This window comes from Juglans microcarpa x Juglans regia, chromosome 8S (genome assembly GCF_004785595.1).
Source record: "Juglans microcarpa x Juglans regia isolate MS1-56 chromosome 8S, Jm3101_v1.0, whole genome shotgun sequence".
Lineage (NCBI taxonomy): Eukaryota > Viridiplantae > Streptophyta > Magnoliopsida > Fagales > Juglandaceae > Juglans > Juglans microcarpa x Juglans regia.
Window position 1 is genome coordinate 4,769,187 of NC_054609.1, and position 144,179 is coordinate 4,913,365.

The window sequence follows — 144,179 nt, forward strand, 5'->3', positions numbered from 1 at the left end:
GGTTACTCGGGAGCGGAATATACTGAGTAACGTCCCTGGATTGTCGCCGGGCGACAATGGGTTCGGACGAGATGGTCTCGTGCCGACTCCGTGGTCCTTCTGCTGGCGGGGACTAGAGGATGTCTGGCCACGTACGCGCTGGGCGCGGAACTGGACATCGCTCGTTGCGTAGTGTGGGTGCTTGGCCATGTACGCGCTGGGCGCGGAACTGAGCACCGCTGCGAAGCCAGGACGTGCGGATGGTCCATAGGGGAGACCATAGTGCATATGGAAATAATGCATGGTGCATTTGGTATTAATGCACTATTTTCTGGGAAAATAGTGCGAGTTGATTTTTGGGTAAATCATTTTCTGGGAAAATGTTTTACAGATAATTCGGACCAAAATGAGATTTTGGTGTGTGTTGAAAATTTATCATTTTCGGGGAAAATGATGTTTTGTGAAAAAATGCATGTTTTCATGTGCATGCATGTTAGTTGCATTTAATGCATTTTGTATTACGTTGTTGTTTGGGTTATACTTACCTGCGAGACCATTTTGTGGTGTCGCAGATTTTGATGCTGATGAGGAGGAGGAGGGCGAGCCTGAGGAGACGGCTCCGCCTGAGGAGTGATCTGGGATCACTTGTTTGTAGCTTTTAAACTATTGTAAATTATTTTATGGATGACTGTATAACTGCTATTTAAATCTTTACTGATGTTTGATTGCAATTAAATTCTGGTACTTAGTTGACTATCTGCTGCGTTATTTTATTTGAACACTGTTGCATGTACACACACTGGCACTTCGTTGGGATGCGTGACCGTGTTGTCACCATCCTGGCGTCTCGATCCCTGTGTATTTTTATAAGGGGGATTGGGGGCGCCACACTTGAGTTTGGCTAAAAACTTGAGACATATTTTTCCGATTACTTACAATTCCCAATTGAGTCAAATGTTGACCAAAGCAAAGATCCAATATTTCCGAATGATTTTAATGCATGGTGATTGCTAAACCCAACTGTTTCGATCGCACCAACCTTATGACAATATAATTGAGTGAACAATAAGATTAATGCTAAACAATGAGCAGCTAGATGCATATATATCTAAGATGTTTGTTTAAATTTTAAGATTTAGAATTTCACATTATATATCTATCTTACTTTCATCACCATATATTCTAAAATTTAATAAAAAGTCCTATACGATCTTGAACACTCGAATGACTAGAGAGAGGAAATGTTCTTTTTTTTTTTTAAGGGTATTGGAGATGGGATAAGGCCTCTAGCTGAAAAAATGAATGTATGTGATTATGAACTATGGTGACAGGGTTTGAACTTTCAGAGCCTATTTGGATTGAAAGATAAGATGAGATGAGATAGTTTTAGATGAGTTGAATAAAATATTGTTAGAATATTATTTTTTAATATTATTATTATTTTATAATTTAAAAGAATTGAATTATTTATTATATTTTATGTGAAAATTTGAAAAAATTGTAATAATGAGATGAGTTGAGATCACTTTTCAATCCAAATGGAACCTGAATCCCTACTCGCCCACAACTGCCACTCGGCCCAATAATTTGCTTATCCACTACAAAATGATAGAATCCATTTCATCTTTCTAGAAATGCTTATTTGAAATACAAAATAATAAAAAAGTAAACTTTATTATATATTTTATTGAGAGAGTTGCTAGATCCATAAAAAATATCATAAAAATAAATTCATAAACTAATGTAGTCTTATTTGATATGTCATAAATTAACTGAGTACTCATTGTATAGTAATATAATTTTATCACATGATGTCATATCATTAAGGGCTCGTTTGGACACTTAGAATATCTCAGGATTCTATAAATAATAGTAAAATAGTTTATAAATAGTAATAAAATAGTTTGACTTGAGATGTTATATTATGTTTCGAGAAACGAGAGAGAATAAGTTGAATAAAAATATTACAAAGTTAAAAATTGTTTAATGAAATTATAAGAAGTTTTGAGAATATTCAAGTGTCCAAACAAGTCCTAAATCTCTTATATAATCATCAGTTATAAATGATATGGTATTTTGTGATCAATGAGATTATGTATTCGTACTTTAAAACAATATGCATGATTGCATTATATTGAATTTAAACCCATGAGAGCCTATTAACTTGGGCCTTTAGTTAGTAAAGTCCAAATCTGGAAACATCTATTGTCTTACCAAGTTAATACCAACGGTCCATATAAAACCTTTTCATGTTGTATGGGCCACACTTAAAAGCCCAAGTAAGTTAAAACATTGAAAACCCAACTTCACTGTTTCACATTTGGTAGCCTGCAATAGTGCAATTTAGAAATGTGATACAACACACTAAGGTAAAATACTAAAATGTCTCGAAAAGAAAATGCTCATGATCTGGTCACCATTGACCAAACTAGACACATATATGTGACAACATGCGAATAAAGTCAACCCAAAACCCAAAAACCAAAAATAAATAAAAAATTACAAACCGAAATAATACATGGAACCAAATATATATATATATATATATATATATATTAAGGGAAACTGTCATCACAAGTGCATATACAAAAATATGTACAACTCAAAAAAAAAAACAAAACTATAGACTAATAATTTAATAGTAATGCTATATATAGTTATAAGATTTTCAAACTTCGCGCACTTCTTTTGAAAAAATAGATATCCACCATTACAAAAATAATCTTAAATTTCTTTATTTTTTCAAAATGAATACGCGAAACTTAGATACCATAAAAATGTAAATATCATACGTGATCACTTAGTCTAATACAACATGCAAAACACAACCCCAAAAACCAAACTGCCAAAAGAAGGAAAATTAAAAAAACAAATAAATCAGCAAATAAAAAGGGTCAATAGTCTACGGATGGAACTCATGAAATTAATTAATTTTGGTAATTGCATCATTCTCTATGTTATACATTCACGTTTTGTGTATTGTCTACAGCTGGAATTTCTTTACTTCTTATTAGTTATTTCCACGTCCTTTGAATTAGCTTCTTGGTTACCACTTTGGCAATACTTTTTTTTGAAAAGAGATGGAATGAAAAGTAGATAATTTTTAGTTATTTATTTATTTATTATTTATTTTTTTGGTTTTGTTTAATTCATGTAGACCTATTTTTGATGACTTTTCTTTCTTTCTTGCCACTAAGAAACTTTTGAAAGCTTAATTTTGGTATGGCCTTAGATTTCTCCATTTTTTTAAAAAAAATAAAAATAAACATACTCATTTCATTATATTTAAATCAAGAAATACAAGCCATATCATGAGTTACAAGACTTTGAATCTCAACAGGTCCATCTTCAATCTAGCATTTCTCCCCTATCTTGTTGTAGAGCCAGTTTTGCTAAACAATAAGCCACTTTATTGCTTGTCCTGTAGACAAATTGATTGCTCCAATCTGGCATTTTGGGGAAAACTACCTTCATATGATATTACAACTCACAGAATTTTCTTTCATCTGTTATTGAGTAATAAAAAACACCAAACACAATATAATAAATAATCAAACACTAATATAATCTGGATTATTCTAACGATTAACACTCAACATAATGAACTCAACAAACAGCATATATATTGTTTTTCATTCAATATATATCAAACTCAGGAGAGAAGTTATGGGTGATACTTTTGGCCGGTTTGATTTCTCCAACTTCTTTTAACAGAAAGAACTTTCATTTCATGTCCTGTCTGATCTCTAACTATATAGAATACGGATGCATAGTGTCATTGTCCACAGAAATGCTCAAATTAAAGTAAGTGAAAAATAACAAGAATCTTCCTCTTTTGAAAACTTTTAAATTTCTGTAATGATATCAGTGTGAAGTTTAAAATAAGAAAAAAAAAAATTATGCTTCGTTTGCGTTTTTAGCATGTGTGGTCCATAGACAGGTCCAATATATCAATTGCATTTTAGCCAACTTAAAGCACACTAGAAGGGTGTGAAAATAAACAAATAAATAAATTTTGGTTGAAAAAATTATTTTGTAAACCTTAGGTTTTGGAGATTCTGCAAATTCACCTCTTTGGCAAATTACACAATCATATTATTCGGAGGAGATGATGTGATTTCACATGGATTAACAAATCCATATTGGACCACTGGTTTTGATGTTTATAATCAAATGAAATAAAGCAGTTCAATAAGACCCAACACCTAGAGCACCCAATACCTAGTTCTGATGGTTCACCATTTGCTTTGTGATCTGTTTAGTGCACCCCTGCATTATGGCTTTAATCAGTAGCATCTCTCATTTTCAACTGTCATAATCCGACATTCGCTCTTGCATGAACATCAATGCACCCATGGTCACCCTAGGAAGATGACCCCATAGAGAGAGAGAGAGATGCCAATAAAGGGAAATTCAGGAGGAGATTTCTATGAACAACGACTGAGACTTATGTATTATGTGCCTTGGCAAACAGGGAACTTCCTCTTTTATGCATATCTCTATATATTATGTGCTCTCCAGTTCACTTTCTGAACTCAAGTTAAAAGGAACTCCTTAACTTCTCTCTTCTCACCATTCGTCATCCTCACTGCCACTGCCATCACCACAAAAACGTTGCAATACCAAAGTTTTTAGCCTTGCCTTGCTGCCTAAACTATCCACTACTCCAAATTTCCTGTAGTCTATACTATCCACTATTACTCATGTATTTCGAACCAATAAAATCAGAAAACATATTTTTTTGAATCCAATAACATCAGACTTCATATTCCAGTTTTTATTTATTTTTAATCGAAATTGATGAATATTGACAGTAACAAATGTAATGTACATATCTGTCAATCTCTAAAAGTGGAAAAAAAAAAATCAATCACCTACACAATCAACACCCAAACCCACCCAAACCCAAATCAGACTCACGGAGAAAGCCAGAAATCCAATGGGGAGAGAGAGAGGGAGAGAGAGAGAGAGAGAGCAGACTCACGGGTCACGATGGAGGCAGGGACTTAGGGAAAGGCCGATAGCGACGGAGATGCGGCGACGGAGATGCGGCGGCGACAATGGGGTCGCAGCGACGAAGAGGCATGGACTTAAAGTTTCTTGCAAGCGTACGAGAGAGAGAGTGAGAGAGACGGATTCGGGGGGGGTTCCCTTAGGAGGCGGAAAGACCCGGGTACCGGGTTTAAAACTCGATACCCGGGTTCGTAACCCGTATCCGGGTCGGAAAGGTCCGGATTTTTCAACCCAAATCTGGGCCAGAACCCGAAACCGGATCCCGATTTTTCGGGTTCCGGACCGGGCCGAGAAAAAACCCGGCCCAGTTGAACAGTCTTATGAATCATATCTTCAATAATCTGCCCTATCCATAATCTGCTTGCTTCTCTTGTCCCTAAAACCTTAATCAATGCTTGGGAATCACTTTCATATATGGCGTTCCTGAAACATGGTTCCTGACTCAGTTGAAGTCCCCTCCATAGTGCCATACTTTCAGCTAATAATGATTGTCTTACATAGCTCCTAGATGTACAGAGTGACATAAGAACTTCTCCTATGTGATCTGTAACAATAATATCAATTCCCAACTTCTGTCTTTCTGAATCAATAGCTGCATCAAAGTTCACCTTTATCTTTCCCTCATCTGGAGGCCTCCATATCTCATTGCTTCTATACATAACTTCCCTTACCTGTTCACCTCCTTTTGACTTTATAGCCTCATGAAATTCCTCTAGGTTTGTCACTCCCGCATGAAACACCCTCCTTGGACTATCAAACTTACCTTAAAAAATAAACTTGTTCCTTCTCATCCATATTCTTCTTAATATTACTGCAGATACTTCCAAGTTTTCAGTTTGTAAATATTGAGATAAATTCTCCCACAGCTGTACAAAATCAATACCATTATTGCTCCATCTTTGTATTGGACTTGTTTTCTCGGCCCACACATCCTTAGCCGCTGGACAGGACCACAATGCATGAAGAATGAATTCATCTTCTTTTTTACAGATGGGACATAGTGAAGAGTCTACAATCTTTCTAACTTTTAGATTTTCTTTGGTGGGAAGAAAACCATTCAATGCTTTCCATATAAACTGTTTAACTACTCTCGAGACATTCAACTTCCAAATTTTGCGCCATTTTTCATTTTGTGTATTTGCATTTGATGGTTCCCCTTGACTAGATCTTTTTCTCATAGTGGCTGCATGATAGCACTTCTGACAGAGAATTTCTAATCCTTCGTATAACCCCATATGATTTTATCCTCAAAACCGATTCTGCTCAAAGGGATACTACACATCTGTATAGCTTCTTTCTTTTTCTTTTTTTTTTTTTGTTTTTTCAAAAATAGAGTGTATCAATTCTTCATTCTGGCACTTTAGCTCCTTAATGACAAGCTCACTGACTTTTGACTCTATACTCAGAGTTTTAGAAGAAGATTGTACTTTGAAGGTTGTTTGCTGTGGCAGCCTTTTATGCTCCCATATTTTGATATTTTTCCCATCACCCACTTTCCATATCAACCATTCTTTCATCACCTTCATTGCTGACCATACACTTCTCCATATATAAGAAGGTGAATGCCTAAACTTTGCCTCCAAAATCTGCTTGTTTCTGTAATACTTTTCTTTGTAAATCCTTGCCACCATTGAGTTTGGTTCTTGCATTAGTCTCGAGTTTTGTTTTGCTAACAGTGCCAAATTAGAATTTTCTATATCTAATAATCCCTTGCCTCCCTTGTGCTTTGCATCACCCATTCTGTCCCATCTCTTCCAATTTACTAATTTCCCATCTTGGTTAGTGCAACACTAGAATTTTGATAGCATAGCTTCAATATCATTACAAAGTTTCCTTGATAATCTAAATACATTCATGGTAAAGGTTGGTATTGACTGCAATACAGCCTTAGTAAGTATTTCATTTCCTGTAGTTGAAAGAAAATTATTTTTTCAACTCCTTGTCTTGTGCCAAGTCCTCTCCTTAATACTCCTAAGGGTATTATATTTAGACCTCCCTACCATTGTTGGAAGTTCTAAATATTTCTCATAATCTCCACAAATAATAGCCCCAACTTCATCCATTTTCTCCCTTCTTTTGTGTCCAGTTGTATTTGAGCTAAATAAGATGAAAGTTTTATGTTGGTTAATAACTTGTCCTGATGCATGGTTGTATTGTTTTAGAATAGCTTGTATTTTTAGCCACTCATTTTGCTTGCTCTACAGAAAATCACATTATCATCAGCGAATAATAGGAAGTTTATTCTTGTTCCCCATCTTGTCACTGGCACTCCTCTTGTTTCTCCTCTATTTCTACTTGGTTAAGTAGGGAACTCAAAACTTTCGCACACAATATGAAGAGATAAGGTGATAGAGGATCTCCTTGTCTTAGTTCTCTTGATGGTATTATACATTCTCCCTCATTACCATTCACCAAAACAACATAGAAAACAGATTTTACACAGCACATAATCAGATTAATCCACCAATCCTTGAATCCCAACTTCCTCGTAATAGCTTCCAAATAATTCCATTCTATTATATGATACGCTTTTGACATGTCAAGTTTTAAAATCATACTACCATTTTTGCATTGTTGTCTTGTCTTCAATGTGTGTAATACCTCATACACCACCATAACATTATCAGCGTCCCAAAATAAATGCACTTTGACAGCTATATATAATACTATGCAATACTTTTTCAACCTATTTTCCAGTACCTTTGCAATTAACTTATATAATACATTACATAAGGAAATAGGCCTATATTCATTAACTGAAGTGTGGTTGTTGGCCTTTGGTATACGTGCTAAATATGTGTGATTTAATGAAGAAGTCATACTCCCACCATTTAGAAAGTGAAGGATAGCATAATAGAATATGTGTGGTTTTATTACTCTATTTTTGGTGTGGGAAACAGGGCCTCTTGGACGTGCGATGGTAGCTTGGGTGGCGGTGTAGGGCGAAGCTAGGGCAACACGTGGATGGTTCCTGGTTGCTGGCCGAAGTTCTCACTCCCTGTGAGTCTGGTGGCTTCTGTCTTGCGAGGGATATGGAGGCTGGGTGGTTTCTGTTTGTGGCTGTTTCGATGGTGAAAAGGAGGACTACGATGGTTGGCAGCTCTTAATGTGATAGGGATGGTGGTATGGTTGCAGCAGTGTGGAAGGGTGGCTCGTTGGCTTCACTGGTGCTGGGTCGCTGCAAGGTTGTGGCGACGAGAAAGGCTGGGCGGCTTGGGAGGAACAACCGTGCATGGTGAGGTCCCTTGGAGGGCTTGCTATCCGGCATCGTATGTTGTTGATGGCAATGCATGAGGGTGGTGGACGATCATGCGAGGGTTGGCGGCTTGGTGAACGGTGGTTTGTGGATGGAAGGAGCTGGCTTTTGGATTCCGTGGTTGGTGCACGGAAGTTTCGGAAACATGAATGCGGCATATATGTTTGTATGTGGACATGTTTGTACATGGGAGAGATATAGGGAATGAAACGGGAGAAATTTAGAATGTGCAACAACCCTAGTTGAGGGAGACTTCTATGTGCATGTGAGGTTATACCTATATAAATATAGTTGATTGGAAAACCCTCGAGAAGAAAAGGGAACGGAGAAACGTGCACTTCATGGTCTGGAAACGTGCCTGTATTCTGGACCATGGGCTTGGGTTTTGAGTCACTTTTGAAATATTTGGGCTCATGTTTTGGGTGGTGTAAAGACTAAAAAAAAAGGGGGTTGGGCATGTTAGCGTAATCCAAAATAATCTCTTTAGGTTAATCGTATTTTCATGAGTTGAGTATTTAACCAAACCTAATGGGCCTTGACTCAATTCTAAAATAATCCACTTGTCCTATAAATTTTTCAGGTCAATTCCCACTTGGCCTCTTAGAATATTTTAACTTAATTATCAAACTCGATAAAATTCATACTCTGTCAAAATAAATTTGGGTCCGTAACCTATTCCAAAATTATTCGTTAAAACTCAAATGGGTTTTTCATGCATATTAACCTAAAAGAAAAATTTATAGTACTCGTGCTTGGCTTAGGCTTGGTGCTAGGCCTATGTGTTATACCTTGCCTATTATTTATGTATTCATCACTCTTAAGTCTTTTATTACCCTTCCATTCGCCTTCAACATATCATCATTCCCCTTAATAGTTAGCCCATATGAGCCCAAGCCCATTGCATCCACCACTCCGATATTATAGGCTTGGGCTATTTTAGAATTAATGGACCTGTCCCTCTTTTGGCCCTCCCACTTCCCTGAATGATCTCCTCCTATTTCCACTCCATCAACCATCATATTACTATTATTTAACTGATCTTGTTTTTGAACTGTCCCAGTATATTGTTTGCTTATATGTTCCATAACATCCGCCACCATATCAGTTAGTTCTTCATTCCTATAGTTGTCCATGTTTCTTGGCATTTTTAAGATTTTTTCATTTACCAATTACCAAATAGCCATCGCCTATCCCTATCGAATCAGAGCTTTCTCTCAATCGGCTACCCTCATCTTGTTCTGCTTCCACCATATGCTTATCACTGCTTCCTTCCTTCTTTTTCTCTTGGCTTCCAGTTCGGATATGATTCCTTCGATGGAAGATTGGACTAGCACGTAACCAAGAGCCAAATTATTGATTCTTCTCAGTCATAAGAGTCTCTAGTTTATTCCTGTCATGGTAGATTCCTTCTTCATGTATAACACATTCACATTCAAAACACATTCTCAAGAGTTTGTCATACTTAATTGGAATCCAAATTTTCTTCCCATTAACATTAATTGTTCAACCCCTTGCTAGTGACTTTGACAACTGTATCTCAACTACACGAAGAAATTTACCCCAACCAATTCCATTGTCAGGGACATCCACATCAATTATATTGCCCAGTGACCTTCCAATCTGCTCTCCACTCTCACGATTCATGTAAGCCAAAGGTAAGTTATGTAGTTGGACCCCGAACATCTCACGATCAAAAGAGATCTTATTTGGTTGGGTAAAACCATCAAATATTTTCAAAACAAACAATCTATTGTCAAACAACAATGGCCTACAATCCATCACTTTTGTTTGTCAGTGTGGGTAGCAAAAATTACTATAAACATATTAGGTCCTACATCTTGGAATACAGCCAGCTTACTCACCTTCCAACTTTTTGACATTGTTGATGCAATTACCACTTTGCCTATAGGCTTATCCATAGAAATTTTAACAATCAAGCTTCTTTCCCCCTCCTTACGTGATTCTTCCATACCTTCTCCACTTAATTCAATTGTAAAAAACAAATTACTCCATAACTCCTCCAAATCCTCCTTCCCTTTATCACTATATTCCATCCTTGTAAGTTTGTAGTAATATCTCCACCCACAAGGAGAGAATACAATAAAAACTTTGAAACTCCACTGCTCTCTAGAGAGAAAGCCGAGAGGAGATTAGATATGATATCAAAAATCAAGATAAGAACGTGTACGTACAATGATTGCTCCATTCTTATTTCTATATAATAATATGATATATACCATCAACTACTAAAATATATTATATTAACAAGTATGATTGAAGTTGACAAATTTTAAAATAAAAATATATTAATTTTAGTCAAATATAAAAGCTTTTCTTAAAAAAAACTCGTAATATGGGTGAACTTGAAAGAACTTTTAAAGAATAAAGTCTTGTTTAGATTTAAAAAGTATCTCAACTCATTTCATAACATCTGATCTAATCATTATAATTTTTTTAAATTTCTAAATAAAATACAATAAAGAATTCAACTTTTTTAAATTTTAAAATAAAAATAATATTAAAAAATAATATTTTAATAATATTTTATTCAACTTTCATTTTATCTCAACTCACTATCTAAAGCTCTACCGAGTCATTCTCAATTACATGACTTCTAAAATAAACTATTTAAAATATGTCACGTCAATAAATATGATTAATATTGACAAACCTCAATGACAAAGAATAGATTACTTTTTGGAACATATAGAAGGTTTTTTTTTTTTTTTTTTAAATATTACTCTATTTTAAATTTTATTATTCATAATTATATGGATAATGCTAGGGTGACTATCAAATGTGCTTACCAAATATGCATACTAATACAATTGAGTTTTTATTTTTTATTTTTTTAAAGTATTTTTTAAACATCCTTAACTATTAAGAAATTTTTTTTTTATTAATAATCACTTCCTTAACTATTAAGAAAAAAAAAAAAAAGAGTAAACACGTTTAGTGGACGTATTTAATAGTCATACTATCATTTTTTTAATTATATATGTTAATGTGATATATTTAAAGGAATTTTATATATTTTTACTTAAATACATAATCCTTTAAAAGCGTGTTATATCAAATATCACCACCGTTTAAAATAATGAAAAATAAGATTAAAAAAATTATTTCTCAAAACAAAATTAATAAAATTGAAAAAAGAAATTTCTTTTTTTTTTTTTCTTCTCTGGAAGAATCTTCTTAGTGCTGTAACAGTAACATATATCTTGCTCTTTAGAAAAGCAAAAGGGAATAAAGAAAAAGTAAAAAATTAAATGTATTTAAAAAAAATTTTTATATTTAAAAAATTTTTTTACAAACTTTATTATAAAAAACTTAATTATTTACATATCAAATCTTAATAAATTAAAAATTTTAAATTTTAAATTTTTTAAAAAATTAATAGAATGAATCTTATAAATAAATAAATAATTTTACATACAATCGTAAAATAGATAAATACCGTGTAATCGTTTTGAAAAAAAATATATTTTATTATTAAAAAATTAATTTTTTTTATATTAATCTCATATTTTATTTATTTTTTTAAAATAATTATGTAATGATTGTATAATTTAAAATTATAAATATATATTTTTTAAATAAAAATATAAATAAAAGTCTAAGTATATATAGCATTAAAAAAACACAAACATGTGCCAAAACGTCACGTATATACTACTGCTCACTGCTCACGCGCATCTCCTCGTCATCTGACCATTTTGGCTTTTCGGCTTTCAATGTACATCCCACGGTCCAGATTCCATCTCCCTCCTCAAACTAGGGTTTCCCAGACCCACCCACCGACCTCGTATATATAATGTAACACGGTTTTCTCCGAACACGTGCGGTGCAGTGCAGTGCGGTTCGTTCTGCCCTCCCCCACACTCCCACCAAAAAAAAAAAAAATTAAAAAAAATTACCCAATTCTCTCTCTCCGTCGGCTTCCGGCGAGTCTCCGGATTGTATATCCGGTCGATTTATCCCCAACTCTCCTCCCCTATCCTCTATCGAAAAACCCCAAAATAAAAAAAAAAATCCCCCAAATTTTACTTTCAAATCTCCTTCCTGGGTCCTTAGGTTTCTTGAAATTTCGGTCTAGAATCTGAGTTCTGACTGCCTGCTTTTCTATCTCTATAGGGCTAATCTTGATTAAGCAGAGGAGAGGGAAAGAAAAATTCGAAAAAAAGGAGGATCTACAAAGAGTTCGTGTTTACTTTTCTTTTGTCGGTGAAAAATGGCGCAGATTCAGGTTCAGCATCAGACTCCCATGTCAGGTCCGAACGGTGTCGTTCCTGGCGCCGGTGGGAACCAGTTCGTGCCGACGTCGCTGTACGTTGGTGATCTTGACTTTAACGTCACGGACTCGCAGCTCTACGATCTGTTCAACCAGGTCGGCCAGGTCGTGTCGGTGAGGGTCTGCAGGGACATGAGCACCCGGAGATCTCTCGGTTACGGTTACGTCAACTATAGCAACTCTCAGGATGGTCAGTCTCTGCATCTTGCTCATTGTGTATTTATATATATTTTTTGTCTTTGGCGTATTTATTGATTTTTTTTTTTTGTTGCATCCTGGTTGATTGTTGTGCTATGATTTTCTGAACTGGATAACTTGTTAGAACATGGCTTTCCCAAATGATTGCAAATGGCTGCGTACTATTCAAGGATTTGCATTTTTCGCCGAGGTTTTAATGTGAACAAATTTTTTTCCTGTACATATCTTTTCCTTGCAGAGTCTATCGGTCGGATTTGGTAGGGGGCTATGTGATTTTGATATTCTATCAAATTGGGCATTTTTATATCAGGCCCACAAAAGATTTAAATGATTTTTCTTGATTTCTTGATTTATTTTTTGTTGGAATAACATCGTATAAAGAATAGTGCATACTTCAACTTTTGTCATAAGGATGTAATTACTTGTAGCTGTACAAGTTGCAATCAATCATAATAATTACATATGTTTTGTTTTCAGTGTTCGAGTGTTTGTGTATATCATGTTTCATGTGATACTTTTTTCTAGCAATGTGTAGAAAGGATTACTTCATGGTTATATTGAATATTTTCTAGCAGTAATTCTTTAGTTATTTTGGTGTGAAATTAACATGTAACGGCTTTATCTGGTACACCAACATTCGACTGGATTTTCATTAGTTGCTTCTTACCTGTAGCGGCAAGGGCATTGAATGTACTGAACTTCACTCCAGTGAACAACAAACCCATCAGAGTCATGTATTCTCAACGGGACCCTAGCATTCGCAAGAGTGGAACTGCAAATATATTCATTAAGGTATTCATATTTGGGTGACCCATTTGTGCCCTCCCCTCAACCATGTTTCTCCTTCTGTTTCTGTTACTCTATGAGTACTGTATGCATACTTTGTAGAATGTATTGGTGGTGGTTTGGCTGGTTGGGATATTTTTTTGGTACAAAGTTGGATATCTTGTGTGCATTCTGGAAAATAGTATTTAGGTTGGGCCAGGTTTTAGGTGACCTGCACTTCAATTGGGTTGGCATATTTCTTCTTTTCTGGTTTGGTAGTTGTAGCTTCCCCCACCCCCCACCCGGGGGGGTTTCTCTCCCCATCAGACACATAGTGTAGGCAAAGGGATTGATCATTACGTACGTATTTGTTCTATCCTTTGTGTCTTACTCTAGGAGTTGAGGGATGTATTCTAGTAATATTCATGAACTAAACATCCACCTGTATAAAATTTTATATCAAATTTTCTTGGGTGCAAACAATTCTTAGGAGCCATTGGCTTGAGGGACTTTTCCCTTGAAATTCTTGAGGTGCACTTGCGAGAAACTCCTTGCTGAGGCTTGTGCACCCTCGGGATTAGTCAAGACGCTGTTCTCGGACACCCAATGCCAATAAAAAAAATTATAGCGTGGGCTGATTTTTCCATTTTGTGATTTGTTATGTTGTTTTGGTAATAATGCTTTGATTGAATTATTGGCTTCTGTTTTTATTTTTATTTTTTTCATGTTATATGGTGCGTGCAGAATCTGGACAAGGCAATTGACCCCAAAGCATTAAAGGATACATTTTCTTCTTTTGGAAATATTCTCTCATGCAAGATAGCTACCGATGCCATTGGCCAGTCCAAAGGCTATGGTTTTGTTCAATTTGACAACGAAGAGTCTGCACAGAAAGCAATAGACAAGTTAAATGGAATGCTGCTCAATGACAAACAAGTGTTTGTGGGACACTTTCTTCATAGGCAGGAAAGAGAAAGTTCTTTAAATAAAACAAAATTTAATAATGTTTATGTGAAAAATCTATCGGAAGCCACAACAGATGAAGACTTGAAGAAAAGTTTTGGTGAATATGGACCAATTACTAGTGCTGTAGTGATGAGGGATGCAGATGGAAAATCAAAGTCTTTTGGTTTTGTCAACTATGAAAATGCAGATGATGCTGCTAAAGCTGTTGAGGCACTAAATGGGAAGGTGGTTGATGACAAGGAGTGGTATGTTGGGAAAGCCCAGAAAAAATCTGAAAGAGAGCTTGAACTGAGAGGAAGGTTTGAGCAGAGTATGAAGGAAGCAGTTGACAAGTATCAAGGAATGAATTTGTATATTAAGAATTTAGATGATAGTATTAATGATGAAAAGCTGAAGGAAATGTTCTCGGAGTTTGGTACAATCACTTCGTGCAAGGTTCGTAAGTAGGTTATTTGTATGCTGTCAACCTGAAATCCTAATTCTCTGTCTCCTATTATCTTGGCAGTAAGTTTTTGCCTTCACTTTGCAGGTCATGCGCGATCCCAGTGGAATCAGTAGAGGCTCTGGATTTGTTGCTTTCTCAACTTCTGAAGAAGCTTCTCGTGCTGTAAGTCTAGACTTCATGGTGTTGTTGTAAATAAAATCTGAAACTGATATGTTATTGCCTATTTACAGCTTGATGCAATGAATGGTAAAATGGTTGTCAGCAAACCTCTCTATGTTGCACTTGCACAGCGGAAAGAAGACAGGAGGGCAAGGTTACAGGTATGATTAACAAGGAGCATATTTAAATGTAACTTGGATAGACCATCTTGCTGCTGCATCTTCTTTTTTTTTTTTTTTTTTTTTTTTTTTTTTTAATGTAAGTATCAAATTCCTCAATGAACTAAAGTTTCAGGATTATGAATTTCTCCAATCATTACAATTGAAGTGTTGTTTCTGTTGTAGTGTTTTAGAAGTCCCATCATAATTTACTGATAAAACAAGTCCCATAATAATAAGGGCTTGTAGAATTTATTTTTAGATTGAAAGTTTTGGACTATTTTGGTCTCATATATATATTTATAAGTAGGTTTCATCAGTGTGAATTGAAAGGTGATCTGTTCAGTTTTTCATTTAATATCAAATGATCTATACCTGATGTGTTGCTAATTGTGTGTGGTGGTCGGTGTGGAGTAATTATTAGATAGTTCAGAAGTACGGACACATAGTACTCCCATCCTATCACAGTATTCAATTTCATTAAAAATTAGTGTTTACATAAGCAATTTTGAGAGTTAATTTCAAAATCAGTACATGAGTTTTCACATTTTTGCAATTCGATGCCTTAGTTTTCAATTTTTGCAAAACTGATTGCTAAAATTCAAGAAAGGTACCTCTGCTAGAAAATTCAGTTTTCAGTTTTCACGTTTTTGCAATTCGATGCCCCAGTTTTCATAACCCCAAGGGGTTGGCCCAAGTGGCGAAGGCCTTGGCCTTGGGGTATCATTCCCTTCAAGGTCCAAAGTTCAACACCTCATGGGTGCAAACAATTTTTTGGGGCCATACCCCTTGGAGAAAAGCCAGCGATTTAACCAATTCAGTGTAGGAAAACTTCCGAGAGTGCGGTGCACGGGACCGGGGTTTATTCTGCAGGGGTGGGTCCGAAAGGCCCTACCTTGGAGAGGTTCCCAAACATAAAAAAAAAAAGGTACCTCTGTTAGAAAATTGACAGAAGGCCACGTGTCCGTCTCTAATTGGCTGACATGTGGCATCAATATCCACATTAGTTAATCAGCGAATTACACATGGCGTATGGGTGCCATGCCATTAATTTTCTAATAGTAAAATTAACGGAGGCACTGAATTGCAAGTTTCTTGAAGTTTAGGTATTAATTTTGTAAAAGTTGAAAACTGAGACGTTGAATTGCAAAAACTAGGAAACCTAGGTACTAACTTTTTATTAATTTTGATTTTAATGGCATGACATATTGGGATAGGAAAAGACTACCACATCATTCATACTCTAGGAGTATCTAATAATTTTCTGTTGGTAAGATTGTTCTTATACTAAAATGAAGTAGTATGAAAAAACTCCTGATTAACTCTTGATTTTGTAAGGTTTATTTTGTGCACAAGCAATTTATTGTGAATATGAGATGTATTAATTTTGTACTTGGTATTCTTCTTCAGATCTTGCTTATGATGAATATTCTCTCTTTTATTTAGTTTTTTTGTGTCCGACACAATCTGATGTCTCATATTCTTTACTGGTCTACAAAGGTGTTGATGAAATTTGGTTTTGTAGTTCCCTTTTCGAGACATTGAGAAGTAGTCTAACAGATGTAATTAAAACAATGGTTTAAGTGGTAAAGGCCTTGGGCTTGAGAGTATGTTTTTCCTAGGTCTAAGGTTCAAATTTCTTTGAGTGCAAACAATCTCTAGGGGTTACTGGATTTGGAGATTTTTCCCTTGAATTACTCGAGGTGCACTTATGAGAAATTTCTTGTTGCATGCCTGTGCACTCCCAGGATTAGTTGGGACACTATTCTCGGACACCTGGTGCCAATTCAAAAAAAAAAAAAAAAAAACAATGGTTCAAAGTTGTGCACGTGCATATTTAAAGCTTTTTAATTGTTTATCCCATACTGGTTAGTAGCCACTTATCGACTAATAATGTCTATACTCTCTTCTTTGAGGCCTTTAAGTTGTAGGTTAGCTATGATATCCCATATGATAAGTGAGGGTAGGTGGTGTATGAGATTTCATATTGCTTGGGAATGAGAAGTTTTTGCTCTTTATAATGTTCCAATGGGGTTCCAATTGTATCATTGACTAGTCCTTTTGAAGTATAGGTCATTTGGTTTGGGCCTTCTATTTGAGTGTTACAAATGGTATTAGAGCATATCCTAACGAGAAATGTGAAACTTAAGCCATGCCACCTACGATGGATTGGCCCGACAAGGAAATCGAGAATTTAAGGAAGGTAGATTGTGATATCTCATATGATAATGATAATGGTAGGTGGTGTATGAGATTCCACATTGTTTTGGAAGGAGAAATTCTTACTCTTTATAGGCTCTAATGGGGCTCCAATTTTATCAACTTAGTTTTTTTAGAGTATAGGCCATGTGGTTTGGGCCTTCCATTAGGGCGTTACAAATAGTATCAGAGCCTACTCCAATTAGAATGTAGGACTTTAGCCGTGCCACCTACGATGGACGGGCTCGATGAGGATGTCGGGAATTTAAGGGGTGATACCCCATATGATAAGTGAGGGTAGGTGGTGTATGTGATTCCACATTGCTTGGGAAGGATAAATTATTGCTCTTTATAAGGTTTCAATGGGGATCCAATTGTATTATTGACTAGTCTTTTTAGAGTATAGGCCATGTGGCTTTGGCCTTCTATTACGTTATGTTAGCCAATTTGGTTTCACTCAATTCTGTGTTCTATAGTTGAGAGAAATAATATAAAACTTTTATATTGAGGAAGAAGCTAATTTTTGTTCATAACCTTTTTCTTAATTTATTGGTGAATAGCAAGATAAAGAAGTAAAAATGTTTTCTTTAGAGTATTATCTCTCTCATATAGAGAGAGAGAGAGAGAGAGAGAGAGAGAGAGAGAGAGAATATCTTCAAACCAGACTGGGTGTTCTTGTGCGTTTTACATCTTCCAGTATATATATATATATATATATAGAGAGAGAGAGAGAGAGAGAGAGAGAGTATCTTCAAACTAGACTGGGTGTTCTTGTGCGTTTTACACCTTCCAATGGGAGGGTGACATGTCATTAATCTATTATTCTTACCGTAGATCTACCTACAAATTACAAAATCTCTTTTTCTTTGTGAGTCCATTTCTCTCTCTTCCCTTTCTCTCAAGCCCTCACCTGTGAGTCCGTTTCTCTCACCAAGTCGATCTCAGTCTATATAATTGAAAACAATTAAACATAACATCACAATTCTTCCCATTCCAATGAAAGGAAAATTTTCACAAAACTAAGGCCCCTGTTTGGATACAGAAACGGTCTCGTCTCGTCTCGTCTCATCTTATCATTACAACTTTTTCAATTTTTCATATAAAATATAATAAAGCACTACTCACTGCAATTGAGGCGAGCCGCACGCTTGAAATCAAATCTAAGTTTAAGAAAAGCAGGGAGTTAAAGAATTTTTCTTGGGCAATCAACTACGATACTAAGGGAGCTAGCTCAAAGTCGAGGGAAGGCTAAAGGGAGGGCTTTGTGAAGACGTTCCCGTTGTGGGATGTAGGGGATGGGATCGAGGAGGTGTATCGATAGTTTTCCAATTCAGGTTTGGTGTATTTTGGGTAGGTTTTCATGGGCTTTTGGGTCATTAGGGGCTTTCTTTTATGGGCTAGGTGTTTTTCTTGTATACGTCTAGTGTACTTGGTTAATTTTATTGATATATATATAATATTTTTACTTATAAAAAAAATAATTAAACTTTTTCAAATTTCAAAATAATAATAATGTTACAAAATAATATTCTAAAATATTTTATTCAACTTTCATCTAAAACCATCTCATCTCATTTCACTATTCAAATAGGGCCTAAAAGATTAATCATCTACCTTCCAGATGTTAAAATCATTGCAAGAACTAAGAAATTAGTTTTTTTTTTTTTTTTTTTTTTTTTTCTGTACTGTTTCTATTATTTTCTCGTTCATCGAGCAGAACTAAAAGAAGAAGTTTCCGACTAAGAATCAATCAGGGCTTTTACAAGCACATATCAGCAAGAAAATCCCGGCTTTCTCTTGTTCCTTCTGTTCCCAATTCTTTTCCTCCAACCACAGCCTGCTGTCCAACCCACTCCTTATCAATGTTTTGAATACCGTACCGGATGCCGTACCGGTCAAGGTACTGGAACAAAATATTTCGGTACCGGTACCGTTTCGGGATAACGTTTCGGAATAGTCGATCTATAAATAAATTATATATAAAAATATATATAAAAATTATATTTCAAAATAATAGTCTATATATAAATAAATTATATACAAATACATATATATATAAATTATAAATAGTCTAGTCTGAATTGGGAGTTAAAAAATAAGCTTGTAGTTTGAAAAAATGAAAAAAAAAAAAAAAAACACAGGCCAAAATATAGGCCGGTACAGGCCGAAATTGAGGCCGGTACGGAATAGGTATAGTACTTGTACCGGCCGGATGGCCGAAACGAAAAATTTCGGCCGTACCGGCCGATACGGTACGAAATTTAAAACACTGCTCTTTATCCTAAACATGAAAACAGCGCACCCAGATGTTGGATTCAAGAACTAGTCATGAACATCCCACATCATCTACTAGCAATCCATCTACAAAGATTGCTGGGTTCCCCCTAAAATTCCACCTGAAAATCCAAAAAATATTGAAATGTTTTTCCGCATCTCAGATCTGTCGACGGGCTTGAGGGAGAATTATCTCAGCGGCTTGAGGGGAGAGAGAGAGGGTGTGTATGCTATGCTATGCTGTATATGTGTTACCCTCCCATTGGGGGGTGTAAATCCTATTTTTGCACCACATTCGGTCCGGAGGGCCTCTTTTATATATATATATATATATATATATATATATATATGTTAAAACTTATTTCCCAACAAAGAAAGAAAAGGCACGGAAGGCTAGAGCCTTGGTGCACAGGGAGCATAAAAAGACCATCGATGTAGAAAAACAGAGTCAATTGCCTGAAATTTGTAACATTATCAAAACACCAGAAGATAAAATTCGAGTGAACAGAGGGTGAAGAGATGAAATCTAGGGAAAAACTGCCAAAACTTGAAGATTGGAATTGTAACATTCCCAAAAGCTCTGATGTCATGCTGATTTAGACCCCCCACATATTGCATACTGGTACTGTGGGCAAGGCCACACCTGTTGTACTCTTCCTATGATTCTTCTCTAATTGCCAAATTGCTGAAGCAGTATTTTGATTTATCCCTGATATGCCTTACAGAAGAAAGGCCATAGACCATAATACTGATAAGTATTTCCTATAATACCTACCTTCTGACAAATGGACGGCAATAATAAATTTGGTTGTGGTTCACAATGTACTTCTATGCTCCTCTCTCTCTCTCTCTCTCATCTTTTTGAGTAATTGAATGTTTTATTTCATATATGCAGGCACAGTTTTCACAGATGAGGCCAGTTGCTATGGCACCTTCTGTTGCTCCACGTATGCCGATTTACCCTCCTGGTGCACCGGGTCTTGGTCAACAATTTTTATATGGGCAAGCACCTTCGGCTATGATTCCTCCACAGGTAATTGCACTTGATAATATGTTACATAAATAGTAGTTCATCTAGATTTTATACTTGTCTTTGACCATCTACATCCTTTTATAATTGTTAGATTATTGTCATATGATAGAACAATTTGGTTAATATAACGGATTTAGGGTTTACTTTTGTTTGATATCACACCCCCTTCAAAATTTAAGGAATCTTAGATTCTAAAATGGTGCATTTCAAGACTTCTGAAATCATGTCAACTTGTGGGCCTCTTTATTTAAGACAATTTTAATTTTTCATGATAAGCTTGAAGCATCTGTCTAGTATTTTTAATTTTGTGGTAGTTGGGATCAATGTTTTTATCAGCTGCCTATAAAAAGAGGTTTTATCAACTTACCTATCTTTTTATTGCTTTTTTCCAATTTTTTATTGTTGATAAATTTGGTTAGTTTGAGACTAGGAGTATTATGTGATGTGGTATATGAATGCTCGGAGATTAGATTTTGTTTCATATAATCTTTTTTATATTCGTTGCCCTATTCTTTTCTATCTTTTGGAAAATTACATTTTGTACTGCTGAAATACCACTATTTTATTTTCCCAGTTTTTATCCTAAACTATTAAAGCAGGCAACTTGCACCCTAAGCTATCAAATTTTTGCAATTCGTACTAGGTTAAGATCTGACCATCAAAGTCATAAAAGGACATTAAGCACAATCTCAAATGTCAGAGGGTGCAAATTGCCAAAATTTGGTAGTTTAGAGTGTATATTTCCATATTTGGTAATTTAGGGTGCAAAAGATGATGGTAGTTGTGAAAGTATAACTTTTTTTTGGAACTGATTATGGTGCTTTGTTTTGAACGCATCTAGGGACACCTTAATAGGTAAATTTTAACTATCTAGACTGTTTTTACTTTCTTAAAAAATATATATATATTTTTTTTATAAGTTTCTTAAAAAATATTCTCAATGCCTAGTTATTTGTTGGAGATTTACGTAAGCAGAACTTGCTTTTATGAGTTTTGTAGAAGAGTTATCTGGAAATTTACAGGCGGCCAAGGGTAGTAACTCATTGTCAGTTGACACCTGTTTGAGATTGTTAGCAAAATCTCAGTTTTGAACCGATTAATATTCTTCAAAGCATGTTGTCACATTGTCTGACAGGGTTGTTAGTGTCATAAGTTTTAATCTTAATTTGTACCCTTGTCGATTTTATTTGGCTCACTTGGTGTATAATGAATCAAGCTCAGTTTAATTTTGATCTCTTTAATTCTAAAATTTTCAAAAGCATGCCTTGACATTGTGTGATTGTGGTCAAAGTGAAATTAATCCCATTTTGATTTTGATCTTGATCTCTTTGTATTGTCAAACTTATTTAATTTAATATCAAGTAGCATAATATTTGATTGGACTCTGCTGGGCTTGTTTCCAAAGTGACCTGCATGTAGCTGTAATTGCACTTCACTCACAAGTGATTGCAGTTAGAAGTGGCCAGATTCTTGAAATGCCTTTGGAGTAAAATGTGATTTGTATATAATTGAGCATGATGCCCAAGAAAAGGAATAAAAAAGGATCTTTGTTTAGGAGTGCGTATTTTGAAGACTAAAGTGGTTAGAAATCTTGTGTATTGGGGTTTGTCGTAAATGTGCTTCATTTGACCTTTAGATCAGGAGCATTATTTTTTGCCCCAAAAATCTTACCTATTTTTTGAATGGTTCTATCCATTGCAGTACCTATAGAAAAAAAAAGCTTCTATCGGTTTTAATAATTTCCATTTTGGTATAACCGATAAAAAAAATGATTTCCATATTGGTATTCCATCTATTGATTGTCTTGCATCAGCTATTCTGAGTTGTGGTAATGATTCTCTTGGCAAAAATATTTTGTAGGCTGGGTTCGGTTACCAGCAGCAACTAGTTCCTGGAATTAGGCCTGGAGGAACTCCAATGCCAAATTTTTATGTTCCACTGGTCCAACAGGGTCAGCAAGGCCAGCGCCCAGGAGGCCGGCGTGGAGCTGGTCCTGTGCAGCAAACACAACAACCTGTACCAATGATGCAGCAGCAGGTCAATTGAAAATTTTATTTTGCATTTCATTTTTGTTTTAAGTTGCTGATTGTGCCTTGCTGAATAATTCTGTTTCATTGCCTAGATGCTTCCTCGGGGACGTTTCTATCGTTATCCACCTGGTCGCAACATGCCAGATGCTCCAATGCCAGGTATGGCTGGAGGCATGCTGTCAGTTCCTTATGACATTGGTGGTGGGCCAATGAGGGATGCTGTGCTGGGACAACCTATGCCCATTCAGGCTCTGGCTACTGCTCTTGCAAATGCTACCCCTGAGCAACAGAGGACGGTGGGTCCAGCCCTTATTTCTTTTTGGTTGTAGTTTTATGTTTATCTGCTGGCATAGATATTATTCTTTATACTGAACTTCTAGGATCCGAATATTAATTCCTCTCTCTCTCATTCTCATGGGTGGTCAGATGTTGGGTGAAGCCTTATACCCTCTAGTGGATCAGCTGGAGCACGAGTCAGCAGCCAAGGTTACTGGTATGCTTCTGGAAATGGACCAGACTGAGGTTCTGCATCTGCTCGAGTCGCCAGATGCTTTGAAGGCAAAAGTTGGAGAGGCCATGGAGGTCCTGAGGAATGTTGCACAGCAGCAGGCTAACAGCTCTGCTGATCAGTTAGCTGGATTGTCTCTGAATGACAATCTTGTCAATTGAGCGGGATCGATCGAAAGGGGTGCATTTGATGTTGTGGTTTGAACCATTTGAATTGAATTTGTGTTTTTGTTCCCTGGCTTTGTTGATGATGACGAGGTTTAAAGTTGGATTTTAGCTATGCTTTTTTATTTCTCTATTGTGTAGGATTCGTAGTCTTGCTACACCAGCTGTGTTTTGGTGAACTAAAACTGGAAAGGATCTCGACTTTTGGTTATTGTTATTTTCTTATAACTCCTTCATTTCCTGTCTCCTTGAACCCTGTTTTTAGCTACGTTTTATTGTCTTCAATGATGTGGTAATTAAGGGAAAAAATCACAAACTTATCGTCTATGTAATCTTATTTTCCTCTTCAAGGCTACCTGACTTGGGAACGTCTTCTATTGCATGCACCTTTTTGAACTTGTCCCCATGGACTTCTCAACAACCGGCGAAATTTCCTAGCACACAAAAGGACAAAAGGAAGAAAATTTGCCTGCGTTGTCCTCATCACCAATCATTACCATGCATGTCGTTTGGCACAAAATGCATGCTTTTTTCGATTTTGAAAATTTATGATGACACTCATTTATTTTTATTTTTTAAAATCGAGATTCAATTTTCAAATTCAGAATCATTATTCTTTGAGTATTTGTAACACTCAACTAAGAAATTAAGGAAGAAAATGGAATGGACTCACTTAGAGGGTGAGAAGCCTCCAGAACAATGGAGAGGAAAAGAAAGAAAATTGATAAAAACTGTATTTAATAACTAAATAATATTCTTCAATGATTGTTCCGTCGTTCCCACAAGCCTTATACTAACAGATTCCCACTAACAGCTAGCAGTGCATCCTCCAATCACATGGCAGGATTCATAATAAACTAAAGGTAAAATAAACATAAAAAATTACAGTGAATTAAAATATTAAATGAGCCGTATAAGGCTTAAAGTGTCAAAGCAATAAACTAGGCCCAACCCATAGTTGCATATCAGTTTGTTGAGCCCAATCCAAGTCTTCCGTGTCCCTGGCCCACGTCCAGCCCAGATCCTTTCTTAGCCCCAGCATGCGCTTGTGACAAATATCCCTCCTCTTCAGAAAACCTTGCCCACAAAGTGTGGGTAGGTTTCTCTCAAATCTGAATATGGCTCCCATGTCACATCTTCTCTACGCTGCCCTTGCCAACAAACTAGGAGCTCCACAAGGGCTTGATTCTTGCATTTCCTCATCCTACGGGCCACACAATCTTCTCGGGTTCGGGTTTAATCACCCCTTTGGTGTTGACTGGAGACAGAGTTGGAAGTGTTGAAGTCCCGTGCCCTAGCTTCCTTTTCAGCTGCGATACGTGAAATACCTAGTGGATGGACATCGTATGTGGCAGTTCAAGCCGATAAGCCACATTCCCGATCCGTTGCGTCACCTGAAAAGGCCCGTAATAACAGGGTGAAAGTTTCAAGCTTTGTCTTCGAGCCACTGTCATCTGCCTATATGGCTGTAACTTGAGGTAAACCCACTCTCTAACTTCAAAAGTTTCATGCTTTCTCTTCAAATCTGCATATCTCTTCATGCGTTGTTGGGCATTGTGTAGATTCTGTTTCAACAATTGCATTATGTGGTCTCTGGTTTTGAGGTTCTCTTCCACAGCTTCGACTTTAGTGGTCCCTGGAACATAGGGTAGTAACTTTGGAGGCCCGTATCCGTATAGAGCCTCAAATGGGATGGTTCGGGTCAATGAGTGGTAGTTAGTATTGTACCACCACTCGGCTAGGGAAACCTAGTGAGCCCAGGACTTAGGCTGATCGCCCACGAAGCATCGTAGATAGTTCTCCAAGCATTTGCTCACTGCCTCTGTTTGACCGTCGGTTTGGGGATGACAAGAGGTGCTAAAAAATAAATGTATCCCTTGGATTTTAAAGAGTTCTTGCCAAAATAAGCTGGTGAAGACACTACCCGTATCTAACACTATTGACTGCAGCATCCCATGCAGTTTGAGTACGTGCTTAACAAAAAGCAAAGTCACTGTTTTGGCAGAGAAAGGGTGGGATAAGGGAACAAAGTGTGCATACTTAGTTAGTCTGTCCACTACAACCCACACACTGTTAAACCCCTGAGAATTAGGCAGGCTTTCCACGAAATCCATAGTTATGCACAACCACGGTTGGGAGGGAATGGGCAAGGGTTGGAGGAGCCCTCCAGGCTTAGACTGGTCAGATTTCACCTCCTGACACACTTCACATTCTCTTATAAATTTCTTTAAATCTGGCCTCATGCCAGGCCAATGAAATTCTCTCTTCACACGATGTAAGCTCTTGTCATATCTTGAGTGGCCCCCTAAAGGCCCATTATGGAGGGTCTGTAACACTTTTGAGTCTAGAATCACCATGATTGGGCACGCATAGCCTTTGCTTGTAGTAAATCAGCCCATCTCTCACTGTGAGTTTTTGAGGAAGCTGGTCTTGGGGTACCCCCCCCCCCTTCCTTTTAATTCTTCCCACCAATTAGTGGTAGGTGATGACAAAGTAGAAATGCTTACTTCCACCTCCTCCTTCCCACCTTCATCTGCTCTAGAAAGGGCATCAGCCACTTTATTCTCAGTACCCTTCTTATACTCAACCCTCAAGTCATATCCCAATAGTTTAGACACCGATTTTTGTTGCATGGAAGTGCCAACCTTCTGTTCCAATAGGAATTTAAGGCTTTGATGGTCTGTTCTTACTGTAAAAATCTGCCCAATCAAGTAAGGTCTCATTTTTTTATGGCAGCCACTAAAGCGAACAATTACTTCTCATAAGTAGACTAGGCTAGCACCCTTCCCTTCAAGGCCTAGCTAAAATAGGCAATGGGCCTATTTTTCTGTATTAGTACAGCCCCAATGGCTTTCCCTGAGGCATCACGCTCTATGATGAAAGGGAGTGTGAAGTCTGGTAAGGCTAGGACAGGGGGATTAGTGACTGCTTCCTTAAGTTTGATAAAAGCCTCTCTAGTCTCAAGGGTCCAATTGAACTGGTTCTTCTTTAACAGGCTGGTTAAAGGCCCTGCAATGCCCCCATAACCCCTTATAAACCTTCTGTAATATCCCGTGAGACCCAAGAAGCCCTTAAGAGCCTTTAGTATGGTTGGGAAAGGCCATTCCTCCATGGCTTTAATTTTTTCTGAATCTACTCTCACCCCACCAGCAGATATTAAATGCCCCAAATAAGACACCTCAGCACAAGCAAATCTGCATTTTGAGTGCTTAGCTAGTAAGCTATGTGCCCTTAGAGTCTCCAAAGTTAGCTTTAAATGCTGCCCATGATCCTCCAAATTTTTGCTGTAGACTAGGATGTCGTCAAAGAAAACCAGAATAAATCTTCTTAAGTATGGCTTAAATATTTCATTCATTAAGTTTTGGAAGGTTGAGGGGCGTTAGTTAGCCTAAAAGGTATAACTAGGAACTCGTAGTGGCCCTCATGTGTTCTAAAGGCCGTCTTAGAGATATCTTCCTCCCTTACCCTTATTTGGTGATAACCCGAACGTAAGTCTAGCTTTGAAAACACTTCAACCCCACTGAGTTCATCAAGCAGCTCCTCCACTACTGGTATGGGGTATTTGTCTTTGATAGTGGCCTTATTAAGGGCCCTATCCTATAGTCCACACACATCCTGCAAGACCCGTCCGCCTTTCTTACCAATAGCACGGGTGAGGAAAATGGACTCTGACTGGGCAAAATTACCCCAGTTGACAGCAATTCTTTGATATTTTTTCAATCTAATCCTTCTGGAAGTAAGGGTACCTGTAGGGTCTCACAAACACAGGCAGTGTGTTTGGTTCTAAGTTGATGGAGTGGCCATGTGCCCTATTAGGTGGCAGCCCTTGAGGTTTCCCAAAAACATCAGCAAACTGATCTAATAGGTGCTTTACGTGCACAGGCACCTGTTCAAGCTCAGAAACTGTATCAGCCTCCATTAAATGCAGCAATAAACCCATCTTTCCAGTTTATGGTTTTTATTGAGTCCCCCGCTTAAACCCTTCAACTTAATGGAACTTCCACCCTGCTAGAACTCCATGGTCAGATCTAAAAAATTCCAGAGTATTGGCCCCAATTCCCTCAGCCATTTTACCCCTAACACCATGTCACAATTGGCTAAAACCAACACATGAACTTCTGTAGAAAATTTATTTCCTTGCACTCTAAACTTTAATTCAGGAAAACTTCCTTCACTAGTGAGTTGCTCACCATTAGCCACCTTCACATTCACCTTGCCCTCTCCCTTCACTTCCAGATTTCCCCTTCTTACCACTAAAGGATCTAAGAAATTATGGGTACTTCCGGAGTCAACTAATATGACCACCTCCCGGTCCCCCACTCTACCCCTCAATCTCATAGTCTTGGGATTTTGGGAGCCTAACAAGGCATGTAGGGAGATTCCTGGTTGGGTGTTGAGTGTTGGGCTTTCTAAGGTTTCTTCTTCTCCACTTTCCTCGCCCAAGTCCTCCTCTACCTCCTCAATAAGAAATAATTTTGGGTTGGAACATTTGTGGTTTGGGTTCCATTTTGAATCGCAATAATAACATAATCCTTTATCCCTGCGATCTTTCATTTGGGCTTGATTTATTTTTTGGATAGGAACTAGGGCTTTGGGAGGTCCTTTAGGTGCTGTGGTTGGGTTGTAATAAAGTTTTCTAGTGTTTGTGGTTTCAGGTATGGGCAATATTCCATTAGAACTTCTCCTTATTGCTCCTAATAATTCCTCTTGTATCCTTGTTAGGCTGTAGGCAGTAAGTAGTTTTTTTGGTTTGAACATTTTCACAGATAACCTTATATCATCCCTTAGACCACTCAAAAAACAACTGAGTTTGTAAGACTCAGATAAGCCTCCCAGCTTATTCGACAAGGCCTCAAAACTAGATTTATAATCCTCCACAGTCCCTACTTGCTTCAAATGGATTAACAACTCCATGGGGTCATCATATGAGTTGGGTCCAAACCTACTTCCCCATGGTCCACGCCACCAGTTTCTTCTAAGTCTTGGAATCAAATGAGGGCTTGACCCTCCATATGAAAAGATGTCAACCTCAATTTGTTTTGTGTAAGTGTATTGTAAAAATTAAAGAAATGGTTGGCCTTATAAAGCCATCTCGTGGGGTCTTCCCCTTTAAAACTTGGAAAATCTATGCGTACTGACCTTGGTATCATTTCTCCTCCAGATTCATGGTGCTCCTTGCAACGGTGGTGGTGGTTGGATGACTCCGAGTGACCAGAGTTGTGGGATAGCTTTTGCAGCTCAGTATTCATGGTTGTCAGCTGCTGCATGATAGCATCATATTGGTGCTTTAATGCTAACATTTTAGTTTCCACTGTTTTAAATTGAGACTCTGTAGATTTGTTCAGATTCATCAATCCCTCTTGTAATTGACTCATTCTTGTACCATCTGTCATTGCAAGCACAATGAGATCGAAATATCTGATACCAAATTGTAACACTCAGCCAAGAAATTAGGGAAGAAAATGGAATTGACTCACTTAAAGGGTGAGAAGCCTCCAGAACAATGAAGAAGAAAAGAAAGGGAATTGATAGAAACTATATTCAATAACCAAATAATATTCTTCGATGATTATTTCGTCGTTCCCTAAGGCCTTATACCAATAGATTCCCACTAACGACTAGTAGTGCATCCTCCAATCACATGGCATGATTCATAACAAACTAAAGATAAAATAAGCATAAAGAAATACAATGAATTAAAATAGTAAATGAGTCGTATAACGCTTAAAGTATCAAAGCAATAAACTGGGCCCAGCCCATAGTCGCATATCAGTCTATTGAGCCCAATCCAAGTCTTCCGTGTCCCTGGCCCACGTCCAGCCCAGATCCTTTCTTAGCCCCAGCATGCACGTGTGACAGATATCCCTCCTCTTTAGAAAACCTTGCCCACAAGGTGTGGGTAGGTTTCTCTCAAATCCGAATATAGCTCCCATGTCGCATCTTCCCTACACTGCCATTGCCAATGAACTAGGAGCTCCACAAGGGCTTGATGCTTGCATTTCCTCATCCTACGGGCCATAATCTCCTCTGGTTCGGGTTTAATCACCCCTTCGGTGTTGACTGGAGGTAGAGTTGGAAGTGTTGAAGGCCCGTGCCCTAGCTTTCTCTTCAGTTGCGATACGTGAAATACCGGGTGGATGGATGTCGTAGGTGGCAGTTCAAGCCGATAAGCCACCTTTCCAATCCGTTGTGTCACCTGGAAAGGCCTATAATAACAGGGTGAAAGTTTCAAGTTTTGTCTTTGAGCCATTATCATCTGCCTATATGGCTGTAACTTGAGGTAAACCCACTCTCTAACTTCAAAAGTTTCATCATTTCTCTTCAAATTTGCATATCTCTTCATGCATTGTTGGGCTTTGTGTAGATTCTGTTTCAACAATTACATTATGTGGTCTCTGGTTTTGAGGTTCTCTTCCACAACTTCGACTTTAGTAGTCTCTGGAACACAGGGTAGTAACTTTGAAGGCCCATATCCGTATAGGGCCTCAAATGGGATGGTTCGGGTCGATGAGTGGTAGTTAGTATTGTACCACCACTCGGTTAGGGAAATCCAGTGAGCCCAGGACTTAGGCTTATCACCCACGAAGCACCGTAGGTAGCTCTCCAAGCATTTATTCATAACCTAATAATTTTGTATTTGTATTAATTTGCTAAATAATATATTTATTAGCCATCTACTTAATCCATTTCTATATTTATTATTTATAAATAATATATTTGTCCCTTTCAAAATCTTTGTTTACAAAGTGACAAAAAAAATTGCGAACACAAGAAAAAGCAAAACAAAAAAAGGCAAAAGATACCTTCGAGGAAGCAGAGTCAGGCCATGACCGAATTACTTTATATATATATATGCAGATTGAGATCAGGTACACAAACAAAGACTGGGTATGTAATAAATAAAGGAGTGGAAAAATAAAAATTTCCGAGATCGTGTTTCAAACAAGAGTCGCTCAGATGAGTCCGCTCATTTTATCAATAGTATTTTTTTTTATTTTTTATTTTTTTAATATATTTAAATATTTTTAAAAAATAAAAAAATATATCTATATACTTAAAATTATTTTCTTAATTACTAAATAAAAATAAAGTCAACCAAAAACTTTAAACGGTCAAAGTAAAAGGCAAATAGAGTTTTTCTTCCAACAAAATACAAAGTAATATTGGAAGTTGGAACAAGTCAAGTCAATCTTCCACCTCAAATTTGCCTACTACAAAGTACAAAGTTGTCTCTATCTTGTGGGGTTTACGAAATGAATAATTGACATCGCTCTCACCGTTCGCTTTTTATTTTTTTATTTTGTATTTAAAAAATATTTTTTAATAATATTATAAATTAAAAAAATTATATTTAAAAATATTAAAAAAATACATACAACAAAATAATTGGCGATAGTTTCCAGGAAGTTATCGGTGGTGGCTGACAGCTGTAATGCCTTATTTTTCTATAATCTTCTAGAATAAATAATATTCTCACCATTAATTTTTATAGTTAAGGGTTAATGTTAAAATTTTTTATTTTATTTTTTTAATTTTTGTTTGTATTAAGAAAATATTTTTTAATAATATTATAATTTTTTTATTTTTTAAAAATTATTTAAAAGTATTAAAAAATACATATAAAAAAATAAAATAAAAATGATAAATTATGGCTAACGGTTCTGCGAGGATGCCCTCACGACGGTAAACAAGTGGTAAGACTGCATTTTCCATTTCGAATAGTCACTCCTTCAAACCAATCAAATTCGAACCCCCACATGTTTGACAAATTGTCCCTTACGAGCACGTCAGGGTAGGGTGCTGTGATAATTTCTTGCACCAGTGGGCACCTTCGCTTTATTGTGGAGTATGTAAATGATGGGTGCTCTGAAGAATATGGAACAGCTGCAGTCAACACGTTTTACTTTATCTTTAGCTATATAAAGCCAGGCCAGAGAAGGGTATTCAACCAAAAGGTACTTGGGGAGGTTGAAGACTCTCACTTTCCTACAAAAACCGGCATCTTCCCCTTACAATTCTCATGTCGAATCCTCCCAGAGTTCGACACATCTCAGAATGCTTTATCAAACCAGAATATGCATCGGAAGAGTCGAAGCAACCCTTATACCTAACGCCATGGGATCTTCTCATGCTCTCTGCGAACTACATCCAAAAGGGCCTTTTTTACAACAAGCCTCCCGCATCAGATGACCAAGATCAAGCCTTCGTCAAGACTCTCTTGGACCGGTTGAAGAGCTCCCTCGCCCTCGCCCTTGTCCATTTCTATCCACTATCCGGCCGCCTTGTGACACAAAAGAATGAAAACCCACCTTCCTGCTTGGTTTTCGTTGACTGCAATAACAGTCCTGGAGCTAAATTTATCCACGCAGCGCTAGACATGGAAATAGCAGACATCCTTTCCCCGATTGATGTCCCATCTGTTGTTCAATCGTTTTTTGATCATGACAGAGCGATCAATCATGATGGGCATACAATGGCTCTGCTTTCCATTCAAATGACAGAGCTCAAAGATGGCATTTTTATAGGCTGTTCCATCAACCATTCAATTGCAGATGGAACATCTTATTGGCATTTCTTTAACTCCTGGTCTGAGATCTTTCAGGCAGATGGAAATAATGTTTCCCTTTCGCGTCCACCTATCCATAAACGATGGTTTCCTGATGGATATGGTCCAATCATCAACCTCCCTTTCACACACCCAGATGAGTTCACAAGCAGGTATGAAGCACCCGAACTGAGAGAGAGAATGTTCCATTTCTCATCAGAATCCATAGCCAAACTCAAAGCCAAGGCCAATGCAGAGAACAACACAAACAGAATCTCATCCTTCCAATCCTTGTCGGCACTTGTCTGGAGGTGCATAACTCGTGCACGCCGTCTTCCACACGACCAGACAACCCATTGCAGGTTGGCGACCAATAACAGAACAAGAATCGATCCACCCTTTTCTCCTGACTACTTTGGGAACTTGATTCAGGTGGTGGCAGGAGTAGCCACAGCCGGGGAATTGCTTGAGCAGAATCTTGGGTGGGCGGCATGGCAGTTGAACCAGGCCGTGGTTAACCACTCTGACAAGATTGTGCGTGGATTGCTCGACGCCTGGCTGCAGTCTCCGACTGTTTATCAAATTAATCGGGTATTTGACCGTTACAGCGTGATGATGGGGAGTTCACCCAGATTCAACATGTACGGGAATGAATTTGGAATGGGGAAAGCAGTGGCACTTCGCAGTGGATATGCAAACAAGTTTGATGGGAAAGTTTCAGCATACCCGGGATATGAGGGAGGAGGAAGCGTAGATTTGGAGTTTTGCCTTCCACCAGATTCAATGAGAGCTCTGGAATCTGATGAGGAATTCATGGATGCTGTCACTCTTTCCAATCGGCTGCACTAATATTTTGCAAAGCTTTTCCCTGGCATCTGACCTTTCCAGATGTATGGACTGCAAGAAAAGCAAGCAATAGCATGTTTGTAGGGTGCCAAAACAGTGCCATGGTTCTTAGGAATTCAACAGTTATGTTTGTTGCACGATTGGTAATATTCACAGTGACATGATGTTAGAGTAATGTTAGTCCTAATATGCATCAATATTTGAAAATTTTTATTTAATTTTTCAATTATTCATTTATCATTTGAAGTCGCGTCAAGTGGAACTGATGAAAGAAAGATGTTTAAAAGGATAATATATAATAATTTCATGTGTTTTAAGTGAACAGTATACAGCACGTACGATCTATCATAGTAAAGATTAATGCAGAAATGAAATATTTTCTTGATAGTTAAATAAAATATTGTTAGAATATAATTTTTATTTTAAAATATGAAAAGGTTGAATTATTTATTATATTTTGTGTAAAAATTTAAAAAAATTATAATGATGAGATGAGATAAAATAAGATAATTTTATATACCTAAATTAGGCCTAATGATCTTCTAGGGCACTTACATCTCTCCCTCTATCTCTCTCTCGTTTGTTTGCGGCAACGAAGAATCACAAAGCTTGGGAGGCCTCTGCATTTGAAATCGTGTAATTTGATTGAGGTATTTTTTTTCTGCTCTTTTATTTTCTCTAAATTTTTGTTGGATTGAATTCGTTTGAGTTCTTACACAACAATAAAATTGTTCAAGAAATATTTTGTTTTATAATAAAGGAATATAACCGTTGAAAAAATAGAGTAATTAAAAAAATTATTTGTTGAAAAAATATGACCGTTAGAATATATACCCGTTAGAAAAATTAATATGTACTTTTTAATAATGAATAAATATTTAAATTACCATTAGAATTAAAATAAATGAAAAGTTCAAAATCAATATTTTAAGAGTAATTCTACATACAACCCTGAATTGCGTAAGCGGCGCGTAATCTTTTTGAAAAAGAGTAAAGTCTACTATTAAAAAATTAATTTTTTTATGTAGGTCTCATGCTTTATTTATTTTTTGAAAAACGATTATACGGCGGTTACACAATTCACAGTTGTAAATATATTTTCTCATATTTTAATAGAATAACGATATATTTAAAGAATTTATTATTTAGTGTTATTGAAAAGTAATTAACTAAATTAAAAAAAAATGATTTTTCTAATTAAATTTTGATTAAAGAATAGTTAGACCACCACTACTACTCTAATATGATGTAAGATTTATATCCAAAAGATGTTACTAAAGGGTGTAGCAAAGATGTGTACAGATAGAAGTTCTAGAGTATTAGTATTGGTCTATGCATATATATATATGTAAAGTTATATTTGCATAATATGATCTTAAAATCCTCCACATTGACTTATACATATTCAAATATTTAGCTACCTATGAACAGTGCTTATCCAAATTTGGATAACCACTATTCACCTTACAAATTATATTTTAATCATTATTTCTCTCTCCTCTCACTCTCTCTCTCACAATCTTTTCATTTTCTCTCTCATTCAACAACATAACAAATCTTCACTTGCACATTCATTTTATTATTATAATATATTATATATATTTTTTTTCATTTTATTATATTTTTAATATATTATATAAAAAAATTATATTTTTTATTATTGCATTTTTATTATTAATGTCAAATGTATATAGTGGATTCTAATTGTAAAATATATATATAAAAAATTGATTTTAGGAAAAAATTAATAATAATAAAATAATAATATTTTATTATTATTTTATCTCAAATATATATAAGTCAATGTGAAAATTTTGTTTAAATGACAAAATAAATATATAAAAAAGATAATTTTATATATTCATATGTATAGACCAATACTAATCCTATGAGAAGGTCAAAGAAGGAATGCTAACTTTAAAGAAAGACGGGTGTCCATCACTGAGATGGACATAATGAGAACATGCATTTTGTACGGTCGCCTTGCTACTGTACACAACCTTTGTCCTGGCCATTCTAGAACTTGTGTCGCCAACGGTACTTCTAAAATTATTTGTATCTATAATTTTACATGTTTTGATAACTAAATTCCTCTCAATTTATTATAATAATTTTTTTAAATCTTAACATAAAATATAATAAATAATTTAAAATTTTTAAATATTAAAATAATAATAATATTAAAAATAATATTCTAATAATATTTTATCATCTCAACTAAACTCAGTTTAACATCTAAACACAACATAAGTCTCATTTTATTAGATGTTTTTAAATTTCAGATTTTATAATTTTCAAAATATCAATAATTAACACGTGCGTAAATAAATTTTTTTATAAGTTTTTCTTAAATACCGTTAACATTTTTCATTCTTTAAATGTGTTTTATTCATTTGACTATTTGATAAAATATCCCACGATTTATCTAGTTTCATTTTTCTCATGGTAATTGATGGAAAATCATTAGATATTCTTTAAGTATGTATTTTTTAATACTTTCATTTTATTTAAAATGTCATGTCACTAAAAGTGCTTATGTAAGTATTAATTTTATTTGCATGATATATTGTATCTGAACCAGAGTATTCGAGACTTTATTTATATATGCTCTACCAAAGACTTTAGAGCTAAAAACAATCTTGATTTTCGCTCAACTTATTTAGCTCAATATAGTGATAATTTTCAATTATTTTCTCAATTTATTTTATTTTAATATTAAATAATTTTATTTTAATAACCCTAATATAGACAAGAAGTGAGAACTTTTTTCCGGGCCTAACGTTAGTGAGTTTCTGGCCCACTTACCATTTCTCAAGTAAAGAAAGAAGTTCATTGATCCATTATTGGACTATCCATTAACATCTATTAAGCCCATTTGAGCATAGCTTTATAATAAATTATGAAGCTCCCCCCATTTTAGAGTGTAATGGGCGATCCACCTCTTTCTTCTAAAGAAAGATGTTAACTGTATTTAAATTTAAAAGAAAATTATAAAAAAAAATCTTACTTCACCACGTGTCAGCTATTAATATGCTGAAAATTATGAATTTTAAAACTTAAAATTTAAATTTTAAAAGAAAACTGACTAAATGAATCTTGTACGTAAAATTGTAAGTATATGTAATACTATTTTTCTTCTAAATCTAGGTTTTAATCATTAGCAATAAAACATTCAAATTAAGTTAAAAATAAATATAAAAATTAATAATTTTCTCAATTTGATTTAACATTGATGGTTGACGATTAATGATGATAGTAGTTAAATTTCTTAGAAGTAGTAGGCTAAGAACCCTATGACAAAAGAAGTGATAATTTTAAATTCGTTTTCACTAAATTATTTAATGATACATTTATTAGGTTTTACAATATGATAACTATTCCATACTGAAAATATATATATTTTTAAATCAGAACTTTGCTTATAGCTTTATTCAACTGATTCATTAATGTAATGTTTCATTACAATGTTTCTCTTTCATCACCAAGCTTAGGATTTATCTAGGAAAATCCTCAATCCAAACTCTTTCTTCCAACATATTTATAGCTAATTTAGCCAGATTATGAGCTATGGGCAAGGCTACTCAGCCGCCCACCGTTGTGTGTGTCGCCCAGGCTTTTTATTTTTATTTTTTTTCATATTTTTTTAATATATTTAAATATATTTAAAAAATAAAAAAAATATACCAATATACTTAAAATCACTTCCTTAATTATTAAGAAAAAAAATGACCAGCGATCAACTAGAACGGTCAATATAGATAGACAAAGAAGTTTTTCCCTATGAGCTATAGAATTTCTCTCTCTATATGGGAATTGGAGTTTCCAGCTTTGTCTTTCACTGAGCATCCTTCTCGTATCTTCAATCAATACATAATAATCCGTACAGCTTTCCTCATAACTGGTTGTAGCTTTAATAATCATCTAGGCATCTCCTTCCAGATCACATGTGACAGCCCCACCTCAATGCATATACCATTTTTCTTGTGGTAGTTTTTGCGGGAACAATGAAAGGCCGCAAAAACTTAAAATTTGTCCGCAATAAAAATATATGCTATTGAGATTGCTGTATGGCACCATTTGCGATGAAATTTAGCGCCGAGTTTAATTTAGCCACAAATGATATTTTTAAACGTCAATTTGAGCATCAACAGAAAGATTTTGGACGCAAAAGGCTGTTTCTGTTGAGGTGTTAGCAAGATTAATATGAACTATAAAATTTATCTCTCTATATGTGAATTGGAGTTTCCAGCTTTGTCTTTCACCCAACATCCTTCTCATATCTTCAATCAATACACCATAGTCGGTACAGATTTCATCATAACTGGTTGTAGCTTTAATAATCATCTAGGCATCTCCTTCCAGGATCACATGTACGTGACAGCCCCACCTCAATGCATAATATCATCGTTCTTCTCGAAGCCAAGGCTTCTGCAGTAGCTACGTACCCTCATGCAGTAGTTTATAGGTGAACATAAAGATACCAAAATATCTCCACTGCATCTATGATGATAATCCCAATTCCCACCTTTTTTTCCTTACTGACAACCGCAGCATCAAAGTTAGCTTTTGCATATATGCCTCTTGGATTCAACCATCTAACCTATTATCTCACTATAGCCTTTTGTTGATGATCATCTTGCACTGACACTCAGCTGATTGGTAGTCTAGTAAGCTTTGTTTTGCAGATCTATACAGCTGTCTAGGATTCTCAAATTTTATTCTCATAAATTAGAGATTTCTTCTTAGCCATAACCTCTTCATGATACAGGCCACCAGTTCAAGATCTTCAGGTTTTAGCTTTCAGTGAACTTTTTCCACAGATCCATAAAGTCTATCTCAACACTTGATAATTTTCGAACTTGTTTATATAAACAAGTTTAGAAATTTGCGACGATTTTTGCCTATAGCAGGTTAACTCAAAAGTGAAGAAATAATTTCATAAAAAATGCAACCAACTAAAAATCACCGAAAATGTATAAATGTTTTGATTATATGGAGTTTTTGCGACGATTTTTATTGTTGAAAAAACTCTGATTTCTTGTAGTGTATCTGCTTCAATCCAAACATTTATTGCAGCAGGACAACTCCAAATGCATGGACTATGGTCCTTTCTTCTCTTTTATAGATGGGGCATATATAAGCTTGTGTCTATAATTCTCTCTTAAATAAATTACTTCTAGATGGGAGAATGTTATAAAATGTTGACAGATCCAAGAACCCTTAGATTTCATATGACCTGCCAATCTGACTGTGATTCATAGTAATCTGAAGATTCTCCTTTCATCCTTCTCACTCTACTTATACGCAAACTATATGAGACTCTTCTTCCTTACTATTAGAGGTAAGACCAGATGTAAACTCCACCATCTTCTTCCTTACTAATTATTGATTAGAATGTCAAAATCTTTTCTACCCCACGTGTCGCGAATTGAGAGGTGAGAAAAGATATTAAAATGAAAAGGTTAAAAACTATTTCAATCCCACTTTGCTCTTTAAATAGAATAAACTTTAATTTTTAACTTTATTGTTACCAAACTTTTAACTTTGCTTAAATTAATCCCTTTATTAACAAATCATTACAAATCCGTGAAAATGTCATTATAAAAGTTATTATAAAAATATTGAGCTAGGCATTTTATATATAAATTATATTATAATTTGAATAATACTATAAATAAATTTGAAGTGTATAAGTCTTTTTATCGTCTTTTATAAAAAAAGAAAATCATTAAAACATTATATATCTTTTATAATATAATCTAATTAAACAAATATTTGAGCAAAGTCTTGTTTAATTTAAAATATATATTTTTATTTCTGTTAAAAAATAAGTACTGCAGTTATAAAAAAACTTCATAAAAATAAATTTATAAATCAACATTATTTTATATAATATATTTAATTTAATTATAATAAAAATAATTTAATAAATTAATAAATTATGTATCAATTTATAAATTTACTGTACATTTATGGTTTACAAATCATTAACGGTCAACGTCCAAGTGTTCAGGTAAAAACGTTGAAGGGCTTTAAAAGATAAAACTCTCTTGGGACATCATTCTTGGCCAAACATCCTCCCCGTTCCAAAGCATCTGACGCCGTCACTCACTTCCTGTCACCTGCCAATAAAAACATGACATCTTCCCTGCGCTGTCCCTCCGACATTTTACCACGTGTCATACCGTTGTGTTAAGGGGAACGCATACACTCGGGGTAGCTTCAAATGCACGCTTCCTTGCATTACAAAACCACTCCCCCCACCCCCATTGTAACTCTGCTCTGGTTTGAGACCCTTGTATCCAATGGTAGATCCTCATGACGACTCCGGAACGAAGTCGTTTCCGACCCCCCCGAGTTGCGGTTTCCACCCTTCCCAGCAACAGCTCCTATTATACTACTTGACTAAGAAGAACAACGTCGACGGTGAGGGTTCCGATAGTTGCGATTTGATTGGAAAGTTGGACCTCTACCACTATGACCCCTTCGAGTTACCGGACGGGGTGTGCTTTTCGTACGGTTACGGTGCCAAAAAGAGGCATTGGTATTGTTACGCGGCTCGAAATGCAAAGGAGAGCGAGGCGGGAAGGAGGAGGACGAAGACTGGGTACTGGAGGAGGAAGAGGGGAAAGGTGAGGGACGTTATGGACCCTAGAGGAGGAGGGAAGGTGTTGTTGGGGACAAGGTCAAGCTTCGTGTTTTATCATTAAAAATTAGTGTTTACATAAGCAATTTTAAGAGTTAATTGCAAAATCAATATATGAGTTTTCACGTTTTTGCAATTCGATGCCTTAGTTTTCAATTTTTGCAAAATTGATATCTAAAATTCAAGAAACTATTAAATAGGTACCTCTGCTAGAAAATTCAGTTTTCACGTTTTTGCAATTCGATGCCTCAGTTTTCGTAATCCCAAGGGGTTGGCGCAAGTGGTGAAGGCCTTGGTCTTGGGGTATCATTCCTTTCAAGGTTCAAGGTTCAACACCTCATGGGTGTAAACAATCACTTGGGGCTACACCCTTTGGTGAAAAGTCAGCAATTTAACCAATTTCGTATAGGTAAACTTTAGAGGGTGCGGTGCACGGAACCAGAGTTTACTATGCAGGGGTGGGTCAGAAAGGCCTTACCTTGGAGAGGTTTCCCGACATAATAATAAAAAAAGTACCTCTATTAGAAAACTGACAGAAGGCCACGTGTCCGTCTCTAATTGGCTGACATGTGACATCAACATCCACATTAGTTATTCAGCAACTTACACATGGCGTATGGGTGCCACGTCGTTAATTTTCTAACAGTAAAATTAACGGAGTAAAATTAATGGAGGCACTGAATTGCGAGTTTCTTGAAGTTTAGGTATCAATTTTGTAAAAGTTGAAAACTAAGACCTTGAATTGCAAAAACTTGGAAACCAAGGTACTAACTTTTTATTATTTTCAATTTTAATGGCATGACATATTAGAATAGGAAAGGACTACCACATCATTCATACTCCAGAAGTATCTAATAATTTTCTGTTGGTAAGATTGTTCTTATACTAAAATGAGGTAGTATGAAAAAACTCCTGATTAACTCTTGATTTTGTAAGGTTTATTTTGTGCACAGGAAAATTTATTGTGAATATGAGATGTATTAATTTTGTTCTTGGTATTCTTCTTCAAATCTTGCTTATGATGAATATTTTCTCTTTTATTAAGTTTTTTTGTGTCCGACACAATCTGTTGTCCCATATTCTTTACTGGTTTACAAAGGTGTTGATGAAATTTGGTTTTGTAGTTCCCTTTTCGAGACATTGAGAAGTAGTCTAACAGATGTAATTGAAACAATGGTTTAAGTGGTAAAGGCCTTGGGCTTGAGGGTATGCTCCCCATAGGTCTAAGGTTTAAATTTTCTTGGGTGCAAACAATTTTTAAGGGCCACTAGACTGGGAGATTTTTTCCTTGAATTACTCGAGGTGCATTTGTGAGAAATTTCTTGCCTCGGGCTTGTGCACTCCGTGGATTAGTTTGGACACTATTCTCAGACACCTGGTGCCAATCCCAAAAAAAAAAACAATGGTACAAAGTTGTGTGCGCATATTTAAAGCTCTTTAATTGTTCATCTCATACTGGTTAGGAACCACGGTAATAATGGCTATGGTCTCTTCTTTGGGGCCTTTAAGTTGTAGGTTAGTTTTGATACCCCATATGATAAGTGAGAGTAGGTGGTTTATGAGATTTCACATTGTTTGGGAATAAGAAGTTTTTGCTCTTTATAATGTTCTAATGGGGCTCCAATTGTATCATTGACTAGTCCTTTTGGAGTATAAGCCAAATGGTATCAGAGCATATCCCAACTAGAAAATTGGACTTGAGCCGTACCACCTATGATGGATTGGCCAGATGAGAACGCCGAGAATTTAAGTGGGATAGATTGTGATACCCCATATGATAAGGATAATGGTAGGGGGTGTATGGGATCCCACATTGCTTGAGAATGAGAAACTCTTACTATTTATAAGGTTCCAATGTGATTCCAATTGTGTCATTGACTTATTCTTGTGGAATATAGGCCATGTGGTTTGGACCTTCCATTAGAGCGTTACAAATAGTATCAGAGTCTATTCTAACCAGAATGTGGGACTTAAGCCGTGCCACCTACAATGTACGGGCCCGATCAGGACGTCGGAAATTTAAGGGAGATGAGATTGTGATACCCCATATGATAAGTGAGGGTAGGTGGTGTATGAGATTTTACATTGGTTGAAAATGAGAAATTATTGCTCTTTATGATGTTTTAATGGGATTCCAATTGTATCATTAATTAGTCCTTTTGAAGTATAGATCATGTAGTTTTGGCCTTCTAAATCGTTACGTTAGCAAGTCTGGTTTCACTCAAATCTGTGTTCTGTAGTTAAGAGAAATAATATAAAACTTTTATACTGTGGAATAAGCTAATTTTTGTTTATAACCTTTTTCTTAATTTATTTGTGAATAGCAATATAAAGAAGTAAAAATGTTGTCTTTAGAGTATTATCTCTTATATATATAGAGAGAGAATATCTTCAAACCGGACTGGGTGTTTTTGTGCATTTTACACCTTCCAATGAGAGGATGACACCTCATTAGTCTATTATTCTTATCATAGATCTACCTATAAATTACAAAATCACTTTTTCTTTGTGAGTCCATTTCTATATCTTCCCTTTCTCTCAAGCCCTCACCTGTGAGTCCGTTTCTCTCACCAAGTCGATCTCAATCTATACAATTGAGAACAATTAAACATAACATCACAATTCTTCCCATTCCAACAAAAGGAAAATTTTCACAAAACTATGCCCCGTTTGGATATAAAAACGATTTCATCTCATCTCATCTCATCATTACAATTTTTTTAAATTTCTACATAAAATATAATAAATAATTCAACATTTTCAAATTTCAAAACAATCTAACAATATTTTATTCAACTTTCAGTTTTCATTTAAAATCATCTCATCTTATTTCATTATCCAAACGGGGCTAAAAGATTAATCATCTACCTTCCGAGATGTTAAAATCATTGTAATAACTAAGAAATTAGTTTTTTTTTCCTCTCTCTGTGTACTGTTTCTATTATTTTTTTGTTCACTGAGCAGAACTAAAAGAAAAAAGTTTCCAACTAAGAACCAGTTAGGGCTTTTACAAGCACATATCAGCAAGAAAATCACAGCTTTCTCTTGTTCCTTCTGTTCCCAATTCTTTTCCTCCAACCACAACATGTTGTCCAACCCACTCCTTGTCCTAAACATGAAAACAGCATACCCAGATGTTGGATTGAAGAACTAGTCATGAACATCCCACATCATCTACTAGCAATCCATCTATAAAGATTGCTAGGTTCCCCCTAAAATTCCACCTGAAAAATCCAAAAAATATTGAAAGGTTCTTCCCCATCTCAGATCTGTTGACGGGCTTGAGGGAAATTATCTCAGCGGCTTGAGGAGAGAGAGAGAGAAAATCGAAGTGGTTTGGATTCAGAGATGAGTTGAGATAGTTTGTGAATAGTAGAATAAAAGTTGAATTATTTATTATATTTTACGTGAAAATTTGATAAAGTTGTTTTGGGATTTGAAAAAATTGAATTGTTTATTATATTTTGTGTAGAAATTTGAGAAATTTGTAATGATGATATGAGATGAGATGAGTTGAGATGAGTTTTGAATTCAAACAAGGCCTTTTCAGCTTGAGGAGAGAGAGAGGGGGGGCTATGCTATGTTGTATACGTGTTACCCTCCCATTTGGGGGGGGTGTAAATCCTATTTTTGCACCATGTCCGGTTCAGAGGGCCTCTTATATCACTTATTTCCCAACAAAAAAAGAAAAGGCACGAAGGCTAGAGCCTTGGTGCACAGGGAGCATAAAAAGACCATCAATGTAGAAAATCAGAGTCAATTGCCTGAAATTTGTAACATTATCAAAACACCAGAAGATAAAATTCGAGTGAACAGAGGGTGAAGAGATGAAACCTAGGGAAAAACTACCAAAACTTAAAGATTGGAATTGTAACATTCCCAAAAGCTCTGATGGCATGCTGATTTAGACCCCCCCCCCCCCCACATATTGTATACTGGTACTGTGGGCAAGGCCAAACTTGTTGTACTCTTCCTGTGATTCTTCTCTAATAGCCAAATTGCTGAAGCAGTGTTTTGATTTATCCATGATATGCCTTACAGAAGAAAGGCCATAGACCATAATATTGATAAGTATTTCCTGTAATACCTACCTTCTGAAAAATGGACGGCAATAATAAATTTGGTTGTGATTCACAATGTATTTCTATGCTCCTATCGCTCTCTCATCTTTTCGAGTAATTGAATGTTTTATTTCATTTAGAAAAAATCTATTCATCGTCCTAACTTTCATTATCCTCTCATCATCTCATGATGTGGTATTAGATGATAGGTTTACAAGTGAAATGTAATAAATAATTTTCAATCACCTAATGCCACATCATAGAATAATGAGAGGATGATAAAAATTGGGATAATGAGTAGCATTACTCATATAGTAGTTCATCTAGATCTTATACTTGTATTTGACCATCTACATCCTTTCATAATTGTTAGATTATTGTCATATGATAGAACAATTCCTTCAAAATTTAAGGAATCTTAGAAGTGGCCAGATTCTAGAAATGCCTTTGGAGTAAATGTGATTTGTATATAATTGAGCATGATGCCCAAGAAAAAGGAATAAAAAAGGATCTTTGTTTAGGAGTGCGTATTTTGAAGAGTAAAGTGGTTAGAAATCTTGTGTATTGGGGTTTGTTGTAAATGTGCTTCATTTGACCAAAAGTCTTACCTATTTTTTTGAATGGTTCTATCCATTGCAGTACCTATAAAAAAAATACTTCTTTCGGTTTTAATGATTTCCATTTTGGTATAACCGATAAAAAAAAAATGATTTCCATATTGGTATTCCATCTATTGATTGTCTTACATCAGCCATTCTGCTCGAGTCGCCAGATGCTTTGAAGGCAAAGGTTGGAAAGGCCATAGAGGTCCTGAGGAATGTTGCACAGCAACAGGCTAACAGCTCTGCTGATCAGTTAGCTGGATTGTCTCTGAATGACAATCTTGTCAATTGAGCGGGATCGATCGATCGAAAGGGGTGCAATTGATGTTGTGTGGTTTGAACTATTTGAATTGAATCTATGTTTTTGTTCCCGACTTTGTTGATGATGATAAGGTTTACAGTTGGATTTTAGCTATGCTTTTTTATTTCTCTATTTTGTAGGATTCGTAGTCTTGCTACACCAGCTGTGTTTTGGTGAACTAAAACTGGAAAGGATCTCGACTTTTGGCTATTATTATTTTCTTATAACTCCTTTCTTTCCTGTCTCCTTGAACCCTGTTTTTAGCTACGTTCTATCGTCTTCAATGATGTGTTAATTTAGGGAAAAAATCACAAACTTCTCGTCTCATGTATTCTTCTTTTCCTCATCAAGGTGATAAGTCTTTCATTGCATGCACCTTTTTGGACTAGTCCCCACGTACATCTCAACATCCCTCAAAATTTCCTAGCACTCAAGAGGACAAAGGAAGAAAAAGAGAGAAAATTTGTTTACGTTTGTCCTCATCACCAATCATTACGATGCAAGTCGTTTGGCACAAAGTGCATGCTTTTTTCGATTTTGGGAATTTATGATGACACCCATTTATTTTCACTTTTTAAAATCGAGACTCAAAATTTTCAAATACGGAACAATTATTCTTAGAGTATCAAACTTCTGTTACATGATTTGTGCCTCATTTGCATTCAAATCCACCTGCACTCATCTCTTCTCATCATTACAATTTTCTCAAATTTTTACACAAAATATAATAAACAATTTAATATTTTCAAATCCTAAAATAACTTTTCTAAATTTTCACACAAAATATAATAAATAATTCAACTTTTATTCTACTATTCACAAATCATCTCAATTCATTTCAACTCATCTCTGAATCTAAACCACTCCTAGTATAATTATTAGAGTAATTAAAAGAATTCCATTATTAAAAAGAGATTAAAAAAAATTGATATTCCAATAATAATTAATGGCAATTAGTAGAGTACTTGCATCGGTTTATTTAAATTATTAAATAAAGAATAATATTTGTAATTGAATTAATAGATCTTGAGTTATGATGTAATTGATGGCTTCCAAACTATTACTCCCAAGTGCAAAAGTGAACTAGTTGTAATACAAGGTAGCACCCAAGGTCACCTCCACAGGAACATGAGGAGTTACAGCCAATTAATAGTATGAAATTGCAAAGATTAAAGTTTGACAAGAGTGTGGATGATATGTCACTTGGAAACAGATTTTGTATAAAAATAAGTAAACAAATCAGGAAATGTTATATTTACAAAGGAGGATATGTTGCTTTTGACATGTATGGTTGATTTTCTAGAGTGCCTTGGTTTTGAATATTTTTGGGAAAGGAAATAGACTAAATCAGAGTAATTCAAATTTTAATAAAATAAACTATTTGACTTATGACAACCAACTGAAATTTAAACTTCACTCTAATGTAAAAGAAAATTAAAAGGACAATAAAGTAATTAGAGATTTTGTAAAAACAGTCTGTCTATCACCTGGGTTGTGATTTTAGACTTTCTTTTAACTCCACATATCACCAAGATTTCTAGGTACTACTCTCCTTTTATTAATCCAATCAAGGTATTAACAAAATGTAATTTGAAGAACATAAACTCAGAGATCATGTATCAAGGCTTTAAAAGGATCTATCACTAATCATCAACCAATTTTTTACTTTAACACTTGGCTGAGAGACACCTCGATTGATTCAAGGTACTGTTGTGCCTAGTGTCAACAACAGAACATGAATAAGAACGAGAGCATCCAACAGAAACCCATTCTCAGAGACTTGATTTCAGATATACTAAAATATATAAATCAAGATCTATAGAAATCTAACAATCATAAGGAGCAAAGGAAAGTTTTATCACAACCCAAGTTACAAATTTAGCCTAAATTAGCCATCATCAACATCAAATCTTACCAAAATGAAAAACTCTAATATTTCTCGAAAACCTCTGGAATGTAAAAATAGAAAATGAAATTGTAAGCTAACAGACTCCCCTTCTCTGGCATTTTTCCCTTCTTTTATACCCATTTCCAGCTGCTATTTCTCTCTGTTGGCCATGGAATCTCCCTTTTCCGTTGCTCCCGTAACTGCTTTGTTTTTCCATTCTTTCTTTTGTTTTTTTCTTTTGTTTCTTTCTCTTGCATTTCGTATCCCTCTAGACTCTTCTATTCTTCTCCTATTAGCAGACGTGGGCCTCATCCTTGGTGTGAGTAAATCTGATGCAAATGTGGGCCTCATCCTTGGTTTTCTATATTATGCATAAAGTAAGTTTTATTGCAAATGTGGGCCCCAACCTACAATACACACCATAAGAATTAAAAACTGAGACCAAGTCTTTTTTTTTTTTTTTTTTTGTGTAATCAGTCTTTACATATGCCAATAGTCTAACTGATTATGCATTATTAATTAAATACTCTTTTTGCAAATAAAACTTATATAATCAAGTGTAATAAGAGTACTTAAAATAGCATTATTTCCCTTTTATCACACCCCCCAACTGAATTTTTGCTAGTCTCTAGCAAATAAAATGATTAGCATCGTAGATAGAAGAGATTACCAACTATTTATTCCTCTAACTTCAAAGACTCTTGCCATGGAGTAAAACTCAGTGAGTTTAAGAACATTGCAAATAAATTGATCAGAAATTTAGTTCCAACGAAAAGGTTTATACACTGTTTAGTCAATCAACCAAAAGGGATAAGTACAGTAAAATATTGCTTCTTTCAGTGCATGGGGCTAAGGTCAGAATTCAAGCATCAACTACCAAGAGACATTAGAAGTTTCAATCATAACAGAAGATATGAGATGATCACATGGTCTTACTCTAATTCAAAACCATTGTACTGTTGGCTTTCACGCTATTACACTTTAAAAGGCACCTCTTCTTGTGGAGGGCCCCGGTAATAGACAGCCTTTTCCAATACACAAGATTTTTTTTTTTGGTTTCTTCTTCTTGATCCCTGGCTTGTCCATTTTCTCATTTATCAAATTTCTTCCTAAGCCATTAGAATATGGTTCATTGGAGCCCCACACAACTGAAATGTAAATCAACAAGTAATAGTACACTGGAGTCTGTCTAATTCTTCTAAGTATGTGTGTGTGTGTTCAGCAAGATTTTAACTACTATCCCTTGGTTTAAGTAACTAAACAAGCTAGATAAACTTCCCTTTTGACTTAACTTCTGAATATGATTTAATTTTAAATGTTCTATAACCTCAGCAAATCTACTCAGAGCGCAATATGTTCAGAAACAAGAGTATTAATCTGTTATTTACTCATTCACAGCACTTTCAAAGATGGATTAGAATGTGTCTAAGGCATGAAAAAAAAATTAAGTTCTCTCCCCCCTCCCCCAGTAGATTGTAGCATTGTCATTAATGATACTAAGGAATTAAAGATGTATGAGAGAAAGAGCACTTACAAAAAACTGAGCAACAAAGTGAAATGTCTATAGGAAAAGAGAATCAGCAGAGAGGTTGTGAAAGATAGTACCTAATTGAGTTGTGAAGAGAATATCAAAGGAAGAAATAAAAACAACAACAAAAACTGACTACAAAAACATAAGAGAAGAAAAACATAAGTGATAGATTAAGAAACCAAATCAAGTTGATTCTATGACTGGATTATTATTTGGGTCCAACAAATGTAAAGTAGACTCTTCAGATAAGAAATTAGAAATGAAATGTTTGAGTCTTTGTCCATTAACATTGAACATGTTACCATTTTGAGAATTCATGATTTCCACAGCACCATGGGAAAAGACAATTTTGACCACATATGGACCACTCCACCGAGACCTTAATTTGTCAGGAAACAAGTGTAATCGAGAATTATACAATAACACTCGTTGGTCAAGCTCAAAGGTTTTACGTTGGATATGTTTATCATGAAATTTCTTCATCCTCTCTTTGGACAGCTTGGAATTATTGTAGGCATCCATTCTAAGCTCATCTAATTCAGCCATATGCAATTTTCTTACAAAACCAACCTAGTGAGTGTTGAAATTGAATTTTTTAATGGCCCAATATGCCCTATGTTCTAACTCTACAGGCAGATGGCAAGCCTTCCCATACACTAGTCTATATGGAGACATGCCCAAACTGGTTTTATAGGCTGTCCTATAAGCCCAAAGAGCATCAGTTAAACACAATGACCAGTCCTTTTTGTTAAGGCTAACTATTTTTTCAAGAATGTTTTTTATTTCCTTATTAGCTAATTCAACTTGGCCATTGGTTTGAGGATGATAAGGTGTGCAGACTTTATGATGGATGCCATATTTCTTCATTAAGGCAGAAAAATGGTTATTACAAAAGTGGATACCATTATCACTGATAATGGCCTTAGACATGCCAAACCTTGCAAAAATGTTTTCCTTTAAAAATTTTAAAACCACTTGATGGTCATTGTTTTTGCAAGGGATTGTCTCAACCCACTTAGAAACATAATCCACAACAAGCAAGATATACAAATAGCCATACGAAGAGGGGAATGGAGCCATAAAATCTATCCCCCAACAGTCAAAAGTTTCAATCACTAATATAGGCTGCATGGGCATCATATTTCTCCTAGTGATACTTCCTAATTTTTACAGGGTTCACAGGCCTTACAAAAGCTATATGCATCTTTAAACATAGAAGGACAATAAAATCCACTTTGAAGGATTTTAGCTACTGTTTTATAGGCTGAAAAATGCCCACCACAAGCTTCTGAATGACAGAAGGACAATACACCAGAAATTCCAGAATTGGGTACACACTTTCTAATAATCTGATCTGAACAGTACTTAAAAAGGTATGGATCATCATAGAAAAAACACTTAGCTTCAGATTTCAGCCTCTTGATGTCCTGTGCAGTCCAATGAGAATGAGTTTTTCCTGTGACCAGAAAATTTACAAGGTCAGCATACCATGGTAAAGTCTCAACTGAAAATAATTGTTCATCAGGAAAATAATCAAAGATTAAAGGGGAGTGTTCAGAATTTTCAGATGTAAGTTGAGACAAATGGTCCGCCACTATATTTTCCACCCTCTTTTTATCCTTGATTGTGAGATCAAATTCCTGCAATAGTATAGTCCACCTTATTAGCCTTGGTTTTGTATCCTTTTAGGATAATAGAAATTTAAGTGCTGCATGGTCAGTAAATATGGTGACAGAAGAGCCAAGCAAATAAGATCTAAATTTATCCAAAGCGAATACAACAGCTAGCAGTTCTTTTTCTGTAGTAGAGTAGTTTCTTTGGGCAGCATTCAAGGTCTTACTAGCATAATAGATGCCATGTGACATCTTATTTTTTCGCTGTCCAAGTGCAACTCCTACAGTAAAGTCACTAGCATCACACATTAATTCAAAAAGAAGTGTCCAATCAGGGGGTTGAACAATGGGTGCAGTGATGAGGAAAGATTTTAATTGCTCAAAACAGTTTTGACATTCATTAGTCCATTCAAACTTGACATCATGCATGAGAAGTTGACAAAGAGGTTTAGAGATATGACTAAAAATTTTTATAAATCTTCTATAAAAACCAACATGGCCTAAAAAAGACTTAACATCCTTTACATTCCTAGGTGCATGCAAGTTTGAAATTAATTATATTTTAGCCTTATCAACCTCAATGCCTCATGAGGACACAATGTGTCCAAGAAATATGCCTTACTGGACCATACAATGACATTTTTCCCAGTTTAACAGCTGCTGATTTTCCTCACATCTGGTTAAAACAACTTGTAAGTTAGCCAAGCAAGCATCATATGATTTTTCAAAGAATGAAAAATCATCTATAAATACTTCTACAATATCCTCAATTAAATCACTAAAGATGCTTAGCATGCATCTTTGAAAAGTAGTCGGGGCATTACATAACCCAAATAACATTCTTTCGAAAGCAAAAGTGCCAACGGGGCAAGTAAATGTGGTTTTTTCTTGGTCTTCAGGGGCTATCTCTATTTGATAGTATCCAAAAAAATCCATCTAAAAAGCAGTAGTACTCATGCCTAACCACTTTTTCTAAAATCTGGTCAAGGAAAGGTAAGGGAAAATGGTCTTTCCTAGATGCTCATTGAGTTTCCTATAGTCTACACACATTCTCCAGCCTGTGGTCACCCTAGTAGGCACTAACTCCCCCTTGTTATTTTCTATCACTGTCACCCCAGATGTTTTTAGAACTACTTGGATTAGACTAACACATTTGCTGTCTGCAATGGGATATATGATGTCTATGTCTAAAAGTTTCAAAACCTCAGCTTTTACTATTTTCTTCATTGTAGGATTTAATCTCATTTGCATCTCCCTAGAAGGTATTGAGTCTTCTTCTAAGTATATCCTATGAGTGCAAGTAAGAGGGCTTATACATTTTATGTCAGCAATGGACCAACCAATGGCTGCATTATGTTGTTTCAGCATGGTCAGTAACTTACTCTCTTGGTCAGGAGTTAATTGAGAAGAAATTACTACTGGAAATGAATTTTCTAGACCCAGGTCAGCATATTTCAATTTTGAAGGCAGGGACTTTAATTCTAGCACTGAGATCTTTTTTGTGGAAGGCTTTAATGCTGCTGGAAGTGCTAGTAATGGCTCAAATTTGAGCTTCCACTGCACCTCAGTAGAATTTCCTGCAGCACACATAGATGACATAATGTTAGTAGGTTCAACAAAATCAATGGAGTTCTCTAATTCCTCCCATTGTTCATTACAATCATAATTCAACAGAGAATTTTCAGAAAGAAGAGACTCCAGTGCATTGACTTCTTGAAGATCCTCGAGTTCTTAAGGTTGCCCGCACAAATTGAAAATGTTCAATTCTAAAGTCATATTCCCAAAACTTAATTTTAAAACACCACTCCTACAATTAATTATAGCATTGGAAGTTGCTAAAAATGGTCTCCCTAAAATCACAGGGGCTGAAGAATTTGAATGGACAGTTACTTGCATGTCCAGTACCACAAAATCTACTGAATAATAGAATTTATTTACTTGGACCAAGACATCCTCAACAATACCCTTGGGTATTTTGATGGATCTGTCAGCAAGCTGTAAAATAATAGAAGTGGTCTTTAATTCCCCCAAACCCAGCTGTTCATACACACTAAAAGGCAGTAAATTAACCCCTGTACCCAAGTCAAGTAAAGCTTGGCCAATTTTTGAATTTCCAATGACACAAGAAATAGTTGGTGAACCAGGGTCATTATACTTGGGTGGTGTGTGATTTTGAATTATTGCACTAACTTGCTCAGTGAGAAAGGCCTTTTTTTGCACATTTAACTTCCGTTTTACAGTGCATAAATCCTTTAGAAATTTAGCATAAGCAGGAATTTGCTTTATAGCATCAAGAAGAAGAATATTAATCTCGACATGTCTAAAAATTTCCAGAATTTCAGCATGTTGTTTTTCTTTATGCAGAGAAAGTAATCTATGTGGGAATAGGGCAGGTGTGGGGCATGTATTTGTTTCAGATTCTAGCATGCTTGGCTCATCTTTATCTTGGGGAGGGTTAGAATTTTTACCTGAGCTGGTTGCACCATGTGCAGGAATATCCACAACCTTACCACTCCTTAGAGTTGTGATGGCCTTGACAGATTTGACATTGGCACTTTCAGCATTACTCTGAATTTGTTGATTCTGTCCTTGAGGGTTGGGTTGAGGTTGAGCAGGAAATTTTCCCTTTTCCTGAGCACTCAGAGAGGTGGTCACTCTTGTGAGTGTTCCTCTGATGTCATTTATTGCTTGTGAATTCTGATTGTTTATTATATTTTGACTTTGCATGAACTACTGGAGGCTCACAGACAGTTGTTGTATGGTCTCTTCCAGGTTCTTCTTTTGCACTGGAGGTGTGTGATTCGCATACTGTGAAGGTCCTGAGGCTGTTGGTGCTGAATAGGAAGCATATTGAGCAGGTCCTGGGGCTGCTGGTTGCTCATTTCTCCAACCAAAATTGGGATGGTTTCTCCAACCTGAATTATAGGTGTTAGAATATGGTCCAGAAAAAATTTTAGAGATCATATTCACAGCATTAGATTGGTCAAGTAAAACTTCTTTAAAAGCATGAATGGTTGGGCATGCACTAGTTACATGTCCTGGATCTTCACAAATGCTACATTTTTCAAAAGTAGATAGTAAGACTTGCAACTCATTGACTTTCTTAAGCTCTATAGAATCTACCTTCTTAGAGAGTAGTGCAAGTCTAGCATGTAAATTATCAGATTCTTTCAAATGATACTTTCCACTCCCACTTAAAAATTTTTGATTTTCAGATCTGTCATATACTTCAAAAACATCCCAAGACTGAGCATTTTCAGACAAATAGTCAAAATACTCAAATGCTTCAAGGGTTCTTTGTTAAAAAAATTCACCATTGCACATGGTTTCCACAAATTATCTCATTTTTTGTTGTAAACCCTCATAAAAAAAAAAAAACTTATAACCCTCCAATTCTCATATCCATGATGAGGACATACATTTAATAAGTCTTTAAAATGTTCCCAGCAGTGGTAAAATATTTCTACATCCTTTTGACCAAATTCATTATTTATCTTTTTAAGGCATTGGTCCTATGCATAGGAAAATGTTTTTTAAAAAAAACAGTTTGCATCTCCTGTCAAGTCCCAATAAACCTTGGCCTTACGGAGTTTAACCAGGTTTTAGCCTTGTCCTTTAGAGAAAATGGAAACAATTTTAACCTAATGACTTCCTGAGTGCATGTTCTATCCATGAAAGTTGAGCAAACTTCTTCAAACTCTTTGATGTGCAAATAAGGGTTTTTTGATTCCATGCCATGAAAATGTGGTAGAAATGGAATCATCCTGGGTTTGAAGTTAAAATTATTTGCATTCAAAGGTTGAATGATACAAGAAGGTGGGATAGTTCTAACAGGCTGAAAATATTCTCTAAGTGTCCTGTTAGGATTTACCATTTTCCTATCATTTTGATCATTTTCAGCTATGTTGCTATGAATGTCAAATGATGATTCAAATGCTGAATTATGAGAAACAGATGAACCCGAAGATAAGGTTGATGGTTCAGTCCTAGCAAGTCTACATGTGCTATCTCTAGCCCAACTAGTCATGCAAATTCAACAAAATAAAATGAAATGAAAGATAAAGTAGAATAAAAATAAATAAATGGAATGAGAGGAAAATATATCACCCAAGCTGTGAAGAGGTTCCTAACTCCACAAACACCCTCTTAGCAATAAGATAATATTCTGAAAACACCAGTTGTCCCCGTCAACGGTGCCAAAAACTTGATGGCTTCCAAACTATTACTCCCAAGTGCAGAAGTGAACTAGTTGTAATACAAGGTAGCACCCAAGGTCATCTACACATGGACAAGAGGAGTTCCAGCCAATTAATAGTATGAAATTGCAAAGATTCAGATTTGATAAGAGTGTGGATGATATGTCACTTGGAAACAGATTTTGTATGAAAATAAGTAAACAAATCAGGAAATGTTATATTCACAAAGGAGGATATGTTGCTATTGACATGTATGGTTGATTTTCTAGAGTGCCTTGGTTTTGAATATTTTTTGGAAAGGAAATAGACTAAATTAGAATAATTCAAATTTTAATAAAATAAACTATTCGACTTATGACAACCAATTGAAATTTAAACTTCACCCTAATGTAAAAGAAAATTAAAAGGACAATAAAGTAATTTGAGATTTTGTAAAAATAGTCTGTCTATCACCTGGTTTGCGATTTTAGACTTTCTTTCAATTCCACATATCACCAAGATTTATGGGTACTACTCTCCTCTTATTAATCCAAACAAGGTATTAACAAAATACAATTTGAAGAACATAAACTCAGAGATCATGTACCAAGGCTTTAAAAGGATCTATCACTAATCATCAACCAATTTTTTACTTTAACACTTGGCTGAGAGACACCTCGATTGATTCAAGGTTCTGTTGTGCCTAGTGTCAACAATATAACAGGAATAAGAACGAGAGGATCCAACAGAAACCCATTCTCAGATACTTGATTTCGGATATAGTGAAATATATAAATCAATATCTATAGAAATCCAACAATCATAAGGAGCAAAGGAAAGTTTTATCACAACCCAGGCTACAGATTTAGCCTAAATTAACCATCATCAACATCAAATCTTACCAAAATGAAAACCCTAATATTTCTCGAAGACCTCTGGAATGTAAAAATAAAAAATGAAATTGTAAGCTAACTGACTCCCCTTCTCTGACATTTTTCCCTTCTTTTGTACCCATTTCCAGCTACTATTTCTCTCTCTTGGCCACGGAATCTCCCTTCTCCATTACTCCCGTAATTGTTTTGTTTTTCCCTTCTTTCTTTTGTTTTTTTCTTTTCTTTCTTTCTCTTGCTTTTCGTATGCCTCTAGACTCTTCTATTCTTCTCCTATTAGCAGATGTGGGCCTCATCCTTGGTATGAGTAAATCTGATGCAAATGTGGACCTCATCCTAGGTTTTCTATATTATGCATAAAGTAAGTTTTATTGCAAATGTGGACCCCAACCTACAATACACACCATAAGAATTAAAAACTGAGCTCAAGTCTTTTTTTTTTTTTTTTTTTTTTTGTGTAATCAGTCTTTACATGGCATAGTCCAACTGATTATGCATTATTGATTAAATACTCTTTTTGCAAATAAAACTTATTCAATCAAGTGTAATAAGAGTACATAAAATAGCATATTTCCCTTTTATCAGTAATAAATATAACTTTTAAGAGATTGACAAAAGAACCCATAAAATATGTGCACAAGTAATTCCATCTATTGAAAGAGTCTCTGTTTACTTCACCAATGGCTGAAAATGGAGCAGTCTCACCAATTGTCTAGGAAACAAGAGAAATTTCATCTCTAATAAAGCTTGGAGTAGTTTCATTTATTCATTGATTACAAAGTCCAACATAGAGGGCTTGAATAACAAATATATGGTAATGGCTGGTCACCCATATTTGACTAGATCAGAGTCAATACAATTATATATCTTTATTAACAAAGTAAAAAAGTGTATTGCACACATCTCTATCCTATAGAGACTCCCTCGTTTTGTCTCTCTCTTTATAAAGAGGAGTTGTATTACACAGAAACTACATACTCTTATACACAATTTAAAAATATGTGAATTTAATTTTTTATCGTTATATTTCATATTTTAATCCAATATAAAATATGAGGATAAAAAAGTAAAATCATATATTTTTAAGTGATATATAAGGTGGGGGGCTTATGTCTATATTTTTTCTATAAAGAGTTGTGGTCATAGAGAAGATGGAGTCGTAGACACTTTGTACTCTCATCCTATTCAAAATGACATATTAATTAAAATTCTTACTTGCATAAATAATTTTAATTATACAATATATTACGATAAGATGAAAGCATCATGTCATTCGTATTCAAACATAACTTAATAATTTTTTATTTGTATTAATTTGCTAGATAATATATTTATTAGCTATCTACTTAATTCATTTCTATTTTTGTTATTCTTAAAAAACATAAACCAATTGATTACACCTAGGGTTTTCAAAACCCAAGTTGCCGCACGAGACGATCCCGATAAGGGTAAAAAAAATTTTTTTTTATTTGTTTTCATTATTTTTTTATATTTTTAAATAATTTTTTTTAAAAATATTCACAATATCATTAAAAATATTTTTTTAATTACTAAATAAAAAAAAAATTATGGAGACCCAAGTAGCATTTTTCTCTTGTATTACTGCTGACTCATACCTATAATATCATTTGTCCCTTCCGAAATCTTTCTTTACAAAGTGACAACAAAATAAGGCAAAAGATACCTTCAAGGAAGCAGAGCCAGGCCATGACCGAATTACTTTAATATATATATATATATATATATATTATATAAAGGCAGATTGAGATCAGGTACACAAACAAAGACGGGGTGGGGTATGCAATGAAGGAAGGAGTGGAAAAATAAAAATTTCCGAGAGCATGTTTCATACAAAATACAAGGTAAGATTGGAAGTTGGAACCAGTCAAAGTCAATCTTCCACCAAACATTTGCACCATCGAACGAACCACTGCATATAATTAAAGAATTAAAGTCTTTTATATTTTGAAAATATAAAATAAAGAAGTAGTTTAATTATCTATTATATCCTTAATACTTACCTTTTTATGTGTGGAATAGACTTATTTTTAACGAGTGGCTTGAATATGTGTAATATTTAATTAATGAGATAAAGTTCATAGAGTCAATATTTGTGCTCAGAATCTCTACTTTAATACTACTTGAAAGTTTAAACAGAAATTGAGGTAGGGTTTTCATTGCAAGATAATTCATATATCATTTTGGCATATAGATTAGGGTCTATTTGGAAATATAATTGTTTTCAGATATTCTCAAATTACTTCTCAAACTAATTATTCACAAATTATTTATTATTATTTTATAAACTATTTCAATACTATTCATAGATATTTTGAGATATTTTTAATATCCAAACACAAAATATACACTTAAAGCCCGTTTGGGTACATAACTAATCTTATGTATTCTTAGATATTTTAAAAAATTTTCTTTTCAAACATTACTCAAATATAAAACACTTCTAAATTTCAAACTTTCAATTTTTTCATCTAATTATTATAATTTTATTAAACTTTCAAACAAAACACAAAAAATAATATAATTTTTTATATTTTAAAATAAAAATAATATTTAAAGAATTTTAAATTTTATAATTTCATAATTTAATTTTTTTAATTCTAATAAAATGTATTAATTTAAATTATTTTATCATTATTCATAACATATTTCACACCCTCCACGGATATTTTGAGATATAGGATCAAACATCTTATAATATTATAGTTTTGTTATGTACAAATAAATTTACGTATCATCAATCTATGTATTATTGTTATTATCTTTATATTTTAAATTTAAATTAATAATATTTTTAATAAAATTTACTTTCTGATTAATCATATTTAATAATATTATATTTTCATATTAAACGTAAAATCGCTTAAAATTAATTTTTTTCATAATATTATTCGTAACATTTTAAATCTGTGATATCAGAACGTACACCTACGACCTTAGTTGTCTCTATCTTGTACCTACTGCAAATCAAAGGACCATTCACTGCGATTCTGACCGCCTCAGGGTGGGGTTTTCGAAATGGATAAAATTCACATCGCTCCCACCGTTCGCTTTTTTTTTTTTTTTTTTTTTTTTTTTTTTTTTTTTTACTTCACAATTAAAGAAATAATTTTTAAAGATATTGTAATTTTTTAAAAAATATATTTAAAAATATTTAAAAAATTTATATAAAAAATTAAAAACACCAAAATAATTAGCGGTACCTCCAAGAAAGCTATCAGCAGTAATTATATTGCCTTATTTTTCTGTAGTCTTTTAACAAAAATAATATTCGCACTATTGATTTTTACTACTAGGTGTTATTGTTGGATTTTTTTATTTTTTTTATTTTTTTATTTAGTAATTAAGAAAATATTTTTTTTAATATATTTAATTTTTTATTTTTTTTAAATATATTTAAAAATAATATAAAATAAAATAAAATAAAAAAGATAAATTATGCCTGGGGCGGTGGCTGGAGTGCCACCCATACTCAAATTTTCCCGTGGTTATATGTCGCATGGCTTCGAGGATGCCCTCACGGCGGTAAACAAGTGGTAAGATTTTTCATTTCGAATACTCAGTACTCACTACTCACTCCTTCAAACCAATCAAATTCGAACCCCACATGTTTGACAAATTGTCCCTTACGAGCACGTCAGGGTAGGGTGCTGTGATAATTTCTTGCACCAGTGGGCACCTTTGCAGCTTTGCTTTATTGTGGAGTATGTAAATGATGGGTGCTCTGAAGAATATGAACAACTGCAGTCAACATGTTTTACTTTATCTTTAGCTATATAAACCCAGGCCAGAGAAGGATATTTAACCAAAAGGTACTTGGGGAGGTTGAAGACTCTCACTTTCCTACAAAAACCGGCATCTTCCCCTTACAGTTCTCATGTCGAATCCTCCCAGAGTTCGACACATCTCAGAATGCTTTATCAAACCAGAATATGCATCGGAAGAATCGAAGCAACCCTTGTACCTGACGCCATGGGATCTTGCCATGCTCTCTGTGAACTACATCCAAAAGGGCCTTTTTTACAACAAGCCTCCCGCATCAGATGACCAAGATCAAGCCTTCGTCAAGACTCTCTTGGACCGGTTGAAGAGCTCCCTCGCCCTCGCCCTTGTCCATTTCTATCCACTATCCGGCCGCCTTGTGACGCAAAAGAATGAAAACCCACCTTCCTGCTTGGTTTTCGTTGACTGCAATAACAGTCCTGGAGCTAAATTTATCCACGCAGCGCTAGACATGAAAATAGCAGACGTCCTTTCACCGATTGATGTCCCATCTGTTGTTCAATCGTTATTTGATCATGACAGAGCGATCAATCATGATGGGCATACAATGGCTCTGCTTTCCATTCAAATGACAGAGCTCAAAGATGGCATTTTTATAGGCTGTTCCATCAACCATTCAATTGCAGATGGAACATCTTATTGGCATTTCTTCAACTCCTGGTCTGAGATCTTTCAGGCAGATGGAAATAATGTTTCCCTTTCGCGTCCACCTATCCATAAACGATGGTTTCCTGATGGATATGGTCCAATCATCAACCTCCCTTTCACACACCCAGATGAGTTCACAAGCAGGTATGAAGCACCCAAACTCAGAGAGAGAATGTTCCATTTCTCATCAGAATCCATAGCCAAACTCAAAGCCAAGGCCAATGCAGAGAACAACACAAACAGAATCTCATCCTTCCAATCCTTGTCGGCACTTGTCTGGAGATGCATAACTCGTGTACGCCGTCTTCCACACGACCAGACAACCCATTGCAGGATGGCCACCAATAACAGAACTAGAATCGATCCACCCTTTTCTCCTGACTACTTTGGGAACTCGATTCATGTGGTGGCAGGAGTAGCCACAGCCGGGGAATTGCTTGAGCAGAGTCTTGGGTGGGCGGCATGGCAGTTGAACCAGGCCGTGGCTAACCACTCTGACAAGATCGTGCGTGGATGGCTCGACGCCTGGCTGCAGTCTCCGACTGTTTATCAACTTAATCGGCTATTTGACCGTTACAGCGTGATGATGGGGAGTTCACCCAGATTCAACATGTACGGGAATGAATTTGGAATGGGGAAAGCATTGGCACTTCGCAGTGGATATGCAAACAAGTTTGATGGGAAAGTTTCAGCATACCCGGGATATGAGGGAGGAGGAAGCGTAGATTTGGAGTTTTGCCTTCCACCAGATTCAATGAGAGCTCTGGAATCTGATGAGGAATTCATGGAGGCTGTCACTCTTTCCAATCGGCTGCACTAATATTTGCAAAGCTTTTCCCTGGATCTGACCTTTCCAAATCTATGGACTGCAAGAAAAGCAAGCAATAGCATGTTTGTAGGGTGCCAAAACAGTGCCATGATTCTTAGGAAATCAACAGTTATGTTTGTTGCACGATTGGTAATATTAACAGTGACATGATGTTAGAGTAATGTTATTCTTAATCTCGTAATATGCATCAATATTTGAAAATTTTTATTTAATTTTTCAATTATCTGTTTATAATTTGGAAAATACTATTTTACCTCCCAAAGTGTACCGCTCTATTGGGAAAATTTTTTTATTTTTTATTTTTTTTTACTTAGTAATTTTAAATATATTGGTGTATTTTTTTATTTTTTAAAAATATTTAAATCTATTAAAAAATGTGAATGAAAAAATAAAAATAAAAACTAAAAAATAACATGCGGTCAAGTGAAGCGGGCTAAAAGGACAATAAATGATGAAAGAACGATGGCTAAAAGGACAATAAATAATAATTTCATACGTGTTTTGAGTGAATAATATATAGCAGGTACTGATCTACCATGCTAAAAATTAAAGAACCACTCTTATAAAACCTAGACTCTCAATTTATTCGTCATTAGTACAGAACAAATAGTCTGAACTGCGAGCATTAGTAGTGAATTAGGCATAGTTAAAATTTAGCCAACATTTGGCTAGCTTGTTGAAAATGCATCCACATCAAACTCAATCTATCTACTGTAATTTTAACTTTCATTTAGTAGCCAACCCACCTCTTGGGCACTTAGAACATTAGTAGTGGGCTCAATAAACTTTAACTAAAATTTGATTAAGAAATTCACTTTTATAAATTTAACTAGTCATTTTTCAAAACTATCAAATAACAGCTCAACAAATTTTTTACTATTCTATTAAAATATTGATTTTGAACTGTTTATTTATTTTTATTCTAATTGTAATTTATTCTTGTAAATTTTTTTATTTTAATTCTAGTGGATATTCTTTATTTATTTTACTTATAAATTTTTGTTACTTGGAAAACTAATAAGAATTTTACCTCTGGTGTATATTCTATTGTATTCGTTGAGCTAGTAAGTGTTGCAAAATTAAGAATCGTAGTTAAGATTTTAATATATATATATATATATATATATAGAAAATTTATCTTGAAAGTTTATATTTAAAAAGTCATCACGGTAGCCTAGGGGAGAAGCAAGCAGCGAAAAATAATGCATTTCTATTTGCGCAGGAGAGAAGCAAGCAGCAGAAACAAATGGATTGAATTCATTTGAGTTCTTACACAACTTAAGTTAAAGTGAATAAAATTATTGAGAAAATGTTATATTTTATAGTGGAAGAATATAACCGTTAGCGAAATATAGTCGTTAAAAATATATCTGTTAAAAAAATATGACTGTTGTAAAAAAGAGACCGTTAAAAAATTATATCTGTTGGAATAATATGAACGTTAGGTAATTAATGTGTAATTTTTTAGTAACGAATAAATATTTCAAATATCATTAGAATTAAAATAAATGAAAAGATCAAAATCAATATTTTAATAGAATAGTGATAGATTTAGAGAATTTTTTTATTTGACGTTGTTGAAAAATGATTAGTTAAATTATAAAAAATGAATTTTCTAATCAAATTTTGGCTAAAGAATGACTAAATTACTACTAATATTCTAATATGATGGAAGATTTCTCTGCAAAAAATGTTGCTAAAGGGTGTAGCAAAGGTGTATACAGATAGAAGTTCCATTCCTGAGGAGGCCAAAGAAGGTATACTAACTTTAAAGAAAGATGGGTGTCCATTACTGAGATGGACATAACGAAGACATGCATTTTGTCTTCATTATGCCCTCTTTTTCAGCCGATAAATGAGAATTGATTAGTCTTTGGGGAAAAAAGAGAGTTGCAACTATACACAACCCTTGTCCTATAGCCATTCAAGCACTTGTGTCGCCAACGACATTTTTAAATTTTTCAGGAGTAGTATTATATGTACTTGCAATTTTACGTGTAAATTTTATTTTATTATTTTTTTTTTGTAAATTCAAATTTTGAATTTTAAATTTTATAATTTTCAGCATATCAATAACTGATATGTAGATAAATAAATTTTTTATAAGTTTTTCTTAAGTACCGTTTGTAGTTTTCATTCTTCAGATGTGTTCTATTCATTTGACTATTTGATAAGATATCCCATGATCTATCTAGTTTCATTTTTCTCATGGTAATTGATGGAAAATCATTAGATATTGTTTAAGTATGTATTTAAATACTTTCATTTTATTTAAAATGTCATGTCACTAAAAGTGCTTATGTAAGTATTAATTTTATTTGCATGATATATTGTATCTGAAACAGAGTATTCGATTTATATATGCTCTACCAAAGACTTTAAAGCTAAAAACAATCTTGATTTGCGCTCAACTTATTTAGCTCAATATGGTGATAATTTTCAATTATTTTCTCATTTTTTTTATTTTAATATTAAATAGATTTTTATTTTAATAATGAGAACAAACGAGTTTATTATAAAAGAGAAAGTGATAGATCATGTATAAATAGGAAGTTAGCAACTCCTTTGTTTTTTTTTTTTTTAAGAGAAATGTTATATTTCACGGCCACTATTTGCTCTCATATTCTATATTTACAGTTTTTTTTATAAGGTGTGAGGATATTTTTTATAAAGTGTAAGGTATGGGATAATAAATAGTGACTAATGAAAAAAATTATTTATTTTTTTATTTATAGAAATCTACCCTAACTGACAAGAAGAGAGAACTTTTTCTGGGCCAACCTTTAGTGAGTTCTTGGCCCACTTACCATTTCTGAAGAAATGAAAGAAGGTCATTGATCTATTATTGGACAATCCAATAAGATCTATTAAGCCCATTTGAGTATAGGTTGATAATAAATTATGAAGCTCCCCCATTCAAGCGTGTAATGGGCGATCCAACTCCCTCTATAGAAAAATATTAATTGTATTTAAAAATTTTACTTTTTCACGTGTTAGTTATTGATATATTAAAAGTTATAAAATTTAAAATTTGAATTTTAAAAAAAAACTAATAAAATGAATCTTGTACGTAAAATTGTAAACACATGTAACACTATTCTTCTTCTAAATTTAGGTTTTAATCATTAGCAAGAGAAAATTCAAATTAAGTTAAAAATAAATATAAAATTAATAATTTTCTCAATTTAATTTAACATTGATGGTTGACGATTAATGATGATAGTAGTTAAATTTCTTAGAAGTACCCTATGAGAAAAGAAGTGATAATTTTAAATGCGTTTTCACTAAATTATTTAATGATACATTTATTAGGTTTTACAATATGATAACCATTCCATACTGAGAATATAATTTTTTTTTTTAAATCAGAACATTGCTTATAGCTTTATTCAACTGATTCAATGTAATGTTCATTACAATGTTTCTCTTTCATCACCGAGCTTAGGATTTATCTAGGAAAATCCTCAATCCAAACTCTTTCTTCCAACACATTTGTTGAGTTTGGCTTGATTTCCTATTGTAAATGCCATTCTTGAGACTTGGCTTGACTATTGCTTGACCTTGGCTCAATTGTGGCTCGACCCTGACTCAAGCAACCTTAGTTCGACACTTTGGTCGACAGTCCACTCAAGTGAAGCTTCAAACAGAGAGTTCGTTGGATACTCATTTGACAGTCCGCTTGAGCGGGAGGCCAACCCGTGAGTTTACTTGACATTCGCTCGAGAGTCCGCTTGAGTGGGATGCCAACCCTAACATTCGCTCGACACTCGCTCAAGCGAATGTTCGAAAGTTAGTGTCCACCGTTTCAGTATAAATAGAAAACGACGTTTGTTTTTTTAGAATTTACTTCATTTTTTAGGTAGAAGCATTTGAGAGAGAGAGAGAAATTCTTTGTAAATAATTTTTGTGATTAAATCTCTTGTACTCCATTTTTGTTGATAGTGAATTTATTAAGACCGAACCCGCCAATAGACGTAGGCTCACATTGAGTCGAATTACTTAAATCTTGATGTTTTGTGTGTGATTGTCATTATTTTTCTTTTATTTATTTCTGCTGCGATACTTTAAATTTAGCATTTGATAACCGGTTTATTCTAACAATATTTATAGCTAACTTAGCAAGATTATGAGCTATAGAATTTCTCTCTCTAAATGTGAATTGGAATTTCCAGCTTTGTCTTTTCACCGAACATCCTTCTCATATCTTCAATCAGTACACCATAGTCAACCGCAGCATCAAAGTTAGCTTTTGCATATATGCCTCTTGGTTTCAACCATCTAACCTATTACCTCACTATAGCATTTTGTTGATGATCATCTTGCACTGACACTGAGCTGATTGGTAGTCTAGTAAGCTTTGGTTTGCAGATCTATACAGCTGTCTAGGATTCTCAAATTTATTCTCATAAATTAGATATTTCTTCTTAGCCATAACCTCTTCATGATTCAGGCCACCAGTTTAAGATCTTCAAGTTTTAGCTTTCAATTAACTTTTTCCACATATCCATAAGGTTTATCTCAACACTTGATAATTTCTGAACTTGATAGATAAGTTTAGAAATTTGCAATAATTTTTGCCTATTGCTGGTTAACTCAAAAGTGAAAAATTAATTTCGTTAAAAATGTAGCGAACTAAAAATTGCCGAAAATGTACAAATGCATCGATTATATAGAATTTTTGTGACGATTTTGAATGCTGGAAAAACTCTGATTTCTTGTAGTGTATCTGCTTCAATCCAAACATCTATTGCAGCAAGACAACTCCAAAGCACATGGACAATGGTCTTTTCTTCTCTTTTATAGATTGGGCATAAACTTGTGCTTATAATCCTCTTCTTAGACTGCGTTTAGATATTTGAGTTGAGCTTAGTTGAGTTAATTTCTTTATGAATAGTAGTGAGTTAAATAGTGAAAGGAGTTATGTGGAGCTCATCTAAACTGAGTTTAAAATGTGTTTAGATATTAAGATGAGTTTAATACTTTTTATAAAAATTTGAAAAAGGTTGTAGGTCCCACGTATAAGAAAGTTTTGAGTTGAGATGAGTTTAATAATTTGAGAGTTGGATGTTTGAATATTAGACTCAACTTAAAGTTAGATTGAATTCAGCTGAGTTTGAGAATCAAACACAGCCTTAAATAAATTACTTTTAGATGGAAGAATGTTATGAGCTGTCTTTCTTATAAAATGTTGATAGATCCAAGAATCTGTAGATTTCATATGACCTGCCAATCTGATTGTGATTCATAGTAATCTGAAGATTCTCCTTTCATCCTTCTCACTCTAATTATATACGCAAACTATGAGACTCTTCTTCCTTCCTATTAGAAGTAAGACCAGATGTGAACTCCACCATCTTCTTCCTTACTAATTATTGATTAGTATGGCAAAATCTTTTGTACCCCACGTGTCGCGAATTGAGAGGTGAGAAAAGATATTAAAATGAAAAGGTTAAATACTATTTCAATCCCACTAATTTGCTCTTTAAATAGAATAAACTTTAATTTTTATCTTTATATAGTTTCCAAGCTTTTAACTTTGATTAAATTAATCCCTTTATTAACAAATCATTACAAATCCGCGAAAATGTCATTATAAAAGTTATTATAAAAATATTGAGATAGGCATTTTATAAATAAATTATATTATAATTTGAATAATTCTATAAATAAATTTGAAGTGTATAAGTCTTATCATTAAAAAATTATATATCTTTTGTAATAGAATTTAATTAAAAAAATATTTGCGCAAAGTCTTGTTTAATTTAAAATATAATTTTTTTATCTTTATAAAAAGAATAATTGTTGCAATTATAAAAAAATCATAAAAATAAATTTATAAATTAACATAATTTTATATAATATAGAATTTAATTAAAAAAATATTTGCGCAAAGTCTTGTTTAATTTAAAATATAATTTTTTTATCTTTATAAAAAGAATAATTGTTGCAATTATAAAAAAATCATAAAAATAAATTTATAAATTAACATAATTTTATATAATATAGAATTTAATTAAAAAAATATTTGCGCAAAGTCTTGTTTAATTTAAAATATATTTTTTATCTTTATAAAAAGAATAATTGTTGCAATTATAAAAAAATCATAAAAATAAATTTATAAATTAACATAATTTTATATAATATAGAATTTAATTAAAAAAATATTTGCGCAAAGTCTTGTTTAATTTAAAATATATTTTTTATCTTTATAAAAAGACTAATTGTTGCAGTTATAAAAAAATATTATAAAAATAAATTTATAAATTTATAAATTGATATAATTTTATATAATATATTTAATTTAATTTATACTAAAAATAATTTTATAAATTAATAGATTATCAATTTATAAAATTACTGGAAATTTATGGTTTACAAATCATTAACGGTCAAAGTCCAAGTGTTCAGGTAGAAACGTTGAAGGGCTTTAAAAGATAAAACTCTCTTAGGACATGATTATGAAAAAAGTTATTGGCCAAACATCCTCTCCGTTCCGAAGCATCTGACGCCGTCACTCACTTCCTGTCACCTGCCAATAAAAACATGACATCTTCCCTGCGCTGTCCCTCCGACATTTTACCACGTGTCATACCGTTGTGTTAAGGGGAACGCATACACTCGGGGTAGCTTCAGATGCACGCTTCCTTGCATTACAAAACCACTCTCCCCGCCCCCATTGTAACCCTGCTCTGGTTTGGGACCCTTGTATCCAATGGGAGATCCTCACGACGACCCCGGAGCGAAGTCGTTTTCGGCCCCCCCGGGTTGCGGTTTCCACCCTTCCCAGCAACAGCTCCTCTCGTACTACTTGACTAAGAAGAACAACGTCGTCGGTGAGGGTTCCGATGGTTGCGATTTGATTGGAGAGTTGGACCTCTACCACTATGACCCCTTCGAGTTACCGGACGGGGCGTGCTTTTCGTACGGTTATGGCGCCAGTAAGAGGAACTGGTATTGTTACGCGGCTCGAAATGAAAAGGAGAGCGAGGCGGGAAGGAGGAGGACGAAGACTGGGTACTGGAGGAGGAAGTGGGGAAAGGTGAGGGACGTTATGGACCCTAGAAGAGGAGGGAAGGTGTTGTTGGGGACAAGGTCATGCTTCGTGTTTTATCAGAAGAATTCGTCCATGACCGCGGCCAGGATTACTGATTGGGTTATGCATGAGTATGCGCTGCCTGATCATCTCAAGGTACTTTGAGAAACATTACTCATTTCTTTCTGGGTATTAAATTCATTTTTATTTTCCGTGCTTTGGGAGGAGGAATTCGGTACGAATGCGCGAATAGTTTTTGTTTATCTTTCTTCTTGGCTAAGTATGCACTTGAGTTTTGAACTTTTAGGCTTGTTTTGGGAATAACAAAATTCTTCTGAAAAAATGGAATTTGGTTATTGCTTGTTCATTAATAGTTGGTATTTTTTGATTCGAAAAGATCAAGGATGGATAAATTTACGTTTCCATCTATGATTCTGGTCTGGCATGATGAATATGCATGACTCAAGTTTATAATCGAATGTGTATCTCATACTGGTCGATTCTGGAAAGGTCACAAGCGTTGAACTAATTTTTTCTGCAGTTTGCTTCTGGTGTATGATTCTGAGTGTACGATGATTGAGTGCTTGTTTCGATTTCTAGTAATCATGTGTGAAATATCAGATGTTTATTCCATCAGTTTCAGCTCAATAGAAGTGCCTTGTCGAAAGCCCACGTAGTTGTTTGCACGTTGTGACACTCTGTGTATTGGGCCAGACAAAAAAGATGCAAAAATAGTAATTGGTCTGCGTTAAATAAATATCAATTTTTCGTTATTAATCAAAGAAAGCTGTACTTGTATAGTATCAGATACATACCGTTAGTTGATTTATTTACAGGCTATTTGCTTCCGAATTATTCATAAAAAGTAGCGTTCCTGTTAGATGGTTAGCCTGTGGATAGATTGGACAATTAATTAGACATCAATGGGAGAGAAGTGGTTGGCGATCAATGGATTGCGTCCTTTTCCCTTGTTTGGTTCTCTCTCTCTCTCTCTCTCTCTCTCTCTCTCTCTCTCTCTCTCTCTCTCTGCTCACTTCGAATATGAAATCTGCTGAGCCAAGTCATGCATAGAAGTCCCTAAAGCTAGCAAGTACAAAATCTGAACACAAAGATGTTTTTCATGGACGGACCAAGAAGCAGCATTGCTAATTTATTAATTGGCCTATCTGGATACGTCTTCATCAACATATGGTTTCTAACAAGATGTCATGAAGTATTGCTTCTTTTGCCAATCAACTCACCCATGCTTTATGCCAATTGACGAGACAGTTTCTTTCATGTTTGCTATAAAGTGATTCGATTAGTATTCATTCTCATGATAAATTTTAGTGGTTCAGATGATGGTGCTTTTTGCCTTTTTTAGGCCAGGTTTTGAAAAGTTAAGGAGCAGAGGTTTGGTCAGTGTTATTGGGTTTTATCTTATGTTTCTATGAAAACACCTTAACTATTTATCCATCTGCAGGCTTCTTTTGTCCTTTGTCGAGTGTTCTTCAAATCTTGTAGTGGAAATAGCATATTGGATAATGGCTTAAGTTCTTGTGCTGAGGAAGCTGTTTCTGCAGTGCGTCACATTGGCATTCAGCACAATGGATGCCTTACACCTGATATTCTTGAAGTTAAAATGCATGAGGACAATTCTGTTTCTGGTGCCAGCATTCTGCATCAGTCAGGCATGCAGCCTCGGGAGCTGGTAACATTTCAAAACGTCCTCAATACTCTATATAATTTTTACTGCCAGAACACATCTTCAATTTGTGTCATTATATTATCTTTTTATGTACATATTTTCACGTGGGTTTGGTATGTGATGCAGGGTTATATGTTCATCTGCAACACATTGACCTCACGCTCTAACATTATGTTATTTATGATCAGCCATGTTTCTTGCATGTGTCGAAATATTCTTTTACAACCTCTACTTTTTCCTCACACCATTACAAGTTATCGCATCAGCAACAATCTGCAAGTTCGTTCAGAAATAGAAGTAACATGCAGTTTTAAGTTGCTTAAAGTTTTGCCTAAAAACCCAAAATACTATTATTAGCTACTTTTAACATGATGATAGGCCTAACTTTCTGTACCACCATGTACTCTGCTGATGTGGGGGGATGCTTGCAGGAGAAAATCAAAGTTTAGTCAACTGTAGTTTTTTTCCTTTTTCTAATTTTGATGCAGCATTCGAACTTTACTTGCTTTTGGAAAGTTTAATATTTTTCCTCAGTCTGCCTTTGTTTCCTTTGCACATTTTACCCTCAAGATTTTCTAGCGAATCTTACTGTCTAGAGTGAGCAAAACAGATACTTCAATGGGTATCTGAGATGTCTATTAAGTAATGAAAAATTAGCCCCGTTTGGATACATAAATACTTTCAACCCATCTCATCTCATTATTACAACTTTCTTAAATTCTCATACAAAATATAATAAATAATTCAATTTTTTCAAATTCAATAATAATAATAATATTAAAAAATAATATTCTAATAATATTTTATTCAACTCTTCTAAACTCATCTCATCTCATCTCATCTCACTATCCAAACGAGCCCTACTGTAAGTATATATGATATCTATTAAGTTTTTTTTTTTTTGGCATGTGTTGTGCACATTCAGATATAACTACAAGTGTGTTTCTTTTTAAGTTAGTTACATTCCTGTTTGTGCTGTTGCCGGTGTGCAGAAGAGCTCGTCTGTGCTTCCAGGAAGTAGTGCAAAGATTTTTGAAGGTCTGACTGACCAGCAAGCACTTTCCATTTTAGAGGAAGATTACATTGAGTTGGACGATCTTGTGCAGTAACTATTCATCAGAGACTTTGAAGCAGTTGATTATAAAGATATATGAATACTCATTGGAATGCTCTGGCTGTTACTGGAAATTACTGTTTCAGGATTGGATTTAGATACTCAACAACAGATGCGAAGGGATAAATCTTAAACAACCTTATGTGAAATTTTTAAACAATATTGAGATATGTTATGGAAGGATGACTTGGCCTTATAAGGTAGTTATATGTTATTATTTGTTATTCTGTTTCAATCCCATTGAAGTATGAGTAATGCAATATATAGTCCTAGGTGTGCAAGTTCTGCGTACTTTCTTTAAAAAAAACTGGGGTCCATTAAAAAAATAATTTTTTCATGTGGATCTCAGATTTACCCACTTTTTTCAAAAGGATTGCGCATGATTTGCACACCCTAGGATTGCAAATATCATTTCTTTTAAGTATATATTTAGCAATTTTCTTTTGGTCTGGGCTTGCAGATTTGTTCTCATGCCTGATAGAAGGCAATTTATCCCAACAGCACACACAGAGATTATTATGATTGACAATGGTAAATTAAGTTATATGAGTGTCAGCTGCTTCACCTGACTTGATAAAGCTGCAGTTGATGCATTGATGGTAGAGGTTCTTCTTCCTCATTTACATCTATTTTCCACCACCTCTTGATCAGAAGCTTCCTTAGAAAGACCTCTTTTCCTTTGGCCTTCTTCTTTTTCTGTAATGAAACAAAAATTGTTAAAGAGATGGAGCTATCATATATGCTGATTTTCTTATATATGTTGATATAGTGCCAGTGGTGGGGTAGTTAATAATTTGAATTGTGCTATGAAGTGCTAGCTTTCTTGTTTCTTCGGCAGCTTTTCGTGCAGCTGCTTATGATATATAATCATGTGGACATGGTAAATGTGTAATTATCTCATTACTGATTGCATAACTGAATATATGAAGCTTGGAATAACACCAGCTTTTACGATCTGGCTTATTGTTTCTAAGCTGACAAGAGTTAAATGGTAGAATTATGTGATGGTTGAGTGGCACTATCTTTAGTAGGAGAGTGCAATTGGGTATAATATAATCTTTTTGATGCATTGCCTTGGTTTGTATATTATGTTGGTTTTGTCTCTTAGTGCTGTTGATAGAACTTTACTAGGGTTTTAATGATACTATAATAGTAGTTGCAGCACTAATTCTGGATGATATTTTTAATATCTTCAGTTTGCAAAATTGTATTTTATATGAAAGGGATTCCTAAACCTCTTCACTGAGGTTGGTATTTTCGTTTTTGATAGCATATTTTGGAGTTTCTTTGGGTGGTGTTCAAGGGCCCCATTAACCTATTCACACGTAAGAAACGTGTTCATTAAGATTTGGCTTCTCGTATGGTTGAAGTCGTAGTTTGGTGTGTCATTTCCAGGCATCACTTGTTGTGGCCATTTTGGAACCCCGAGGACATTCTTTATTGCAGAAATTCCATTCTGTATCCTAAGTTAGTTCCATTCTTTCAAATTGCAGGTTAGATGATCTTTATTCAACAATTTGATATACAACTATCAATGTTTTTTTTTTTTTCATTTACACCCATTTCGATTGACCCATCAAGCATGATGGAATCTTAAAAAGTTTTAGTGAATTGTCTAAAATTTCCTGGCTTAAATTAAAAAAAAAAAAAATTATGGGTCAAATGGATGGAGGATGTAAATTGAAAGAAATTGTTGATTTTGGATTATTTGGGGAAAGTGGGATTACCATTTTTTATTATTTTGCTGAAAATTGGAGTACCATTTGGGAAAAAATGGGATTAACCATTTCTTTATGTTATGAGAAATGTCATCAAATATCAAACATTTTGGAAGCCATCAAATCATCTAGTTTTGTGCAATTTTTTGTTTTTGTTTTGTTACATTATGCCAGATTGGGACAGATATCTTAGGGAGCCTATTTCCCCACATTATGCTCATTTGAGAGATCAAGACTGCTTTTGTTAAATCATTATTTTGCTATTTGAAGTCAAGACAAAATCTTGAGTGAAACAAGGTTGTGATACCTACAGGAGGTGGTGGAGGTGGTCGGTAGGAGGCACTCTTTTTGACCCTTCCAAAGTTTTTATCATTCCCGTCTCTAATTTCTGGAATGTCAGATTTTGGCTTTGTTTATTTTTATAACCATTCTCATATCATCTTATTTAATCATTACAATTTTTTTAAATTTTTTTACAAAATAAAATAAAAAATTTAAATTTTTCAAATTTCAAAACAAAAAAAATATATATTTTAACAATATTTTATTCAACTTTTAACTTTTATTTTAACTCATCTCATCTCATCTTATCTACAAAAACAAACAAAGTGCAATTTCTTGTTTTGTTTTTATTTTCTGAGCTTTAATGTTTATTTTGTAATTTATCCGAATTTCCCATCTCTTGTTTTTATACTTTAATTTTATTAATTTAATTTTCCCAATAAAAAAGGCACTTGTCATGTGAATGATTATTATCATAGATATACAAAACCCCCACCCTCTTTCCCCATTTGTAGAGGGTCATTCCAATCCATGCAGTCCGGGTCAGGGGTCATGACTTTTGCTTCTTTGGAATAAATTCATACATTCATTCATTCACTCACTCGCTCCGCCACCCAACCTTTGAAAAAAAAAAGAAAAGAAAAGAGGATTTCAAAGATGTTGGGTACCATAATTGGCAGCCACCCCACAATTGTGTTAATTTATAATATCTTATAAAATAAAATTAATTTTATTATAAAATAATTTAACATTTCATATAAAATTATGTTAATTTATCAATTTACTTTTATAAATTTAGTATAATATCTCTTAATAAATACAGCACTTTAACAAAGGCATATGAAATTATCTTTCACTTTCTTTTGTGTTGTTTCGTACATTGAAGATTATTGTCGTCTTTAATATCTCTCTCTCTCTCTCTCTCTCTCTCTCTTTCTGTTTCCATTTATTTTTATTTCTTCCTCTCAAATCCTTCACCAAAGGCTCTCTCTTCCTCCCATTTCTGCATCATCTTGGGTTTGGTTTTCTCGCCTCGCCTCTTCTCTTTCTTTCTTCGTTTCTTTATTTTCTCTCCTGAAAGCGTGAACATAAATACAGCTTTCTTTGATCACCTTGTCTGGGCTAGTTCTTTCTTTCCTGTCCCAGGTTTCTCGTATAGATCCATCTGCTCGGTAAGTTTCTCTGGATTTATCCTTTTTTTAGTTGACCTTTTTTGATTGATCGGTTGGCGATAAGATCGGATTTTGATTATTCTGTTTGAAATTTCCGTCGTGTCTCTCTCCTTTTCTTTTGAGTTATATTCTTGAAGCTAAATTCTTTTGGAAATTGTGGGTTAGTTTGTTTTCTGCTATTTGAACTCCATACGCAGCTGGGTTTTGTATATATCTGTTTTTTATTTTTTAAAAATCATTTTGATAGAGCTATTAGCGAATATATTAGCGCTCATAGCTTCTCAATCCCAATTTGACCGTCTTTTTTTTTATAACTCCGTCCCCCTCTGTATTGATTTTCTTTGCAGGATATTGATTCCGTGGTAAGTTCCACGGAAAAAGGTAGAAACTTCAGCATATTAAGAATGCTTTTTTTTTTTTTTTTTTTTGTGTGCTTGTTTAAAATTGTCCAACTTTCGCATGATTGCTTTGCTGGACTAGATCTTTGCCCTGGTGGGTGCAGGGTTATACGTGAATAATGAATTTATTTGTTGAAATGTTGTCCAGTTTGGCCGTTTCATGATTATTTACCCTGCAAGTAGAGGCTTTGGGGTAGTTGGGATTGTGATTTTCGGAACTGCATGTATATCTTACGAGTCCTGAAGCTAATGATGCCTGGTTGGCCTAACTTCTTTTTGCCCATTGAGTTTTAATGCTTATTCGTGGCTGCAATATTGTAAAAGATTAAGCCAGCTATTTTATTGCCCTACTGGTGGCTTCATTGGCTATTGCATTCTGCTTCTGCAAACTGTTACTTTGTTTCTCGTTGCTATCCAACTACTGTTGCTTTGATAATATTATGTTGATCAATGGAATAGCAGCTGATGTTTGGATGATCTAACACCCTTTATGAATTAAGTAATACAAAGTGTCAATTCTCAATCTTTCTTTGTGTTTGTGTATTTTGGCTATTTTCTGTGGCCCAAGGCTTGCTTCATTCATGAAGTTTCTAAGTGTCTGAGAAACTTCACGACATCTTTAAATCTAGGATCCTGGTGAATGTAAAAGTGGGTCCTGGATTTCTATTTGTTTAGTATTAAATAGACATAGGGATCTTCCTGATTCTCCAGTTTTAAGAAAATCTTCCAATGCTGCCGAAGTTTTCACTTTCTCGAAAGAATCATAGCCTTTCATAGGTGGCTTTGAAGTACTTTATATACTTCAAAATCTGTTACTCCATCTGATGGGTCTACAATGGGTTCAAACAACTGCAAGTTCAGAATATCGCGCTTCTACAGATTTTAAATGGTTCTAAGTTACAAAATTTTTTTGATAAGTAAACAAATTGTATTACTCCGAGAATAGGCCTAGCCCAGTATATACAGAGACAACCCTGACTAGGAGGTCGCAAGAGATATAAGGAAATCATGAAGGGCCATGCCGTTGAAATCAATAGCATTGGACCATGTAGGTAACGTGCAATAAAAGAAAGCTATAAATTCCTCTATCGATCTCTCATTGTCCTCAAATGTCCGTGCATTATGTTCTTGCCAAAGACACCACATGATGCACATCGGAATCATCTTCCAAATTGCTGAGATCTGATGTACCCCTCCAATTATTGGCCAGCTGGCCAAAGCTGCTGCCATGTTCTCTGGCATAACCCAACCCAACTCTACTCTACCCAACACCCCATCCCATGAAACCTGCGCTATCTCACAATGTAACAAGAGGTGATCTACCGACTCGCCCCCTCCCCTACAAATACAACACCAATCTACTATAATAATTCTCCGCTTCCTCAAGTTATTAGTTGTGAGAATCTTGCCCAAAGATACTGTCCACACAAAAAAAGCTACGTTGGGGGGCACCTTGTGTCTCCATACCCTTCTCCAAGGGAACCTCATATTGGCGTCTTGGGTGAGAGCCTTATAGAATGAGTGAACTGAAAAGGCACCTTTCCTGGCAGGTACCCACCATAAACCATCTTCTTGAAATTGACTTGGCTTCACTGAATAAAGGAGCCTATAAAAATAAACAAAATTATTCACCTCCCAATCTTGCGTAGCTCTACTGAAATTGATGTTCCAATGAAGTTGCTCACTCGATATTCCCATGACCTCTGCTATTGAAGCCTCTTTAACACTGACAATTTGGAATAATGAGGGAACTACATTTTGTAGAGCAGTATCTCCGCACCAAATATCTTTCCAGAATTTAATCCTGGATTGATTGCCGAATTGAAAACAAGTGTGACGAAAAAAGACCACTCATCCTCTTCTAATATGTTTCCACAAGGCTTCCGGTTCCTTATTGTATCTCCATAACCATTTGCCGAGTAACGCCCACTTGAAAGTCCTTACATTTCTGATACCCAGACTACCGTTGGATATTGGGCGAAAAACCATTTCCCACTTAACTAGGTAGAATTTAAACTCCTTACCCAAACTATCCCATAAGAAATCACGTTGGAGTTTATCAATCCGGCCTGCCACACTTGCAGGTATAGGAAATAGTGATAGAAAGTACGTAGATAAATTAGAAAGGGTACTCTTTATCAAAGTAAGTCTACCACTTTTTGACAAGTACATTTTCTTCCAACTCGCTAATCTCTTCTCTATTTTCTCAATCACTGACTCCTATAAAACAGGCGTCCTTGCACCAGCCCCCAATGGAAGACCCAAATTCTTCAATGGTAGAGAGGCAACCTTACAACCCACGCATGAGCTAATTGCCGTACATTAGGCACCACACCAATTTGTACCAACTCAAACTTTTCAAAATTCACTTTTAAACCAGACATTGCTTCAAAACATAGGAGTAACGCCTTCAAAGCTCGCACTTGATTCTGATATGGAGTACAAAAAACAAGAGTATCATCTGCAAACAATAAATGAGATATGTTAATGATACCCCTATCTGGGGTTCCAACTGAAAATCCTTCCACGAAGCCATGATGAGTCAATGCCCTAATCATCTTGCCCAATCCCTCCATTACAACAACAAACAGTAAAGGCAACAACGGATCGCCTTTTCTTAGGCCTTGCGAACTATGAAAGAAGCCCGCCGTGCTAGCATTTATCAACACAGAGAACTTGGGCCATTGATATAAACCAATGGATCCATAATCGCCACCTCTCTTCAGAGCCACATCTCCCAAGAAGATAAAGAAGGAAATCCCAATTAACATGATCGTATGCTTTCTGCATGTCTAGCTTGCATATGATCGCTGATGATCCTGCTTTCATTCTACTGTCCAGATATTCATTAGCAATAAGAATCGCATCAAGAATTTGTCTACATTTAACAAAGGGATTTTGGGGCTTGGTGATAATCTTCCCCACCACCTCACAAAGTCGGTTCGCTAACACTTTGGAAATGATCTTATAAACCCCTCCCACTAAGCTGATGGGACGATACTCCTTTTATCTTGATAGCCCCTACCTTCTTTGGGATCAATGCATGGAAAATATTATTTAAGTTTTTTTTCGAATTTTCCAGCCACAAAGAGCTCTTGAAACACCTTCATAATATCTTCCTTTACAACATCCCAGCAATCTTGAAAAAAACCCATAGAGAAACCATCTGGCCCCGGCACCTTGTCCTTGGCCATTTTCCGCACTACCTCCGCCACCTCCTCTTCCTCAAAAGCCCTCTCCATCCGAGAGGCATCACTCGTACCAATGGTGTCAAAACCCAGCCCATCAAGGGACAGCCGCCAACACATTGGTTCAGTTAGGAGTTGCTCATAGAAGCCAACTACATGATCCTGAATAACCTGTTCTTCTCTGCAATCAACACCGTCAATCTTCAGCATCTCAAATGTTTTTGTTCCTCAAGTTCTAAGTTACAACATACACAGGCAGTGGAGCAACAAATAACTAGTGCAAAAGAAATTCCAGGAATTGAGTTCAAGATTCTGGTGAATGGCAATGCCGACCAATTGACTACTCCATGCATACGACTCCAGTGCATGAGACTTTTATGAAGACCAAATGAAGGGCATTTTCATGACCCTATGATCGCTCTGCCCACATTCCACTTTAACCTGCCAGAATTTAATGAAATGAAACACGATATGACTTGTTCATGGCAAGATCATGAATCTAAGCTTAACCTGCACTTTGCCTTTAGGTCAAGTTGGCTGCACTTTCCAATGGAATACATTCATATAATAATTTTCTACTCCCTTCACCACTGCCTAGTGTTTTATTGATAAGTTGGTTTAGAGTTTACTGACTTCCGAATCCAATGATAATTGTTGCTGTATTGTATCAGGTGTACTAAAAGTGTATTTGGCTTACCATCTCTGTTGGAGATTTCTTCAAGATTTTTACTTGTAACAAAGTTGTTATTAGCCTAATGCAAGGGCAGAGGGGTAAACTTGGTGGTTTTCCTGAAACCTTGGAAATTTGATTGTGGATCTACTCCTAGTAATGCTTCCAAAGATCAGCATATATGCTGGAATAATATGCGAGATCCTGCTGGAAACTGAATACCAGACCATATACCATCACCTGGGTTTATTAAGGTTGCATACCTAAATTCTGCTAACTGTCAGCAGTAGATGTCGAATGGATGGAGCTTGGGTGAGCCTAGTTCTAGCAATTCCCAGAATGAGGTCAGGTGTGATGAGCAGAAAGCAGAATTTGGATTGTCATCTTCAGGAAGTGCTTGTCCTGCGGCTGGTCTGAGGTTGGAAGAATGGAACTGTGAACCATCTAATAATACAAATGGAAACCCTCTGTTTGCACAAAATTCCAATTCTAATGTGCATACTCAGAATCCCAACTTAAACACAGATCCAATGGGTCATGGTGGTGATAATAGTCAAGCCAAGGGATGCCCTAACATACACAAGTCTATCAGATCTGAAAATTGGTGCATTCCACCACCTGCAAGTAGTTCTGATCATCATGTACTTCCTTCCAGACCCAGTGGAGTTTTAGTGACCGAGAATGATGGTGGACCAGGCTGTTCAATGGAGGGTCGCCGTGTCCCCTGTAAAAGAAAAGCTCTTGAAGGAAATGCTGGACAGTCTTCTGTTTCTGGAAGTTCTAGCTACTTTCACCCTTCTGAAAATAGTGCACGGTCTGCTGTGCCTGCTCGCTTTAATTTGAGCAGCAGTTTAGGTGTATCTGCTACACCCGAACAGGTGAACCCAAGATTCGGGCTAGGCACAATGGGAGTAGCTTCTGATTTCGTTCCTGATCTAAGTTCGGCAGGAAGCTTCCATAGAAATACCCGTTTAAGGATAAATCCTTCAAATCAACAAGATTCTATTGCCCCTACTTTAATCTCTACAGCGAATGCTGTTAGGCATTCTAGTATTTCATCTTCCCTTCTGTCACCAAGACTTCTTCCAGTTGGTTATTCTTTGGACTTGCGGTCAACACCTGCTTCTGATCGTATGATTCCTCAAAGTCAACCGGTTTTGGTCCATGTTCCTACATTGCCACGAAACGTGGAAGGTTACAGGTGGAATGGAGGACCTAGCTTGGGAGCTGGCAATATCACAAGCTCTATGGTTTCTAGAGATAGAGATTCTGTGCCGCATGAAGAAATGGGCTCAAGAAGCATGACAAGAAACCTTTCGGAACATCCTGTGTTTATGCCTGCTATCGAACTGAGAAACTTGGTTCGAAATCCAGCAAATAGGGGTTCAACTAGCGGAAATGTAAGTATTCCTGGAAATGTTGCCTCTACATCTCGACCTGTTCCCAGTTCAGGTGTCCATCCATCACCTGCTCCTACTTTAGCTCCTCAACATAGTCCACAATTCCAACGAAGATTTTCTGAATATGTTCGCCGGTCATTGATGTCTTCTGCTGGCTCTGAATCTGGAGGCCAGAGGAGTAATTATTCCCCACTTGGTTCGGGTCCTATTCCGTCACAAGAACTTGGTTTTTCATCTGGACCTGGTAACCCGGGCCATGCTCAGTCACACCCAAGGTCAGCATTGTGGGTAGAGAGACAAGGTGATGGTGGTCTTGGAATCCCTTATTTATTGCGAACGTCTGCTGCAGCCAGTGAAGGAAGTAGCAGATTTGTATCCGAGGTATGTTTGAGAACTCATTTTACATATGACGTTTGCTTTTTAAATTTAAATATTTGGACTCTTTCATGTGAAGCGTCTAGTGTCAAACCCAGTTTGTTTTATATTAAATGGTTGAGATGGCACATCATCTCTTGTGATCGGTGACTATAGCAAGAGTCATCAAATATGTGGATTTGTTTGTCATCAATTACGGTCAGATGGGTCTTACATGCTTTTAATAACTGTGAGAGCAGTTTAAATGGCTGGTGAATCTATGCTTTACGTCAATAAACTCAACCATTGAATAACTTCATCTCTAGCAAAAATTGTGATTTCCTATAGCTACATTATGTTGATTTCCAAAAGTGCATTTCATAAACAATTCCTGTTGCATTCAAGCAAGCAGATCTTTGACAATATTCATCCTAGGAACACGGAGACTTTTCTAATAAAAAAATTCTGAGCTTGACTGCTACTAAATGACATACTGTTCTGGTGAATAGTAACAGTCTGGCTTTCTGAATGTTCTAACGTGCAGTTATTTCAGTTAAGTTTGTTGGTTGGATGTTTGTTCAAGCAGAAAAGTAGAAGTGAAAAATCTAATGGAGTATTTTTTTTTTTTTCCATTTCAGCTTTTCTTTTTTACAACATTTGTAGCGGTTACACTGGTTTTATGTAAATTAGTACTCTTTGATTTCAATTTTCAAGTCATCTTGTCAAGCAAGTGTTCATCTGAAACTTTGTTATTTTTTGAAGCAGATTCGCAATGTCTTGGGTCTCATGCGTAGGGGTGAGAGCTTGCGACTTGAGGTTGGGTTTCTACCTTAACAGTGTCTACTCACCGATCACACTTCTTATCAAGAGAATGCTAGAAAAGCTTAGGGGAAAGACATTTTTGTTGACTTAAACAGCCTTGCATGAATATACTCTTATTTCATTTGTGTTCCACTGATGGTGGCAAATGGATGCTTTTTTGACATGTGACTCCACCTTTTTATCAGGATGTTATGATCCTTGATCAGTCTGTGTTTTTGGGGGTGGCTGATATTCATGATCGGTATAGGGATATGCGACTAGATGTTGACAACATGTCTTATGAGGTAAAGTATACAATAAATTGAACTTTACTTTTTATTTACCTGTTTATTTTTGTAATTGTTCTCGTACTACAACATTTATTTTGAATTATAGGAGTTATTGGCTCTGGAAGAGCGCATTGGTAATGTTAGCACGGGATTGAGTGAAGAAACAATTTTAAATCGTCTGAGACAACGGAAATGTTCAATTGCAGTGGGGTCTCAGCTTGATGCAGAACCATGCTGTATCTGTCAGGTAAATGATGTACCTGACTTGGGTTTGCGCTGCTTGTTTTCTTCTCTTTGCCCAAATGACTGGTTTTCCTCTCTTTCTGAATTATTGTTTATTCATATGCAGGAGGTATACATTGAGGGAGATGATCTTGGAACTCTGGAATGCGGCCATAATTTTCATGCTGACTGTATTAAACAATGGCTGATGCAGAAGAATTTGTGCCCCGTTTGTAAAACAACAGCCCTGACGAAATGAGAGGTGAACATTCACTTTCTGGATATTTGTTCTCATATTGGAAAGAGGGCTAACCGTGAAACTGTGTCGCTCATTTGAATGAGTGAGTCAAAGACACCGATGCATATTGCCTGCTTCACCATTCCTTATTGTTGTTCTTACATGTGAAGCTTGTCCACGACACCACTCACCCAAGAGTCAGTAAAATTTTCTATTTTTGGAGATTGTATTCTAGTCAGCCATGTCCTTGTAGAGGTGGCAGATGTGCGATTAGAAAATATATAACTAGTTTCGAACTTACCATTTATCAACAAATGATTACCTTGCAATATTTATTAAAATTTCAGCCTATTGGCATTACAGATTGGAGATGATCATTTGGGATATTTTCTTTTTCTTTTTGTTTTTATTTTTTATTTTCTAGTCCAGATCAATATAAAAAGTAGATAGCAATGTTCTTGCTGTCAAATTTCTTGACATCCTCAAGGGATGGATATACAGAGCTGGAATGGGTCCAAAACCAGCGAGTTTTCTGAAAGAGAATGTTTAAGCTGTCAAACAAATCCAATTAGAATGGAAAATTAAGAATAACCACCAGTAGGGATATGGATTAGCAATCTCGTCTGGCTATAGAAATGATTAACATGTTAAAATTTCCGTCGTGACTTGGTACTTAGGATGCGGCCATGATTGGATTTATTCTCAAGTACTATCATTAGATTCAATCCTCTCAAGTCTGTATATGCTCTACAAATCTTGTTCAGAGTATGTTCCTTGCTGCCATGATACCTTCTCTCTTCGGTATCACTCCTTTTAAGATCTAAGATTCAACATCTCGTAGGTGCAAACAATCATTTGGAGCCATATGTTCTGGTAAAAAGCTAGCGATTTAACCAGTTCTTTGTAAGGAAACTACTGAGGATGCGGTGCACGAGACCGGAGTTTACTCTACAGGAGTGAGTCTGAAAGGCTCTGCCTTGTAGAGATTTCCCGACATATAAAAAAAAAGAAAGAGAAAAACCTTGTCTCTTCTCATTGCGAATTGTCTGAATTCATTATAGAAAGGGAAGTTGAGCAAAAAAAAAGGAGAATCAATGAGTCAGAAAGTTCACATGCCACTTATGAAAATGGGTATTCCAAAAATAGGTGCTCTACGGCTGCTCCAACAAAGGATTCACACAGTAGGTTGGAAAGTCAATATTGGGAGGTATGAACAAGGACAGCTGAAGTCGGTAACATGATGTCCCAAGCAATTTAGGTCTCGTTTGTTTTCAGAGATGAGTTGAGATGAGATGAGATTAAAGTTAAAAAGTTGAATAAAATATTATTAGAATATATTTTTTAATATTATTTTTGTTTTGGAATTTAAAAAAGTTAAATTGTTTATTTTATTTTATGTGAAGATTTGAAAAAGTTGTAATGATGAAGTGAGATGAGATGAGATGAGATAAGATGTTTTCTAAAAACAAACGAGGCTCCAGAAAAATAACGTAAGTCTATTTCGAAATATTGAGGCTACATTCATGCTATCATAGTTGTCACTTAGCCAAATGGGCCTTCGGGCCGAATGGCACTACTCCTGATCCTCTTGAGAAAATTGTCTAGAAGAAAAATCCAGTTCAATCCTTGTGCCAATCGAACAAATCCATCAATTTTGGGGACCTAATGGTCTTCTCAATTGTTAATGAAATTACCATTTCGTACATGAAAGTGGGAACCCTTTTTACCCAACTCCTTGGTTTTTTTCGTAATCCTCTTCGTTATCAGAGAATTAGAAGTTTTGGGTTGAGCTTTGGGGAATGACTGTCTCCTAAAATATTTTGCCTTGAATTCCTTTGACGTGCAGTGTATTTCCATTGGTTAGAACATTCAATTTCCAACCTAGCTTAGGCTGCTTAGCCGCAAAACGTGGGGGGTGTAGGTGTAGATGCCATCCCAAGAACCAAAGGGGAATTAATTGTAGGCTTTTTCAAAATGAAACCCACACAATAAACATTTTCCAGAAATACTTGACATCAAATTTATTCATTGATGAGGGAAAAAAAAAAAAAAAAAAAAAAAAAACGTGAATTTTTGTTTTTTGAGACGAACAATTTTGTCTCAAAAAATCCCAATTTCATCGCAAAATATATTTGGAGACAAAAATAAATATCAATTTTTCGTTATTAATCAAAGAAAGCTGTACTTGTATAGTATCAGATACATACCGTTAGTTGATTTACTTACAGGCTATTTGCTTCCGAATTATTCATAAAAAGTAGCGTTCCTGTTAGATGGTTAGCCTGTGGATAGATTGGACAATTAATTAGACATCAATGGGAGAGAAGTGGTTGGCGATCAATGGATTGCGTCCTTTTCCCTTGTTTGGTTCTCTCTCTCTCTCTCGCTCTCTCTCTGCTCACTTCGAATATGAAATCTGCTGAGCCAAGTCATGCATAGAAGTCCCTAAAGCTAGCAAGTACAAAATCTGAACACAAAGATGTTTTTCATGGACGGACCAAGAAGCAGCATTGCTAATTTATTGATTGGCCTATCTGGATACGTCTTCATCAACATATGGTTTCTAACAAGATGTCATGAAGTATTGCTTCTTTTGCCAATCAACTCACCCATGCTTTATGCCAATTGACGAGACAGTTTCTTTCATGTTTGCTATAAAGTGATTCGATTAGTATTCATTCTCATGATAAATTTTAGTGGTTCAGATGATGGTGCTTTTAGCCTTTTTTAGGCCAGGTTTTGAAAAGTTAAGGCAGGCAGAGGCTTGGTCAGTGTTATTGGGTTTTATCTTATGTTTCTATGAAAACACATTAACTATTTATCCATCTGCAGGCTTCTTTTGTCCTTTGTCGAGTGTTCTTCAAATCTTGTAGTGGAAATAGCATATTGGATAATGGCTTAAGTTCTTGTGCTGAGGAAGCTGTTTCTGCAGTGCGTCACATTGGCATTCAGCACAATGGATTCCTTACACCTGATATTCTTGAAGTTAAAATGCATGAGGAGAATTCTGTTTCTGGTGCCAGCATTCTGCATCAGTTAGGCATGCAGCCTCGGGAGCTGGTAACATTTCAAAACGTCCTCAATACCTATATAATTTTTACTGCCAGAACACATCTTCAATTTGTGTCATTATATTATATTTTTATGTACATATTTTCACGTGGGTTTGGTATGCAATGCAAGGTTATATGTTCATCTGCAACACATTGACCTTATGTTATTTATGATCAGCCATGTTTCTTGCATGTGTCGAAATATTCTTTTACAACCTCTACTTTTTCCTCACACCCTTACAAGTTATCGCATCAGCAACAATCTGCAAGTTCGTTCAGAAATAGAAGTAACATGCAGTTTTAAGTTGCTTAAAGTTTTGCCTAAAAACCCAAAATACTATTATTAGCTACTTTTAACATGATGATAGGCCTAACTTTCTGTACCACCATGTACTCTTCTGATGTGGGGGATGCTTGCAGGAGAAAATCAAAGTTTAGTCAACTGTAGTTTTTTTCCTTTTTCTAATTTTGATGCAGCATTCGAACTTTATTTGCTTTTGGAAAGTTTAATATTTTTCCTCAGTCTGCCTTTGTTTCCTTTGCAGATTTTACCCTCAAGATTTTCTAGCGAATCTTACTGTCTAGAGTGAGCAAAACAGATACTTCAATGGGTATCTGAGATGTCTATTAAGTAATGAAGAATTAGTCCCGTTTGGATATATAAATACTCTCAATCCATCTCATCTCATTATTACAACTTTTTTAAATTCTCATACAAAATATAATAAATAATTCAATTTTTTCAAATTAAAAAATAATAATAATATTAAAAAATAATATTCTAATAATATTTTATTCAACTCTTCTAAACTCATCTCATCTCATCTCATCTCACTATCTAAACGAGCCCTACTGTAAGTATATATGATATCTATTCAATTTTTTTTTTTTTTTTTTTTTGTGGCATGTGTTGTCCACATTCAGATATAACTACAAGGGTGTTTCTTTTTAAGTTAGTTACATTCCTGTTTGTGCTGTTGCCGGTGTGCAGAAGAGCTCGTCTGTACTTCCAGGAAGTAGTGCAAAGATTTTTGAAGGTCTGACTGACCAGCAAGCACTTTCCATTTTAGAGGAAGATTACGTTGAGTTGGACGATCTTGTGCAGTAACTATTCATCAGAGACTTTGAAGCAGTTGATTATAAAGATATATGAATATTCATTGGAATGCTCTGGCTGTTACTGGAAATTACTGTTTCAGGATTGAATTTAGATACTCAACAACAGATGCGAAGGGATAAATCTTAAACAACCTTTTGTGAAATTTTTAAACAATATTGAGATATGTTATGGAAGGATGACTTGGCCTTATAAGGTAGTTATATGTTATTATTTGTTATTCTGTTTCAATCCCATTGAAGTATGAGTAATGCAATATATAGTTTTAGGTGTACAAGTTCTACGTACTTTCTTTAAAAAAAACTGGGGTCCATTAAAAAAATAATTTTTTCATGTGGATCCCATATTTATCTATTTTTTTTAAAAAAATTGCGCATGATTTACACACCCTAAAATTATAAATATCATTTCTCTTAAGTATATATTTAGCAATTTTCTTTTGGTCTGGGCTTGCAGATTTGTTCTCATGCCTGATAAAAGGCAATTTATCCCAACAGCACACACAGAGATTATTATGATTGACAATGGTAAATTAAGTTATATGAGTGTCAGCTGCTTCACCTGACTTGATAAAGCTGCAGTTGATGCATTGATGGTAGAGGTTCTTCTTCCTCATTTACATATAATTTCCACCACCTCTTGATCAGAAGCTTCCTTAGAAGTAGGACTGGGCAAAATTTTGGAATTTTTGACTCTGCCCGACATCCGCTCCGACTCCAACTCCGACGGAGTCGGAGTGGTCAGATTTCGGAGTTTCTCCGAACTCCGTCTTGGAGTCGGAGTTTGGAGCTGCACGGAGCTCCGAATTCCGACTCCGAATTTTTTTTAAAAAACCCATCTAGGGTTTTCTAAAAAAAAAATAAACGACGCTGTCCCACTTAATGTGAGATGGCGTCGTTTTATGGAATGTAGGGGGCCAAAACGCAGGACCCCCCCGCCCATTCCCTTCTTATTTCTTCCTTTCTTCCTTCTCACTTCTCTGTTCTCTCTCGTCTGCTGCGTCTGCTGCCGTGCTGCGACTCTCACGTCTGTCTCACATCTCGCATCTCTGTTGCCGCCGTTCGTCGTTCTCCTCTGTGCGACTTCAAGCCGAGCTTCAGCCTACGGTGAGAGTGACGGGTTCCGAACTTCCGAGCCCAAGAATTAAATTTAGTAGTTTACTTAATTAATTTTATGTAAACGTCTCTCACTCTCTTGTGAATTGGTATTTTGTTGTGATTCCTTTGAATTGATTTTGTAAATTTGTAGTAAGGAAATGTGTTTAATGAAATGTATGATGTGTTTGTAATTTGTTTTGTATGCATGCATAGTGTTTGATAAAATGTGTATGAGATGTGCATAGAGTCAAGCCCCCTCAAAAGCGTTGTTTTCTTTACTACTTTACATGTAAAATAAATAATAGATATATAACAGTTGAATATTTTGTAATTAATTCTATCCATTTGATTCAACTCCATCTCCAACCACCACCACTTGATCTGTCTTTTGCCCATCTAATGTCACTGACGTAACACCTATATATATATATATATATATATATATATATATGACATTAATGTAATTAAACCAAGAGCTAGAAAAAATAATCAGAATACGAATTAAGCGATTGGGAGATAAGATTTTAATGAACAATATTCAAGTATGTATGAGCTCTTGGGTGTGCTTGCACTGCTTGGCTTCTCTCATAACCAAAAAAGAAAAAAAAAAATTGTTTTGAGTCTAAGATATATAACTCCTCCTCCATTTTATGCTTAAAAAAGATGATGATATATTTGTATATGCCATGATGACAAGAAATATTGGTCAAGAAGAACTGGATAATTGGGAACGTAGAGTTGGTGAGATACTTGAAAGACACCATGTTAGATTATACATATAGATCAATAGTGTTGGAGGATAGCTAGATAGCTAGATGCCAAACAAACAAAATCAAAAGAAGCATACATATATATATATATATATATATATATATATATATAGGACAACATTGAAACTACTGATTAGAGGATCTTTTGTTTTCACACTTGTCTAATTTGTCTATATATATGCAACAACTCTTTTGTTTTGTTTTGTATGCAAGATAGATTATGTTTACGGTGAATTGCTTGTTGTGATGATTATTGAGCACATATGTGAATATGTGGGTACAACTGTTATTTGTTTTATATGTACGAGTGTGTCCATATACTCATATAGTAGAACGTGTGTTTTGTATGCAAGTTCAGTGACTTGACATTGATTGTGAAATACTTGTAATTGCTAAGAATTGCATGAATTTCATTTGGGCGGAGCCACCTTGCTTTGGCTTCTTCCATAATTATTTTTAAACTAATTATTTTTTAAACTAATTTTTTTTATTATTATTTTTTCAGCTTTTTTGATTGTGACATGGATCGTTCACAAGGGGATGTGGCGGATGCCAATGCTACAACTCCTACACCGGTGGATACTTCCACCCCTAGAGCCACATCTAGGGCAGCTACATCTAGAGCAGCTACTTCTTGTGCGAGTAGTCGACTCCCACTCCCACTCCCACTCCCAGTTGATATAGAGGATGAAGATATGTTCAACGAAGAGGAATAGATGCCCATTGAGCAAGATCAACCATCGCGGCCTTCTAAAAAGAGGTCGTGGACATGAGAGCATTTCACTAAAATTCCTAGTGATGTTACGAACCCGGTAGCAATATGCCATTATTGTGGATCACTTTGTGGATGCCATTCGAAGAAGCAAGGTATCAGTATGTTAATAGCACATCTAAATAGTTGCCAATGATATAAGATGGCGAAGGGATTGCAAGCCATTGATCAGACCAACCTCAGTTACCAAACTTCTACAGCCACTGATGGTACACAGAGTAAGAAATTGGTCATCCCTCAATATAGTGAGAAGATGTTGAGGGATATGCTTGCAGAGATGATAATTACTGATGAGATGCCATTTACCACAGTCGAGAAAAGAGGCTTTCGAAAGTTTCTAAAGTTTGTTGAGCCACGATTTTCGATTCCATCACAGTATACAGTGATGCGAGATTGTATGAATAGGCATGCGAAGGATAAGGCGGAGATGAGAAAGATGTTTATTATCACTGGCCAGAGAGTGTCGTTTACGACTGACACATGGACTTCCATACAGAACGTCTGCTACATATGTATCACAGCACACTACATTGACAGTGAGTGGATTTTGCATAAAAAAATTATTGATTTTAAAGAAATTGTGGATCATAAAGGTGTATCCATTGGGGCGAAGATGGATGATTGTTTAAAGGACTGGGGAATTTGAAAAGTACTGTGTATTATAGTTGACAATGCCAGTGCGAATGAAACAGCAATTGATTGGTTTAAGTGGAACACGACGGTGAGAGATGATGTCATTCGGGCCCACGAGTTTATTCAAGTTCGATGTTGTGCTCATATTATTAATCTCATAGTTGTTGAGGGGTTAAAAGAGGTTGATGATTCCATAACTCGAGTATGCAACATTGTATGATATGTGAGGGGTTCCCCTCAGAGGCTTGCCAAGTTTAAGGCAATAGCAGAAGATCTTAAGATTGAATGTTCTAGTATGCTGTGCTTAGACGTTCCGACTTGATGGAATTCTACATATATGATGTTGGATGTGGCACAGAAGTACCAAAAAGCATCCGAGCGGATGGAGGTCGAGGATGGGGGCCTGAAGTATGCTTTGTTGGAGCTAGCAGGACAGGGGCTCGGTGCGCCGGATGCACATGATTGGACCAGTGTGAGCTACTTTGTTGAATTTTTAAGAACTTTTTATGATATAACTATGCGGCTATCTGGATCCAAATATACTACTGCGAACTCATTCTTTAGCGAGCTCTCGGAGCTTCACTTCCAGTTGAAAAATAGTTGTACTGACTCTGCTGGATTGTTATTTGCTATGGCTACGAGGATGAAGATTAAATATGATAAATATTGGGGGAATATTGAGAAGATAAATATATTGCTATTTGTGACTGTGATCCTTGACCCCCGAATTAAGTTGACTGTTCTAGAATTTTGGATAAATTCCGTCCTCGGGGCAATGAAGGCTGTAGAGTTTATTAGATTACTAAAAAGTGATGTTGATGACTTATATAATAACTACAATAATAGTTGTCAGCCTTCATCCACAGCTGGTAGCTCCTCACATTCGAGGCCGACGGGATCGACAGTTTCCTCAGGTGATACTGACCCATCTGTAGGGGTTAGAGACAATCGTATTATACGGCAGTATCATCAACTCATGTCAACAAGGAATATTATGCATTGTATATCTAAGGTTGAACGATATTTTATGGAAGCTGTCGAGGCACCTAGTGATGTATTTCAGTTATTAACTTGGTGGAAAGTTAATTCCACCAAGTATCCAATCCTTTCCCGTGTGGCCCGAGATGTGCTAGCCATTCCTGTCATTACGGTTGCCTCAGAGTCAGCATTTAGCACTGCAGGTCGCGTGTTGAATGCTTATTGGAGTTCATTGTCACCGTCAACCGTGGAGGCCCTCGTTTGCACACAGAATTGGATAAGTAAAATGCCCATTGAACTAGATACCGTTGGCGTTGATTCCGAGAGCTATAGGCTTGAATCGGGTAAGTTTATATGCTTTTAAATGATGATTTAATTATTTTTAATGTTTCTAACTTCTACTTTGTATGATTTTATAGATCTAATTGTGAACCCTAACATAATTGCCGATGATTGAGAGTCTGGAACGGACGCCCCTTGAGAGTCTTGGTAAGAATCAAATTATACTTTTACCGTGTTCAATTTTTTATTATCAAATTTTTTCTATTTATTGATTACAACTTTCTATCTTCATTTCAGGCATGACCAATGGAAGAAAAAACATTTGAGTGAAATTTGTGTTTAATTTTTATGTAGTTTAAGTTTCAAGGCTAAGTCAATGTTGTTATTACGTTATAAATGGGACTGTTATAACTTATGGCTACATCATATATGTTATTTACTTTTTAAACTATTGTATGTAAGGTTTTTTTTTTTAATTTATCTTTTCAGCTTTTTTTTTTTTTTTTTACAGATTTTGGACTTGGGCTTTGGTGATCATATTTATGTAGTTATATTTATATAGTTATATCCTGAGCAAAGACGTGAGATAAGTACTCTTTATTCTATTAGTACTTATCCATCCTCTCTCAAACGTTTATAATTTATTATCCAACTGAAATTAATTGAATTATATAGATTCGTACCATCATTCTTCTCTATATATACATACATCATACATGCATGAATATTATTCCCATGCATTTACATACATGTATCTGATCTGGTGATGAAGTTAATCCAGATTAATTAGCTCGAAGTACTACCTTTGAGCTTGTCCTTCGATTTCAACAATACAAAACATTAACAAGTAATTTATTATATATTCCCCACCATATAATTTTGCCGTCCAAATTGATTCATCCGTTTAAATACATTTCAATCTGTTAGAAATGTAGAGAAATAAACAGAACGACTCCGAACGGGGGTCGGAGCTTCCATTCGGAGGCCAGAGCTCCGACCTCCGATCGGAGTTGGAGGAGCATTTTGGCTCCGACTCTTGTCAGAGTCGGAGGTCGGAAACGACAACTCCGACTCTGATCGGAGGTCGGAGCCCAGGCCTACTTAGAAAGACCTCTTTTCCTTTGGCCTTCTTCTTTTTCTGTGATAAAACAAAAATTGTTAAAGAGATGGAGCTATCATATATGCTGATTTTCTTATATATGTTGATATAGTGCCAGTGGTGGGGTAGTTAATAATTTGAATTGTGCTATGAAGTGCTAGCTTTCTTGTTTCTTTGGCAGCTTTTCGTGGAGCTGACAATTGGGTATAATATAATCTTTTTGATGCATTGCCTTGGTTTGAATATTGTGTTGGTTTTGTCTCTTAGTGCTGTTGATAGAACTTTACTAGGGTTTTAATGATACTATAATAGTAGTTGCAGCACTAATTCTGGATGATATTTTTAGATGTTCAGTTTGCAAAATTGTATTTTATATGTAAGGAATTTCTAAACCTCTTCACTGAGGTTGGTATTTTCGTTTTTGATAGCATATTTTGGAGTTTCTTTGGGTGGTGTTCAAAGGCCCCATTAACCTATTCATACGTAAGAAACGTGTTCATTAAGATTTGGCTTCTCGTATGGTTGAAGTCGTAGTTTGGTGTGTCATTTCCAGGCATCACTTGTTGTGGCCATTTTGGAACCCCGAGGACATTCTTTATTGCAGAAATTCCATTCTGTATCCTAAGTTTGTTCCATTCTTTCAAATTGCAGGTTAGATGATCTTTATTCAACAATTTGATATACAACTATCAATGTTTTTTTTTTTTTTCATTTACACCCATTTCGATTGACCCATCAAGCATGATGGAATCTTAAAAAGTTTTAGTGAATTGTCTAAAATTTCCTGGCTTAAATTTAAAAAAAAATTATGGATCAAATGGATGGAGGATGTAAATTGAAAGAAAGTAGTAGTTTGAAGTATTAAATTGTTGATTTTGGATTATTTGGGAAAAGTGGGATTACCATTTTTTTTTATTATTTTGCTGAAAATTGGAGTACCATTTGGGAAAAAATGGATTAACCATTTCTTTATGTTATGAGAAATGTCATCAAATATCAAACATTTTGGAAGCCATCAAATCATCTAGTTTTGTGCAATTTTTTGTTTTTGTTTTGTTACATTATGCCAGATTGGGACAGATATCTTACTTCTGCTGTTGTGCTGATCCCAAGAGCACCATTTGGGAGAGAGAGGGTGCAGGAAATAGGGTTAGGTTCTTTAGAATTTGTAGTTTTGGAGAGCATCTATTTTAGCTGTTTCCATTGGCCTCTTATAGCTTGAGGCTTTATTATCAAATGAGTGTGAATACATCCTTTTGGTTTTCCTTATTATCGCGTTTTGTTTTGGATGAATTGTTCTGTTTTAGCTTCAGTTTTTGGGTAAATGTTATAGTAATTTTACCCTCCAAGAGTTCTTCATCATCCTTTGAGAACCAATGAAGTCTTATTTTTTCGATACTCAATATGTCCCAACTGAAAATCAGATACATTCTACGCTGGGATGAGAAAAGATCTTAACTTAGGGATAAAATTCTTGTTTGAACTTGAGAGTTTCAAGTAGGAGAGACACATGAAATGAATCTTACAATATTTATTATTGTCTGTATAAATATTTTGGATAGTAATAAATAAATAATAAATGCTACAAGGTTTAATTTACTTGAACGACCTAGGTCGTTTTAGTGTTTAGATTTATTTTTTGAGTTGAGTGGCTCAGATCTAGGTTGGGTTGTGGGTCATGACTTTCTCATCCTCTTGAACTCATCTTATTTAAGTTTAGGGAGCCTATTTCCCCACATTTTGCTCATTTGAGAGATCAAGACTGCTTTTGTTAAATCATTATTTTGCTATTTGAAGTCAAGACAAAATCTTGAGTGAAACAAGGTTGTGATACCTACAGGAGGTGGTGGGTAGAGGCACTCTTTTTGACCCTCCAAAGTTTTTATCATTCCTATCTCTACTTTCTGGAATGTCAGATTTTGATTTTGTTTATTTTTATAATTATTCTCATTTCATCTCATTTAATTATTATAATTTTTTTTAAATTTCTTTACAAAATAAAATAAAAAATTTAAAATTTTTAAATTTCAAAACAAAAAAATATATATTTTAATAATATTTTATTCAACTTTTAACTTTTATCTCATCTCATCTCATCTCATCTACAAAAATAAATAAAGGGCAATTTCTTGTTTTGTTTTTATTTTCTGAGCTTTAATGTTTATTTTGTAATTTATCCCAATCTTCCATCTCTTCTTTTTATACTTTAATTTTATTAATTTAATTTTCCCAATAAAAAAGGCCACTTGTCATGTGAATGATTATTATCATAGATATAGAAAACCTCCACCCTCTTTCCCCATTTGTAGAGGGTCATTCCAATCCATGCCGTCCGGGTCAGGGGTCATGACTTTTGCTTCTTTGGAATAAATTCATACATTCATTCATTCACTCACTCGCTACGCCACCCAACCTTTGGAAAAAAAGAAAAGAAAAGAAAAGAGGATTTCAAAGATGTTGGGTACCATAATTGGCAGCCACCCCACAATTGTTTTTGAGCCTTTACTATTTGTCAAGTTGTAATGTCTACTCGTGGCTAGCACGGTATATATTTTTTTCAAAAAATATTTTAAACAAAAAGTAATTATATAAAAATAAATTTACAAATTGACGTAATTTGATATGATATATTATAAAATAAAATTAATTTTATTGTAAAGTAATTTAACGTATCATATGAAATCATGTTAGTTTGTGAGTTTACTTTTATACAATCACTTTATGGTTGTAGCACTTTTTTTTTTTTTCTCATACTACAAATGGGCAATTTGTTTTCAACTTTGTACATGATTAGCACCTAAAATGTTATTACTTTATGGGCTAAAACCTTTTTTTATATTGTTTGATATTCCTTCTTCATTTGTCAAAAGCATGGAGCTCATATTCTCTATTGGTGGGGAATGAATAATCACCACTAATCAACCCTTATCTCATGCTACTTTTATTAGCTTAAAATAAGCATTTAGGAAATGGTTTATCTAAGCAAACCCACATGGGGAGGTGTTTTCTATATTTTTATTTTACTTTTTTCCCCATGAAAAAATGGGAAAAAGAAAGAGACAAATATGACAAAATAGAGTTGGGGGGGGGGGGGGGGGGGGGGGGGGGGGGGGGGGTGGCGGCAGAACCTGAACAAATACTCACTAGGTCTATGTATTCACACCTGTCTTAAGCAAAGTTAGACAATGTCAGCAGCTTTTTGTGCCAGACTGCAAGCATAAAAAACATGAGCACCAAGTCACCAACCTTACCCAAAATTTGATTATAATCCAACCCCTGAAAACCATACCCTACATAATAGTCAAAGGTTTTAATTTTTCCAACCACTGATTGCAACCAAAGCCTTCTAATGTGTGGTCAATCACAAACTACACCACCCCTTTGAGTTCACACTTCAAAAATCTGAAAAATTCCCTGATTTGGATGAAGAACGATTCGGGGGTCCGATCTATATAATCTGTGTGATGCGTTTGGTTTTGGTCACAGCTCAAAGTCAGTTGAGAGAAGGAGGGAGGCAAGGGAGAGGAAAGAGGGGAGGCATCTGATGGGAACTGAGGAGGTTGGGAGGCAGGGATGAGGAGGGAGGGACAGATGCTTGGCGTGAAGAAGATGGAAACAAAAAATTAACACTTCTCAACAACAAATAGCAACATCTAACACGTTGAGTTAAAGACAAGGTGGGGGCTGGCATTGGGAGGCAGTTCTTTTATTTTTGTCAATGATGCATACAAGAAATATTCTATTTATAAGCGGGTGTGGATGACATATTTAGGTTGTATTTGAGTAGTGAGGTGATTTTAGATATTCTGTAAATAATAGTAAAAAAAATAATAATAAAATATTGAATAGTAGTGAATAATAGGTGAAAAGTAATAATAAAATAATGAATAATAGTAAAAAAAATTTTAAAACTTAAATTTTACAAATCAAAATTTACTATTTAAATTATGTGTATAGTATACTCTACATCAGTTTAAGAATAAAATAACTCGACGGACAAATATTATATACCAAAGGGAACCCTAAAATCTATTTTAATGGAATTGAGATTCTTTTTAATTGTATGATAGAATTATAGTAAATATAACATTATAACGTGCTGTAAAGGATTTTAGGACAATGAATTTTACATGAATATTTAATGCTATATTAATTTATCTTCTTGTCCGAAACCATCTCATTTTGTCAAGAAATTAGAAAGGATTCGGATTGAATTTATGAGCATCGAGAGAAATAAAAATAATAATTTGAAATAAGAAAAATGCCAATTTTTATCATAAATTAGTTCAAGTAGTTTCTTGTTTAAGAGCAAATTATTGTTGAAACAGCCAAACAGTGGTGAAAATATATATTTTTTTACTTACTGCCAATTGTTCATTTGCTTTTATTTTATTTTTAATATTTTATGCAATTCTAGAGTGGGAAATTTAGGACCAATATTACTACTACCCTTCTTTCTCTTTCTTGTGTTGTTTCGTACATTGAAGATTATTGTCGTCTTTAATCTCTCTCTCTCTCTCTGTTTCCATTCATTTTTATTTCTTCCTCTCAAATCCTTCACCAAAGGCTCTCTCTCTTCCTCCCATTTCTGCATCATCTTGGGTTTGGTTTTCTCGCCTCGCCTCTTCTCTTTCTTTCTTCGTTTCTTTATTTTCTCTCCTGAAAGCGTGATCATAAATACAGCTTTCTTTGATCACCTTATCTGGGCTAGCTCTTTGTTTCCTGGCTCCGGTTTCTCGTATAGATCCATCTGCTCGGTAAGTTTCTCTGGATTTATCCTTTTTTTAGTTGACCTTTTTTGATTGATCGGTTTGCGATTAGATCGGATTTTGATTATTCTGTTTGAAATTTCCGTCGTATCTTTCTCTCCTTTTCTTTTGAGTTTTATTCGTGAAGCTAAATTCTTTTGGAAATTGTGGGTTAGTATGTTTTCTGCTATTTGAACTCCATACGCAGCTGGGTTTTGTATATATCTGTTTTTTATTTTTTAAAAATCATTTTGATAGAGCTATTAGCGAATATATTAGCGCTCATAGCTTCTCAATCCCAATTTGACCGTCTTTTTTTATTTATTTTTTATTTTTTTATTATTATTTATTTTTATAACTTCCTCCCCCTCTGTATTGCTTTTCTTTGCAGGATATTGATTTCGTGGTAAGTTCCACGGAGAAAGGTAGAAACTTAAGCATATTAAGAATGTTTTTTTTTTTTTTTTTTTTTTTTTTTTTTTTTTTTTTTTTGTGTGCTTGTTTTGTTGTTGCCTGTTTAAAATCGTCCAACTTTCGCATGATTGCTTTGCTGGACTAGATCTTAGCCCTGGTTGGTGCAGGGTTATACGTGACTGTAATGAATTTATTTGTTGAAATGTTGTCCAGTTTGGCTGTTTCATGATTATTTACCCTGCAAGTAGAGGCTTTGGGGTAGTTGGGATTGTGATTTTCGGAACTGCATGTATATCTTAGGAGTCTGAAGCTAATGATGCCTGGTTGACCTCTTTTTACCCATTGAGTTTTAATGCTTATTCGTGGCTGCAATATTGCAAAAGATTAAGCGGGCTATTTTATTCCGCCACTGGTGGCTTCATTGGCTATTGCGTTCTGCTTCTGCAAACTGTTACTTTGTTTCTTTTTGCTATGCAATTACTGTTGCTTTGATAATATTATGTTGATCAATGGAATAGCAGCTGATGTTTGGATGATCTAACACCCTTTATGAGTCAAGTAATACAAAGTGTCAATTCTCAATCTTTCTTTATGTTTGTGTATTTTGGCTATTTTCTGTGGCACAAGGCTTGCTTCATTCATGACATTTCTAAGTATCTGAGAAACTTCACGACACCTTTAAATCTAGCATCATGGTGAATGTAAAGCTGGGTCCTGGATTTCTATTCGTTTAGTATTAAATAGAGATAGGGATCTTCTCGTATACTCCAGTTTTAAGAAAATCTTCCAATGCAGCCAAAGTTTTCACTTTCTCGAAATAATCATAGCCTTTCATAGGTGGCTTTGAAGTACTTTATATACTTCAAAATCTGTTACTCCCATCTGATGGGTCTACAATGGGTTAAACAACTGCAAGTTCAGAATATGGTGCTTCTACAGATTTTAAATGGTTCTAAATTACAACATACACAGGGCAGTGGAGCAACAAATAACTACTGCAAAAGAAATTCTAGGAATTGAACATATAAAAAAAAAAAAAAAAAAAAAAAAGAAATTCTAGGAATTGAGTTCAAGATTCTGTTGAATGGCAATGCCGACCAATTGACTACTCCATGCATATGACTCCAGTGTATGAGATTTTTATGAAGACCAAATGAAGGGCATTTTCATGACCCTATGATCACTCTACCCACATTCCACTTTAACCTGCCAGAATTTAATGAAACGAAACACGATATGACTTGTTCATGGCAAGATCATGAATCTAAGCTTAACCTGCACTTTGCCTTTAGGTCAAGTTGGCTGCACTTTCCAATGGAATACATTCATATAATAATTTTCTACTCCCTTCACTACTGCCTAGTGTTTTATTGATAAGTTGGTTTAGAGTTTACTGACTTCCGAATCCAATGATAATTGTTGCTGTATTGTATCAGGTGTACCAAAAGTGTACTTGGCTTACCATCTCTGTTGGAGATTTCTGCAAGATTTTTACTTGTAACAAAGTTGTTATCAGGCTAATGCAAGGGCAGAGGGGTAAACTTGGTGATTTTCCTAAAACCTTGGAAATTTGATTGTGGATCTACTCCTAGTAATGCTTCCAAAGATCAGCATATATGCTGGAATAATATGAGAAATCCTGCTGGAAACTGAATACCGGACCATATACCATCACCTGGGTTTATTAAGGTTGCATACCTAAATTCTGCAAACTGTCAGCAGCAGATGTCGAATGGATGGAGCTTGGGTGAGCCTAGTTCTAGGAATTCCCAGAATGAGGTCAGGTGTGATGAGTGGAAAGCAGAATTTGGATGGTCTTCGTCAGGAAGTGCTTGTCCTGGGGCTGGTCCGAGGTTGGAAGAATGGAACTGTGAACCATCTAATACAAATGTAAACCCTCTGTTTGCACAAAGTTCCAATTCTGATGTGCATGCTCAGAATCTCAACTTAAACACAGATCCAATGGGTCATGGTGGTGATAATAGTCAAGCCATGGGATGCCCTAACATGCACAAGTCTATCAGATCTGAAAGTCGGTGCATTCCACCTGCAAGTAGTTCTGATCATCATGTACTTCCTTCCAGACCCAGTGGAGTTTTAGTGACCGAGAACGATGGCGGACCAGGCTGTTCAATGAAGGGTCGCCGTGTCCCCTGTAAAAGAAAAGCTCTTGAAGCAAATGCTGGACAGTCTTCTGTTTCTGGAAGTTCTAGCTACTTTCACCCTTCTGAAAATAGTGCATGGTCTGCTGTGCCTGCTCGCTTTAATTTGAGCAGCAGTTTAGGTGTATCTGCTACACCCGAACAGGTGAACCCTAGATTTGGGCTAGGCACAATGGAAGTAGCTTCTGACTTCGTTCCTGATCTAAGTTCGGCAGGAAGCTTCCATAGAAATACCCGTTTAAGGATAAGTCCTTCAAATCAACAAGATTCTATTGCCCCTACTTTAATCTCTACAGAGAATGCTGTTAGGCATTCTAGTATTTCATCTTCCCTGCTGTCACCAAGACTTCTTCCAGTTGGTTATTCTTTGGACTTGCGGTCAACACCTGCTTCTGATCGTATGATTCCTCATAGTCAACCGGTTTTGGTCCACGTTCCTACATTGCCGCGAAACATGCAAGGTTACAGGTGGAATGGAGGACCTAGCTTGGGAGCTGGCAATATCACAAGCTCTATGGTTTCTGGAGATAGAGATTCTGTGCCGCATGAAGAAATGGGCTCAAGAAGCATGACAAGAAACCTTTCGGAACATCCTGTGTTTATGCCTGCTATCGAACTGAGAAACTTGGTTCGAAATCCAGCAAATAGGGGTTCAACTAGCGGAAATGTAAGTATTCCTGGAAATGTTGCCTCTACATCTCGACCTGTTCCCAGTTCAGGTGTCCATCCATCATCTGCTCCTACTTTTGCTCCTCAACACAGTCCACAATTCCAACGAAGATTTTCTGAATATGTTCACCGGTCATTGATGTCTTCTGCTGGCTCTGAATCTGGAGGCCAGAGGAGTACTTATTATCCACTGGGTTCGGGTCCTGTTCCGTCACAAGAAATTGGTTTTTCATCTGGACCTGGTAACCTGGGCCATGCTCAGTCACACCCAAGGTCAGCATTGTGGGTAGAGAGACAAGGTGATGGTGGTCCTGGACTCCCCTATTTACTGCGAACATCTGCTGCAGCCAGTGAGGGAAGTAGCAGACTTGTATCCGAGGTATGTTTGAGAACTCATTTTACATATGACGTTTGCTTTTTAAATTTAAATATTTGGACTCTTTCATGTGGAGTGTCAAACCCAGTTTTTATTTTTTTATTTATTTTTATTGTTTTGATAAGTAATAAGAGAAAAGTTTGTTGTATATTAAATGGTTGAGATGGAACATCATCTCTTGTGATTGATGACTATAGCAACGGTCATCAAATTTGTGGATTTGTGTTTCATCAATTACGGTCATATGGGTCTTGCATGCTTTTAATAACTGAGAGTTGTTTAGATGGCTGGTGAATCTATGCTTTACATCAATAAACTCAATCGTTCAATAACTTCATCTCTAGCAAAAATTGTGATTTCCAATAGCTACATTATGTTGATTTCCAAAAGTGCATTTCATAAATAATTCCGTTGCATTCAAGCAAGCAGATCTTTGACAATATTCATCCTAGAAACACGGAGACTTTTCTAATAAAAAAAATTCTGAGCTTGACTGCTACTTTATGACATACTGTTCTGGTGAATAGTAACAGTCTGGCTTTCTGAATGTTCTCATGTGCAGTTACTTCAGTTAAGTTTGTTGGTTGGACGTTTGTTCAAGCTGAAAAGTTGAAGTGAAAAATCTAATGGAGTATTTTTTTCCCATTTTGGCTTTTCTTTTTACAACATTTGTAGCGCTTACACTGGTTTTATGTAAATTAGTACTCTTTGATTTCAATTTTCAAGTCATCTTGGCAAGCAAGTGTTCATCTGAAACTTTGTTATTTTTTGAAGCAGATTCGCAATGTCTTGGGTCTCATGCGTAGGGGCGAGAGCTTGCGACTTGAGGTTGGGTTTCTACCTTAACGGTGTCTACTCACCAACCACACTTATCCAGAGAATGCTAGAAAAGCCTAGGAGAAAGACATTTTTGTTGAAGGCCTCGTTTGAATTCAAAACCCACCTCAACTCATCTCATCATTATAACTTTCCCAAATTTTCACACAAAATATAATAAATAATTCAACCTTTTCAAACCCTAAAATAATAATAATATTAAAAAATAATATTCTAACAATATTTTATTTTATTATTCACAAACCATCTTAACTCATCTCTGAATCCAAATGACTCATAAACATCCTTGCATGAATATACTCTTATTTCATTTGTGATCCACTGATGGTGTCAAATGGATGCTTTTCTGACATGTGACTCCCGCCTTTTTATCAGGATGTTATGATCCTTGATCAGTCTGTGTTTTTGGGGGTGGCTGATATTCATGATCGGTATAGGGATATGCGGCTAGATGTTGACAACATGTCTTATGAGGTAAAGTATACAATAAAGTGAACTATACTTTTTATATACCTGTTTATATTAGTCATTGTTCTCGTACTACAACATTTATTTTGAATTATAGGAGTTATTGGCTCTGGAAGAGCGCATTGGTAATGTTAGCACGGGATTGAGTGAAGAAACAATTTTAAATCGTCTGAGACAACGGAAATCTTCTATTGCAGTGGGGTCTCAGCTTGATGCAGAACCATGCTGTATCTGTCAGGTAAATGACGAACCTGACTCGGGTTTGCGCTGCCTGTTTTCTTCTCTTTGCCCAAATGACCGGTTTTCCTCTCTTTCTGAATTATTGTTTATTCATATGCAGGAGGAATACAATGTGGGAGATGATCTTGGAACTCTGGAATGCGGCCATAATTTTCATGCTGACTGTATAAAACAATGGCTGATGCAGAAGAATTTGTGCCCCGTTTGTAAAACAACAGCCCTGACGAAATGAGATGTGAACATTCACTTTCTGGATATTTGTTCTCATATTGGAAAGAGGGCTAACCGTGAAACTGTGTCGCCCATTTGAATGAGTCAAAGGCACCAATGCGTATTGCCTGCTTCACCATTCCTTATTGTTCTTGCATGTGAAGCCTGGCCATGATACCACTCACCCAAGAGCCAGAGTAAAATTTTCTATTTTTGGTGATTGTATTCTAGTCAGCCATGGCCTTGGAGAGGCGGCAGATGCGCGATTAGAAAAAATATAACTAGTTTCGAACCTTCCATTTATCAACAAATGATTACCTTGCAATATTTATTAAAAATTCAGCCTATTGGCATTACAGATTGGAGATGATCATATCAGATATTTTGTTTTTATTTTTTATTTTCTAGTCCAGATCAATATAAAAAGTTGATAGCAATGTTCTTGCAGTCAAATTTCTTGATATCCTCAGTGATGGATATACAGAGCTGGAATGGGTCCAAAACCAGCGAGTTTTCTGAAAGAGAAGGTTTAAGCTGTCAAACAAATCCAATTAGAGTGGAAAATTAAGAATAACCACTAGTAGGGATATGGATTAGCAATCTCTTGTGCGATAGAAATGATTAACATGTTAAAATTTCCATCGTGACTTGGTACTTAGGATGCTAAGAGCTTACTTAGGATGCTAAGAGCTTAGGCCATAATTGGATTTATTCTCAACTATCATTAGATTCAATCCTCTCTAGCCTGTTTATGCTCTACAAATCTTGTTCAGAGTATGTTCCTATAGCTGCCATGATGCCTTTTCTCTTCTCATTGTGAATTGTCTGAATCCAATATTGGAAGGGAAGTTGAGCAGAAAAAGGAGTATCAACGAGTCAAGCAGAAAGTTTACATGCCACTCATGAAAAAGGGTGTTCCAAAAATAGGTGCTCTCCGCCGATTCAACAAAGGATTCACACAGTCGGTTGGAAAGTCAATATAGGGAGCTGTGAACAAGGACAGCTCAAGTCAGTAACATGATGTCCCTAGCAATTTAATTTCAAGAAAAATAACATAAGTCTTTTGGAGTTGTGATTTCCAATGTTCCATGGTATTTGCCAATCTGGTTTCGAAATGTGGCAACATTCATGCTATCATACTTGTCATTTAGCCAATGGGCCTTCGGGCCGTATGACACTACTCCTGATCCTTAGGTACCATGCATGGGTCAACAGTTGATGATTCGACCCCCAACTACTACTGCTCTAGTATTTCTCTTGAGAAAATTGTCTAGAAGAAAAATCCAGTTCAATCATTGTGCCAATCAAACAAAGGATTTATTATGTATTAATCACTATTCATTCTCATATTTATATCTATAATTTTTTCATGAGAAATGTGTGGGTGTTTTTTATAAGGTGTAGAGTGTGAGGTGGTGAATAGTGACTGATAAGAAGAATTTTTTATTGAACAAATCTATCAATTTTGGGAACCTAATGGTCTTGTCAAAATTACCATTTCGCACGTGATGTGAGAACCCTTTTTACCCAACTCTTTGGTTTTAGTAATTAACCCTTTTGCTATCCAAGAATAAGTAGTTTTGGGTTGGGCACTAAAACGTGTGTGTAGATGGTATTCTTATTGGTTAGAACATTCCATTTCAACCCTAGCTTAGCTACTAAAACGTGGGTGTGTAAATGGCATCAGAGAGATTCTGAAGAACGAAGGGGGAATTAATTGTGGGTTTTTTCAAAAGGAAATCCACACAATAAACATTTTCCAAAAATACTTGACATCTAATTTATTCAATGATAAGGAAAAAAAAAACGTGAAGGCTGATTAGATTGATAATAAAATAGAATCTCGAGTCTTGAATAGTGATTCGATTAATATAATTTTATATGATATTTATGAGGTCGATGAGATTTATATTTAAATATTTCTTCTTAAAACGTATAGATTTGACCCTATAAGCGGAACTACTACACCATAGGATGTTGGCGCCCCAAGCATAACTCCTATTTCTTTTAACGAATCTTCTAATTGTTTTAGAGCAACTAGAAAAAGATTGTTTATCCATAAATAATTTAGTTCGGATGGATACCAATCGAGAAGATTTCGACCGAAGTTGATTGACAAATATATATATATATATATATATATATATATATATATTTATATATAGCAGTATGAAATGAGACATTGTGTAGGATGAAAACAAATCTTTGTGCTTCTGATGGGAGTTTGAAGCATTAAAAAGAAGCATTATAGGACAGTGCCTATGTTTTTAATTAATTAAATTATTATTATTTATTTAAAATGAGTTATCTTTTAGTTTTCAAAAAGTTTTTTCTTTTCCCCTCAATTTATGTCTATATATTTGGCATGCTATATAAATAGCTTTTACCCTCAATTTATGTCTATATATTTGGCATGCTATATAAATAGCTTTTAATCCTCTTTACTCAAGCAAAGTTTGCCAAATTTCTCATCCACTAATATAAAAACAAAGAGGAGTAAGGAAATAAAAGATGATCAAGTTGATTGTAGATCAACACACTAATATTGACACATTTTTAAAAATTCTATTTATCATATAACGCGACGTCAGAGTATACAAACTCAGTTATAAAGAGTATCTTTCATTTAATAAATTTAACTATTTCTATGCATCACGCAGTTACAAATATTTATCAATACTTACAACATTTTACAATATTTTATATTAAGTAATCTAGTAGTCTTTTTCTCTATGAAAATTTGGGTATATTTAGACCAGAATTCGAGTTTTAAATTTAGACCAAAACTCGGATCGGATTAACACACTCAGATTAAAATCTAGATGAATTTAAATTTTTTAAAATTTAGATTACGTTTGAATGTTAAATTAAGTTGAATTAAGATAAGATGATAAAATATTATTAAAATATTATTTTTAATATTATTATTATTTTAAAATTTAAAAAATTAAATTATTTATTATATTTTATATTAAAATTTAAAAAAATTATAACGATGAATTGAAAAGTATTTGACTTCTAAATAAAACAAATATTCTGGATTTCGGGTTGAACCCGAAATTTGTTTTTTCTTTTTTAATAAGCAATACTCTCTGCGGTCTGCTGCAGAAGAGATATTTGAAGAGAGATGGTTGATTTTGACATATGACAGCCTTTTTCCTCAGAATTTGTTGGTTGATTCCGATGAGGGGACGTTGCAAAAGGTATTGTGATTGCGTGCTGTAGTAGAACTGTTTTGAAAGGGACAAAAGAAGATTAATTTTGAGTAATAAAATAAGCTCCAATTAATGACCAGGAGGCTAGAGCATTTTCTTGGGTATGCTGCAAACAGTACGCAATGCAATAAAAGGAAATGGGACCGATGGGGATGCACTAACTAACGGTTACAGATCAAAACCAAGATAAATATACATATGAAAAGAATTATTTCAAAAAAAATCAAGATAAAATCTCTTAATTATAGGAAACGGATGTAAATAAAATATTAGAGTTTGATTTAGACTTAGCAACGTGTATATGAAGATACTATTATAAATATAAATGATCACCACCCAAAAGTTTTACGATAATTTTTACAGAACATTTACATGATATCACAGAGCAATTTTTTGGATTAACATTCTCGTCGATCCCATGGCCTCCGTCAACCCCACACTGCCTTTCACCACCATGGTCCACCTTCTCACCATCAAATTATCTTATTCAAACTATCTTCTTTGGCACAGCCAAGTCTTGCCGCTGTTGCAATGCCAGAATCTTCTTGGCTATATTGATGGTTCTCTTGCTGAGCCCTCTACCACCATCGTTTCCGGTGACTCTATTTCTGCAAATTCCAAGTTGGCTGAATGGAAACAAATAGATCAGTTTGTCCTCAGTTTGCTACTCTCCACCTTAACAGAGGAAGCCATGTCCGCTGTTGTTGGCTTACCCACGTCTCGGGCTGTTTGGTCTCTGCTGGAAAATACCTTCAGCCATCGATCGAAGTCTAGAGAGCTTCGACTCAAAGATGACCTTCAGACCATGAAAACGAACGATAAAAGCGTTCCTGAGTTCTCTCGGGATTTCAAGGCAATCTGTGATCACCTCGCGGCAATGGGATGTCCGGTTGATGATCTTGACAAACTCCACTGGTATTTACGTGGTCTTGGTTCCTCCTTCTCTATTTTTTCTACCACTCAATTGTCTTTATCCCCCTCCCCATCTTTGATGACGTTGTGCCCAAAGCTGAAAGCTATGAAATTTTTGTTCGTTCCTTTGAGTCGACTCCCCCTATGGGCTCCACTACCGCTGCTTTCACTGCAGGTTGTAGCTTCAAATCTGGTTCACATGCGGGTGGTTGTGGAGAGGGTCGTTCCTCTCTTGGAGGACGTGGACGTGGTGGCCGAAATAATAGAGATCGAAATCGCCCCATCCGTTGCCTGATCTGCCGTGGTGAAGGTCACTATGCCTCATCTTGTCGAGAGCGTTATACTCAGCCTCCTAATGCTGCAAATTTGGTCGAGGCCTTCACCTCATGTTCTCTTAACGATGTCCAAGATTCTGATTGGTATACGGACACCGGCGCTACTGCCCATATGACTCATGATGCCGCTCAGTTGGACAAAGACAACACATATTCTGGTAAGGATTGTGTTATAGTTGGTAATAGTGCCTCTCTTCCAATTTCTCATACCGATATTGTCTCTCCGACTTCCTCTCTTCATTTAAAAGACGTTTTAGTTGTGCCTGGCCTCACTAAAAATATTATATCCATTAGTAAACTCATTTTTGATTTTCCCTTCTCTATTACCTTTACTAATGATCGCTTCACTGTGCAGACTCGTGACACAAGAAGGGTGGTGGCAACTGGTCGACGTGAAAATGGACTCTATGTGCTTGAACGTGGTCATCAATCTTTCCTCTCTGTTTTTCCTAATAATTATCTACGGGCCATGTTTCTCATTACATTATTTATCTTTTGAATAAAAATAGTGACCTATGTGCTACTTCTTTACTCCCCAATCCTATTGTGTGCTCTAGTTGTCAACTTGCTAAAAGTAAAAGACTTCCTTTTTCTCTAAATACAAACCGTGCTTCTCATGTTTTGGATCTTGTTCATTGTGATTTGTGAGGACCGTCACCTATCCATTCAAACCTTGGATTTCAATATTATGTTATATTTATTGACGATTATTCCCAGTTTACTTGGCTTTATCCTCTGAAACATAAATATGATTTCGTTCGTATTTTTCTACAATTTCAGAAATTTGTTGAAAATCAATTTTCCACTAAAATCAAAATTTTTCAAAGTGATGGAGGAACTGAAATCACTAATCATCAATTTTGAAATCACTTAATTTCCTCGGGTATCCGACATCAAATGTCATGTCCATACACCCCGTCTCAGAATGGCCGTGCCGAGCATAAACACAGACATATAACCGAAACAGGTCTTGCTATACTTTTTCACTCTCATGTCCCTCTTAAATTCTGGGTTGATGCATTTAGCATTGCCACTTTCATTATTAACCGCTTGCCAACGCCTCTTCTTGATAATCGCTCTCCCTTTGAGGTTCTGTTCGGTAAGCCTCCTTCCTACTCTAATTTTCATCCGTTTGGCTGTGTTGTTTTTCCCTACTTACGTGATTATGCCCTTCACAAATTAGCTCCCCGTAGTTGTTCTTGTGTTTTTCTTGGCTATAGTATGTCTCATCATGGTTTTCGCTGTCTTGATTATCTCACTAATCAAGTATTTATTTCCCGACACGCCGTTTTTGATGACCATGGCTATCCGTACAAGAATAACACTTGCTCTGGGCCTTTACCTACTACCTCAATTTCTACTTTTCTAGAGCCCACTGCACCCCCCTCCCAAAACACAGTCACATTAAGGGCCTCTTTACCTTCTCAACCCAATCCTATCCCGGATTTGTGTGGCCCATGTTTAACTGATCCACCTTGTAGTTCTGTGCCAACTTTAGTTTTGCAGGTACCTACTATTGATGGGCCGGGATCCCCCTTGGCACCTGTTTCGCCAACTCCAGCTTCAAATTCGGGTCCAGCTCTCGCTTCAGCTCCAGCACCAGTCCTTGGCACTCACCCGATGCAAACACGGGCCAAATCTGGGATTTTCAGGCCTTCTATTCGGGCCCTTCATACATGCACTGCTCCAAATTCCAATCTCATTCAATCCTTACGCACCATGCGCGAGCCCAAAGGGTTTCAAAACTGCTGCCAAGCACCCTAGATGGATTGCTGCCATGGATGAGGAGCTTCAAGCTTTGCATCACAATCACACTTGGGATTTAGTGCCCCAACCGCCAAATACAAATATTGTGGGCTCCAAATGGGTTTTTCGCATCAAGTATCTCGCCAATGGTTTCGTTGATCGTCTCAAGGCCCGTCTTATTGCTAAAGGCTACACCCAACAACCAGGCCTTAATTTTAATGATACTTTCAGTCCAGTTGTCAAAGCCTCCACTGTTCGAGTTGTTCTTTCCTTGGCTGTCTCTAATCACTGGCCACTTCGCCAACTTGATGTGAAAAATGCTTTTCTGGATGGCATTCTTCAGGAGGAAGTTTATATGGAGCAACCTCCAGGTTATGTTGATTCAAGATATCCCTCTCATGTTTGCAGGTTACGTCGAGCTTTATATGGGCTCAAACAAGATCTACAGGCCTGGTTTCATCGGTTCAGTGCTTTTCTTTTTGCTGTTGGTTTTTCTTGCAGTCGGGCCGACTCGTCCTTGTTTGTTCTTTCCAAGGGTGCTGATTTAATCTATCTACTATTATACGTTGATGATATTGTAGTGACTAGCAACAATTCAATTCTTCTTAATGCTTTTATTGACAAACTATCCAAGGAATTTGCCACCAAGGACATGGGCTCATTAAGCTATTTTTTGGGCCTTAAAGCACATCGGACTTCCTCTGGTCTTTTTCTCAGTCAGGCTAAATATGCTTATGAAATTTTGCAGCGTGCCAAACTGGTTGATAGTAAGCCTGTGAGCACTCCCATGGTCGTTGCACATCACCTGTCCACTTATGGTCCTAACTTTGATGATCCCTCACTCTATCGGTCACTTGTCGGTGCTCTTCAATATCTCACTATCACCCGGCCGAACCTTGCTCATGTTGTCTCTGCCATGAGTCAATATATGCACAAGCCTTCCCTTTGTCACTTTCAGGCTGTTAAACGGATCCTACGCTACATCAAGGGAACTTTGCGGTATGGTCTCTCTTCCACTCCATCTTCTTCCTGCGATATTCACGCTTACTCGGATGCTGATTGGACCGGTTGTCCTGATACACAACGGTCCATCTCTGGCTATGCTATTTATCTTGGTGATAACCTTGTCTCTTGGCGTTCCAAGAAACAACCGACGGTGTCTCGTTCAAGTTGTGAATTAGAATATCGGGCACTCGCCAGCACCGCTGCCGAAGTCAAGTGGCTTGGTCATCTACTTTGTGATAATTAGAGCTCCATATTTCTTGCTGCAAATCCAGTCTTTCACAGTAGCTGGAAGCATATCGAACTCGATTATCATTTTGTGCATGAATTGGTGGCCTCCGGAGAACTTCAGCTTCAATATGTCCCTACCAATCTCCAGCTTGCCGACATATTTACCAAGAGCCTTGGTCGCCCTGCATTCATATTCCTTCGTTCCAAGCTTCATGTTCGGGACTCTCAAATGCTAGCCTTGCAGGGAGGGGAGGGGAGGGGGGGGGGGATATTACGGTTACAGATCAAGATCAAGACCAAGCTCAAGATAAAGATAAAGATGGAAAGAATTACTCCAAAGAAGATCAAGATAAAATCCCTTAATTATAGGAAACGGATGTAAATAAAATATTAGAGTTTGATTTGGACTTAGCAACGTGTATATGAAAACACTATTATAAATACAAAGGATCACCACCCAAAAGTTTTATGGTGGTTTTTACAGAACGTTACACTAATGGGACCTGAAGGACATCAAGGAGCTTTACTACCAGAGGAACAGTGTATCAGTATCCAATGCAAAACATTCAAACTTAAAAAAAAAAAAACCAGGTTTCGGGTACCTAGACCGGGTGTATTCGGATTTTAAAACCCGGATTTCCGTCCAGATTTAATCCAGGCTAGAACCTAGAATCGAAATCTAATTTTCTGGATTTCGGATCGGGTAGGAAAAAAATCCAACCCGAATAAACAATCATACTTAATGATTTAATCCTTATAAGAATATGTTGGCCAATTTGGTAGTATCAGCTTCAATATTAGACACTACAAGAAATATAACTTTTTGTGGTGTCGAAAAAAGTCAGTTATAATATTAAGATTTGGTCGCAAATTGTTATTTGTGACCACAAATTATTTATAGTTGCAAATAAACGCGCCGTATAATCATTGCAAATAAGAATTTGCGTCCAAAAAGTCATATGTTCTGCTGTGGGTGTTGTACAAATTTGTTTGGTTGCAAATATTTATTGCGGCAACTACCATTGCCGAAAATAATTATTGCGACTTTTAGTGTTGCCGCAAGTAAGTGGTACTGACAAAAAAAAAAAAAAAAAAAAATTATTTTCGACAATCTGAGATCGCCAGAAATATTATTATACAAAATAAAAAAATAGTATTAAAACAAAATACATAAAATAGGTAAACATCTTACATTATATTACAATCCATAAACCATTTACACAAAGTATTTGCTTTATATTCTAAGCAATTACATTATATTACATTAGTAATTACATTATATTTTAAGTTTGCTACTTTAGACTTCTCAAGACACATCAAAGTACAAAACTTGTAAGCATGTATTATCAAGTCCAACATACTTGTAGAAATCTCTGTAGCTGGTTCTTGCAAAAATATTCAATGTCACCCTCAAATGATTATCTAACAAAAATTCTAAAGATTATCAAAGCAAATGAAAAGGGGAAGACAAGAAGCATGTACGTGAAATGTTCATTTAAACTCAAGAGGCATAAAACACTTTGATAGCATAAACATGTAAACATGGCAAAAGACTAATAACTAACAAAAAATCTCATTTACAATTAATCCATGCACAAGTGATTTTATTTTCTTAGTTTTCACATCAAAGTCATACTTCTACAAAGATGATAATCCAAGTTTCCCCTCTGCATAAACTTATACACAAGGAGCAACTCCTTGGGGAATTACAAATTACCAAACCAAGCTTAATTGTCACATTTACAATCACAAGCTTAATTGTCAAAGCAGTAGAGGCATAAATGTGTTGGAAACAAAAAATCGAAGCCCCAAACCAAGCATAGCAGTAAGAACAGTAGCAAAAACACATTGAGGTAGCATATTTTATATAAAATTGCAAGTTCTTTGAACGAATCCTTTGCACATAATATCAATACTTTGCCTATTCTTTGCACGAATCCTTAATTTCAGATACAATCCATAGAGAGATATAAACGAAAGAGAGAAATTCATACCAAATGGGGTGTAACGCCTCAGTCCCGGATGGGTTAGAGAGTTATTTCTTCTAACTTAAAATCGTATCTCACATTACAAATATAAACCCCAATTTCTTAATTACACATAGATCTCAATGATTTAAACCAAATATTCCAAAATAATTCACTAAACACATCACAAAGTCTTAATAAAAATATCAACCTCTCAACATACCACGTCATCAGACTACGACAACTTTATTGAATAATATTCTGAAATAACAATGACATTCTTTTGTGCTCAACCCACTATACTTAAATAATCTTGCCCATGCTCTCTAATCTTGATCCTTAACTAAAAGATTTAAATAATCTGAAAAATATTGTGGATTGTGGAGATAAGAGGTGAGTTATCAACAACTCAGTAAGCAGATAATATATACTAGTATGTAAACATGAGTATTTTCAGAGAGTTCAGAATGTAGAAATAAAACATTTTACTTTCAATGTGCAGATCGCAAAAACGTGTTATCAGAAAGTCAGAGCGAAATCTCAAACTGTTCATATTCAAAAATCAATTGTTCATATTCAAAACCCCTTTGGCATAACATGAATGAACATCATCATCTTATCATAACATTTCATATCATATTACCATATCATATCATATACCATGTTTAACCCCTGTGGTAGGATTGTACTATCCCGGTGGCCAAATTAGGCAGTATCATAATATAAAATTTTTACTTATTCATTCTCGAAACTCCGAGTGTGCACACAGGAGAAATACGCAGAAAAACGACTTTGTTTCCAAAGTTGGTGCACTTATATTAGAGATATTGGCACCAACCATATAACAGAATCAGAAAGTCCTGCCAAAAGTTTTTTAGATGCATATAATATCAAACAGAGTGCTGAACATAATCATATCATTTTCACATAATAAAAAACGGTAGAACATCTTCATATAACATGTACAAAATTTCCGGATTTCATATTTGCTCTTTTGCACATTTTAGAAACAACATGTCAAAATGTTGCTCATGTTTACACCAATCATGCCAGAAAATATTTTATCTTTTATACAGATTTCATGAGTAATGCATAACACATAACTAAGGTTGCTTTCACATTTCTTTTCAAAACATATCATGCATATTTTAAAAAATCCACCTTAGTTCATTTCATTTTTATGCAAATTCTAGTATATGACCGCTTACTTGGACTTTTTAACCTCTTTGAATTTTTTCACAACTGTGCTAAATGAATATAAATTGTCACCTAAACATAATTAATACAAATTATTAACGCAAATAAACTGACACATCTAAAATAAGCGACACAATGACACGACTCCACGACAATAATTTCTATAGTTCCAATTCTTCTAATCCAGTTACTACTAAACCACAAAGTGACTTTCCGAACATCGCCTATTTAAGGTATCCACACTTAAATTCTCTTTTGAGTCTAGCCTATTAGAAAAGATTATAGTGATGTTCTGCCATATTTAAAATCAATCTAACTTAAAATCTAACCCATCATAAAATTGGCCCACTTAAGATATGTGTATATATATATATATATATATATATATATATATATAAATAATATAAAACCAAGCCCAAACCTAAAATATATGCCTAACTTAATAATCTCTTAACATAAACCCCAACTCAAACACAAGTCCAATATTACATCTAGCCTAAAACCAAAAGCCCATGTGAGCAAGATAATTAAAAGAGGGATGCTACTCATCATCCTACACCACACATTTTACAAATTTTAATATTATTTTTATTATTTATTTTATTTTATTTTTCTTAAACTAATTGAGTTGTTCTACTTATCATCCATACACCACATATTTGTTATAGGAAAAAAAAAAAAAAAAAAAAAAAAAAACTAAAATAGCTGTGGTGTGTGAGGATGATAAGTAGAATTATTCTAATTATACCCTTTGTAAAATTAAAGTTTTATAAGCCTCTTTTTATTTGAGAGCAAAACAGGGGAGAGGGAAAACAAAATAAAAAGTGTTGGCAGCATAGGTTACCGAGAGAGGAATGATGCCGTGCGTGGGGAATGGCTTGAGCCAAAAATCACGGTGGCGCACTTCACTTCCCACGTGTGTGATGGAGAAGCTCGAGAGAGAGAGAGAGGGGGGGGAGAGTGAGGGAGGGAGAGAGAGAGAGAGAGGGAGAGAGAGATAGAGAGAGAGAGAGAGAGAGAGAGAGAGAGAGAGAGAGAGAGAGAGAGAGAGAGAGAGAGAGAGAGAGAGAGAGAGAGTTTTACCAAGGGAACAACCTAGAAGGGTGGAGGTACCCTGTGTTGGTGGCTCATGACGGCACAAGATTGGGTATGGTTGTTCAGGGTGGTGCAAAGGCACCGTGGCTTGCCAGCTTCTCGTTCGTGGCATTGGCTGAATGCTCTGTTTCGGGTGCAGTAAAGCAGAGGCTTTTTGGTTTGGTTTGGTTTACAGTGGGTGGTGCACTGGCAGTGGTGTGCAGCGGGGCTTTGGCTTACGGTTGGTTTGTTCCAACGAGAGTGGTGCTGCTGCAGGGTGGTTTCAGCAAACCGCTGTGTGTGGGACAACTGCTAGTGTGTGTTGTTGATGCATGCAAGGGCAGCACTGTGGGTGGAGGCTTGTGGGTTGGTGTTAGGTCGTGTTGTGGTGGCGTGGGTCTACAGTGGTGTAAGGCAGAGGATTGAGTCAGTGGCCCCGGTGGCTTTCGTCGTGCAGAAGCATGGTGGTTCTCATGGCTAGTGGTTGAGGAGAGTAGACGAGGAGGTGAAAATAAAATTGAGAGAGAGACCAAGATGAAGAAATAGAGGGGGGGAGAGAGAGAGAGAGAGAGAGAGAGAGAGAGAGAGAGAGAGAGAGAGTCTGTTGAGAAGATAATTTGAGGGTGAAGAAAAGAAAAATAAACTGAAGGGGGTGGGTAAAAAGTGAGATTCATGGAAGAAGAAATGAGGGAGCAACTGACGGGAGGAGAAGATTTCGGCGGGAAAAGAAAATGTGGGGATAGAGCGTGGGTTCGGGAAATAAGAAATTGAAAGGAAAATGAGTCTTACCTGAAAACGACGTCGTGCTAGTCTTCTGGGCTGGGTCGTGGGCTTGGGCCCTGAGTATTACATTGGGTGGATGACAATTTTTGGCCCACTGAACATGTTTTGATTAGCTGAAACATGACATCCAAAGGAATGGACAATATCAAACCTAATGAAAACATATTGGAAATGGATGCATGTCCATATTCATATCTTATGTCTAACAATGTAGCAGAAAATTTTTTGGCCTCCTAATTGAAAGAAGAAATCAAATAAATCAAATCGACTGATCCACTCTTTCCTCATTTCTAGGATTACCATAGAGAATTAAATATTTTCTATTCTTTCCTAAGATTGCATTTAAAAAAAAAAAAAAAAAAAGAATAATGATAGCCTTACCACTCTTCTACTACCCTTCTACAACTCTTTTTAATTTTATTTTCTTTTAAACTTTTCTTTTACTTAATGGTTAAGAAAGTGACTATTAGTGAAATTGTATATTTTTTAAAATAAATTTCTTAATGATTAAAGATATTTAAAAAATACTTAAAAGAAGAAAAAATACACTGAGTCAAACATCCAAACATCTAACTTTTAAATTACTAAAGCGTTGAAAAAAGGTTGTAAAATTGTTGTAAGTCTATCATTACCCAAAAAAAAGGTTGCAGAAAGCTCCTCAAAACAGTAAATACACCACTGCTGGGTAACTGCTGGGTTCCGGCGATTGCAAAGATTTTGTTAACTGCCTTGTGGGTTCGTCTTTTTCTCTTAATTTTGGCTATTTGTCGTGATTTAAGTGCCTAATTTTCTTGTCTGTGGTGCAAGATCGTGTTTTGTAGTGGTCTACTTTGTTGCTTGTTGGACTGATGGATGACGATTTGGCCGATAAGTGGAAGACTTTTTCTCTGTCTGAAGTTGAGCAAGCAGATATTTGTATTCAAGATTCATTGCAAGGGTCTTTTGATGATCATAAAGATTATTGCCTTATTTTCAGTTTACTCACCAGTAATTTCTTCAACAAGGAGGCTTTTAAGTCAGTAATGAGCACTGTTTTGAATCCTGTGAGAGGGGTTAAATTCTATGATTTGGGTGATAACATTTTTCTTGCTCAGTTTACTGATCTGGGCGATAAAAAAAGGTTTTTCTTAATAGTCCATGGTCTTTTGATAAGAATTTGGTTCTGCTTATGGACTATATTGGTGATGTGCAAGCATCACGAATAAAGATGAATTTTGCATCCTTCTGTGTTCGATTATATGATTTGCCTTTAATGGGGATGAACACTGATACAACACGTAGCATTGGGGAGTCTATTGGTAGTGTCGAAGACATTGATTTGTCTGGTCAATCTCTTGGTTGGGGAAAATTTTTGAGGGTGCGAGTTCGGCTTGATGTTCGTTTTTCATTGCCCCGTGTTAAGAGACTCTGTTTGGGATTGGTGAGGTTCTATGGGTCTGTTTGAAATATGAGTGATTGCCTAACTTTTGCTACTGTTGTGGGAAGTTAGGTCATTTAGATAGAGATTGTGATTTATGGGTGTCTAAGATGGCTGTTTTTGAGAAGGATGGTTTTCCCTATGGTGCATGGTTGCATGCGGAAGGAAGAAACACTGCAGATAGGCAGTGTAAATCCTTTTCTGGAGAAGTATCAAGGGCAGTGAATAAGGAAAATACACATACGGATATGGGTATGGGTGCTGGTGATCCTTTGCAGAAGATTATTGCTGAGGAATCAATAGTACGGGAGTTTAATGTGGGTGGTTTGAAGGAAATAATGCAGAGGACTATAGGTGGCTACTGATGGTATATGTTGTGGAAGGTTGAAGATAACTCAAGTGGGCCTATCTCATGATGGTGGGCCATCTGTATCGGGTGTGAAACATCTGGATGTGGAGGGCCACATTAAACAGCCTGAAGGCCCACTCAAACCCAGTGGTATCTTGGATGTAAAGAAGCATGGGTCAGATATTTCTGGGCCATCTGTTTCGGGGCCTAGGGTTTTAAATGTTGATGTTTTGAATGGGCTATCCAAAGGCCCGTGGGATGCGAAGGAAATTGAGTGGTCTGAATTCTTCCTTCCAGCTAACACTCGTGAAGCCCATGTAGAGGAGATTGGCACTGCGATTTCGAAGGGTAAGGTTCTAGCTTCTGATGTGAAGAAGAAAGGGAGGCCACGAAGGAGGGGGTTCCTGTTTCTACTCGGCACTCATGTAAGTCTCTATCGACTCTACCACTTAAACGCGATGGGGATTTGGGGTGTGTGCTTGGGTCATCAACGGGTGATTTCAAGAGGATTAAATCCTCTGATGCCAACTGTTTGGATGGACTTCAAGTGGTTTCAGCGGAGGCTGGGAATCAGCCCTGCCGACAACCATGAAGTCCTATGTTGGAACTCCCATGGGCTTGGGAACCCATGGGGTGTTCGTGTTCTTCGTGATTTGATCCGAAGAGAAGATCCCAATTTGGTCTTCATAATGGAGACTAAATCTATTGCTGCCTCAATGGAGCGGTTGAAATTTATTCTGGGCTTCTCAGGGGTATTATAGGTGGATTGTTTGGGGCGTAGTGGAGGGGTGGTTTTATTTTGGAGGAGGGATGTGGATTTAACTCTGATGTCCTACTCTAAACATCATTTTGATGCTTGGGTTGTGGATAGTGTTACGGGTTTGAAAAGTCGCATTACTGCCATTTATGGGCATCCTGTTGTCAGTAGAAGACAATTAGTGTGGAATTTGCTGAAAGGTTTATTGGTGGCAACTCCCACTCCTTGGTTTTGCTTTGGTGACTTTAATGAGATAATTTCTAATTCTGAAAAGAGAGGGGGAAGGGTATGCCCGAGTAATCAGATGTGTTTTTTTCGCGATGCTTTGGATTTTTGTGGGTTGAAAGGGATTGACTCTCAGGGTCCATTTTTTACATGGTCTAATTTACGTGAGGATGGTGCATTGGTTGAAGAGCGCCTAGATCGATGTCTGGCTAACTCAGATTGGTTTTCTATGCTTCCGCATGCTACAGTTGATAATTTTCTGACTTCACATTCTGATCATCATTGCTTGGTTTTGAATACATTAGGTGCTTTGGAGTGTTCAAGAAGGAGGAGTAGACCATTCAGATTCGAGGCAATGTGGGTTGGAAGTTTTAGGTGTTCTGAAACTATTTCTAGTGCTTGGCAAGAGGCTGATAATGGGATGCGCTTAGTGATTTAACTTCTGCTTTAGTTTCTTGTATACGGGGTTTGAGGGTGTGGAATGCTGTCCAATTTGGGGAGATTAAAACTTAGTTGAAGAATAAAAGGGCGGAGTTATCTAGAGCAGTGGGTAATTCCTGTAGTGGTTCTTCTATGGCCTTAATCAAGTCACTTCGTCATGATATCAACTTGTTATTGGAAAGGGAAGAGTTAATGTGGAAGCAACAATCTCATGTTTTATGGTTGGATTCTGGTGATCAGAATTCAAAATCTTTTCATAGAAAAGCTTCACAAAGAAAGGCAAGGAATCATATTAGCAAGCTTCGTGATAATGAAGGAATTTGGCATGAGGGGCAAGCTATAGAAATTGTTATTAGTATATATTTTGAGGAGTTGTTTGTGAGTTCTAGCACGGGTGATATGACCGCTATTCTTGATGTTATACCTTTGCGAGTCACAAATGAGATGAATGTGGAATTGTTGAAGCCGTATACTAAGGATGAGGTCAAATTTGCATTATTTCAGATGCAACCTTTGAAAGCCCCGGGTCCCGATGGTATGTCTCCTTTATTTTTTCAGAAATATTGGTCTACTGTTGGGATTTGGTGACTAAATCTGTTTCGTGTTATTTGTCTAATGGGTCTGTTCCGGCTAATCTTAATGAGACTTTTGTTGTGCTTATTCCCAAGAAGAAGAATTCTGTATGTATGAAAGATTTTCAGCCTATTAGCTTATGCAATGTGGCCTATAAGATCATTGCTAAAGTTACTGTTAATAGGCTCAAAATTATTTTACCTAAAGTGGTCTCAGTCAAAGTGCTTTTGTGTCAGGACGATTAATTACGGACAATGTGTTAGTAGCGTATGAATCTGTCCATGCAATAAAAAACAGAAAAAAGGGTCGCAAGTGTGTGATGTCTGTGAAGTTAGACATGAGTAAGGCATATGATAGAGTAGAGTGGGGCTTCTTATAACAAGTTATGTTGAAACTTGGTTTCCATCAGAGATGGGTGAGTTTAGCGCGGTCCTGCATTGGTTCAGTTTCTTATCGGGTATTGGTAAATGGTTTGCCTACAAAGTCTTTTGTTCCTTCACATGGTTTGCGACATGGTGATCCTTTATCACCTTACTTGTTTGTTTTATGCACTGAAGCTCTTTCTTCTTTATTGAGGCATGCTGTTCATTATCAGATGATTAATGGAGTTAAGGTATGCTCTCGGGCACCTGCCATTAGTCATTTATTTTTCGCTGATGATAGTCTATTATTCTGCCAAGCCACTTGTGCTGAGAATGAGGCTTTGCGACAGCTTTTGGCCCTCTATGAATCTATTTCCGGTCAGCAATTAAATTTGGATAAAACTGAGTTGTTTTTCAGCCCTAATGTGAATGCAGCTATTATGGATATTTGGAATGTTTCTTCGTTACAACACCACTCTAGGTATTTCGGGCTTCCTTCCTATGTGGGAAGGTCTAAAAGTGCTACCTTTCAAGATTTAAAAGAGAAGGTGTGGGGTAAGCTTCAAGGGTGGAAAGAACAATTACTATCTCAAGCCGGCAGGGAGATTTTGATTAAAGCAATGGTTCAAGCATTACCGACATATACAATGAGCTGTTTTTTTATTGCCTAAGCGAGTATGTGGTGAATTGGAGTCTATGTTTGCTCGTTTTTGGTGGGGACAAAGAAATTCTGAACGTAAGATGCACTGGTTGAGTTGGAAGCAGATGTGTAATTCGAAATTTAGAGGAGGGATGAGTTTTAAAAATCTAAAAATGTTTAATTTGGCTTGACTTGCTAAACAAGGGTGGAGGTTGTTGTTGGAACCTCAATCTTTGTTATCTCGGGTCTTTAAAGCCAAGTATTTCCCCAATGGAGATTTTTTGCATGCTAGTTTACCAAGAAAGCCATCTTATGCATGGAGATCCATTTATGCTTCTAAACAAATTCTTTGTTCTGGTTGTAAGTGGAATGTTGGCAAGGGTGACAAAGTTCAGTTTTGCTAGATAAATGGCCACCTATGAATGTTCAATTGCAACCTCAGTCTACTCAGCATAATATTCAATCTGATACCACTGTTGATTATTTATTAATGCAGAATTTACCTTTGTGGAACAGGGAGTTGGTGTTTTCTATTTTTCCTACTAATGTGGCTGCCTCTATATGTTCTCTACCTTGGCTATCCAAACAGGAAGATGACAGACTCCTGTGAATGGGCAATAAGAATGGGGTATATTTTATTAAGTCTGGGTATTATTCAGCTCTAAATTTGTTTTCTCAATATGATGGTCCTGAGAGCTCTCATTTAGAAGCAACTAAGTGGTTTTGGAGGAACTTCTGGAATTTGAAGCTGCCTAATAAAGTGAAGAATTTTGGGTGGAGAGCATGCAAGGATAACTTATCAACAAGGTGCAACCTGTTGAGAAGAGGGATTTTACAATCAGCCCTTTGTGTTTACTGTATGCAGTGGGAGGAAGATGCATTTCATGCAATTTGTGGCTGTCCGTTTGTTCATGAAGTTTGGGCAGTGCGCTGTCCACAGATTATGCATCATTTACGGAAGGTGGTAAGTTTTTCAAAGTTGGTCTGGTTATTAATGAAATATGATCCTAGTTTAGTTCCTATTTTTATTATCATATCATGAGGAGTTTGGAAGTATATGAATCTTAAAATTTTCCAAAACTCTGACTGTTGCATCCTTGAACAAATTGATAATTGTCTTGGATATGTTGGGAGTTATCTTCATGTTAAGAAGTGTCATGTAGTGTTGTTTAAGGAAAAAGTTCTTTCGTAGATGGTTCCTTCTCAAGGAAAAGTGAAGCTTAATTTCCATGGTGCTTTGTTTCGTTCTTTTGCTTCAGCTGGTATTAGTGCTATTTTGCGGAACGATAATGGGGATGTTTTGATGGTTGTAAGTCATAAGGAACATGAGATTTTTGAAGTTGATGATATTGAAGTTTTAGCAGCCTTGCGGGGTTTGTAGTTAATACTTCATATGGGATTGTTGAATCTGATTTTGGATGGTGACTCGCTTATTATTGTTGAAGCTATTTGTTCCAATGAAGTTAATTTATCTAAACGAGGGTCTGTGATCAATGAGATCAGAAGCCTTCTTCTTCGTTTTATTCTTTTGAAGTCCTCTATGTTGGTCGTCAGGGGAATGAGGCTGCTTGTCTATTGGCAAGACATGCTTATTTTGTTGATGATACTTTGCAATGGTGGCATTCATGTCCTGATTTTATACAAGCTAGAGTTGCCTTAGACGCTGCTTTGTAATTATGCAGTGATGTTATTTGTATTGACTATTCTTTATGAATGAAGTTATGTTGTTGTTATAAATAAAAAAAAAAAAAAAAAAAGCTCCTCAAAACAAACTTTAAAGCTGCATTTGGTTGCAAGACTCAGCTTAGCTCAGTCAAATTTTAAACTGAGTCTAACATCCAAACATCTAACTCTCAAATTACTAAACTCATCTTAATTCAAAACCTCCTTACACGTGAGATCCACAACTTTTTTCAACTTAACACATTTTTATACGTGGGACTCACAACCTTTTTCAACTTCCTATAAAAAGTACTAAAATAATCTTAACATCTAAACACACTTTAAACTCAGTTTAGATGGGCTCCACATAACTCTCTTCACTACTCAACTTACTACTATTTATAAAGAATTAAGTTTAGCTCAACATCCAAACGCAGCTTAAGAGAATGAAAACAATTAATGGAATAGTATTCCTCAGTGAAATTGCAAGTCACATGTTCAATGAGCCATTATTTCTGGACTGCGCCAACAAAGAACCAAACAAATTATATATTTTCTGCACATAAAAAAACATTACCTTATTTTCCTTTACAAAATTTTTCCAGGCATAAAGAGATATGGCAAACAAACAAAAACGTGAAAAGCTATCAATTAATTCTCAGAGTTCATAAACTTGGGAAGGGGTTAAGGTGGAAAATCAATTAACAAAGAAATAATTATTCACCAAATTATATTCCTTAACTCAAGAATTTAGTAGATAGCCTTTGATGCCAGACATAATAATGATTATTCTGCAGGATAGTTTCAACAAATAATTCATAGGAAAGAAGACGAGATTCTCTCCAAAATACAGAGAATTCATCCTCGAATTCTAAACTTTCTGACCTCGATCTTTTGGATGCCCAATTAGACCAATATTTCTCTCCCTTTGTTGTATTGTCCCAATGATCATGAAAAAATTAAAATTGATTTGATTGGCTCGAAATAAAATAATATTGAGCATCTTATAGTCCAAAATTAAGTTTTTTTCTCACATCTCAAATTCAAAAAACATATTTTGCATAGGAGAACTTGAAAAGAAATCCTCGCTCCAAAAATATCAACAAAGTTAATTGTCTCATAAGTTGTTTCACGACCTTCAAATTTCAAAACTTTACCATCATTTTCTTTTTCCAAATTTTCTATACTTTCAATAAAAATAGTCACCTCATCTACTAGCTTATCTTCATCAGGATAGGTATCGTAGATTGGTATAGAGTTCAACCCTATGGAAGAATGTCCATCCTCAAACTCTTCTTTCTCAGAGTAGTAAATCCACTCAATCTTTTGCAATAAATGAACAAAACCTTCTGCTTGAAGAATACTAGAAAATTCTGGTAAATCAACTTTGAAACCGAGGTCCCCATGATGCTCTTCCCTACCACCGTATTCCCAAAATAGAGCACGCTTGTGATACGTGTTCTCAAAACTAGAATCAGAATCGTGATCTTCCATACCACGATCATCGATTTCCTGCGTAGTTAGACGCTGGGTTAACTCTGCAACCTCTCTCTGCAAATCCTTCTCAATCTTCACATCCTGAATGCTACGATCATGGTGCTGGACTTCCTCGTTCGGAACCTGCCCATGGTGACCACGACCACCAGCCATGGAAACTGATGAGATATAACCCCATGAAAGATGTTTAAGGTCTGATGCCAACTGATGCCGGATAGAATAGTGATTATTCTATAGGCTAGTTTCAACAGATAATTCACAGGAAAAAAGACGAGATTCTCTCCAAAATACAGAGAAAACAACTCTGAATAATATTGATTAATAATAAAATTTAAAATTATTTTATGAAGCCCACAAGCCGGACTTAAATAGCTGCAAAATTCTAAATTATGAAGATTTTTTCAAAAATGAAAAAATTTAAATTATTTATGAGAAATTAATACATAAATAAACAAGATTTCTACCAAAAATTTGGTCAAAGTCAAAATTAGAATCATTTCCAAACTTGAAACCAAATATATACTAACAAAGCAAGAATGCTCATAAATATATGATTTGAAGGACAATAACTAATATTGCCTTTAGTCCAATTAATATATTAAGTTTTTTTCTTCTATATTGGTACATATTCATCTTCTTAATGTAGTATTTCAATACAATCAACGTAGAATCTGGACCTAGATACCCCTTATCAATTTGGGTTTGCATCACCCTTACCAGAAGCAGAAACCTGAGCAAATATTCAACAACGAATCTTACAGTTTAGGTCATAAATTAGATCTGTGGCAACCTACGGCCATATAGAACCTAGAGATCAAACCAAAAGTAAGTTTAGAAAAATATTTCAGTCCAACCTGATCAACTGTTTGCTGTTCTTCGAAAGTGGCATCTGCTTCACAATCGAGATGCACAATGGCTTCAAGTAGCTCCTCCTTGTGAGAGTCTTGGCATCTTTGCATTTCTTCAAAAAAAAGAGGAAAAGAAAGAAATTTTTGCACTCCATTCCTCAGGTTTCGATGTGCTTGAAAGGTTGTGGGTGATGGGATTGGCTGGGGCTGGGAAGCATAAGGCAATTCGAAGATACTGAAAGGGGAGAGAGAGAGAGAGACATGAGTGGCCAGGGTGGAGGGGGGTTAGGATTAGGAAAATGATTTGCACACAACATTTTTCACATTACTTTACAGAATTATGTTTTAAATAAGGGGTATTTTTGTAAAACATCTTATAAAAGTAATATTATTTTATAAAAATACCCTCATCTTATAATATTGTTGTGAAATGTGTTGTGAAAATATATTGTGTGTATATTATTAATCTTAACATTAAGGGATTCAAATCAAAGAAGGGGGAATGGAAAACACACAATTTTGATTTTTTTCTCTATTTTTCGATTGTGACATTTTCTGGCGATTTGAAGTCGTCGCAAAAGAGTAAAGGTGCAAGAAAATAATTTTTTCCTTCGATATTATTTGCGGCAACTTTATTTGGTTTCAAAAAAATTTTCGCCACGAAATGAGATGGCCACAAAAAACTTCATCACAAAAAGGCTGGTCTTTTCTAACCTATTTTTGCGTCGACCAAACAAATGATGCAAAAACTTAAAGTTTTGCCGCAAAACAATATACTATTTGAACACCATATGGCACTATTTGTAAGGAAATTTGGCGGCGAGTTCAATTTAGCTGCAAATGATATCTTTCCTCATCGATTTTAGCTTTAACGAAAATCTTTTAGACGCAAAAGGCTAAAAATCTTGTGGAGAGACAAGAATAAGTAAGGCTGTAAATAAACAAGAGTACAAGACTACTCGACAGCCTGCTCGAGATTGATTCAGTTAAATTCAAGTTTAGCTTAATTTGATATTTGCTAATTAATTCAGTCATTTGTGAACAAAAAAATTATAATCGATTGTTAAATTGTACAACTTGTAAAAAGCTTGGCTAGACTCTCATAAGTTTATATAAATTTAAATAACTTCGTAAATATTTTTATTTTAATATTCAAAATATTAGAGGAAATCATGATCCTAATACTGAACTCAGTGGCACATATATATATATATTTTAATGTACCATATTTTAAAAATATATATGTGCCACTGATCTCAAACATATATATCTCAAATATATATGAATATGATGAAGTGACTATATGTAACAACATTAATTTTTCGTAATGGTTAAAATCATTAACCATGATATGATGTAACATAAGCAAACCCCAGCTTGGATTGGGTCAAATTAGAAGAGTTGGAAGAATACACGCCACTGAACTCAAAGCAAGTGGATTTGTTCAGATAGATTCGAGGATTCATTCATCAAAAAAGCCACTGCATGCACTCGTGGTCAATCCCTCTGACAGAAAATATGGAGGAGCAATTATCCTTCTCATGTTACCTAACCTTTGGTTTTAAAGTATCAAACTTCAACTATAATTTCAAACGAAAGGTTAGGTAATAGAATTTTAAAACTTTAATTATCACGTGAGTACTTGACATCGATATCGTTGCGACCACTTTTGCATCACTTTAAAATTTTACCAAAGGTTAGGAGTAGGAGCTATGATAATCCACCCAGTACAGCAGTGAACATCGGCATCCATAGTTTAACATCCACCATGGAAATGATAAGCATCTCTCAACAAGGAGAATCCAGTCGCTCCAATTACCAGAAGCCATTACGGGAGTTCACGGACAAGGAACTCGACTTCATGGTCCACGAGCAGGTAACGAAATATTCCTTAGAAGCCAAAAAGTTACAAGAAGAAGCCGACCTTGGAAGCACCAGCTGCATCTACAGAGTCCTCCCGAGGCTCAAGGAAATCAATGGCAACTCGTACGAGCCCAATATAGTCTCCATCGGGCCCTACTACTTCAACCTCCGTGATGAAAAGTTCAAGATGGCCGAAGATTACAAGAGGAAGTGCTTCGGCTCCATGCTGGTTAAGGCAGAACATCAAGTCATCCAATTTCATATCTATGAGTACTGCTTGAGAACAATAAGCAACCTTGAAGTGAGGATCAGAAAGTGTTATTCTGAAGAGTTCGAAGTCGCCGGTATTGAATTTCTCGAAATGATGATTGTTGATGCATGTTTTATAATAGAAATCATTGATATGTTTGGACCGAGGAAAGAAGTCGACTCCAGTGAATCTCTTGCAGCCTTGGCGTGGATGGTACCGTATTTCTACAGGGACTTTCTCCTGCTTGAGAATCAGATCCCCTTTTTCGTTCTGGAAGAAATATATGCGGTTACCCGTAAAATTAATGAACGTAGCCATAGTAGTTTCCTTAATCTGACATATGCTGCTCTGGAATTCTTTAAGAACGGAATGAAAAGACTCGATTTAGACATTTTCGATTTCACTTCAATGAACGTCAGGGAAACGAATCAATGCTTAAGCAGTAGTTTAATGCCATTCTATTATAAGCAATAGCGACCAGAATTCCCTACAGAGACTACATTCATTCACTGCGTCTCGAAGCTCCGGCTAGCGGGGATTAAGGTCAGTCCAGTCAAAGCGCACAGCTTCCTAGAAGTGAAATTCAAGAAAGGTGTGATTGAGATGCCAAACATAGCCATCAACGACTTGATGAGATGTCTGTTGCTGAACTGTGTGGCATTCGAGCAGTGCCACAAGAGAAGCAAGAAGTACTTCACAGTTTACGCTACTTTTTTGGACTGCCTGGTGAACACCAGCGAGGGACATCGAGTACCTTCGCGAGCGCAATGTCATTGACAATTACCTTGGGGACGACTCCGAGGCTGCGGACTTCATCAACCGTGCGGGCAAGGATTTAGTACTCAATGCTGATAAAGGCTTCTATCTGGGCAAATTGTTCAAGGATGTGGACAAGCATTATCAGACTAGGTGGGAGTGGAAGTGGGCGAGCTTCAAGCGGGAGTATTTTGACAAGCCATGGTTGCTTCTGTCGGCAGTGGGTGGCATTTTGCTCGTACTGGCTACGTCATTCCAGGCCGTAATGGCCTTCTTAACTTACAAGTATAAAAATTGCTAGGAAGGCTCGGTTACAATTCGTCCGGTAAGTGTTATTTGTTATGATCATATATAATCATTTTTTTTTGAATTCATATATATATAATCATTCTTTTTTTTGAATTCATATATATATATATATATAATCATTCTTGACGTGAATCTCTCATGTAGGTATTGACAAAAATTTTGGAGATGATCAACACAATATTAATATTGACACATTTTTAAAGTTGATCTATTAATTATCATATTAATTAAATCGTCAGCTAGCGTATGCTTAGATAGTTATATCGAGTATCTTTCAATTAATAAATTTAGCTATTTCTGCGCATTTCACAGGTTTACAACTAGTATTTATAATATATAGTAGTACTTCTGCATGACATCAGAGGTTGGTATATATATATATATATATATATATATATATATATATATATATATATGAGATTGTTACAAGTTTTTTTTTTTTTTTTTTTTGAATATCACAACTTATATATCCTTATGCTCTAAGTTTATCTTCAATTTTACAATAATATATTAGAAAAAAAATCTAGTATCCTTGTGTTCTAAGTTTATCTTCAATTAATCCTTGCTTCGTGCTTTTATCCTTATAAGAATATATATGTTGGTTTGGTAGTATTAGGTTCATTAGACAAGAATAATTAGGGCGGTAAATAAACAAGACTATTCAACAATTAAGCCACTAGCTCAAGGTCGATTCGGCCAAATTCAAGTTTAACTCAATTCGTTTATTAAATCTATCGCTTGTGAGCACAAAATTATAATCGATTATTAAATTATATATACAATTAGTAAAAAACTTGGCTCGACTACATGCAACTTCGTAAATATTTATATATTAAAGATATTTGAACATTTGAAAATATTAGAGAACTTCATTTTCCTAACTTGTCCCAAACCTTGTGTTACTTGCATATTTGCAGGAATTGTTCGAGGATGTGGAGAAGCATTATCAGAAAAGGTGAAAGTGGACGAGCTTCAAGCGGGAGTATTTTGACAAGCCATGGTTGCTTCTGTCGGCAGCGGGTGGCATTTTGCTAGTAGTGGCTACGTCATTCCAGGCCGTAATGGCCTTCTTAACTTATTACAAGTATAAAAATTGCTAGCCTAGCTACCAATTAGGTTATAATTATTTCTCTCGATCGAGTATTATGATGACTCGATCGATATCATGGTTTTAGAAAGTTTGATCATCAATAGCCACTTTTAGCGATATGATATTATCAGTCGACTTTGGTTTGATGGGGTATTATTTTTAATATGAAATTATTATTTAGTTTTTCTTTTCGACTTTTCAAATTGTCCACAAAATCTATATATATATATATATATATATCATTATATATATAGTGAAGGTAGAAATTTGGATATGCATAAGCCAATCAAACTCGAGAAGAGAAACACAAAACCAACTCAATATATAAGATTAAACTTCATTTTAAGAGACAAATAAAAAAAAAATTACTTTAGAATTAATATTGTTTCTTTTAGCATAGTTTGTAAAAAAAATAGATTGTAGGATAAATGTATTTGATTTTTTTAGCAATTCTTTAACTATAGGAAGATGACTTTAACTTGGTCGGATATTTTTTTTTCTAACTTATTTAATTATGAGATTCAGGATTTTGTCAAGTCAGTGTCTAACTTAGTTCTTGTTTAAATATATTTGCGTGACAAATCAAACATGATTCAAAGAAATTTTGTGGACATGATAAATTCAAGGAAATCATGTATCCCTTATTTGACGTCTGTCTCTAATTTTTATTCTACTCTCCTCTCATTGTTTTATTTTATTTATTTTATCTTACTTTGAATTTCATTAAATATACATCCCGTTATGTCGATTGAGTGAACGCAGCCAATATCTGATCAAACACACTCTTTCAATATTCACGGAGGGGAAGAAAATAATCCCTTGTTTGTTTGTCTTTTCACCGTGTGAGTGGAGACCAACTCATCAGCAATATGAGATGGACTACCACCAAAAGAAAGGAAACCTTGTGGACATTTCCTTTGAAAATGAGAGATGGCAATCCAGAAAAACATTTTACCACCATTCACCATCATGCAATGCATGCTCTCCTTATTATTTCTATTGATCATATGGTCAATATGTTGACTGAGTGTACAAAATTGTCAGGTTTTAGTTGGTTATGATGTAAATTGCCAAATTTAGTAGCATATAGTGCAATTTATATATAAAGAAAAGTAGCACTTCGATGCAAATTAAATGTTTATTTAGTGATAGTTTTGAGAATTTTTTACAACACAAATATTAATATCTATGGACATGTACTGACTCTGAGATACATCAGATAATATTGACACATTTTTAAAAATTATATTTATCATATAACACGTCAGAGTATGCTAACTTAGTTATATAGAGTATCTTATTAGACAAGAATGCTTATGGTTGTAAATAAATAAGACCGCTCGATAAGCCACTCGATTAGTAAATAAATAAGACCACTCGCTCATTTTGACCGTTAGGCTAAAATTCTGTTTTTTTTTTAATTTTTTTATTCATATTTTTTAATCATTTTAAAATATTTTTTAAAAATATTAAAAAAAATATCAATATACTAATAGTCACTTACTTAACTATTAAGTAAAAAAAAATTTATAAAAATAAAATATATGAAATATCAAAATGAGAGACAAATTGAATAGATAAAATAACATTTTTCGTTGAGGAATCCTATTGTGTTTCTTGTAGTGCTTACATGTGAAGGCTGTCCATGACACCGCTCACCTAAGAGCCAGAGTGAAATTTTCAACTTTTGGAGATTGTATACTAGCCAGCCATGTCCTTGTCTGTTTGTCAAAATTTATATATAAATTTATAAAATAAATCCATTTTATCAAAATGAAACTCATGAATAAAGTCGAACTCTCTCGAATCGTGAACGAGTTGTACGTGAATATAAAATTTAACTTGATAAAATTAAATGAACAAAATTACTTGATTAGTTATTTCTTCTTCATACTCAACTCGTTTATGGCCTTAATTAAAAGAAAAATTTTATTCATCATTTCCACACACCACATTTTATTTTATATATTTTTTTATTTGTTTCTCTTATCAAATGTGTGGTATATGGATAATGAAAAATACTACTTTGCCCACTCAATTTGCCCCCTCATTTTGACACCTCATATATTTTAATTTTTTTTTACTTAATGGTTAAGGAAGCGACTATTAATGTATTGATATTTTTTTATATTTTTTTGAAATGTTTTAAAATGATAAAAAAATATGAATAAGAAAATTAAAAAAAAATAAAAACATACTTTTAGCCTAGCGGTCAAAATGAGCGGTGCTACTCAAGCGGCAGAGTAGCATCGCTCTATGGATAATATGTAGAAGAATTCAATACGTTTAAGAAGAATAAAATTAAAAAAAAATTAAAAATTAAAAAGATAAAATAAAATATATAGTATGTGAGAATGATGAGTAACAAAATTAAAAAATTCTTCTGCAGAAGAAATTATAATATTTCTTTTATTCACCAAAAGCCTTAATGTCTAGCTTTTTGTATTTTTCAAGGCAACAAATCTGACTACTCACTAGACAATGAATGGATCCCGGGAAAAATGATGCTCTCCTCTTCCCAGCAGTCTCGGATAAATCAATCCGACTCATTTCCACCTCATTTTGCTCCATAATGTCCAATATTACCATTATTGAAGGATGGGCTTCTCATATTGAGTTGATGGATTGTAAAGATGCTCGCCATGGTCAAATGTCTCATAGTAGAAGCGATATGTACATTATGCATACTCCCAAAGTAATTTTTCAATTCTACGATAAATATGCTTAATAAAGCAAAGTTCAAACAATAACTATATTTTTAATAAAAGATGCTTATAAATACTAAAAAGAGCAATAAGGGAATCCCTAAAAAGTGGAAATGTGGATAATGTCTTTTGGATGCCTCCAAATTATCTATCTGTAATAAAGGATTATAGTAGCATATTGTAACAGTAGAGTACGTAATAATTTAAGCCAAAAATGTGTAAGCTCCTTTGTAAAAATAGAGTAGATTTTTTTATACATATTTTCATGGTGGGTTCTATCTTTTAATAAAAAAGACTGCATGCATCGTACTTGTATTTTTTAAACTTGTACAGATTATTAGTATTCGTAAACTTAGATGAGATGGTTAATTAATAAATTTGGGACCGTGGGTTTGTTTTCAGCCTTACGTACACCACCCAGAAATTAGTACTTTTTTTTTTTTTTTTTGATAACTGAAACACCTTCATTCAATACTCTGAAATAAAGATTACAACATAGAATGAGAGTACTAAATGAGTTGGGCAATACAATTAGGATAAGAGCCCCACCAAATTATCAAATCATCAAATATTCCATGCATGTTTTGCCATCCCATGGGCTGCACCATTGCCTAAACGGCCACTGTGTTGTATAAAGCAGTTTGGAAATCGCTGCATAAGTTGCATAATCTCCATCACAAGGTTTCGATGAAGTGATCTCGGTGCTTAATTTGTTAGTCTGGATTTCATTCACCATAAGTAAAGAGTCACTCTCGATAACAAGTTGTGACATTCCAAGAGATAAGCATGATATATGCAATCCTCTCAAAATTGCTAGCATTTCAATCTCAATATATAGGATCAATAAAGCTGAGAGGATCACATCACCCTTTTCATTCCTTAGAACAGCTCCCACTCCAACACTTTGTTGATTTGCAAACACTGCCCCATCCACATTTAGCTTTAGGCTCAATGTTCTCTTTGTTCCAGTTGCATTTCTTTATCAAAATCTCACTATGAGGGACATAATTATTACCTGGATCACATGCTCTCTTCTTCCATGTTGCTTTCGGCAGTGGGCCAGGTGTGGTTATTGGATTTGAAAGTCGAAATTCCTGGGCTAGCCTCTCCTCAATTCGGACGTGATCATGCCTTGGGGGTTCAACTAGACATTGCCTAGGATTGTGGCCCACCACGTAGGGCCTCCCCACTCGGTTTCTGCAACAAAGCTGTAGCATCACCATTACCGTGATTTCCATCAGACTTTTCGCCAGGAAGCTCGCCCTTTTCAGTACCGTCGTTTGATGCCGGATTCGTTCCCTTCACCCCACGTATCTCTTGTCTCGTGGCTTGTGAATCCGTTGGCTCTGGATTACCTTGCAATATTTATTAAAAATTCAGCCTATTGGCATTACAGATTGGAGATGATCATATCAGATATTTTGTTTTTATTTTTTATTTTCTAGTCCAGATCAATATAAAAAGTAGACAGCAATGTTCTTGCAGTCAAATTTCTTGATATCCTCAGGGATGGATATACAGAGCTGGAATGGGTCCAAAACCAGCGAGTTTTCTGAAAGAGAAGGTTTAAGCTGTCAAACAAGATAAGCTATCATTTTTTCAAATCTTACTTAGTCAGGATTACAAGATATGCTGGATGCATTTTGTCAAAAGTTATTTAGCTAAACCAGCTAGATTAACTGCATATTGTCCTTACTTTTCTCATAAACGTAGAACCTCTGTTATTATTTGCTGATGTTGACTTTGTATTTGAACTCTCTCTCGTTTCAGCTCCTCTCTATTCGTGGTTACAGTTCATGAGCATACCAGTCTGCAAATTTCTTCAACTCCTTGTTTTCTTGCTTTAACATTTTATTCTTTCTACTTTTCTTAGCAAGCCTTCGATGCAAGTAAGATATTTGACTGTTAAAATGATCAACCTCACTCACCCTCACCAGTAACCTCCAGGACATGGTCGTAACAGATGTAGCATATTGAACATTAAGCATTCTTGATTCTGCAACAACCTCAAAATCAAGCCTACCAAAAAAATGTATATATGCTTCTATCATGGTGTTGACAGTCTCAGGAGAGAAAATTAGTAGTTGAGGCGTAAATGGTTCTTGTATCAAATCTAGAACATTAATGCAAAAAAGTTGCTCGACCATACTATTGTTCTGGATAAACAGAAACTAGGTCAATGGGCAATGTGAAAAATATCTTTTCATGAGTATTCAATGTGTGAAAATGGTCATTTTAAGTAGAAACTCAAAGCCTTTAAATCTCTGCAAAATCCAGTTTGTCAACAATATCAAGCGGATTTGAATCTCTGTCCGCACTATATCCATAGAGCTAGGCCTCAAGGCTTTGTAGCACTTCTCAGGACTCAGACGGCTTAAGGTTTTGCAGCACTTGTTAGGATTTGGGCGACTATTTGTGTGGAGTCTTAGTAGCAATAAAGAACGAAGCCGATTGGATGACAAGAACAAGAGTCGTACTGATCTGCTAATCCCAGCGCCAGCCTTACTCAACGGTCAAAAAAAAGTCTTCAATTATGGAGTGAATTTCAGATTGTTGTGTACCATGTAAAATGATCAAAGATGGATAACAAGCGCACAATTGTATTTTAATCTATTTCAATCCATCAATAATTATTTCAGAGTTCATAAAAAAAAAAAAAAAAACTAACATCTTGATAAGCCCCAATTATTTTATTTGTAAACAAATCAAAGCATCCATTATGCATAATCCAAAGTAAATGATAATGCAATAATCTTATCCTATAAGAAATTATAATATGAGTAATGTTCATCTATCTAATTTAATATTAATACAAAATAATAATAATATTTTATTATTGTAGAGAGTGTGATAGCTAATCCAATGTAGATTTCAAGTTATGAGTGATTGGCTAAATGAAAAAAGTTACATATTAGTCAAATTTCTAACTTGTTTATCTACTTGTGAAAATTCTGTAAATTAAAGAGTTGTCTTGTTAATAAGATAAAAACATAGAAAACTTTCAAATACAAGAAAATGAAATTAGAGAAAAAAAAATCAATAAAAAAATTATAATGTTAAAATATCGTTAGATCGAATATAATTTTTTTTTATATTTAAAAAAATTGAATTAAAGATTTCAAAAAAGTAAACCTCCAGTTGATATAGTTTGGTGTGGTATATTAGATTGTAAAATTACTTTTATTATATATAAAGTAGATCTAACGTATCATATGAAATCATGTCAGTTTGTGAATTTATTTTTATAAAATCTGTTTGTAGCAGTATCATTTCTCAATATTAATAAACTATCTTATATAGTAAAAACTCTCATCCAAGACTAGCTCTCCTTAAACATTACATTTTGATCTTTAGATCAACCAGATGATGATTACAGGTTTAGATAATTGCAACTTGGAAACTTACTTCTCTTAATCGATAATTGAAGTGATCGATCGAGGGACTAATGTAATTTGCTTTTTGGGATGATTGGTAGTTGGGGAGATCAAGTTGCTCATGAGCACACATGCAAAATGACACAATTGATACAAATTTTCTCTTATGGGGGGCCACCATTAATATATACATGAAACACCAAAGTCACTTAGGTGATAAAAGTCTCTGAAATTGTATAAAGTTGAACCATTCTCTGTATTTGATTGAATTCCAAAAAGTGTCGAATAAACTAAAAAAAAAAAAAAAAAACAAATATATACAGCTACAGAACAACTGGGCATACGTGCCTCAGGCACGTACGTATCATCTTCTACTAGTGTATTTATATATAGCAGTACGAAATGAGACATTGTATAGAATGAAAACAAATCTTTGTGCTTCTGATGGGAGTTTGAAGCATTAAAAAGAAGCATTATAGGACAGAGCCTATGTTTTTAATTAATTAAATTAATTTTTTTTTTTTTATTTAAAATGAGTTATCTTTTAGTTTTCAAAAAGTATTTTTTTTTCTCCTCAATTTATGTCTATATATTTGGCATGCTATATAAATAGCTTTTAATCCTCTTCACTCAAGCAAAGTTTGCCAAATTTCTCATCCACTAATATGAAAACAAAGAGGAGTAAGGAAAGAAAAGATGATCAAGTTGATTGTAGATCAACACACTAATATTGACACATTTTTAAAAATTCTATTTATCATATAACGTGACGTCAAAGTATACAAACTCAGTTATAAAGAGTATCTTTCATTTAATAAATTTAACTATTTCTATGCATCATGCAGTTACAAATATTTATCAATAGTTACAACATTTTACAATATTTTATACTAAGTAATCTAGTATTCTTATGCTCTATGTTTATCTTCAGTTCCTTGTTTCGTGATTTTATCCTTATAAGAATATGGTGGCCAGTTTGGTAGTATCACTTCAATAGTAGACACTACAAGAAATATAACTTTTTGTGGTATAAGAAAAAGTCAGTTATAATATTGAGATTTGGTCGCAAATTCTTATTTGTGATCACAAATTATTAATAGTTGCAAATAAACGCGGCCATATAATCGTTGCAAATAAGAATTTGCGTCCAAAAAGTCATGTTCTGATGTGGATGTTGTACAAATTTGTTTCGTTGCAAATATTTATTGCAGCGATTATATTGCGAAAAATAATTATTGCGGCTTTTAGTGTTGCCGCAAGTAAGTGGTACTAACAAAAAAAAAAAATTATTTCCAACAATCCGAGATCACAGGAAATATTATGTTACAAAATTAAAAAAAAATAGTATTAAAAAAATACATAAAAAAGGTACACATCTTACATTATATTACAATCCATAAAACATTTACACAAAGTACTTGCTTTATATTCTAAGCAACTACATTATATTACAATCCATAAATTAGCAATTAGTAATAACATTATATTCTAAGTGTGCTACTTTAGACTTCTCAAGACACATCAAAATACAAAACCTGTAAGCATGTATTATCAAGTCCGACATATTTGTAGAAATCTTTGTATCAAGGTTCCTGCAAAAATATCTGATGTCACCCTCAAATGATTATGAAACAAAAATTCTAAAGATATTAGAGCAAATGAAAGGGGGAAGGCAAGAAGCATGTACATGAAATGTTCATTTAAACTCAAGAGGCATAAAATACTTTGATAGCATAAACATGCTAACATGGCAAAAGACTAATAACTAACAAAAAAACTCATTTACAATTAATCCATGCACAAGTGATTTTATTTTCTCAGATTTCTCCTCAAAGTCATACTTCTACAAAGATGATGATTCAAGTTTCCCCTTTGCATAAACTCATACACATGGAGCAAATCCTTAGGGAATTACAAATTACCAAACCAAGCTTAATTGTCACATTTACAATCACAAGCTTAGATGTCAAAAGGAGTAGAGGCATAAATGTGTTGGAAACCAAAAATCGAAGCCCCAAACCAAGTATAATAGTAAGAACAGTAACAAAAACACATTGAGGTAGCATATTTTATATAAAATTACAAGCTCTTTGCACGAATCCTTTGCACATAATATCAATATTACCCTGCCTGTCCTTTGCATGAATCCTTAATTTCAGATACAATCCATAGAAAGATATAAACGAAAGAGAGAAATTCATACCAGATCTGGTGTAATGCCTTAGTCCCGGATGGGTTAGAGAGTTATTTCTTCCCACTTAAAATCATATCTTATGTTACAAGTATAAACTTTAATTTCTCAATTACACATAGATCTCAATGATTTAAACCAACTATTCCAAAATAATTAACTAAACACATCACAAAGTTTTAATAAAAATGTCAACCTCTCAACATACCACATCATCGGACCATGACAATTTTATTGAATAACATTATGAAATAACAATGGCATTCTTTTGTGCTTAACCCACTATACTTGAATAATCTTGCCCATGCTCTCTAATCTTGATCCTCAACCAAAACATTTAAATAATCTGAAAAATATTGTGGAGATAAGGGATGAGTTATCAACAACTCAGTAAGCAGAGAATATATGCTAGTATTTAAACATGAGCCTTTCCAAAGAGTTCGGAATGTAAAAATAAAACATTTCAGTTTCAATGCGTAGATTGCAAAAACGTGTCATCAAAAAGTTAAAGCGACATCTCAAACTGTTCATATTCAAAAATTAATTGATCATATTCAAAGACCCTTTGGCATAACATGAATGAACATTATCAATGTGATGCCTCGAAATTTTGCTTGTGATTGGATGGACATTTGAAACATCGAGACATGCAACACAAGATTTCCTACCCCCGTTCATGACATATATGATGTAATATTCGTAACATGCATCTAGCATTATGCAATATTCGCAGCAGATAATTTTTTTTGCTTTAGCAATACTATGCACCAAACTGAAAATATCTCAAATACTTAAAACATATTTCATACAAAATGACATACTACACAACTGAGATCATAACGCTAATCCAGAATGGCTATGATCAAAAGAGTACTGGAGATGCAACTCTATAGTACAAGTAGTAATTTAAGTTAACTACTATATTAACCTTGAAGCCGCACTTGTCTCTCAGTCGACCGTGTTCAGTTGGTCGAATCTCGGTTCTCCTTCAAGTCCTATAACAAGATCTACCATTTGGGAGTAGTGGTAGTTGAGACTACCACAGTGAGATTTGATTACAAATCTCAGCAAGTTAACAGAAAACCGACATACTGGTTAATGATGCATGTATGGCAGTAAAAACATGAATACATAATCAAAGTCATAAGTAATCATAGCATAACTTGACATATGACATAACATAACTTTCATAACTTAGACTGAAACATCATCTGAACTTGACTTGCTTGACATGGAATTGATCTTAGATTTGACTTAACGTGACATGAACTTGAAAGATAACATGAATGTGAGCATAACATAACATGACTTGAAATCTTGTTTATGTAACTTGATAAATGTGAACATGTGGGTGCTACATGGGTCCCCTAGAGTTATGTATCCCTACCAATTACTGCATCACAATACAGGTATCTACATCAGCTATGAGTGCGTTAATACATACTCCACAATTGTTGTGGTCCCATGTATTCTGCGTGTCACAATTGATGTGTCTCATGTAATATATGCGCCGCAATTGTAGTGACACCATACTTCATGCTCCACAATTGTTGTGGCCCCATGAATTATTAAAATGAAATGTAGCTCCATTGGCGTTAGTGCCTATGCACTTTGATGACCAGTTAGTTAGGCCTCATTCGTAACATGTTGACTGTATTTCGTCAACCCAAGGAATTTCATACCTATTTAGACACTTTAGTGTGAACAAAGGAGTTTTACTAGGACATTTCCTCATTCTTGCACGGAGGTTTGGATTTAAAACTCACTTTAACTCATCTCATTTCATCATTACTATTTTTTCAAATTTTCACACAAAATATAATAAACAATTTAGCTTTTCTAAATCTAAAAATAATAATAATATTAAAAAATAATATTCTAACAATATTTTATTTTACTATTTACAAACCATCTCAACTCATCTCAATTCATCTCTGAATCCAAAGCATCCACAGGATCATGATTGACATGAATAAATTGACATGACTATTCTCGAAATACACAAATTGTATTTGAGATGTAACGTGACTTGAATTTGAAAGGATAGAAGCCCTAACGTAACACAATATGACTTGAACGTAACTCATAAGACATGACTTACGTGAGATAGAAACATTTCGTAATATGACATAATATGTAATATACAAAATTTTGTAACATGACATAACATGTAACAGACAACATACTTAACATAATATACTTGTAACAGTGAATATTACATTACATGATATTCCCCTTCCTTCTGACATTGTTTTGATAAATTTTACCGTATAAATGAATAGTACTCACTGAGTAAGTTCTCAGGAAATATTGGATGGTCACATTGGTCCACTTAAGTTTCAATGTCCTAGACAGATCTCCTTAGACTGTACATATCCACACTACTTGCAATGTATAGTAATGTATAGTAATACGTGATAGAATATCTTGTGTAACAGATGAATAACTAATGACAGAATAAATTCTGTGTAACAGATAAATATGTAATGACTTGGCATGGCAAATATGATAACATACAGACATACACTGTACTTCCTTTACTTATCACCCATACACAATAAACTGCTTGTAAGTTAAAAGCTAACTTACCTTGATTTTCGCATTTCTAGGCAAAACTCAATCGCGATCATGAGGAACTGAAAGTAGTGATTTTTAAAAGTTATAATTTAGTCACTTACAATTTAGAAATATGGAAAAATATTAACTTAGAGTAAAATTATCATTTTACCCTTTACATAAAGAAAAATGACCATTTTACCCCTAACTTAAGGATTTTGTATCCTAACTCCAAAAATCACTAAAATTTACATACCTCATGTAAATTTTGTCCTAAACTCAAATATCAATTTAGAAAAATTTAAAACTAAACACAACCATCAAAACTCTATGGAGGCCGAAACTTACATAGGCTATTTCCCTTGATTTTTGTTGCAATTCTTTCAAATATCAAAACTCATAATTAAACCAAAATTTTTATTCTCATAATATATTCCTCAGAATAATCATATTTTGAATCATGAATAAAATTCATCAAAATCACTAAAACCATACTTGAACTTTTTAATTTTTCTTCTAAGTTTAAAAACAGAATTTTGTTTCTAACTTGCTTTGATCAACCTCTTGATCCATGACTTAAAAAGATGTGTTCTTCAAACTAAAACATCACATGGTTTAAAAAGGTGTCCTAAAACAGATCTAAGCTTTAAACTCAAAATCACATGGTTAAAAATAAACCAAAACATGAATTTAGTCAAGGACATCATCAGTTGGCCTATTTGAATATATCATTGCATAAAATTTCATATCTTTGAAAGTAACATCAAGTATCTTTAAACCAACATTCTAATTAGTATATAAGAGGCTTAGGATCCTCAAATAAAAATATCAAAGTCATTGGAATAAGATTAAACCATAAAAGATTTAAACTTTCTCAAAATAGAAACTGTTTTTCCTTTTTCAGTTTCAAAGTTTCTAGATCTGAAAAAATATTTCACCAAAACTCTTGATCATGCAACAAGTCCTCAACAAATAATCATAGACCCATGTTAGCAATACTCCATAAAAATTTTGGACCAAGATCAATCTATTAGCTTAGTCAAAAACTCCAAAATATGACACTCTCCAGTTTATCGTCCAAAATGACCTTTCTGTGTTTTAAACAACATTTGACTAATCAAATGATCTTCAAATGGAACAAATAAGGTATCCACGTAAACCAGACTAAATAGGTAACAACTATAATGAAGGAAAGTTTGTGAGAAAATACTTACAAAAGCTTTGAATTAGGCGTGCAATAGAGTTCAGAAAACTGTCCGAGAGTGTCTTTTGTATTCTATCAAAGCAAAGTGTAAAGAAGAGATAATTTATGTTGGAAGGGTTTGGAAGGCTTTTTATACAAGTTATGGAAGATGATAAGTCTGGAATGAAGCTTGACTGTTGATCTTTCATTCCAATAAAATATACAAGATATTTTCTCTAGGTGGAGTATAGAATTGAAAGTGTGAGGTGTCCCTTTAGCCATTCACTTCAAGAACTTTCTAAGTCCTCTTGAACAAATCTAATCAGCCATGTGGAGGGTGAAATATCTTAGTCAAAAACCAAGGTTAAGGTGGCTAAATTTGTGGCCTTAATGGGACTACATCGAATGGGCCTTAATTTTGGATTTTAAGAGGGTTTGGGTTACTATCAAGCCCAAATCCGATTTCTCTTGGCCCAATCAAATATCCAAGATTAACAAGGTTGGATAATGATATTTTAGCACAAATTTAAAAGATTAATAGCATGTGAAAGTAATTTAATCAAGCAATTAAACACAATGTTAGAAATTGATTCATTAAGGTTTTGGAGGTCAACTTTATGGTTTGGATAAAATTGTTTAGGATTTTGGTGTAACAACCTAAGTGTGATATAACAACTGTTTTATGCCATAATTCATTTGAGAGATAGATTTTTTGTTTTTGATGCAAGGGTCTCATGCAAAGGAGGGAGGGGCTATGTAAATATCCCCTCTAAGCGTAACCCCCCGGCCCGGCCAGCCATCAAACCTCATGAAGTGGTTTAAGAACCACTTGATAATCTCCAAGAGAAGGTGAAAGGGTGCCCATTATGGGTGCCCTTTTCTTAGATCTCCCACTCACACATAGTAGGCAAGACCTTAGGCTTGCATCTCTCAATATGTTCTCAATCTTGTTCATACTGACAAATAGGCCGTGCGACCATCGAGCGCAACTGTAAAAGAAAATGGGAGCATATACCAAATCTCTCTGAGAGAAGACTAGTATAGCAACATCCCTAAAAGTGTCTCATAATACCTTGACTCATTTGGTCACATCAGACTTAGCATCCCTAATCCTTCTTGAGTCTGAATGACTCAAAGTACTCAATCCCCCTAAAACATGATGTACTTACAGCTATATTGCAACTCCCAAGAAGCACCATAAATTACCGGCGATGAGTACACATCATTATCGATGTGTTACCAAATAATCTTCCATTTGCTCTCATGTCATTTAGTTTTAGTTCAGTCACTTTTCCAGCAATGTCTTTTTATACCGTATCATTCATGGTCATAGATAACATGTTAAAGTAACAGACACTAAAACATCAACCTCGTGACATAGTCAAAGGTCTCCTAAGGCCATAAATAAATTAAGATTATCAATTATGACCTACAAGACTCATACGGTGAGGAAGCTGGGAACCATTCACTCACCTCTGCTATTGGTTGCAAAAGCAAATGTTGTATGAAATACATGTTACGGTGGAGTTCTTTTTTAAAGAAAAAGCGTATATCCAATCTCAATTCACCATACAGATCTTAGTTTAGTCGCTATCTCAGCATCTAACCCGAGTCCCTCGATTTGATCGCTATCCGAAGTGCCAAAGAGGTTATCGCATCTGGCTAAACTACAGGCTACATGGATTGTGGGTAACTATGTACAGTCGTTTTAAATATGATGGACCTCATCTTAGCTCTCACTAAGCCGACATATCTTTTGTGTCTCACAACTTATCCATCTTTGGACAAGTACCGAGTAACACATTATCTTGTCTTTGCTCGCTACCTCTTTGTAGTGCTAAAGGCGATCGCTCATGTGAGTGAGCCGATCTAACCCTGTCGATATACCTTTTTCACCATAACTCTTAAATTTATGGTGAATGTGTGTACTTACCAAAAATGCTTCAAATCACGCTACATGATCATAGAACATACCAGTATCATGTGCACGACGAGTAATACCATGAGGTAGAGAGAAACCACATGGTCAACTATAAATTATTAAACCACAACTCTCAAGTGGTGTTTAATGACCATTTCTCTCCATGCACATTCTAATATGCAGTAACTTTCCAAAATATACTCCTATCAAGAGACTTTGCATTTACATATAAAATTCCTTTGCATAACCATGAAATCAGCGACGACTCATTGCGAATTTCATTTAGGTCAAACTCATAATATAAACCTTAGATTCTAGTCAACAAGTCCAATTGCGATTTTTAAGAATTCACAAGGTGACCTCAAATGTAAATCAACAAACTTAATTTGTGACTTCAAGGTTTCATATAAATCTATTGTACTTAACAAAAGCATGTGAGATAACCATAATTTATTTTTCATTAAGGGTAAAGCGATTAGGACCTTTGCCCCCAGAGACAATCATAATAATCTAGTCATTATGTTTAACGACAATTGCACGACAAACTCACTTAATCAAGTAAGTCATATTTACCCTCTAACAAAATCTTAAGTTCTAATTCCCATGAGCAAACCATAATGGAAATACCTCTTTGGTATTGTCCATCTCATTAATTGCCTATGGATTTTGAACAAGAGCTCATAGAAACTGTTTTTCTTGTAAACAGTCACACAAGAGATGAGGCCTGAGCTACTTTTCACAAACCTATGTCCATCACCTCATAGTATGGAACACATATTATTAGGCGACAATTAATTATCTAAGACAACCAGTTCGCAATATATTTTAGGATGACACTTTTCTAAGATTGTCAACAACGTTCAAAGAATCCCATTTAATTAAAAAAAACGACTAGGTACATTGGGTATCTTTGAATAGATGGATTGTTTAGGCCGCATATAAATAGCACCAACAACATTCATTTGTTTTTTGTACCAAAATAGTACTAGCAACAATCATGCGCTCAAAGTACTTCATGCCTAAACATCACAAAAAACTAACCATCTAATTCTCCTATGAGAATCAGCTATTTAACTCTTTTAAGAAAAGTTTCAATAAATATGTGATCAATAGCTATCTAAATGCAACTTAATTAGTGCTAAGAGATGGATCTATACTTCTATCAACTCCACTTTTCCTTAGTCAATTAGATCAACAACCCCAGGTTAGATCATATAAGTGAAGCAAATCTAAAATTCTATGTTGGAATTTTTATTATGTGAATTCAATACTTTTAGCGGAGCCATATTATAAATATTCTCTTCTAGTCCCTAAACGACGATAGAATACTAATATAAAGCTACCATACTATTTATGAGGGTCCTTATATTCTATGAATTTTTGGAGTCACTATCACTAGTGGTACACTATCACTTAAAGGTATACTCACACTAGTTGTTGAATTACTCCCACTATTTTCGATAATCTTTTATAAATTTTTTTGAAAATATTAAGGTTGTGGAATGAAACGTAATGTGGATTGAAATGTAATGAAATGTTCTTTCCAAAAATAAATGTTTACAAAAATCTACAATTCCATACCCTCGCCTAAAATACGAGTAATTTTCTTGATTCAACAAAAAAATGATCAAGTTTAGATCCTCTAGATTTTTAATAGAATTCACATTTGCACAAAATGGTCACTCAGCCTTTCTTAAAGGCAAATGAACTCAAAGTAAGGACGATAAGTCAGAATTAAGGCTGCAACCCCATATTAGATCAACCCAAGTGTGATGTAACAACTGTTTTGCACCATATTTCATGTATAACTCCATTCTCAGCAAGTCATTAAACTGCGAGATAATTTTTCTCATCATATAACTCACACGATTTCGATTTTGAAAGCATATTTTAACTGAAAAAATATATTTTCCTAAAGAAATTTGGAATCGTATTTATATGATGAAACAAAATTGTTATTATCCAAGTCCTTAGTGTGCATGTATAGGAACTTTCACATAGAAAATGCTCATATTGTCTTTTCTCTTTGACTCTCTAAACTAAGGAGAAGGATTTCATTAGCGAGAAAAACTTCAATTTCTCAAGTTTCACACTCATCATCCTATTACTCCACGGCACATTTTAGTACATCATATTTCCACTCGAGAAATAATATCACTCAATCAAAGAGTGACCATCCAACTTTAAAACTTATAGGAATTCTCACTAACACCACTATTTTCAATGAGTCTTAAATCAAATTAGGTCTAGACTTCTCTTATATTGCATTTAAAGCGCTAAAAAACATCGCTTTGTACAATAGATGCAGTATGTGACGTTTTATTTGCTGACTAGCAATATATCCTAATTTATTTCTTGCTCAATATTTTTCCTATTCTCCAATCCACCATAGGAGAGAAAATAAAAAAAAAATCTTGCGAGAAATTATCTAAGCCTAAAACCTATCTTGCATTAGTGCAATCACGAGCAAGATTTTTAGGCTGAATTAAGTCGTACTTAATTATTCAGATTTTTGCCATAATTATCATGCAAACCTCAAAGGTGTTTGGTATTACATTACCCTCAAAGGATTCTCCAAAGTTTATATATCTGCAAGAACCTATTTGTTCTCGCTAGAAAAAAATAAAACTTGAGTAAGATTCCCAATGCTAATACCACATAAAGGTGCACTGATAAAACCTTTAAAAAATGAATGTGCCAGTCGAGAATGTCCTTAACACTCTTGCACACTCAAATTTTAATGTCCTTATTTGCCAGACATACTAGCAAGTAAAGAGGGTATGTGCTTATCTGTGAGTTAATATAAGTTGCTTCAAGATTATAATCTCAACCTCAAATATAGGAGCAATTAATTTTTGCGCTACAAAAACAACATGCAACTTCTATTATTACCCACAAGGTTCAAAGGCAAAATAGTGGTTTAGCTCTATTTGGTAGTTGATCCTATCAACTTCTATGAAAAATTGTAGTGCATGCGTCCCATGCGCACTTCCAATTTTATTCTAGACTTTTCAGAAGTTTATACAATAATGATGGTTTAAGAATATCTGACATCCATAATGATCTTAACTCGTTTCCAACTATTGCTCATGGAGGATATTAATGCGACAATTAAGTAGCATAACTAATCTTTAGGCCTTCTTCTTGGTTATCTCAAAGTTACTAACCTATGCACATCTAATTGCACACACATATATGAAATTTATCGCGTTAATCTAAGTCAGAATAAAAATAATTAATACACGTTGCAAGATCGAAAATTCACTAAGCTTCCTAATTAATTTTTGAGTAAATTTATATATTATCGGAGATTAATTCCAAATCAATCTCAACCATACTCCTACTAGGATAAGCAATCTACCGAGTTAGTCACATGCAAAAAATAATTTCTTCTCAAATCAAAGAAATTCATTTGGGCAAATCGTAAGCATGGACTATTTATACTCAGGCTACTTAATCCTTTATTTTATCACATTCAAAAAATTTGAAGACTAATTCCTAAAATTAGCCTAGCAAATACTAGTGATAAAATAAGCTCATACTTTGACATGTAAACATAATACATGTACAAAACATTTAACACATTTCGCCCAAACAAATAATAATAACATAGGCAATTATATAAAAAAAATGCCTAACAAATGTGACAAAATAATATCATGGCATGCATGTATTTAATAATAATAATCATGCAAACAATATTTAAAAAAAAATATTGGTGTGCCATAACAATATGCTTATTTAAATAAAATCAACAAACAAACTAACAATATGCCCAAGCCCAATGGTTGAGCTTATAGCCACTTATCTTACAGCCAGTGGGCTGCACCCTCTTGGAGTCTAGGATTTAAAAAAAAAAAAAAATGACCTAAATCGGAATGAGCTCAAAACAAGTTCTCATCCCAAGTGATTTAAAACAAGTCCAGGCCTTTTTCTTTTTAAAATAAAAAACAAGAATACATACTAGGCCACAATTAAAATAGCCCATCCCTTTTTTTTTTTCAGCCCATAACATGATTTTAAAAAATAAACCCAAGCCTGTATACATGAAACACAAAGTTACACTTCTCATCTTCTTCCTCAAACACATTACAATTCTTGCAACGAAAGAAAACAAATTTCAAGCTGCCGCCACCCACTCAACCAACATCATGCAAGATTTTTGACGTACTGTCGGGACCTCCATTGTTTGCTGCACTGGTACGTACAACACACGCTGCGTGCTGCACCACGGAAAGCGCAGTTTTGCTAGTGCGCATTGCACATAGTGCAAGTGGGTTGCACCCTGACGTTGCGCACTGCACCACCACGGTGTGTCATGCTCCTCTGTGCTCAGGACAACTTACAGCAACACCATTGTCTGTCCGCATCAGAAGAAAATGCCTTCATCGAAGTGTGCACCACTTTGCTTGCAATAGAGTGCACCACTCTCTATGGTGCAC

General features: G+C 35.2%; 7 protein-coding genes, 1 long non-coding RNA gene and 1 other non-coding gene across 15 annotated transcripts; 8 read left to right on the forward strand and 1 right to left on the reverse strand.

The window, feature by feature from the left end:
- The first annotated feature begins 12,075 nt into the window (after positions 1 to 12,075).
- On the forward strand, positions 12,076 to 23,646 carry LOC121244005 (polyadenylate-binding protein 2-like). The gene is made up of 9 exons (XM_041142054.1): positions 12,076 to 12,729; positions 13,411 to 13,529; positions 14,247 to 14,903; positions 14,998 to 15,075; positions 15,144 to 15,233; positions 20,599 to 20,736; positions 22,597 to 22,773; positions 22,859 to 23,062; positions 23,193 to 23,646. The coding sequence occupies exons 1-9, from the start codon at positions 12,480 to 12,482 to the stop codon at positions 23,433 to 23,435; spliced, it is 1,956 nt and encodes a 651-aa protein (XP_040997988.1). The 5' UTR covers positions 12,076 to 12,479; the 3' UTR covers positions 23,436 to 23,646.
- A 7,460-nt stretch (positions 23,647 to 31,106) lies between these two features.
- On the forward strand, positions 31,107 to 33,186 carry LOC121244006 (uncharacterized acetyltransferase At3g50280-like). The gene is made up of 2 exons (XM_041142055.1): positions 31,107 to 32,854; positions 33,053 to 33,186. The coding sequence occupies exon 1, from the start codon at positions 31,459 to 31,461 to the stop codon at positions 32,830 to 32,832; it is 1,374 nt and encodes a 457-aa protein (XP_040997989.1). The 5' UTR covers positions 31,107 to 31,458; the 3' UTR covers positions 32,833 to 32,854; positions 33,053 to 33,186.
- Positions 33,187 to 50,443: 17,257 nt separating this feature from the next.
- LOC121244143 lies at positions 50,444 to 52,198 on the reverse strand. The gene is made up of 2 exons (XM_041142184.1): positions 51,436 to 52,198; positions 50,444 to 51,048 (listed from the first exon to the last, which is right to left on the reverse strand). The coding sequence occupies exons 1-2, from the start codon at positions 52,196 to 52,198 to the stop codon at positions 50,444 to 50,446; spliced, it is 1,368 nt and encodes a 455-aa protein (XP_040998118.1).
- Positions 52,199 to 52,870: 672 nt separating this feature from the next.
- Positions 52,871 to 52,977, forward strand: LOC121245139. Its single transcript, XR_005936552.1, has one exon. It is a non-coding gene; the product is annotated as a small nucleolar RNA R71 (small nucleolar RNA).
- Positions 52,978 to 58,377: 5,400 nt separating this feature from the next.
- On the forward strand, positions 58,378 to 59,936 carry LOC121244021 (uncharacterized acetyltransferase At3g50280-like). The gene has a single exon (XM_041142068.1). It carries the CDS (start codon positions 58,432 to 58,434, stop codon positions 59,803 to 59,805), a length of 1,374 nt encoding a protein of 457 aa, XP_040998002.1. The 5' UTR covers positions 58,378 to 58,431; the 3' UTR covers positions 59,806 to 59,936.
- Positions 59,937 to 66,410: 6,474 nt separating this feature from the next.
- LOC121244935 (NAC domain-containing protein 6-like) lies at positions 66,411 to 70,388 on the forward strand. 2 transcript variants are annotated; one of them, XM_041143185.1, is made up of 4 exons: positions 66,418 to 67,003; positions 68,310 to 68,537; positions 69,527 to 69,848; positions 70,109 to 70,388. In XM_041143185.1, exons 1-3 carry the CDS (start codon positions 66,527 to 66,529, stop codon positions 69,641 to 69,643), a joined length of 822 nt encoding a protein of 273 aa, XP_040999119.1. In that variant the 5' UTR covers positions 66,418 to 66,526; the 3' UTR covers positions 69,644 to 69,848; positions 70,109 to 70,388. The 2 variants fall into 2 exon arrangements, with proteins under 2 accessions (XP_040999118.1, XP_040999119.1); XM_041143184.1 differs by lacking the exons at positions 69,527 to 69,848; positions 70,109 to 70,388 and adding an exon at positions 68,661 to 68,948 and having other exon boundaries at positions 66,411 to 67,003.
- Positions 70,389 to 72,512: 2,124 nt separating this feature from the next.
- Positions 72,513 to 80,750, forward strand: LOC121243829 (probable E3 ubiquitin-protein ligase RHG1A). Of its 5 annotated transcripts, none has more exons than XM_041141895.1 (8): positions 72,559 to 72,820; positions 77,078 to 78,857; positions 79,375 to 79,443; positions 79,593 to 79,646; positions 79,838 to 79,936; positions 80,028 to 80,168; positions 80,271 to 80,524; positions 80,561 to 80,750. In XM_041141895.1, the coding sequence occupies exons 2-7, from the start codon at positions 77,367 to 77,369 to the stop codon at positions 80,400 to 80,402; spliced, it is 1,986 nt and encodes a 661-aa protein (XP_040997829.1). In that variant the 5' UTR covers positions 72,559 to 72,820; positions 77,078 to 77,366; the 3' UTR covers positions 80,403 to 80,524; positions 80,561 to 80,750. The 5 variants fall into 5 exon arrangements, with proteins under 5 accessions (XP_040997833.1, XP_040997829.1, XP_040997831.1 ...); XM_041141897.1 differs by having other exon boundaries at positions 79,596 to 79,646; XM_041141896.1 differs by lacking the exon at positions 72,559 to 72,820 and adding an exon at positions 73,179 to 73,201.
- A 1,876-nt stretch (positions 80,751 to 82,626) lies between these two features.
- On the forward strand, positions 82,627 to 85,188 carry LOC121243831. Its single transcript, XR_005936301.1, has 3 exons — positions 82,627 to 83,441; positions 84,426 to 84,747; positions 85,008 to 85,188. It is a non-coding gene; the product is annotated as an uncharacterized LOC121243831 (long non-coding RNA).
- Positions 85,189 to 94,628: 9,440 nt separating this feature from the next.
- LOC121243830 (probable E3 ubiquitin-protein ligase RHG1A) lies at positions 94,629 to 100,671 on the forward strand. 2 transcript variants are annotated; one of them, XM_041141900.1, is made up of 7 exons: positions 94,629 to 94,939; positions 96,781 to 98,554; positions 99,326 to 99,379; positions 99,764 to 99,862; positions 99,954 to 100,094; positions 100,197 to 100,442; positions 100,476 to 100,671. In XM_041141900.1, exons 2-6 carry the CDS (start codon positions 97,070 to 97,072, stop codon positions 100,326 to 100,328), a joined length of 1,911 nt encoding a protein of 636 aa, XP_040997834.1. In that variant the 5' UTR covers positions 94,629 to 94,939; positions 96,781 to 97,069; the 3' UTR covers positions 100,329 to 100,442; positions 100,476 to 100,671. The 2 variants fall into 2 exon arrangements, with proteins under 2 accessions (XP_040997834.1, XP_040997835.1); XM_041141901.1 differs by having other exon boundaries at positions 94,630 to 94,939; positions 99,329 to 99,379.
- The last annotated feature ends 43,508 nt before the right edge of the window (positions 100,672 to 144,179 follow it).

Bases quoted from the DNA above. Each gene is read 5' to 3' on its own strand.
- LOC121244021 (XM_041142068.1), top strand. From the start codon at position 58,432: ATGTCGAATCCTCCCAGAGTTCGACACATCTCAGAATGCTTTATCAAA.
- LOC121244143 (XM_041142184.1), bottom strand. From the start codon at position 52,198: ATGCAAAGTCAAAATATAATAAACAATCAGAATTCACAAGCAATAAAT. The intron at 51,049-51,435 runs GTATTGTTGAGG...TGTGTGCTGCAG, and splicing joins ATCCATCAAAATACCCAAGG to GAAATTCTACTGAGGTGCAG.
- LOC121243829 (XM_041141895.1), top strand. From the start codon at position 77,367: ATGTCGAATGGATGGAGCTTGGGTGAGCCTAGTTCTAGCAATTCCCAG. The intron at 79,647-79,837 runs GTTGGGTTTCTA...CCTTTTTATCAG, and splicing joins GTGAGAGCTTGCGACTTGAG to GATGTTATGATCCTTGATCA. The intron at 80,169-80,270 runs GTAAATGATGTA...ATTCATATGCAG, and splicing joins AACCATGCTGTATCTGTCAG to GAGGTATACATTGAGGGAGA.
- LOC121244935 (XM_041143184.1), top strand. From the start codon at position 66,527: ATGGGAGATCCTCACGACGACCCCGGAGCGAAGTCGTTTTCGGCCCCC. The intron at 67,004-68,309 runs GTACTTTGAGAA...ATCCATCTGCAG, and splicing joins CGCTGCCTGATCATCTCAAG to GCTTCTTTTGTCCTTTGTCG. The intron at 68,538-68,660 runs GTAACATTTCAA...TATGTGATGCAG, and splicing joins GCATGCAGCCTCGGGAGCTG to GGTTATATGTTCATCTGCAA.
- LOC121243830 (XM_041141900.1), top strand. From the start codon at position 97,070: ATGTCGAATGGATGGAGCTTGGGTGAGCCTAGTTCTAGGAATTCCCAG. The intron at 98,555-99,325 runs GTATGTTTGAGA...TATTTTTTGAAG, and splicing joins GTAGCAGACTTGTATCCGAG to CAGATTCGCAATGTCTTGGG. The intron at 99,863-99,953 runs GTAAAGTATACA...TTTGAATTATAG, and splicing joins TTGACAACATGTCTTATGAG to GAGTTATTGGCTCTGGAAGA.
- LOC121244006 (XM_041142055.1), top strand. From the start codon at position 31,459: ATGTCGAATCCTCCCAGAGTTCGACACATCTCAGAATGCTTTATCAAA.
- LOC121244005 (XM_041142054.1), top strand. From the start codon at position 12,480: ATGGCGCAGATTCAGGTTCAGCATCAGACTCCCATGTCAGGTCCGAAC. The intron at 20,737-22,596 runs GTAATTGCACTT...AATATTTTGTAG, and splicing joins CGGCTATGATTCCTCCACAG to GCTGGGTTCGGTTACCAGCA. The intron at 22,774-22,858 runs GTCAATTGAAAA...TTCATTGCCTAG, and splicing joins TACCAATGATGCAGCAGCAG to ATGCTTCCTCGGGGACGTTT.